The 144,179-nt window shown below is 37.8% G+C and overlaps 3 protein-coding genes and 2 pseudogenes across 3 annotated transcripts; 2 read left to right on the top strand and 3 right to left on the bottom strand.

Moving 5' to 3' along the window:
• Nucleotides 1-15,274: 15,274 nt before the first annotated feature.
• MAPK1IP1L (mitogen-activated protein kinase 1 interacting protein 1 like) lies at nucleotides 15,275-30,136 on the bottom strand. Its single transcript, XM_069487046.1, has 4 exons — nucleotides 29,989-30,136; nucleotides 20,044-20,065; nucleotides 18,621-19,328; nucleotides 15,275-17,667 (listed from the first exon to the last, which is right to left on the bottom strand). Exons 2-4 carry the CDS (start codon nucleotides 20,059-20,061, stop codon nucleotides 17,656-17,658), a joined length of 738 nt encoding a protein of 245 aa, XP_069343147.1. The 5' UTR covers nucleotides 20,062-20,065; nucleotides 29,989-30,136; the 3' UTR covers nucleotides 15,275-17,655.
• A 6,678-nt stretch (nucleotides 30,137-36,814) lies between these two features.
• On the bottom strand, nucleotides 36,815-52,741 carry SOCS4 (suppressor of cytokine signaling 4). The gene is made up of 2 exons (XM_069464964.1): nucleotides 52,525-52,741; nucleotides 36,815-38,335 (listed from the first exon to the last, which is right to left on the bottom strand). The coding sequence occupies exon 2, from the start codon at nucleotides 38,241-38,243 to the stop codon at nucleotides 36,921-36,923; it is 1,323 nt and encodes a 440-aa protein (XP_069321065.1). The 5' UTR covers nucleotides 38,244-38,335; nucleotides 52,525-52,741; the 3' UTR covers nucleotides 36,815-36,920.
• On the bottom strand, nucleotides 44,329-44,525 carry LOC138380959 (small nucleolar RNA U3; annotated as a pseudogene).
• A 197-nt stretch (nucleotides 52,742-52,938) lies between the features above and the next one.
• WDHD1 (WD repeat and HMG-box DNA binding protein 1) lies at nucleotides 52,939-113,450 on the top strand. Its single transcript, XM_069464963.1, has 26 exons — nucleotides 52,939-52,992; nucleotides 53,230-53,316; nucleotides 65,606-65,717; nucleotides 67,524-67,675; nucleotides 68,345-68,456; nucleotides 68,635-68,685; nucleotides 69,626-69,721; nucleotides 72,787-72,879; nucleotides 74,115-74,221; nucleotides 74,441-74,582; nucleotides 78,831-79,041; nucleotides 81,368-81,555; nucleotides 83,245-83,429; nucleotides 85,413-85,654; nucleotides 87,708-87,845; nucleotides 91,771-91,927; nucleotides 100,492-100,606; nucleotides 101,243-101,374; nucleotides 103,851-104,071; nucleotides 104,212-104,330; nucleotides 104,516-104,569; nucleotides 106,998-107,041; nucleotides 107,454-107,624; nucleotides 108,227-108,357; nucleotides 111,422-111,560; nucleotides 113,237-113,450. The coding sequence occupies exons 2-26, from the start codon at nucleotides 53,240-53,242 to the stop codon at nucleotides 113,435-113,437; spliced, it is 3,390 nt and encodes a 1,129-aa protein (XP_069321064.1). The 5' UTR covers nucleotides 52,939-52,992; nucleotides 53,230-53,239; the 3' UTR covers nucleotides 113,438-113,450.
• Nucleotides 113,451-123,181: 9,731 nt separating this feature from the next.
• Nucleotides 123,182-123,947, top strand: LOC138398425 (large ribosomal subunit protein uL30-like; annotated as a pseudogene).
• Nucleotides 123,948-144,179: the final 20,232 nt, after the last annotated feature.

Below are 144,179 nucleotides of genomic sequence, written 5' to 3'. Positions count from 1 at the left end.
ATCAAAGCACGTTCAGGATTCTCACTCTTTTGCCTGTGGGATGGGTTGTGGGACTGAAGAAGCAGAGAATCACTGACAGAAGACACAAGGAGCTCAAGTGGTGGTAGAAACACCCCAAAGCAGCAGAGGGAGCAAGGGAGTGGGTGGGGGGCGGTGTCCTGGACCAAACATCAGCCAACCCCTGATCGAATATGCTGTTGTACTTTTGTCCTGTAAGATTTTCAAGCACCCTGGTGCTGCACAAAGCAGTAAGCGCTAATGAGGAGCAGGTGTACTCTGGGAAACAGGAAATCTGGCTCTATTTATGACTTCACCAGGGCCTGCCATGGAATTTTGAGCAACTTCAGTGTGCTGCTCTGTGCCTCATGTCTCTCTTGTCTGGAGGTACCATCTGCACCTCTGGGATGGAGAAGGTGGGTTTCCTTGCTTTCTCTGAAAATAGTGCCATTGGCTGTTAACAGTGGTACAGGCAGGGGAGCTCTGCCGTTTGTGTGAGACGTTTGCTGCAGCTGGTCTATCCTGCTTGGATGTTTCCTTCTTCCTTACTTTCTGGACACACAGAAAGAACATATGTTCGTAGGATTGGAGGCAGGGAAGACCTTCCTGTGTGGCAGCTCTCCTAAAATGCATTCTTGCACTCACAAATGCAAAGGCAGATGTTGACCTGCTCTCCCCACCCTTCAGAAAGTCTTTGGGGCATGGCGATGAGGTCTCTGTCAGAGCAGAACAGCAAACAAGTCTGCTGCTCCTTTAATCAGGGATGAGCTAAGTTTAGGCAGTACTAAAGTTTGTTCATGTAAAAGTAATTTATTTAGACAAATCAGGATTTTAAAAACTTTTCATGGAAGTGTGACATATATACAAAAAAGTACACATGTCGTAAGTGCACAGCTTGGTGAATTTTTACAAAGTGAACCCACTACCTCAATCAAGAAGTACATTAACAGCACCACAGAAAACCTCCTCATCCCCCATCCAGTTTACTAATCCAGTGAGGTGTAACCACTAACCTGACTTCTAACAACTTATATTAATTTTGCTCATTTTTGAGCTATGTTTATATATAATGTATTTGTGAAATGTATTGTGCATAGATCTTGTTGATTCTCATTATTTATGATATTCCATTATATAAGTTTAACACAATTTATCCATTCTATGTTGGCAGAATTTTGAGTTGTTTTCAGTTTTGGCTATTACAAATTATGCTGCCATGAACAATCTTGCACACATCTTTTGTTGCTCGCGTGCATGCATTTCTGTTGGGCATATTCCTAAAAGTAGAATTTCTGGGTTACCGTGTATGCACACATTCAGCTTTGGTGGGCACTGGTAATAGCAGTGTACAAGAGTTAGGATGTATTTTTGATAGAGGGAAGAGTATCTGGCCCCAGGCTTCGGATCTCCTCCCAGGCATGGCTTACAGGGAGCCAAAGCAAACCACTTACCCTCTGTGTTTCCCCAAATGTAAACTGGAAATAATTAGTGCCTCTCTGTTACTTACTGTGGGACAGGAAAGCCCTCTGCAAAGACGCACACTGCACAAAAAAGTAAGCTGTCATTAAAACAGAAGCAGAAGAGGGAGTTTTTAATTATTAATGAGAACTAAAGCATAACTATACTTACGTGAGTTTCCATTTCCAATTAAGAATCCACAGATTAGATTAACTGCTCTGCTAGGCAGCATTGTATTGCCAGAGGGGTCTGCAGTATCATTCCCTCAAACCCAGATGCAATGAGCCACCTCCCAAACCTGTCCTCTTTTTTTTTCTAAAAGATTCCTCAACTGCCTGGAGGTCCAGGGTTGCTCCCAGTTTCTTCTCTCTGTTGCCAAATGCCCCAGCTTTCCTTCCCCCAGCACCAGCCTGGGTTTCCCTGTTCTGTAAACACTGGTTGGGCTCTGCCTGGTTGGATCAGCTATAACACACCAGGGAAGCCAAAGCACAAAATCAGGCCAAGTCTTCTTGCGTTTTTGAACGTGAAGTTTAAGTACTGTCAAGGAAGTGCTTTGTTGCCTTAGTGAAACTGAAAGTTCGCCAGCATTTATGCTACCAAAGGTTGTCCTAAACTCAATCACGGCCTGTAAAAAATAATAATTAGTTGAAAGTAGTGTTACAATCTCTTTCATCCTATTGGTTCCTATGCAGATAGTTACACAAGCAGGAGGCAGCGCCCTCTTCTGGTCAATGCCACATGTGCATGACCGTGGCTAAAAGGACTTGCCAAATCGCAGGAATGGTTTTTCACCTGGGGCAGGCTCACCTTGAGGTTATCATCAGTCCTGAGTAATCACTTTTGGGGAATCCATCCTTCCTTTTCTCTTCAAAAAAGAAAAATCAAACCCGTGATGGTTAATTTTATGTGTCAACATGGTTAGGCTATGGTGCCCAGGCGTTTGGTTCAGTCTAATGTTACTGTGAAGATTTTTTAAAAGATGTGATGAATATTTAAATCAGTAGACTTTGAGTAAAGCAGATCTCCCTTCACAATGTGGGTTGGCCTCATCTAATTGGTTGAAAGCCTTAAGAACAAAGACTCAGATTTCCTGAAAAAGAAGCAATTCTTCCCAAAGACTGCAATATAGAAACCCTACCTGAGTTTCCAGGCTGCAGATTTTGGACTTAAGACGGCAACACTAACTTTTCCCTGACTTTCTAGCATGCTGGCCTGCTCTGCAGATTCCGGACTTACCAGCCCCCACAATTGGGTGGGCCAATCCTTAAAATAAATCTGTGTGTGTGTGTGTGTGTGTGTGTGTCCTATTAATCCTGTTTCTCTGAAGAATCCTGACTAATATAAAACCCAACTCCAAAACCTATTTTATACCAGTGACATCTTATTTATTTTTTGAGACAGAGTATCGCTCTGTTGGCCAGGCTAGAGTGCTGTGGCGTCAGCCTAACTCACAGCAACCTCAAACTCCTGGGCTCAAGTGATCCTCCTGCCTCAGCCTCCCAAGTAGCTGGGACTACAGGTGTGTGCCACCACGGCTGGCTAATTTTTTCTATTTTTAGTAGAGATGGGGTCTCGCTCTTGCTGAGGCTAGTTTCTAACTCTTGACATCTAAGGGCTCCTCCCGCCTTGGCCTCCCAGAATGCTAGTATTACAGACGTGAGCCACCGCGCCCAGCTGTTGACATCTTATTTAAATAAACATTCAGGGACATGAAATATAGCAGTTGACCATCTGAGTTCCAGTTTAAGTCCCAGCCACACCCTGATGACTAGTTTCATGAACTTAATCACACTTAGCCTTGTTGTCTTCATTTGTGTAAAGGAGAAAATAGTATTTACTGATTAGGCTGTTGTGAAGATTAAATAAGAGAAAATACGTGCTTAGAATAGTGTCTGGCTCACAGTAAGTACTCAATAAATGTTAATTGTTATTATAATATTAAAGTTATTGAGGGAAGCTGCCACAGTCGGGTGATTTACAGAGTGAGGAAGGGTAGCTAGTTTAGTTCACTTTCCTCCCCAAACTCTCAAGCACAGCCATGCTCTGTGTCTCACCACAACCTGCTCCTGGGGATATTAGAAAGCCATTTCTCACAAAGCATCCTGTCTCTTCCCATACAAACCAATCAAGAGTAAAAATATGGGTTCCAAATTGAGAACTAAGTTGTAGACAAAACTATTATTATATCGTAAAAGCAAAGTTCAGCAAATCTCGGTAGTCATTTAAAATAGTAAAATTACTTAAGTCTTAATTTGGGACTTCCACACAATTTAATCCTCACTCTACACGACTTTTTATAAGCAATTTAATGAGGAATTTTGTTTGCTTTCTAACAATTTATTCATTGCAGGACTTTTGCAGATGATTTGGTTGGTCAAAACCCACTTTTACATCTAGCCAAATGGTTACCTCTAGTTGGAGCAATTTTGGTTTTTATATTTTCTTTTTTGATATGTTCTCTTCAGCGATCCACCAGAAGGACTCACAAGACTCAGTAGCAAGTTATATACTCACTGCTAAGATTTATTATAGCAAAGTGTACCCAGCAAAAAACCGCAGGAAAAAGATATGCATCAGTTGGGTCTAAAAGGGTTCAACACAGGCTTCCAATATCCTTCCTTGTTTGAGGCCACACAGGTGTACTCTAGCAGTTAACTACAGGGACAGGTGTGGAATGTCTTTGTCCGTGGAAGCCTGTCTGAGTTTCAGAGTCCAAGGTTTTTATGGGGAGCTGGTCACGTAAGTAAATCCTGCTGTGTAACCATCCATGGCAACCAAAACTCAGCACCCTAATAATGAAACCAGGTGCACATCATCAATCTTGATGTTTATGGAAGCAACCTGACAAACCAGTGTGGCGTGGGCCACTGCTCCAGGTGTCTATAACAAAATCATCAATCACTAACATGAAAAAAACACTCTAAGTGCTACATTGCCAGTGTTTGGCCAAGGATTAATTGTGGATCCCCTGGAGACATCAAGGTGTAAGCAACCCGACCTGCTGTGTTAACTCTTTCCTCACAGTCTATATATTTGTTTGTTTGTTTCGTTTTTGAGAGTCTCACTCTCTCACTAGGGCTAGAGTGCAGGGGTGTCATCACAGCTCACTGCAACCTCAAACTCCTGGGCACAAGTGATTCTTCTGCCTCAGCCTCCCAAATAGCTGGGACTACAGGTGCTCGCCACCTCGCCAGGCTAATTTTTGTTTCTATTTTTAGTTGCATGCCTAATTTTTTCTATTTTTAGTAGAGAAAGTGTCTCACTCTTGCTCAGGCTTGTCTTGAACTGCTGACCTCAAGCGATCCTCCCGCCTGGGCCTCCTGGAGAGCTAGGATTACAGATGTGAGCCACCACGTCCGGCCCAAAGTTCACGTTTTTGAACTCCCAGATCTCTATGCAAAGAATCTCCCTCATATGGTTACCCGGAAGGGTCATGGGATTCTAAAGACTTGACACTGAGTTTATCAGAGCCATCTGTACTTGTGGATGGGAGAACATCTAACTTAATCCAGTAGATGGAATATGGGAGCAGAAACAGAGCTAATCATAGTCCTGCTTCAGATTGCAGCTCAGCTGTCGTGTCCTCTGGTGAGCTTTCCTTGACTCCCACACACTAGGTTACACTTTATTCCCCGCCACTTAGCACATGTGTACTTAATGTTATTTATTGATTGTCTCTTCCACCAGCTTGTGAGCTACATGACAGCAGAAACTGTTTAACTAGTTCACTATTGAATTCCCTGCATGTGGCACAGAGTAAGTAGTCAAACAATACCAGTCGAATGATTGAAATCTAGGTGCTGAAATATTTTTGCTCATTTATTTAGGGCTGTTCTGTCTCCCTCTGTCCTAGGTCAAAGTCTTCTCAACTCCCTTGGTCCAAAGCTCAGATCCTCCTATTCTCATTCCAAGAAATGCCTCTCTTATCTGCTCCCTGATCTTGGTAGTACTTGACATCACTGGACACAGGCTAAATCTGGAGCAAATGAGCCTGGGAAAGTAGTGCTCTCCTTTTAAACGTGAGGTGTTCAGAGCTGTTAGTGGGCCTGAGACTCTGTAATGAATAGCCCCTGTGTGCTCCCGAAGCCCAGCGAGAAGGGACAGAGCAGCCGTGGGCAGCGGCGAGGCACGCTGTGTTCCAAGCAGCTGACGTCAGTGGGGGTGATGCGCGGCGAGCTGTCCCGGGGTGGAGCCGTTCTCTGGAAAGCTGGGAACGCGGCTGCTCAGAGGCAGGATTGGGCAGGATTGTTACACTGGATTGGCTTGTTTCCCAGACAGAGCGCGGGCCTGCGCCTCGTCTCCCGCCGAAACTCCCCCACATGCCCAGGTCTGGGGCTTGCTGTTTCCCTAACCCATTTTGGGGGTTAACTGCTTTCAAACCGTATCCATTTTGATTCAGAAAATATGGCCAGGCACAAAGTAGCTTGAGGGAAGGACAGACTTCCTCTGGGACTCTCCTTCTCTGAGACAGGTCTTTTTCTGAAGTGCCTTGCAGTACTAAAGGTGCCCTGCATCATAAAGGGCAAAGGACAGGGCTCTGCATTCCACGGACTTCACCTTTTACCCCTTGCTGATGTTGTGAGGACTCAATGACAATGTGATTAAAGCCCTTGGGTAAGGGACGGGGCTGAGAGGGCATCGCTAAGAACCAGCAGAGACAAAAACATCACTAGCGTCCAACACCTGGTAGCTGTGTGACTGTTAGGTGCTCCTGGGGGATCCTCAGAGTAACCCGTGCCTCCTGCGTCAGTCACATCATGTGAAGTGGAAGAAAATGGCCTGTTCGCTTTCTGTGTCCTCTGCTAGACTGTAACACCCGTGTAGGCCTAAAAACATGCCTTCCGGTCCCATGATGAGCTCATACATGCTGGCAGGCACCAAGTGCTTCACGTGGATTACTTCATTTCATTCTCATAACCTATGCAGTTAGGCAGTATTGTAATCCCCATTTTATAGCTGCGTAACTAAAGACACCACAAGGCTAGGTAACTTATCCATGTGATGTATCTGGTAGGTGGTGAAGCTGGGATTTAAACATGCTGACTAGGTTTCAGGAACTGTGCTCTGCACCTCTGTGCCAAACTGCCTCAACCCTCACTCTAGTTATTAATATCTTTTTCTTATTTTTCTGCACTTACTCTAATATCGCAATGAAAAATACCATCCCTATTCTGTCCTGTGTGGGGGGGATTATATTTATTCTGTGATTCTCTTTGTACCGGACCGACACAATGCCTCACACAATTGAGTGGCTTGCAGCACTCTCCATTTGTCCAGTGCTGGGTTTGGCAAGCTGGGTTTATGACCCAATTACATTCTTTCACAAAAACATCCCTTGGTGCCATTGTCAGACTGGATAGTGGACTAAGTGGACCACTGGGAAGACCCTTTATGCTCTTGTGTTCTTACAACCATCTGTTTACTAAAGCAATTGAGATTTTCAGCTATTAGCATAAAGGGAAACGACGGACTCTAGGCTTGGCCTCATGCTACTGTTGTAATACATGCTCAGGAATCAGTCCCCACTGGGCTTAGGCCTGCCTGCCCTCCTCAAAGAGAGTCTGAGTAAAACTGGGGTTTCCTTTCAATACTAGGTGCTCAGGTCCCATATGCTTTTTTTTTTTTTTTTTGAGACAGAGTCTCACTCTGTTGCCCAGGCTAGAGTGAGTGCCGTGGCTTCAGCTTAGCTCACAGCAACCTCAAACTCCTGAGCTCAAGCGATCCTCCTGTCTCAGCCTCCCGAGTAGCTGGGACTACAGGCATGCGCCACCATGCCCAGCTAATTTTTTCTATATATATTTTTAGCTGTCCATATAATTTCTTTCTATTTTTAGTAGAGGTGGGGTCTCGCTCTTGCTCAGGCTGGTCTCGAACTCCTGAGCTCAAACGATCCTCCCACCTCGGCCTCCCAGAGTGCTAGGATTACAGGCGTGAGCCACCGCGCCCAGCCCCATATGCTTTTAAAAACCATGCAAACTGTACATACAAAAGAATATACATATCTTTGGGGCTGAATAAGTAGAATGAATATTCATGTATAGCTACCACCCCACTTGATAGAATATTACCAGAATCTGTCCCATCCTCCGTATACATTTCCCCAGTGCAGCCCTCTCTCAATCCTCTCCCTGAAAAGCTAATACGCTTTTCATTATATTCATACAGAGTATGAGTTGAGAGTGATAATTTTCTGATGAATATTGTACATCAGATGTAATTCCTAAGTACTTGTTATGAAAGGTGCTGACAGCAAATGGATATTCAAACTTGTATTTTGAGGTTTCACTTTTTATGCAAACTGATGTCAGTGAGCTGCTTTTTTTTTTTGAGACAAGGCCTTGCTGTGTCACCCAGGCTGGAGCACAGTTACCTGATCATAGTGCACTGCAGCCTCCAACTCCTGAGAGCTCAAGTGATCCTCCTGCCTCAGTCTTCTGACTAGCTGGGACTACAAGTGTGCACTGCCATGTCTGGCTACTTTTTTTTTTTTTTGAGACAGAGTCTCACTCTGTTGCCCAGGCTAGAGTGAGTGCCGTGGCGTCAGCCTAGCTCACAGCAACCTCAAACTCCTGGGCTCAAAGGATCCTCCTGTCTCAGCCTCCCGAGTAGCTGGGACTGCAGGCATGTGCCACCATGCCTGGCTAATTTTTTCTATATATATATATTTTTTAGCTGTCCATATAATGTCTTTCTATTTTTAGTAGAGATGGGGTCTCGCTCTTGCTCAGGCTGGTCTCGAACTCCTGAGCTCAAACGATCCGCCCACCTCGGCCTCCCAGAGTGCTAGGATTACAGGCGTGAGCCACCGCGCCCGGCCCATGTCTGGCTACTTTTAAAATTTTTTGTAAAGCCTATTGCCCAGGTTGGTCTTGAACTTGTGGCTTCAAGCGATCCTCCCATCTCGGCCTCCCAAAGTGCCAGGATTATAGGCGTAAGCCACTGGGCCCACCAGTGAGCTGCTTTTGATTCTAGTTTTACAACCACGGTGCTACAGCCTAATAGTGTGCTGAGAACACGTGTCACTAAATTGTGGTCAGTGTGCAAAATTAATTTTTGCCACAAATTGGGGGCACATACTTTTATGGCAATGACTGCCAGAATGGTAAGATGAACAGGTGCTGCAGATGAGGAAGAGCAGATGCAAATGGCAAGAGTGAAGAGGCAACTATACCAGGAAGCCATAACCAAGGACAAATTGTTGCCTGTAACATGCAAGAACTTTGCTGTGCAAATATGTGAGAGAACTTGGATGGCTACTCAAACAGCCTGAGGGATACTAGTGTGATAACCCCTGAGGCATTTAATCCTCACAGGAGAGCCACATGTTCTAGCCTTCAAAAATCTGCCTCAAACACCAAGAAGTTGACAAATACTACTCCAGCCAACACATATTTCTGAAATGGTTTAACAGCTTTTTGTTATTTATTCCCTGCCATTAAAATACCCTATGAAATAATAATTTCATTGCCCCCTGTCCCTCCACCATTATTGTGAATTAGAAACATGTAATATGAGTGTTGGCCCAGGGCTGGAGGAGATGAAGTACAATTCTGCCACAGATTTGGTAATGTTTGTATGCAGTAGCCAATGAGACCCCCCCCCCCTCAAAATTGGATATAGTTTTTGGTGCCACTCGGTTTATGAGGGTATTAAGTTGGGAAAAAACTTGGAGCTTTAAGGGAAATTGCATTCTGACTTGGGGAAAAAAAAGACACAATTGAGGCCATGAGACAGAAATCCTTGGAAAGATGCTCCCAAACACAGGAAAACTTATTCCCATCCCTCCTCCTCTATCCTAAAAGGCATGACTTCCTGTTCCAGGCTGGAATGTGCTCTCTGCTTGCCATTGGGATTTACTGAAGATAATGTGCCTGCAATGGGAAGTGACTTGGATATTTTTCTTCACGTTTATCAGATGCAGTATGAGTAGCACCCAAAATAATATAGGTGTCTCTCCATATCTGCAGGGGATGATTCCAGGGCCCCTGTGGATATCAAAATCCAAGGATGCTCAAGTCCCTGATATAAAAAGTTGTAGTATTTGCATACAACTTATGCAATCCTCCTGTATACTTATCTCTAGATTACTTATAATACCTAATACAATGTCAATGTTATACAAACAGCTGTTACACTCTATTTTCTATTTGTATTATTTTTTTTTTCAGAATTGTTTTCCATCCGGTGTTGGTTGAATCTGCAGATGCAGAACCTGTGGTTATGGAGGGCCGCCAGAATTCGTGAATGAAGAGTTAACATCTATGCTAGAACATGTTTTTTTGGACAAGTTTCTTCTCTCAGGAAATAAACAGAAAACCTTCACTGGCACTCTATTTTATTGAATTTAGGATAACCATATAATTTATCCTTAAAACCAGGACACGTTTGAGAATGCAAAGAGGGTGCTATTAATAATTATGCCTGGAAAATATAAACCAGAATTGTTTCAGACAAACTAGTATGTATGACCACTTACTTATAGTGCAACCTTGGTGCTTGATAAATATTATCACATTGTATAACTCTGAACCCTCCTGATTTTTTTTAAAAAGGAACATTCATATAGACATACTATGTTAGATGTGCATTTTTTCTGTTATAATTTACTACACACATCTCTTTGGCTAGAGGGAAGGAAGAATGTTTTTTCCCTCATGGTACTTTGAGCATTAAGTTTTACAGATGAAGTAAGTGAGGACAAGAAGCTAATTGCCCCAAATCACACTCCAGAGCTGAGCTCAAAGCTCAAAATAAAAACTCTGCCCCAGGAATACCTAAAGCTGTGCTGCTCACTGAACCACGAAGGGCTGCCTTCTAGAATTTGATCAGATTTCTACTATGGATCCACCAGAGGTAGAGACTTGTTACCACCTTTTAGACAAGAAATATTGCAAAGTTTATAAAACAACTTTTCCTAGTTCACATTAATCCTCTTCATCACACTTCTATAAAAAGCCTGAGTGAGAGTCCTAATCATTAGTCTTTTTGTACAGATTTCTTTGAGCATTCAAGAACGGATCCAGGTATTCATTAAGCGTAGTACTTGGGATTTTTGTGTGTTGCGGTAACTAAGCAACAGTTAAGATGTTTTAACTTAGCATGTCCTGCATTGGCACATTTAAAAAAAGAACTGTCTTGCCATACTTGGCAGAACCTCCCTCTGACTTTCCCACCCTCTGTCCAGTTCCTGTACATCCTGGCTCCCCAGCCACGGCTAACAGAGGCCTCTCCTGTCCCAGCTGCTCTGACAGCCGTGGCCTAGCCCTCACCATTGCAGGGCAGCTGGATGCCCATTGTGTCTCCAATTGGTAACTGCACAAAGGCTGGACCTGAAACTGGTGGTTTGATTATCCACTACTTTTTTCTTTTTGAGACAGTGGCTAGCTCTGTCACCTGGGCTAGAGTGTAGTGGCATCATCAGAGCTCACTGCAGCCTCAAACTCCTGGGCTCCAGTGATCCTCTTGCCTACAGGATTACAGGAGCACACCACCACACCAGGCTAATTTTTCTAGTTTTTGTAGCGATGGGGTCTTGCTCTTACTCAGGCTGGTCTTGAACTCCTGGCCTCAAGCGATCCTCCTGCCTTGGCCTCCCAAAGTTCTAGGATTAAAGTCATGAGCCATGCACCTGGCCCATGCAGTACTTTTTATAACAATTCTCACATCAATATCTTAAATGTATCATAACTGGTAGACCTTTGAACATTGTTTGCCTTTGTTTATGAAACACAACTCTTAAGTGACTTTCTAGGTGTAGTTTTGGAAGCAGAACTGCAGCACTCAGGCAACCATGATAGGAACACATAATACAGAGAACTTGTTCTTAGGAAAACATTTGTTAGGGCAAAAACTTTGATATAAGCCACACCCAGGATTCTAATCCCAGTTTCACTATGTACGAACTATGTGATTTCTATAACCTCTTTGTCTTAGTTCCATCATTTATAAAATGGGGTTAGAACTGTACTTGTCTTAGAGGTTTGTTGTGAGGTTTAAATGGGATAGTGCAATGTAAATTGTTTAATAGTGTCAGTCAACAAGACAAATTATTTGGACAACTAAAGATATAGAAAAAATTAGCTGGGCATGGTGGCGCATGCCTGTAGTCCCAGCTACTCGGGAGGCTGAGGCAGTAGGATCGCTTGAGCCCAGGAGCTTGAGGTTGCTGTGAGCTAGGCTGATGCCACGGCATTCTAGCCCGGGCAACAGACACTCTATCTCAAAAAAAAAAAAAAGGAAGTAGGACAATACATGAAACAGCTCAACTTACTTTGGACTTTTCATCTAGAAAGTTAACCAGTTGAGCATTATCTTAAAAAATAGTTCCCCCACAGCTTAGGAATCTACTCAGTCATGTCTTAAAAGGACAAGAACAAGTCAGGGTGTCTTGTGGAAGAGGAAATAAAAAGGAACCACATAAAAGGGCACTGGATGCCTGAGCAAAATATGGTAAGTAACCTGGTGTGTAAAAGACAGAAGAGCTGGTTCCATATGACTTTGGGACTTTACCTAACCTCTTTTAAACTTGGTTTCCTTATCTCTAAAAAGAGGCCTTTTAATCTTTTAAAAATGCCAGTCTAAATGACCACCATTAAATGATATCTGACATACAACATAATCACAGCAAAAACTTAAATGGTCAATTTCTTCTTTTGTTATGTGATGCTAACACCAAGCATGGCTTAGAATCCCAGATGGCCCGCCTGAGAGTTTATTCTACTTGGGAATTTAAGACTATGATCTAAGCAAACCTCAACTAGGAGACGTGGTCATCTACAATAGCAGTTTCAAAACCTAAAAGCAGCAAACCTTCCCCAAACAACTTATCAGTAAGTAAAATACATAATGTGGCAGAGTGGAATTGCTGTAGTGAAGGCAGCAGGGAGAGGGAGACTAAGCTCTACAAGCTCTAACCATTCGATCTTCTCAGCTCGGGAACCTCAGAGCACAACACAGTGCGAAAACACATTACTTAAATGCCACAGGGATAAACACTATGGGATGGCTCAAATCTTCTGGCATTAGAATCCTATTGCATGTCTTGTTTGAAATCAGTAAGCTAACAGGCTTCTCCTTTGCTTTCGAGATGTGTTGCATAAGGATTGGTGCTCAGAGTGTGGATATGGTGGTAAAAAAGGACCTGCGTAGGTCAGGTAACCCAGGATAGCACGTGTTTTTATCAGCACATTCTCACTGCACAAAAGGAAAAAAAGAAACTGGCCCTGCTCCAAAAGGGTCTCATATTTCACTATTTCATAGCTGCATTTTAGGTGGGTGCTTTCAGGGGATATGGAATAAAATATCAAAAATAATTTAAGAATTTACAGTTGCATTTTTTTCAATTATAAAGCAAGAAGAAGAAAGTAAAATGTACTGCAAATTCTTCATTCATTCACAGCCTCACTCACACTGAGGTTCCAAGAAAGGCTAGCAAACCTCCTGGGGAAAGAAAATGGTAAAGTACACCGAGTTTAATAATGTGACCCTCACTAAATGCACAGCAGTTATGGCAAAAGTAGAACTATTTTTTCATAACAGAAAGCGGGGATAGTGGCAGCAAGGCCAGATAGGGAAGGTTCCCTGACTTTGTATATATACACAGATAACCTGGTTACAAAGAGTAGCCCGGCCTTGAAGAAAGAAGAGGAAATCATCACAATGGACGTCACTTTGCTGAAGGAGGGTTTGTGGAGGAAGAGTTGTTTCTAGGCAGCCTATTCAAATTCCTTAGTGAATGCAGGTCATGTGCAAAGAGGTTATCTCAGGCCCTTTTTTTTCTTTCTTTGTAACAACAAAATTGCAATTAATTAGGCTCGGGACTGCTCAGAGAAGCCCAGAACTGGGCCTAAAGAATAAAATACATGAAAAACCTGTGAAACCATGAAAATACATTTTTTAAAAAAAGTTTTCAGGTATAATACACAAAAGCAAACAAGTTTATCTTAAAAAATATCAAGTATCACATCCATAGCCTACTCCTAATTAAAATTACTTCTTAAAGCAACATTTGTCTTTGTTTACAAATACAGCAGCAGGTGATAAAACCGAACATCTCCAACAGATTGCTTACAGTTCATAATACAAATGTATGTGTCCCAAATCACATTTTAGGCAGTTTAACTTAAAATGCATAGACAGTTACATACATTAAATTTGTCATTATTGTCAATGGAAAATCACAATTTCAAGAAAAAAATTACAAAATATCTTTACAGAACACGCATAAGAACTCAAGTTTACTTAATGGCAACAAATCAGTATCTGCTAACCAGTGACAGGCAGTGAAAGTGCCTTTATCCAGGGGTAAAGTGAAGAGGAAAAACATCCCGCTACTTTGTACACTTGAATAGTTGCACTGATCAACACTACAATTTTGGAAAACGTCAATGTCTTAGTTAACAAAAAAGGTAAACCACACTTTGCCCTTTAACATGCCCAAAGGCTGGTTCTACAATTTCTACCAGCAGCAATCCTAACATGTGTAGGTAAACCAGTAATAAACAGGTATACTAATGAATTCTGTCACGTCACCCCTAGACTATAAGCCTCTCAAGGACAGGGACTCTCTGGCATCTGGCAAAGCACCTGATCAGATGTGTCTACTGAATGAATGCTTCAGATGTATTCTCTAGTCAGAAGCTTGCGTGGCATTTGAAAAATACCGATTATTTTATTGGCAAATTTTTGTTTTACTTGGCAGAATTCTGAAAATAAAAAGAATAGTGTCTGTCTTCAATACTAAATATTGCTTTATTAAGATCAGTCTTCCCTGAAAGCCACCCATCACCATCTATGCACAGTACAACAATTCATCAGTGTGATTCATCTGAATTTAGGCTTAGGATTTTCAAAAATGTTAACACTTGAAGGTCTGTGCTTAAGTTTAATTTTCAAGGTTTATAACCCTGGCGTTTGATAAAGTTAGCTCTATATCATTCAGAGCGAGGAAGGGGATACTGGCACTTACTGTTTAGAAGTGTAGGCAACTGACTGATAAACTAGGCAGTCTTTTAATGAAAACTCTGAGTAGAGCAATTTTCATCTACACAGTTTCAAATGCTATACATTTGAGTACAATAGGTGGCACTAATTACTTGTGAGGTAATAGATCATGGGCAGAGACCTCTTTTCTAGAAAATATTCCAATAATACATTGTAGTGGTGTAACTTGACTGAAGCCAAAAATTCACCCCTTTTCTTCTCTGCCCCATTACTACCTCTACTGAAAACAACCAGCAAATGGATGCAGAATAAAGGAAGTTCTTGGGTAATTAAAAATGTATTGTCTATTACTGAATAATCAATATATTACTTTATACAAAATAGGGCTGTGGAGTCAGAGCTGTTCATAGTGTCTTCAACAGCATGAGAACATGAGAAGGTGGCAGTCCAGGACAAACAAGCCACGGTATTTGTAGCACTCCATGTGATTCTTGAGAACTGTGTGGGAATGAGGACCTAAGGTCTAGGCTTTGATTTTTCAATGTCATTTTTGCATTTAACATTTCAAAACCTATGATTCCCACTCCAGAAACACTATTACTGAACACATCTAAACTACATCCATTAAATGGATTTAAAAATTCTTGCTCTGAAGCCCAAATGTCAGCATATTCGTAATGTGTAGTCCCTTAAGACCAAATATACTTGCTACCAAGCAGTCTTTTCCGTAAAATCAATTTCAGCCTAGCATGACTTGTTTTGAAAGCAACATTACTCTCTTGTAAAGAGGAAAAAAATGTTTAGATGCTCCCCGTTCTTCCTCTGAAACCTCTGCCTTTCTTAACTCCATCCAGACTGAACTTAAAAATATTTTTGACTCAGAGTGCTCACAAGAATCAAGACCCACCCCCAACAATTGGAGAAATGGTGCTTTACAAAAATAAGAATATAAAAGCAAATTCTATTATCCCTTTGATTTCCATTCTTACATTAAAAAAAAAAAAAATCCTCCCAAATACCAGTTGTAAAGCCCTTGAAAGCAAAGGGTTAAAATGGCAGTATCATCCAGGGCACATGGGACAGTAAGGGTCAACAGCCATTATACTAACTGGGAGTAGTAACCCCAAATCTTGTTTGGGATTACTTGCTAAGTCCTTTAGCAACAGATTTTCTCCTACAATCGATGGACGCCACAATTACAGATTCCCAAACTTGCTACCTCTTCTTCTTTTAGTCAAACTACATCCTCTCTAGTGTTACATTAAATATTTCATAAGTTGACAACTCAACTTATCCCAATGTAGGACAGCCAAAATAAATCTGAGAGATAACTTTGCTGCCATCTCACTTTTCACATCGTCTTATCCTTCCACAGTTAACTGACAATTTAAGCCATAACACCTAACGGTACCTGCCTTGTGGACTAGAGACCACTTTGACAAAAGATTCCAGGAGTATTGTAGATAGCTATCACCTGTCTTGCAAAGAAGTTAAAGAAGAAAAGACTACTTTTGCCACTATGTAAGTGCTAACAACATTCTCCAGTCTGAAAATATCTAAACAAGTTATTAGATTCCACTTTTGTTAATTCTTACAGTTTGAATCTATCACCTATTTAACATAAGGGAGACACTGAATGTTTCTCTCAAAGATGACCATCTGGCTTTCTTAAAAGGAGGTAGCTATCAAACCATTAAATTGGCAGCATTTGGCATTCTTGACATTTTAATTATAGCAGAAATAAACCATTAAGTATTTTATTACTAAGCAGAAACAGAGCTCCAGCATAAATCTCTCCTATACTGGTCTGAGAAATTCACAATACATTTTAGAAACTCAAGGAATACATTCAAAACCTCAAAATCTCAAATCTAAAAATCTGATTTAAAGATAAGGTGCCAAAAAGCTATTAGGGCTGTTTTGGTGGTTATAAACAATAACTTAATATTTAAGCAACACAGTCACACTGCTTTAAACTCAGTTGCAGAGATCTATAATTTATTATTATTTTCAGTGTGAGAGCTAGAGGGTAATTTTTTTCAAAGATGGCACTCAATGCCACGTATTTACCTGCTAACAAATACAGAATTGAACTGTTAGCCATAAGCACTTTACAAATAGGTCCAGGAAACTATGCAGGAGACAATGACATAGCTTAAGCAGACTCTGAAAGACAGATAATATATTTTGATTCACACTTGTACAAAGAGAACAGTATGACTGTTCTGTATATTCTGTATGACTTAAGGTTCTCTAAACATAACTGCTGTATCTTTTTGACAGACCCACAGAGTGTGCCAGTTTTCCGTATCAGGGAGGAATCAAGGGATATGTTCCTTCTAAAGAACTGGGAGGGGGGGATGGGTGGCTACAGGGAATGGTCTGGGCAGAAGAGCTGCCTCACGTTTTGTGGGAAAGCAATTCCCAGGGTTTATCTAGTTTGAGATTCAGAACAAAGGAGAGAATTATTTTCTTCCTTGAGCTCTTTCCAAAGCAGTAAGCACATCTTATAATCCATTCTAAAGCAATACAATGAAATCACCAATTCTCTAAGAATATAATTTTACATGCATGTTGGCCTGGATTAAAAAGAAAAAAGTTAGCTTCCATAAATGGCAGATTTTAGTGCTGTATGACCCACATGGCTAAAAATAAAACCAGCAAGTTTTTACCAAAAGCTCAAGGATATAAATGAACACTGGCTGCCTGCTGAACTCAATATCTGACAATTACTGACAGTTTTAAAACTTATATCCAAAATAAAAGCTCAAGGGAACCAAGTTTATTTATCCTATAGATAGAGCAGCTCAAAGTGTTGAGGCGTCATTTGTTTAGATTATAATGTGATTATTTTCAAAGTTTATCTGGGGGGGAAGTGACTACAGAAAAATACTTGAAATAATTTGCCAATGAAGTTGCAGATCCTAACATATAATCTTAGACTTTTAAGTGTAATTTCATAACTTAAACAAATTGTTAATCAAACAAAGAGCTATTCAGTATACTTAATCACTTTTTCCATGAAAACCAAATAAAAATCACATCTGAATGATTTACTTCTGTTTTCATCTGATTGTATCCATCTGATGTACTACACATCCAAGTACAAGAGGCAGTTATCTTCTCTGAGAGGTGCAAGAGTTGTTCTTTCATGAATGCCCTCTAAGAATAGTGAAACCAGCAATTTTTATATATGCATTCATGTGCATATATATGTACTTCAAAAAGCAAAGCGTCATCTCTTCGTCCATTATTAACTTAATGGTAAGACTGCAACAGAAGAAAGAAAAAGTCAACCTCTAGATTTTGTAAGTGGAGTTTATTAACTTCTTGCTGTGGCTTAAAATAAATTTATTGCTTAATAAATCCAAACAGCAAGTCATCTCATTTAGTCACTTTGGCATATACTTTAAAAAATATATATATTTAGAGAATATATATAGCAAGAAGTTACACTAATGCAAGGAGGAAGTTCAGGGGGTACTTTTATAGCTGAGGTGCATGTTCAATCAATCTAATCAGAGATCTGATTAGTTATTTTGTGTGTTACGAGTTAATAGATTTTTCTTTCCTAAGGAAAATCTTGACTCTGCATTTGGATGCTCACTTGGCTTACCTTATGGGAGAAGCGGAGTACTTTTCTATTCAGTCATATGACCAAGATCTCAACTAAGATGTTAATCCTACTCCAGCTTGGCTGACAGCAACGCATAAAGCATTATATGTAACTGACACTAAAGAGCAGTGGCATAATCTTGAGCTCAAGAATTGCCTGAAAGATGAACGTTATATACTCATTGTCTTGGATTCTCTAAAAATCTATCTGTGTATCAGGCCCAACAGGCAGAGATCCTTTTTATTGAATTGTGCTTGGTGTGATTATAAGACAATATTGAGAAATAGTAAAAAACCAAGCTGAATCCAATGCATCTCAGTGTTTACCCTCCAGGATGCTGCTGAGGACACTGTTTACTACATTACAAAATCTTTGGTGTTCTTTGGGAAATTTTTCTTTTTGTTTCTAGTACAAGGAATACTTGTGCTTTCCTTCATCCTTTTAAACCTGAAGTTTTGAAATTGACTCATTTTATGTATTATACATGCATTCTCTTTAAAAAGGCTTTAAAAGCTTTCTAATCTTTCATCCGAAACTAGGGAGAAATAATCCTTCAGTTTGCTTATGTGATTATCAGTGCATGTTAAATAACAAATTGAACACTCACATGGGGGCCACCAGGCATCGGTGGAGCACCAGAAGGTCCTGAAGGCACTTGAAAAGGATTACTGGGAGTAGGATAGAGTCCTGGTGTGGGATATGATCCCGCAGGGGCAGGATATGGTGCTGGTGGTCCCCAGGCTCCCGGTGGAACAGTGCCCCACGGAACAGGTGGTGCTGCCCCTGGTGCTTGGGGAGGAGGAGGAGCGGGATATGGCCCTGGAGATGGATATGGCATATTAGGGGTAGGATACTGCCCTCCCATTCCTGGTGCCCAAGGTCCAGAAGACATGGATCCCCATGGACCTAAAGGACCAGCTGCAGCTGGATCTGTGGGTGCACCATATGGTCTAGGTAGCTCTGGAAAGGGCATATTTGGTGTAGGATATGGCCCTGTGGGGCCAGGACCTGGCACAGTTGGGGCTGGATAAGGACCACCAGGTGGGGGGCATGATGGTCCAGAAGGAGGAAAGGGTGCTGGGGGTCCTGGAGGTGGTCCGGTGGGAGGCACAGAGGGATACATTCCTGTTGGTGCTGGTCCAAAAGGCACAGTGGAGGCTGTTGCACTTGGTGGGAGTCCAGATGGCACAGAAGGTGGAGCACTTGGGCTATTCCAAGGGTTGGAACCTGGCCAGCCTTGAGGAGCTTGGCCAGATTTTGTATTGCTCACAGCAGAAGTTTTGGCAGGGGAGTGTTCAGGTAGCGCATCTGCCAACTGGAATACAAAACAGACATGTCTTATATAGGGACAAGTCCTACCAAACACTATTATAAACCCACAGAGAATAGTTAGCTATAGGGTCAGGGATTATAAACCTCAACAATATCTTCAAAAGCTAAGCTATACATTTAATATAAAACTTGAACATCAACTTTATGGTACAAATTTTTCAGAGCAGCTCAGTTTTTCTAAATACAATTAATCATACTGTGCTTCATTTCTGTGCTGTATTAATATAACTGAAGACAGTAATTAAAAGGATAGAATTGAGTCAGGATCTGGATCTGAATCCCAGCTTTACCTCAAACAAGTTATATACTCTCACTCAGCTTCAGTTTCCTCATTTTCAAAAACAGTTTGAGGGTTAACTTGAGGCTTAAATGACATAGTTTATGCAGTGCACTTCAGAGTGCCTGGTATATAATAATTTTCAATAAATACTGGCTGTTATTAATACTATCAGGATAAAAGAACAATAGAAATAACACCTTAAATTTTTTCATTTAAGGATTCACAAATACATACTACAGGAAACATTTTCAAACATGTTATTATCTAAGTAAACTAAGGCAAATCACCTATCGAAATTACATGCCAAAACTCTCCCTCAAGAATCACAAAAAGCATCCCTTTTAAGTTAAATGACATCAAGACCATGTTGTTTTTCTTAAAAGCCAAAAACTTATCAAGGAGAAACTCATCCACTTACCGAAAATTCATCAGACATTTTCCTAAAAAAAGAAAGAAAGAAAAGAAAAAAAAAGTTCAAAATCAATGTTCATTATTTCTTATATGGTCTTTTAGGAACTTTCTATGCATAGATTATTTCTACTTACATGGAATCTTAATCAATTATGGAATGTGGTATTTTTTTTTTTTTTTTACACAGGAACATTTCTAAATTTACCTTTGTTCATGTGTGAGAGTCTATCACTAGGAAAAATCACCAGGAGTGGAATTTACAGAGTCAACAAGTAAGTTTATCTAAAAATCCATCTGAAAAGTCCATGTCAATTTGCATTGTTACCCTTTTTGCTAACTTCTCTTTTACTACTGGATAGTGTTAAATTTAAAATTGTTTTTCATTACAATAGATTAAAAACCGGCATCTTGTTTAATTTATTTTTATTTTTTTAAACAAAGGCTAGTCAAGTGAAGCAGTGGGAGAGGAGAAGGAACACAGGGGGCCGGGCGCGGTGGCTCACGCCTGTAATCCTAGCACTCTGGGAGGGTGGATCGCTCGAGGTCAGGAGTTTGAGACCAGCCTGAGCAAGAGCGAGACCCCGTCTCTACTAAAAATAGAAAGAAATTATCTGGCCAACTAAAAATATCTATAGAAAAAATTAGCCAGGCATGGTGGCGCATGCCTGTAGTCCCAGCTACTTGGGAGGCTGAGGCAGTGGGATCGCTTAAGCCCAGGAGTTTGAGTTTGCTGTGAGCTAGGATGACGCCATGGCACTCACTCTAGCCTGGGCAACAGAGTGAGACTCTGTCTCAAAAAAAAAAAAAAAAAAAAAAAAGAAGGAACACAGGAATCTGTAACTGGTTGTGATCAACTAGTTGTAAACACCACTGCACTCAGACCAACTTAACATCTTGTTTTAACAGTGGAAGGTAGAATATCTTTTTAATACTCCATTTATACTTTGTTTTTGTGAATTCACTGATGTCCTTGGACCATTTTTACCAGATTTTTAATTGAAGTATAATTAATACTCAATAAAATGCACAGATCTTAAATGTTCAAGTTAACAAATTCTGACAACTGTATATGCTCAAGTAACCACCCCCAACAAGATATAGAAAGAACATTTCCATCACTCTTGAAAGTTAACTCATGCTCCTTTCCAATCAGCTGCTACAACTCCAGGTAATCACTTTTGAAATTTTGTTTGTTCTTTACCTGAGTTTCCTTTATCTGTAGATTTCTTTTTTTTGAGACAGTCTCACTCTGTTGCATGGGCTAGAATGCCGTGGCGTCAGCCTAGCTCACAGCAACCTCAAACTCCTGGGCTCAAGCAATCCCTCTGCCTCAGCCTTCCAAGTAGCTGGAACTATAGGCATGCACCACAATGCCCAGTTAATTTTTCTGTATATTTTCAGTTTTCCAGCTAATTTTTTTCTCTTTTTCTTTTAGTAAAGACACGGTCTTGCTCTTGCTCAGGCTGGTCTCGAACTCCTGAGCTCAAACAATCCTCCCACCTCGGCCTCCCAGAGTGCTAGGATTACAGGCATGAGCCACGCCTGGCCTATCTGTAGATTTGTTAAATAATATTTTATGGTACTATAAAGGTTTTAAATTTCATGTAGTCAAACTCATCAATCTTTCCCTCCATGTGGCTTCTGGATTTTGTGACATGTTTACAAAGGCCTTCTCTACTCCGAGATTAAAGAAAATTTTGCCTTACTTTCTTATTGTATTTTCATGGATTAATTTCTTGTTTAAAATCTTTCAATTACTCCAAACAATAATTACCAAATAATCTATCTTTTCTCAACTAATTGGACAAGCTACCTTTAACACATTCTACTGCTGCTATGGACAACTAGCATTTATTGAATGTTTACCATGGAATAGACACTATGGCCTATCTCATTTAGTAGCTCCAGAGCTCTCTGATGCAAATTCTATTTTCACTGTGAGCTTACAGCTGGAGAAAAGGAAGCTTACTTAGCAAGTTAACTTGTTTAAGCCCCAGAGCTAGTGACAAGTAGAAAAGGGGCTCAGGCTCAGTACAGTCTGACTCCAGAGCTTAGGCTCTTAGCAAGCAGGCTGTAGAGCCTCCACCATTTCCCATGGATATTGTGGACTGTTCTTTTTTACTGATTTGCACTGTACCATTCCATTTTAACTACAGTACCTTTATATTTTAAACAGATTTTAATATCAGTCACCCTGCTATTACTGTAGTTTTCTTCATATTCTCTAAATATTCTCATTTTGATTTTTTCCAGATCATTTTGTAGAAAAAAAGAAAAAATCTGTTGGTTCTCTGGTTGGAAATGCATTTAATTTACAGATGAATCTAGGGGACATGTCATGTATTTAAAATGTCAAATCTTCTCATTCAAGAACAAAGTACAGGCCGGGCACTGTGGCTCACGCCTGTAATCCTAGCACTCTGGGAGGCCGCCGAGGCAGGCAGATCGCTCGAGGTCGGAAGTTCAAGACCAGCCTGAGCAAGAGCCAGACCCCGTCTCTACTAAAAAAAAAAAAAAATAGAAAGAAATTATCTGGACAACTAAAAATATATAGAAAAAATTAGCTGGGCATGGTGGCGCATGCCTGTAGTCCCAGCTATTCAGGAGGCTGAAGCAGGAGGATCGCTTAAGCCCAGGAGTTTGAGGTTGCTGTGAGCTAGGCTGACGCTGAGGCACTCTAGCCAGGGCAAAAGAGTGAGACTCTATCTAAAAAAAAAAAAAAAAAAAAGGAACAAAGTACAGCTGTCTTTGATATCCTAGGGAAATTCCGTCCAGGATCCTCGATAATACCAAAATCTGAGGATGCTCAAGTCCCTGATATAAAATGGCACAGTACTTGATATAACCTCTGTGCATCCTCCTGTATATTTTAAATCATCTCTAGATTACTTATAATACCTAATACAATGTAAGTGCTATGTAAAGGTTTTACTGTATTATTATTTATATTTTTATTTATTGAACAATACACAAATATTCAATATTTGAATATTTGTTCAAGCATTTTCCGTCTGTAGATTTAATGGGCTTTCTAGTTCCCATACTCGTCATTCAGTTTTCTTGATCAGGTCTCCTACACATTTCTTACAAGAGAGATTTCTATTAAAACTTTTTCTTGTAAATAAACTCTTTTCTTCCATTTTCTTCCTCTTGTATTTTCTTTTTTTCTTTTCTCTTTTTTTTTTTTGAGACAGAGTCTCACTCTGTTGCCCAGGCTAGAGTGAGTGCCGTGGCATCAGTCTAGCTCACAGCAACCTCAAATTCCTGAGCTCAAGGGATCCTCCTGTCTCAGCCTCCCCAGTAGCTGGGACTACAGGCATGTGCCACCATGCCCGGCTAGTTTTTTCTATATATATTTTTAGCTGTCTATATAATTTCTTTCTATTTTTAGTAGAGATGGGGTCTCGCTCTTGCTCAGGCTGGTCTCGAACCCCTGAGCTCAAACGATCCGCCCACCTCGGCCTCCCAGAGTGCTAGGATTACAGGCGTGAGCCACCGCGCCCGGTCGTATTTTCTAACTAGTAGCTCATATATGGAACAGGGTTTTAAATTTTAACCTATTACAGGTCCTCAAATAACATTTCATTGGACATTATTTTGTTTTAACAATGGCGAGGAAAAAAATCAAGTCCTAGCCTGGCCACCATCTGTGAGGAGTGGGCACATTCTCATCTGCATGGGTATTCTCCAATTTCCTGCCATCTCCCAAAGCTGTGTGTGTGAGGTTCACTGGCATGTCTACACGGTCCTACTCTGAGTGAATGTGGGTGTGAGTGTGACCTGAAATGGGACGGTGTTCTGGCCAGGGCTGTGACCTGCTTGCAACCCACAGCTGCCAGGAGAGGCTCTGGCTACCTGAGATTTTGAACTTGAATAAATGGGTAAATAATTATCTTACTTGTTTTATTAACCTTTTATTTATTCATTTTTTTGAAACAGGGTCTTGCTCTGTTGCCCTAGGCTGGAGCACAGTGGCGCAATCATTGCTTTCTACAGCCTGGAACTTCTGGGCTCAAATGATCCTCCTGCCTCAGCCTCCCGAGTAGCTGTACTACAGGTACTCACTACCACACTTGGCTAATTTTAAAATTTATTTTGTTAAGATGGGGTCTTACTATGTTGCCCAGGCCAGTCTTAAACTCCTGGCCTCAAGCGATCCTCCCTGCTTGGCCTCCCAAAGTGCTGGGATTACAGGTGTGAGCCACTGCTTTCGGCTATTAGTCTTTCTTAAATGTATGTATAGCTCACATTTTATTTTTTTTAAATAGGTCATTTAAAAGACTGTATCACATTTATCTTAATGTATAAAACTGAAAGTGTTTGGGGTCTTTATTTAGAAGTTTGGTGATGTTTCTGTGATGGGAAATATGCTGTAGAAACTTAACTGTTATTTATATCAAGTAGCCTGTGGTAAATTTGGTTTCGCTTAAAGTCACAGTTTTCAAGAACCTATGGACTATGTTAAGTGAACACTTACTGCATTACTTTTGTAAGCAGCAACATTACTGAATAATTATTATTATTAGTTTTTTGGAGACGAGGTCTCACTCTGTTGCCAGGGCTAGAGCGCAGTGGCATCATTATAGCTCACTGCAACCTCAAACTCCCGGCTCAAGCGATCCTCCAGCATCAGCCACTGGAGTAGCTGGGACTATAGATGTGTGCCACCACGCCCAGTTATTTTTTCATTTTTTTGTTTTTTGTAGAGATGGGGGTCTCACTATGTTGCTCAGGCTAGTCTTGAACTCTTGGCCTCAAGAGATCTTCGCCTCGGCCTCCCAAAGTGCTAGAATTACAGGTGTGAGCTACTGCACCCAGTCTGAATTAAATTATGCCATTTGTAAAAAATAATTTTACCTTTTCTAATATTTATGCCTCTTTTTCTTTTGTAATGAAATGTTAGTGATCATGGGTATGGTGATCTTGTTTCCAACTCTCCTGGGAATGCTTCTAATGTTTAAGTATGATTTTCATTTTCTAGTTTGAGATTTTTACAAATTACATTAAGTACATTTTTATTTATACCTGTTACTAGATTTATTTATTTCTATTTTGCTAATTAAAAAATATTAGAGAAGACACTGAATTTCTTCAGATCTTTCAGTGTCTAATGAGTTGATCTGTTTTTCTCCCTTGATCTAACAACAGTTAATTAAGATAGGCTAATTAATATAAAACCATCCTTGCATTCTTAGTTTTATTTTTAATTATGACTTGGTTATCATAAGGAATGATAAAGGAAGAGAACATGAAGCCTATTAAGTCCAAACTGCTACATCCTTTTTATTCAGAGTATCAAAAAACATACCTTGACTGTACAGTAAACACAATCCATTCACTCTCATGTTAAGGTTTAACACTAAAACATCACATCACCCAATAGTATTCTTAGGAGTAATACTAGAAGAAAACTTATTAATGAATGGTCAGTTAAAAGTCTACAGAAGTAAGACTGACATGCTTTTCAAACAGGGTGAGCCTTTCTGAAACAGAAAACGGCTCTGTATCAAAGTTCATGTTAATTCTAGAGCAGTCAATCTAATGAATTTCATATGGTCTTGCTGTTTAGGTTTTCAGAATTACGCTCTTCCTCTTAGTTTTTGAAAAACATATACACACAGTATATACTTAACTAGTCACAGAATTACATAAAATATAAATTATCCCACAAGTTAGTAATATTAAACTGATTCACAACTCTGGCTTTAAAATTTTTTAGTTCAAAAATCAAAGTTTGGAAGATAGAGGAGGTGCTAGAATCTTATGATTAAATAACAAAGCCCTTACCAAAGGAATCAGAAACAGAGGCTGGGCATGGTAGCTCACACCTGTAACCCTAGCACTTTGGGAGGCTGAAGCAGGAGGCTCATTTGCAGTCAAGGAATTTGAGACCAACCTGAGCAACACAGCAAGACCCCGTGTATACAAAAAAATGGAAAAATTAGCCAGGCATGGCACGTACCTATAGTCCCAACACTCTACGTGGGAGGCTGAGGCAGGAGCAAGACCTATGGCACTACCTTAGTAAATTGACCTGTTCTCACTGCCTAGAATAAACAGTGTTCATGTTACAATAGCCCCCCTTATAGTCAATTTCAGTTACCTGTGGTCCAAAAATATTAAATGGAAAATTCCAGTAGAAACAATTGATGGCAGGGCACGGTGGCTCATGCTGGTAATCCTAGCATTCTGGGAGGCCAAGGTGGGTAGATTGTTTGAGCTCAGGAGTCCAATACCAGCATGAGCAAGAAAGACCTGTCTCTACTAAAAATAGAAAAATTAGCTGGGCCTCATGTCATGTGCCTGTGGTCCCAGCTACGTGGGAGGCTGAGGCAGGAGGATCGCTTGAGCCCAGGAGTTAGAGGCTGTGGTGAGCTATGATGATGCCACTGTACTCTACCCAGGCGAAAGAACAAGACTCTGTCTCAAAAAAAAAAAAAAAAAAAAAAAACCAAACCAAAAAACCCCCCAAAAAACCTCCAAAAACTAAACCCCCAAAAAACCAATCGATAAGTTTCAAATGGTGTGAGCACCATTTTGAGTGGCATAATGAAATCTTGTGCCAACATGAACCAGCCCTTTGTCCAGGGCACCCACGCTGTATACACTATCTGCCTGTTAGGTACTTAGCAGGCATCTTGGTTATCAGATGGAAAAAATGTAGTATATATGTAAGGTTCAGTACTAGCCTCAGTTTCAAGCATCCATTAGGGGTCTTGTAATATATCCCCCCTAGAATATGGGGGGACTACTGTAATTGGACACATTTCATTTGGTTTCTGGGGGATAATTTCATTGGAAAAAGGTAAAAAAAATAAAGTTGGACATCAGTGTTTCAATATGAGAAGAGTTGTAGAAAGTAAAAAAAAATCTAGATTTTTCCAAAAAGCTATTCCAAAACATCAGAATTATTGCTAATTATTAAGATGAGGCCAGTGTAACCTTGAACTGGTCAAAAGAGTTTATAATCAAGAAAGGTTTTCTTTTTTTCCCCTTTCTTTGTGGAATAATGTAAAGCTATTACTTCCAAAACTTTCCATTACTATTTTGTGGCATGATCTACCAAGCACTTGAAAAATAATTAGTTATTTTCTGAGCAAAAAGAGTAGTAATTTCAAAACAGTAAAAGATTTCTTTTGATATATACTACAGAAGTAAAACATTTTGGTAATTCCTATGGCCTTTAGAGTAAATCCTCCCAATCATTGTGAGGTTTAAGAAAGTTGAACTCCTTAAATTACTAGTGTCTACTGACAAGGACTATTTCAGAGGGTCATCAAATTGTGAAGTGATAAATATGGTACTACACAGTTATGAAAGCTAGACATCAATCCTTTTGACCGAGTCTTTTGACAAAGGCAAGCTTCTTAACAAGAGATCATTTTCCCATCTGTAAAACAGCTATCATTCCTGGCTGCTTCATAGATAATTAAAAGTAACACACTTAATAATCTATAAGGTGCTATGCAGATGTAAGATATTTATTAAGAAAAACTAAGGGAAATCAGGATTTTGCATTTAGTAAGGTGGGGAGGATGATGGTATGTATTGCATTGAAAATATAAATTCTGTATTAGAATACATGCTCATTTTTAGTATTTGGCTCATTCATCTAATTAAGTTCCATTTTTTATATTTGGGTAACTCAAAAATTGAGATTTTGAACGTTTTTGAACACTTAAAATTTCCAGTACAGGTTGAGCATCCCAATCTGAAAACCCAAAATGCTCCAAAATCTGAAATTTTTTGAGCTTTTTTCCTTTGATATGATGCCTAAAGGATATGCTCATTGGAGCATTTAGGATCCTGGATGCTCAAATGGTATAATGCAAATATTCCAAAATAAAAAAAAAAATCCAAAATTGAAAACACTTCTGCTCCTAACCATTTCAGATAAGGGATACTCAACCTGTAAAATTTTTTTACATTTATTCACATACTTGTTGGAACATATGTGCCAGGCACTGTGTTGGGCTTTGGGGAAATTAGGAGAATTACATGGAAATTCCTGAGAAGTGGTGTCTCTGCAGTCTAGAAGAACAATAAAGAAAAAGGTGGTAGGATGGGCCCTAAGGAAACTAACGAAAAGAGAGCAGTTAGGGTAAAAGCTCGGAGAATCCGTGGGGAAGTATAAGGAGTTAAGATTGGATGGTATTATAGCAAGAAAGGGAAGCGGTACGGAAGTCTTCGTAGAGAGACCTGAGACTAGGATTTGAATCATTTAGTAGTCAGCTTACCTGAATGAACCTCAATTTCTTCACCTATAAAGAATGGGCCAGTAATGTTGGCAGGGACTAAATGGAACTCTGTCCAATCAAGTGCCTAAAACAGTGTGGGAGTGGGAAACATTCCAAGTTTAGTCTTCCTTGGTACATAAGCATATAGCATATGGTTAAAACAGTAAATGTTCTGCAGCTCTTCACTGGCTGGTTCAACTCTGGACAAGTCTAACTCTCCAAACTTCAGAGGTAAAGGGAGATGGGAATAGTATCTACTTCACAGATCTGCTGTGAGACTTACATAATAAATAAACAAATCTCATTGTCACTGCCTGGCATATAGCAAAAACTCAACAAACGTTAGCTTCCATAATCGCTATTAAAGGTCCATAAACCTTTATCTGCCATTCTCATTCTAGAAACCTATGAAAATGAAAGAAGCTTTTCCAAGTTTGGCACAAAACTTAGTGGCAAAACCTGACCTGAAGCTATTTATAATTTCTATTAATCCCCACTTAGAATGAATATTCACACCTATTGCTGTACAAATATTAATGTTGATTTACTGGGTGCCTTGACTCTGCTGGGGGGTGTTATCTCCCATCTATATAATATATTGCTTTTCTAAAATATAAAGATAAAATCCAAATATGTATGAATTCCAGGACACATTTGCCACAGGGTTTCTGTTAAGAGACTGGGGACGAGTATTACCCAATCCTCCTGGAGAGAGGAAAAGAACATTCCAATATATGCAACTTAACTCCAAAGTTTCTCAAACAAACTAGCTTTGCATTAGTGGTCTCTGAGACGCTAGCAGCAAAAAAATTTCTATTCTTGCCCAAAGAACACCACTGAACAAAGAACTTCTGAAATATTTCTGAAGGCTGCCTTTGCCTGTAATAAGGGTTCTTTTTCAAAACAAGCCTTTACAACCACCGCTAAAATAATTTTTAGCAGTAATAGAGTCTGGTTTGATGCTTAAATATTAGAATCTTTATTAAAGCAGTAATCTTGGTTTTCAAGGTAAAGAGGAAAACGGTTCAGCTATTTATAAGCTATCGTGCATGTGCTCCTAAATCCTAAAATAATAGACTATTACAGAACTGAGCACTTCTCATAGTTTGCCCTGCGTATTCGCCTAATGTATTTGTGAGCAATTCCTCTACTAAATAACAACCAGAACGTACGTCACACTGCGCATTACTTTAAACAAGCGTCAGAGATTCCCGTAAGAATCTATTCGGGCCTTTCTTGTTTCATTAGAAATTAATGAATGGGTGTAATCGGGGGATCAGGGTCTAGGGGCTCGAGGGCGACACCCCCCATATAAGCAAACGAACAAAGGGAGTCCGGGATCAACCGGAGCGAACCGGCCTCAAGGCCGGTCGCTCCCGCCCGGGAAGGGGTGGGGGAGGGGCCGGCCCGTTCCCGCCCCGCCCCCCAGCCAGGCCTGACGTCAAGCGCAGAGAAACCCGTCGGGCGCGACGTCAGCGGCCTCCGACGCCTTCTCCCTGGGGGGCGATGGGGAGGCGCCCGGCAGAGCCGAGGAAGATGACCAAGAGAACCGCTCAGCCTCAGCCCCCCAAGGGAGACGACCACGGCCCAAGCAGTGAGGTGACTCCAGACACCTCTGTTACCGCGCCCGCTTCCCGCTTGGCCGCGCCCGCCAGCCCCGCAACCCCAGCTCCCTGTGCCGCTCCACGACTTCCACTGGCACCGAGGCAGCTCACCCAGTAAGATCCAAGCCCGCAGCAGGGTCTAGAAGCGGCGATCGGTCCCAGGGACTAGGCGCCGAAGAATCGGGCACAGGCTGACTGACGGCAGCGGCGGCGGCAGCAGCAGCACCAGCACCAGCAGCGCGCGGCTCCTACTGGCGCCGGAACAGGAAGCGCCGAGCGCACCGCCTCCGCCCGCGCTCCCCTCCCCTTGGCGCGGGCCGCGCGCGCCCCCAGCAGGCCCCCGGCGGTTCTGTCCCCGCCGGCCCCGGCTGTTTTCTCTCGGTGGGCGGGCGGAAGGATTCCGAGAAAACTCCGGTGGCCTGGAATGTTCAGGGCAGCCGGGGTAAAATGGCTAACTTGTTGCCTTGAACGGTTTAAGGGCAGATTGTGGATTCCCATGCTCAGCGGTTTTTACATCCAAGCCTCGAGGCAGGCTGGGTTGGGTGCTGATTTCGGCCGGTCCCAGGAACCAGACCCCTGGGCCAAAAGTGGGGAGAGGTAAAGATCAATGCAGGAAAGGGAGGACTTTTGCAAATGGCTTGACAAATTTGTATTTGCTAAAGGAAATTGATATTTGCTGTATGTGCAGATATTTCCTGATGGAGATCTCTTTTCCCCACGCTTTGTTTTTTTTGAGAAGCTGGCCCTGACCTTTTGCGTTCAGGCTATCCTCCGGCCTCAGCCTCCAGAGTAGCTAGGACTCAAGGCCGGCTGCTGTGCCTGGCTGTCTAACTTCGTTTTTGAATAAGTATCAAGTACCTCCTGTGTCAGGCCCAGATGATTGACACATGGCCCCAGCCATCAATGAACGGAACTTTCACTATAATGACAATGTCTTGATTAATTATATGGTGTACAAAATATATACATGATTTCTATATATAAAAATATCTTCAAAGTATATAGTTAAATTTTGCTTCTTTGTGTAAGCCATTAGTGGGTCAGTGGGTGGACATTCAATTATGAACTTCTTAAAGACATCCCTGGATATGCTCCACAGCACACATAATTCTCATACTGAAAAAGGTGCAATAGAGGAACTTCAAATACCTAAACTAGGTATATGAAGGACGTATTTTTGGATAAAGGTACAAGTCTACGGAAAATTACACTACTACTGCCTTGCCCTCATTGGAGACAATGAATTATCAGTGTCTTGTGCAGCCATATTGAAGCCTGAGGCAACAGGAAGTTAGGTCTTGATTTACAATTTTTTTTTTGAGACAGAGTCTCACTCTGTTGCCCAGGCTAGAGTGCCGTGGCATCAGCCTAGCTCACAGCAACCTCAAACTCCTGGGTTCAATTGATCCTTCTGCCTCAGCCTCCCGAGTAGCTGGGACTACAGGCATGTGCCACCATGCCCGGCTAATTTTTTTCTATATGTATTTTTAGTTGTCCATATAATTTCTTCCTATTTTTAGTAGAGATGGAGGTCTCGCTCTTGCTCAGGCTGGTCTCGAACTTCTGACCTTGAGTGATCCTCCCGCCTCGGCCACCCAGAGTGCTAGGATTATAGGCGTGAGCCACCGCGCCCAGCCTTGATTTACAATTTTGATATCTTGTTCATCATAGTTTTTTGCATCAACTTTGATTTTAGAATATTGCACCAAAAACATTATCTTCCTTAATGAGTCTTTCAATAAAATTTTTTTCCCCCAGGTGGAGTGCCTTGCTCACTTTACCGAAGTCCTGGCCTTGTGTACCAGTAATGGATAGCCTCCAGTTTTTCCCTGTCTGCAACCAGCCAATAACTGAGCATGGTAGGGTTCTAGATCCAGGCCATTCCTAAACCATGTGGACTTGCCTACAGACAACCTTTGCTTGGGAACTAACTGCTCATCTAGACCTTTCCCAGAACTGCACTGCAGTCTGAAGCCGGCTCTACTCAATCCAGCCTTTCACAGGGGTCAGATTTGCAATGTGGTATGAGGACTTCCCCACCTTCTCCTGCTCTCCTCCCTGATATCCTTCATAGGTGTTTCACCCCAAATTTCTTGTACATCTAATCACACCTTGGCATTTGCTTCTGGAAGACCTAAACTGATTAACACTGAAAAGGAATGTATCATAAATTAGAACATGTGAAGGAATATAGATTTTTCAACTCCTCTTTTCAGATTCTAAGTTCAATGTGTGAGGTAAGGACATATGTTTCTAAAACAAAACACAACACCTTTGGATTTTATATATGAAGTTTTAATTAAGAACAAATGAAAACTTATTTAGATCAATTTACTTGAACTCACATCCAAGAAGAAACATTCAACTTCAGGATTAGAAATAAAAGTGGAAATAATCTACTTCTTTTGGGGTAAGGGGTAGATCACACAAGCCTGAATAAGAGTAACTTTGTGAAGTTACTAAACTCTGTATATTCAAGTATGTATCAGCTTTCTACTTGGCTTGTACAGAATTTATCCAATTCTAGCAAAGTCAGCATAATTTGAGTAAACTTCCTTGAGTTTTACACCATGGCTCTCAAGTCTGAAAACTTAGATTTGATTATAACCATGGCAAACGTGATTATCTATATTTCCTGCAAATGTAATCAACTTTAAAAATAAGTTAGGCAAACATCAATTTTACATAGATCATGATATGAAGGGTAGGAGGAAATTGCAATTGTTCATCCAATTGCAGAATCTAAACCATAAATTCAAATTGTACTGTTATTTCTACTGTTAAATCAAGCCAAGAAAGTCTATTACAGACTCAAGGAAGTGAATGTGATTCTTCAGGGTCCACGGAGGAGACATTCTGAAAACCTATTATCACATTAATACTTAACGGCTATACAGTAATTATTTTCAAGTATGCTCTAAGGGTCATCTCTTATGGAAGAATTAACAGTCAGGTGACAAATATTAACACCTACATTTTATAGGAGATGAAGGCAAAGGACGATTTAGAAAGTAAATTAAAAACAGACTTTGGCTTTATTTGAAATAGGATTCATGTGCCCTAAATCCTTTTCTATTGGGTTATATCATTAATCTACATTTCTACTTACGAGCCAATCGATATTAAAAAGTTACCTTCACTTTGTGTCCAATATCTTAATGCATTAGAATAGTATCAGTGGATTCTTGTAGCACTGCTCATTTCTGATTGTTAAAACAAAAATTGTAAAGATTTTTTCCCCAAAGTAGAAACAATAATTTGCTTGATTTAAAATCTTCTATTCATTTGGGCATTAAGTTACCTAACATTACACAGGCTATTTTACCTCTAAACATTGTTTTCCTTGTGTTATCTCCAGAAATGTCTTATAATTATGTAAGTCTACTTTCCTGTGAAATTTACTCTACCAAAATCAATATTAAGCTATTTATTGGATTCTGGTTATAGCTAAAATGATAAGAAATATTTTTAATGAAAAGTAAGGGTATATTTATAAAGAGTTGGATCTCAAGGTTTTTGTTTCATAGGAAGGAAGCTCTCTATTACATGGATCTATAAAATGATCCAAACTTCAGAGACAGGAAGCTGATAACTTGATCTATCTTCTTAATGGTTTTGACTCATGAATAAATGATAAGGGTTTATGTGTTTTTCTTATAAAAAGAAATAGAATTTGTATAATGAGTCCTATTTGCCACATTTGTTCTACTTTTTAAAGGATTTCTAATTATGACGTTCTTTATATTATTTATAATAAATAAGACAAAATTTTAACTGAAAGCCATTCTTTGACCACAGTTGGCTATTAGCTGAAATTCAGGAAAGAACACAGGTTTGATCACCAAATCAATAAATCTAGCCACAGGCTGACTAAAAGCTTCCTTTAATCTTCTTCCTATTAGGTCTTCCTAAATTAAACCATTCCCTCTATCAATTATTTAAGTGAATGGCATGGTTATATAGAAAGATCACATATGACTCTTCATACAAAAATGCTCAAGGAACCTAAAAAAAAAATTAATTCAGCATATCTCAGAAATTATAGTGTGAATCAAGATGCTGCAGGTTTAAAAAAAATGAGGAGTGGGTATGTCCTGAAAAGCTTCAAAGAAAAATAGAAAAGTCAAGTTTATTTCCTGATTAGTGCAGGCTGATTCCCAAAGCGCAGTTAAGTGTCTGGTCCAGACTAGCTATTAGCGATTAAGTAGTTCCCTTTCATTGTCAAGGCTTTTCCCTGTGGTAATGCCTAAATTCTTAATTTTAATATTTTATCTTGTTTCTTTTAGCTCCATCCTCTCTCAACAATCTCTACACATTTCCACCATGCTGAATGCTTTCTCAACTCTGGAATTTGGACTTTTCAAATGTTCCCAATGTCTAACTTAGAGTTACAAAACTCAAACAGCATTTAGATATATTTATATCTCCCACATTGTCCCCTCAAAACTTACTCTTTTAAATTATAGTCCAATAAATACATTTTTTACATTTTTATGAGTTAATTTCTGAATACTGGCTGTTCTTCCAAATATGTACTCACAAAAACAGAGAAAAGGATAACCTTTCTAAATTCCAGTCCCTTAACGTTTAAAAAAATTAATCATTACTCTTTTCTTTTCCCTTCATGGTCAACAATTCCCTCCTCAAGTCTTTAAATTTCTACTTTCCAAATTTCTTTTCATTGTAACAAATACCAAAGGAAAAATACAAATCATTTCATAGTAAATGAGTCTCTTTCCTGCTCTCATTTATTAGATTATCTACTTCAAGGCTACATAAATGGCAGTATTTTGAAAGTGTTAACAGCTGTTAAAACCTTGAAGTTGAAAAAATAAAAAAGCCAGAGAAAATATATCACAAGCAATTAGTCTGAATTATATGAAAAGCTACTTAGATCTTGACTTTCATATAAATGCTAATTTTTACGACTATAAAAGGCAACATAATTATATTTCCTTTTTGTTTATAAAACTATACTTTAACAGAATATTCATAAGCTAGTCATCTTTAGGTTTTTCTGTACTGATAAAAAGTTGCTTTTAAAAGAAAAATATTTAAAATAATTGTTTCACAGAAACAGAAAGTCTTATCAAATTCTGATAAAAAAACTATAATCATGGGTAGACTCTTACCACACTATTAATTTTCTTTCATCAAAGATGGATATTTAGGAAATGGTATATTGGTTAATAAGCTTCTCAGTGATCTACAAAAGTGCCACAATAAAGATGAGGTAGTATGAGACACTTCTACCTTTGTAAAACGTAAATATCATCTTTAGAAGAGACATTTATCCTGACATTGGTGTTGTGATATCCTGAGCCTCATCATTGTTAAGAGAGGTGCCATTTTCGTAGCTACCCCTCATTGAGACCAAGACAATCTTGAGATCACTGAGAAAAAAATTACTAGAAGATAATGGTAACAGGGATTTTCCTGATTTAATTTTGTGATAACTGCTAAAAATTTATTTTAAAGCTATTATTGAAAAATACCATCTTTGAGTTAACAGCAGAACTGTAAGATAGGGAAATGCTACTTCACATAAAAGCAATAATTAAGAAATATTTATTCTAACTTGGAAATTTATGAGTCAAATTTCTTTCAATCCAAGTAGAAGCAGTTTCCTAATACAGCTAAACTAGCATCAAGAAATCAATTACTATATTAAAAATGCTAATTTGTACAAAGGGGTAGATAGCTCATCAGAAGAAAAATTGAGCGATCTGTCTAGATTTACTATTATTCATTGACTCTTTTAAAAAAGAAGTTAGATAGGATATCACTCCATTTATCTTTACTAGTTACATTGGACTAATGTTTCTAAAAATGCTGCCCTGTTCTTGGGATAGTAAATTTAAAACATTACCCATTTTGTCCAGTACTATTCTGTATGGCATAAGCCATGTAGCTGTAAAAAGGCTTTCTCTTTTTGAAGCCACTTCTGATGATAGGAATAATTATTTAAAACTTGTAGATCAAAAAGGATATTAAGCTTCGTGAACACTGAATTCCATGTTTATTTATTCAATCTTTATTCAAGTTCAACTTAAAATAATGAAAAAAGACTTAGGTACTCTTTGGTTACCAGTGGAAATTTGTGGCTGCTTATAAATTGTGGAATTTCCCCAAAGTAGCAGCTCTGAGTTTCTATAAAAGGGCTAAATAGAAGCAATAGTTTGTAAGTTAATACAGAAAAAAACCTACAGTTGCTTTAATACTTTAGTAACTATTAGCTACTAATGGTATTATCATTATTTTTAACACTTCCAATGAGAATGGAACAAAATTTATGTTTTGAAGATGGTTTAACTCTTCCAGGTTGAGAAACAAAGACCTATTCAAGAATAACAAATAACGGCTACATTATAGAAGAATAAATGCACCACCAGAATGTTATGTTTTCTTTTGATTCTCATTGACCAGATTAATCAAATTTAGTAATCCTGCTTTATAGTTATATTTCAAATGAAAACATATCAAGTTTTGACTTTAAACCATTTTGTTACATTTAGCATCCCTATTAGTAAGTTAACAGAAGTCAATTACATTAGTATGGATAGTGAATTACAACACTCAGCTTTACTGAAGAATTTTAAAACTCAATGAAAAAGGGGATGCGGAAACTATATTTTATGTGTAGGAATACTGATGGCATATATTAACAAAATATTTTACATGTAGGAAAGGACATAAGATTATTTTTTAAAGCATGAAATACAGAATATTCAAATGTGTTGGCAATGTCTACCAAATTTCAAATATGCCAAGAGTATATATAAATTAAGGAAATGAAAAAATGTAAGTATACACTCTACATGGTAAAAACAAAAACCAAAGACCTGGTTAAAAATATCTATTAACCTCTAGTGTATAACCTTAAACAATTAGTGTATCATAAAAGAAAAACTGATCTTGAAGTAAAATTTAGGGCAGGTTTATTTTAGACTCCACTGCCTTTGTAGAAAAATTTAAAGTGGCATAATAAGAAAAATATTAAATGGAAATATGGATACAATCATTCCCACGTTCCTACTCTTATCCTAGCATTGTTGTTCTGGTGCATCAATCCTGAGTACTCTAACTTTTGATTTATAATGATATTCCTTCAGATATAATTTCATAGAAGAAGGAATTGGAAGGGCATCAATGCCATCGTAAGTTGTACAGTTACAAATAACTGTTCTGCATATATGCTGCAGGGAAAAGGGGAAAGTCCGAATTAAAGGAGTGGATAGAAGTGGTTCAAAGAACATACAGGCGCTCGGGTCCTTATAATGTTCTAGGAGCCCAGTAATATCAGGAGAATGGAAGACACAAGGATCATGTGCATCAAAGCTAAAGTTGTGATTCCACTGTTCAATTCTAGCATGAAGAGAACGACTGTAGCGTCTAAAACTAACAGAGAATAAATAGTCTTCCTGTGCTGAGTCTCGAAGTAAAAAAGTACCCTCTGGTTTTCCTTCTAGTAGAGCTTCAGCTGCATATTTATCCATAACTCCCCAGTAACATGGATTGTTATTGATCTGAAGGAGGTCTGGTACAAGACAGTGGACATAATCAATCTGCGTGTGGTACTTAGGAGGTGTTTCCAACTGCAGGATTTCATCATCTAATTCCCATTTGGGTTTGTTTCTTTTTCTGGAACTTGTGCAAAGTGTTATAATTTCATCATCTGAATCCATATCACTATCTTCTATACTGTTATTTGAAACTAGGTTCATCACAGAGCCAGGCATAGGACCTCTACAAGAAGCATGGTTGGTGGTTATGACACAGGGCTGAACATTGGTATGTGAGAAACAGTTTACATCTTCTTCCATGTTTCTTCTTTGTTTTAGCTGACCATCTCTCAATTCACTCTGAGACAAGTCTGTGCTTACCCATTCATCTGATTTGGGATTTATAGGAGCAGTGTGTCGTTTAATAAAATGCCACCTAAAGGCTAAATCTGATCGAGGTGGAAAAGGACACTTATCTAACATGAGTTCACTGATATGAATTTTTCTTTTAGATGGAAGCCCTGAAGAGTGCCGACTACTACAATTCTTTATGGGAAAACACTGCCCCACAGCATCTTGCAGCTTCTGTTTAAGAGATCGACCTAAAAATCTATGCCCACAGGAATGATCTAAGTCCAACTCGATAGATGAACAGCTGTGCTTCCTTTCTTGGCTCCTTAAAGAACCTTCAGTTTTCTCTACTGTATTTAATGTTTCAGCATCTGAACAGCTCTCACTCTTTTTTGACCAAGATAACTTCTTTCCACTCCACACATAACCGTCCCTTCTGTCAGCACTTCTACTCCGACTAGTTTTGGGCCTTACATCTACATTTTTACTATTATTTTCATTATTTTCTGCCATTTTAACAAATTATCCACAAATTCCAATGTTATAAATACTTCTTTTTCAGTTTTTCCGGCAGGAAGTTTCTTCTGGGCACTTTCTGGAGGTATCTAAGGGGGAAAAAAAAGTCATTAACCATTTGTCATCCACCTTGTATAGTTATTTTTTATATATATATATTAAGCCCCAATTAGATACAAGATGAAAAAGCATAATTAGTACATGAAAAAAATAAGAGTTTGTTAGATATGTTGGAAGGCAGTCCCAAGATATTTTGTTCCCACTTAAACTGTTTTACCATATACTAATAGTTTCATAGTGTCATAAAGAGTCTGAGTTCCTTTCCCATAACTAATTTTCAGTGTGGATCAGAAAAAGACAAGCCTCTTCTATCAACCATAATATATGCTCAACTGTGAATAATTTCTAATCTTGAAGTATATGTTATGCCCATTTCTCCTCACCACATTTTTCTTATTTCATAGCAGACCAGTGAATTCTTTGTAGGAGACAGTCACAAATCTGTGAGCTGGTGTCTGTGAACTATTACCCTATGGTTTCTTCACCTCTCTCTCCTTATTTCCTTTCCTATTGATTACAATATGAACCATTTTAAGTTGTAAAGCTGTAAGAATTTATTAAGTAAACAATCACCACCAAATAGTAGAAATGCCAACCAAGTATTCTTAATACAGTGTTGTCAATTCATTTCAATAACTGGTCCACTTCACTATCAGTTTAGGCAGTAGGCAGTTTTTAGAAAATACAAAATTGGATAAAAATTTGGCATTTTATGCACACACTCCCTTGTATTCTTTTTAATGGAGAAAAGACATATGAATTTAGTAATGTACACATGGGGAGAACCACAAACTGATTACCCCAACTCCTAATGGGGTTCAAAAATTTATATACCATCTTGAGGTTACAAAAAAAAATGAGCACTCAGAACATGGCCAAAACCAGGTTATGGTGGTAAATCAGGTTACAGTGTTAAGATGGGTTTCGGGAGAGAGAGAAGAAAGGCTTGGCTAGCAAAGTTGTTCTTGTTATGTAGATGAAACCTCTCACAGAGAATAGATGGTGAATGTTTCCTTCAGAACTTTAAAGGTGTCAGACTCTAAGTTAATTTGTCCTAGATCTGGACAAGGGAAAGCCTCAGAGGAAACCTTGTTCAACCAGTGCAGATTTTCTCTACAAATGTAAATCTCTCCCACAAGAGACTGATTTCAGGGTTACTTCTGTTTGCTGGCTTTCTCAGCAGTCATCTCAAAATATGTCAAAGAAATATCTGTTGGAGAAAAATATTTTGATTTCCTTCAGTCCCCACTTTGAAACTTTAAAAAATTTCACATATTAAAAGCCAAGTTGATAGCTTTGGAGAGATCTCTCCCTTATATTCTTGATCATTTGAAAACAAGCAGATACATTTCTATAGGACAAAGCTTTTCTACCAGTCTAAGCAGTTTTTAGAAAATATGAAATTGGATAAAAATTTGGCATTTAATACACATACTCCCTTGTATTCTTCTTTTTAATGGAAATATGGAATATATGAAGTTGGCAAGATATACTAGAATTCACAATGTAAAATACTGAGTTTCACAGAGACTAATGGTAACAATAATTGATCACAGATGGAATTTACTTAAGTATTCTTATGTGTAATAAAATTTAAGCCAGGAATTGGGGGGAGGAGGCTTATAATCACAAATGAAAGCTGAATTTTATGACTGAAAAAAAATCAGTCATACTGAACATTCTGATTAAGTTTCTGATTATGTTGGAGGAACATTAAAAATCTCAACAGTCAAGTAATGTCTACAGACACCTGAATCCATTTTCAAAGTAGTAAGATTTGAAACAAGCATCTACATTAGCAAATATGATTGGCAAGTGCTTAAAACTGTGAACTAATGGGCCAGGTACAGTGGCTTATATCTGTAATCCTAGCACTCTGGAAGGCCAAGGCGGGAGGATAACTTGAATGCAAGAGTTTAAGACTAGCCTGAGAGTGAGACCCCTGTCTCTACGAAAAATAGAAAAAATAGCTGGGTATCATGGAGTGCACCTGTAGTCCAAGCTACTCCAGAGGATGAGGCAGGAAGTTTGAGGTTGCAGTGAGCTATGATGATGCCACTGCACTCTACCCAGGGTGTCAGAGTGAGACTCAGTCTCAAAAAAATAAATAAATAAAAGGAAAACAGATATTATAAAAAAAAAAATTATGACATAATGATAAAGAGTCACCATATATAGTACTCCATTTCTAAATACTGAATAGCAGCTGGTGATTGTTCTTATTACAATTGGCCCTCCGTATCTGTGGGTTACCCATCGTGGATTGAACCAACCTCAGATAGAAAATAAACCCCACAACAATAAAAAAAAAAAAAAAACCAAATAAAATCCAATATAGTATAACAACTATTTACATAGCATTTACATTGTATTAGGTATTGTAAGTAATCTAGAAATGATTTTTTTTTTTTTTGAGACAGAGTCTTGCTATGTTGCCCAGGCTGGTCTTGAACTCCTCGGCCTAAGCAATCCTCCTGCCTCAGCCTCCCAAGTAGCTGGGATTATAGGTGCATGCCACCACGCCTGGCTTGTAGAGATGATTTAAAGTACACGGGAGGACATGCGTAGGTTATGTGCAAATATTACTCCATTTTTATATAAGGGACTTGAGCACCTGTGGATTTTGGTATCTATGGAGGTCCTGGAACCAATCACCTGAAGATATCAAGGGACAACTATATTTTGATTTATTGAGCTCACTGGTATATAATCCTTTAAAATCCTTAGGGAAAAATTATTATCTAATTTTAAAAGAAACATTATATTCAACAGTATGCTTTGGCTGTTCATAGACTAAATTCCACTGAACAAAAATAAGTAGAAGCAACAAGGTAGGCTTAAGAATATAAAGAGTCATTGATTAAGGTTTAAAATGCCTGGTGCTTTTATTTACTAAATAAATATCAAAGTAGCAGTTTATTAGATGTATGAACAATTTTACTCCACCGAGTATGAGCTCCCTAATCTTGCCTCCTTGCTACCTCTAAATTGTGGTGTTTCTTCCCTCACTTCCATATCAGAGCTAAGCTCTCTACCTCTGTTCTTGACATTTTCACCTTTGCTAGGGTCCGGCTTCAATCTCTCTCAAACTTCTTGTTACCTAAAAAAATAACTAAGTCTCCTTATAAAATCTTTCAGTGATTCTAATGCTTCCTTAGTCGTAACTGTTTCTTTCTAATTCCTAAATTTCTTAATGAGCAGTGTAACTTAATTTCCCCCCAAAATGAGAACAGCTTTTTTAGTTTATTTAATTATAAAAGAAATAATTACTTAGAAATTGTAGTTGGAAAATGGCTGGATGAAAATCTTTTTGCCCCATCCTTCTCTCAGAAGTCAGCCCAAAACAACAAGGAAAAATGAAATACCACAGACCTCATCTGCAATGAAACTAGCAGATATCTACAACCTGAGTCACAAAATAGGACAGAAGATGAATGGAGGAGGAATAACTGACTCTGCAGTGGAGAGGCAGGTGACACCAGGACCCACAGGCACTAGATGCTACAGAAAGTGTGGGTGGAGAACAAGATAGAAAATGGAGAGGTTGGCTGAAATTCTAGCTAAGAGCAGCTGGACTTTGGACACCAGACACAGCAGAGGATAGACGGGAGGCCAGGGACTAAGAACAGAATGACTAAATAAAAAGTTCCTTGCTCCTTTCTTCCATCCAGCTCTTAGAACTCCAGCAGCCATACTTTTACCTCCCTAATAGGAAAGTGAAAGATACTTTCCTGGAGAAACAGAATGGCCAAAGAGAAAAGAACCACTGATGCTGACAGCTGGGAATCCTCCAATAAAAAGCTGGACGGCCACCCAAGCACACAGTGAAGCTCACATGTCCAAAAGCCTTGCCTGCTCACTCACAAACAGCTTTCCAGGCAGTACAGTGTGCACTCTGGAATATGAATAATACTCACAGGTCATCGGACTTTTGAGGAAAGTTTCTAACATAAACGAAAGACCAAAATAGAAATTGGAGGAAATAGTAACCACAGATGGAATACAAAATAAAAATGGATTTCTTTCAGGGTAAGAGACAATATTACAACTACGAATGAGTAAGATGCTACAAAAAAGGAGGTGGAGGACAACAAGAGAATAAGAAAGTTTTACTCTTCCGTATTCAGGCATTTAAAAAAATAAGAAAGTTTAAAAAATATGATTGCTGAAATAAAATATTCAACAGAAAAGTTGGAGGGTAAGTTGAAGGAGTAATATAGCAAATAGGAAAAAAGGGTTAACTAGACAGAAAAAAATTAGAGGGTCAATACAAGCATTTTGTAGAAAACAAGAAAATGAAGGGGAGATATTATCAAAGAAACTATGTGAGAAAATTTCCCAGAACTAAAGGACATGAGCCTCCATATCAAAAGAGTCTACTGAACACTAAAGTATATCATTCTAAAATTTTGGAAGCCTAGAGATAAAGAGGAAGTACTAAGTCTTCCTGAAAGGAGAAAAAAGTTATAATTAAAGGATTGCAAATTGGCGGGGCTCACACCTAAAATCCCAGCACTTTGGGAAGCCAAGCGGGAAGATCGCTCAAGCCCAGCACTTCAAGACCAGCCTAATCAAGAGTGAGATCCCATCTCTACAAAAAGTAGAAAATTTAGTTGGGCATAGTGGCATGCGCCTGTACTCCCAGCTACTCGGGAGGCTAAAGCAGGAGGATCGCTTGAATCCAGGAGTTTGAGGTTGCAGTGAGCTGTATGACAACACTGTACTCCAGCCCAGGCGACAGAGTGAAACACTGTCTCAAAAAAAAAAAGACTGCAAATAGAATGGCATCTTGTTTCTCAGCAACAATAGAACCTAGAGGTTAGTTTCCTTCCTATCTTAAAGAAATAACTCCAAACTATCAATCAAATATAAGGATAAACTAAAGAAACTTTCAGATGTGCAAAGTATTGACAATTTTACTTCATACTTAATGATGTGCTCTTCTAAAATTAGGATGTAAGCTCCCAAACAAAGACATGTAACACAGAAAACAAGACATTCAATACAGGAGAGAAATGAAATGTGAATTCTGGGGAGGATGAAGAAAGGAAGTCAGATGAAGAAAGGAAGTCGAGGAGGTGGTGTATCTGGAGCTGCTGGAGAGCAGCCCATACAGCCAAGGATATAAGGCTCCAAGGTAGAAGATCTTGAGGGAAAAAAATGGAATTGATTTTTAGAAAATTCAACTGAAAGGACAAGATTACAAATGGGAAAAAAATTATGTAATAATTCAATACAGAAAAATTCAAAAATTACACAAGAAAGAAAACAAAATTGTAAAACTACCTGCTCAGCAGTGAATATTTACATGTTCATCAAAATTGTGCTATAATTGTACTAAGAAGATGGAGAGAGGAAGGAGGATAGAAGTAAATTCTTATAAATCATAAGAGGAACTCAACAGATGTCTAAAAATTGATGAATCAAGAAAGAGAAGTATGAGCATATTATTTAGAAATATGAAAGTAAATATCAGAAAAACAGAAGATTTGAAAACAGATGCCTTTGGGATGGGGTAGGAGGGGACTGCGGCATTTCTTAGCTTATCTAAGCTTTTCAGCTCAATTTAATTTTTTACCCACATGTGTGTTTATGTTTATCATTTTGATAAACATAAAAATAAGTAAAAACTATCCATAATCCCATCACACCACAATAACCATTTTAATATTCTCAATATCTCTACACACATATATGGCAAGGATGCAGTTCCACAGTGGAGTGATGTCAGGTATTAGAAACATGATTTGAGTCCAGTTTCTGATTCATACCAGCCATATGACCTTGAAACCTCTGTTCATTTACCTGTAAAATGGAGGTATTGATGCTATCTATTTCATTGGGCTGTTGGGGATTAAATGAAATAACGCATATAAAGTAGTCTGCTCAGATCCTAAGTATATTAAGTACTCGATAAATGTTAACATATACCCTCATTTAAAAAATAAACAAAAATTAGGTAATATTGTTTTGTTCAAGCACCTAACCCAGTTTTTTTTTGGTGGGGGGTGAGGGGAGGGAAACCAGTAAGACTGCACCCTCTCTCCCTTTAACTTTCCCAAAGGAAGAGAAGCTGATCAATGCCAAACAGCAGTTGCAGAGAACACCAAGAGCTGGCTTCACACTCAGGAGAGAACTCATGGTTTCTGGTGCTCTACACGTTTAGGGAAACATCTGTCGTAAGGAACTATAGAAATGATCCCTGAAAAGTCTTTACTAAGCCAGTTTTACAGAAATAGTACATATTGAAGAAATCACACAATACCTTTGTCTCTAGCCCAGTGCTAACTAAAAAGAAACAGATTTTTATGAGCAAATATAATTTTCAGGAGGAAAACTAATGTTTCAAAGTGAAAAAAGATCAGTATGCCAAATACAGCTGAAACTCAACAGACCATGAAGCTACAGAACAATCTCCCAGAGAACTTATTTCCAGCCTTCTTCCACACAAGTTTACATTCTAACAAAACAGGTTTACTTTGGCAAGGCTTACCAACTTGTATGTAATAGGTACCAATAAAGTGTCTTTGGATTTTAAGTAAATTGTTTTTATATATGCCAATAATCCTGCAGGTGTCCATAAAATAAAGTGAAAAATATTACTGCCCAAGTTGAGTTTTCCACACATTTACCTGTACTTAAAGAGTTAATACAATGAAAATCTTCTGGTTGGTCACTGTTTTATATCTATCTCAGAATTATAGCTTTACATAAAGTTCACATAGCTATTCTTTTGCTAGAGGACCGAGTTCATGCCCAAGAAGTCCCACTTTTATAAAATGTTATGTTCTGCCACATCAATATATGGTCCAGAATGTCATCTAATGTTGTAGTCTTCAAGGTAGAAAGAAAATTTAACTTCTATTTATATTTGTCTAGAAATTATAAAACATTAAAATTATTAATATTGACTATATGGTTGATAATGTTATCCTCACTCACTGTCAGATGGTCACTTGCTAATGGTGTGCTTGTTCCTGAGGGCAGAGTGGGAGTTCCAAAAAGCTGAAGAGATATGGCAGTCCTCTCTATTTCTTTATAGACTTTCAGTATACTGAAATTGTTTGCACATTACTGGAATGGGTTTGTGGATTGTATTATTTTAAACAAGAGAATAATTACAACATTTTTTTCTATTTTATTTTTATTTTTTTGAGACAGAGTCTCACTCTGTTGCCCAGGCTAGAGTGCCGTGGCATCAGCCTAGCTCACAGTAAGCTCAGACTCCTGGGCTCAAGCAATCCTCCTGCCTCAGCGTCCCGAGTAGCTGGGACTACAGGCATGCACCACCATGCCCGGTTAACTATATTTTTAGTTGTCCATATAATTTTTCTATTTTTATTAGAGATGGGGGTCTCAATCATGCTCAGGCTGGTCTTGAACTCCTGAGCTCAAAGGATCCACCTGCCTCGGCCTCCCAGAGTGCTAGGATTATAGGCGCGAGCCACTGCATCTGGCCTATTACAATATTTTGTAATGAGATATGACCATGGAAATTTTGTAACTAGCAAACACAGGTTTGCTAGTTATCTCAAGACGAAGTAGTTAGATAACAAATGGCTCTCAGAAGCTACTTAGCAAGTAGATATATTTTTAAAAAACACATGCATTTAATCCGTCACTTCATGGCATAGGTAACAGCTTAACAATTATTGAGAAAGTAACTGCTTCAAAAAACCTTATGCTATGGAGAGGTCTTATTAGAAAAAAGATATTCAGAATTTCCTTCACCATTATTTGATTTTTCTACAAAAAAGTAATAAAAAGGAACCATGTATATAAACGCTCACATCTTTACACTTAAACACATGGAAACAGAATCTTCTAATCTCTTCCAGAAGATTAGAATGAAGATTAAACCAAATGGGAACTTGCCTTCTTTTTTTTTTTTTGAGATAGAGTCTCGCTCTGTTGCCCAGGCTAGAGTGCCGTGGCATCAGCCTAGCTCACAGCAACCTCAAACTCCTGGGCTCAAGCAATCCTACTGCCTCAGCCTCTCGAGTAGCTGGGACTACAGGCATGTGCCACCATGCCCGGCTAATTTATATATATATATATATATATTTTTTTTTAGTTGTCCAGCTAATTTCTTTCTATTTTTTTAGTAGAGACGGGGTCTCGCTCTTGCTCAGGCTGGGCTCAAACGATCCTCCCACCTCAGCCTCCCAGAGTGCTAGGATTACAGGCATGAGCCACCACGCCCAGCCGGAACTTGCCTTCTTGAAAACACTTTTATTTTTAAGAAAATAAAAAATTTAAAGCATATTGCTCAATAAAAAGAACTATTAATTTTTAGTGAAAACAAAATTATTTGTATTATTACAAGACTACAGATGAATTTTTTAAAAAGGTGCTTTGGTGTCCTGACTATACATGAAAAATCTAAATGTAAAAAAAAAGTGTAGCGTTCTGAATCTGCATGAGTTGTTCCAGATAGCCTATCATTAATTCTTGGAATTTTATGCAAACTTTGTATAAATGAAGTAGAAGAGGAGATACAAAATGATAAGGTGGATTTATCACCAATATATGTGATACAGAAACCAAAGATGATAGTCTGAAAGACACTGACAAATCAAAGATCTTTGATGGGAGCTGAAGAGAAGCTTTTTCTTTCTTTCTTTTTTTTTTTTTTAAGAAAGTGAAAGAATCATTTGGGAGAAGGCTGCTGTGGCTCTTGATTCAATAATTAATTTTTTATGAAGGCAGCTATGTTACACTGCCCTGGGGAGTACACAGTGACATCTTTTTTTTAAAAATCATTATTTCTTAATGAGCAAAAGGCAAATGTCTAAAAAGCAAGTTTACATAAAAGTCTTTTCAAGAAGGCAAGTTCCCAGATTCTGTTACTATTTGCTCCCAGATTCTACCATCAATGCAATGATAGCAATAACACAATGAATGCGCATTGTGTTGATTTTCACTAGCAAAAAATTTAAATAATATTTAGCTATATTAAATAAGGCAGGGAAGGTGACTTTAATCCAAGATTTCTAAAGAAAATAATTAAAACCTAAGAATTAAAGGATTAAAAGCTTCATTTATCTAGAAAACTCATTAGTATTCTCTATGATGTTGGGTAACAGAGCATTATTGTATTAATTAATTATTCATTGAAGTACTTATGTCTACAATGCTGATGTATATCTAAGACCACAATTAATGTAACTACTACATTGAAATAAATTTGATCCTTTAAAGAATAATTCAATATACTACACAAAGAATTCACAAATAAATTATTATTCTGGTAGTAATTCAGCCCTGGGACTTTCCCTACTAAAGCCATGATTTCAAAGTTTACCTGTCATCATGTGCCCAAAAACTCCTTGAAAGTATTTTGGTCATAGTCTGTGATATTTGAGTTGGAGTCTGTAGAAACATTTAGACTACACAAATGGAATTTACTGGATAGCAGACAACATATGAACTCCTTGGAATGTTAAGGAAAAAAATGTGAAAACCAGTTTGTTCATATGGACAACCTCTGGGGAAAAAAAAAGTTTTTCTCATTACAAAAGTAATACAGGTTCACTTTCCAATAAATATTTTAAAGTATCTCCTTTTTTCATGCCACTGAGACAGGGCTCATGGAACTTAATGGTAATTAAAAAAAAAAAAAAAGGAATCATTGATTTTAGTACCACTACACCCTCCTTTCTCCTCACTTTTCTACCTTCCTAATGATAGTTTGCTTATGCCAGCATTCCCAAATCTGTACTCTTGTGGACATTAGTTATAAAAGACATTAATATATATTCTGAAGAAAAAGGGGCTCTCTTGTCAAGTAAGTTTCAAAACACTTCTCCTCTGGATGAATATGAAGCACACTTGGCAAAAGGTTCCAGGAGGTCCTTCAGTAAAGAAATTCACTTAAGCCACAGCTCCCCATATTTATTATAACTCACCACAAATCATTTTTGTGGAAGAAATTTTGGAGAAACATTAATGGACTAATATTAAAATGAGTGTGTATTCTCTGAGCTTATTAGCTAAAGAAAAGGAGAAATGTCTAGGAATCTATCATTGAAGAAGGCTAATTTAGAGCGAAGAATCAGCAGGAAACTAAGAGCTGGCAGTACATGCACTTCTAAAAGTAGCAGGAAGATTAACAGAATTTAAGAAACCAGAATATTTAAGATACACTTCTGAAACACTTTGTGGAATAAATCAGATTGAACAGATTTATTTTTTTCCTTCCAATTTGTAATTTTTTAATTATAAAAACAATATATGCTCATTAAATTGATATATGGATCATTTAGATTCTTTTAAAAAGGATCATTCCTCCTTTTAAAAAGGAGGAAAAAACTGTAATTTCATTGCTTAGAGGCAAGCAATTTTGACACTTTGGTCTATTTCCTTGAAGTCATTTTTCCTATAATGACCAATGTAGCCTAAAAAGAAAATTTTAAAGATTTAACGATCCATAAAAAATTAACAACCTACACTGTTTTCCATTATATCATATTTAAAAATAAGTATGGTGCAGATGAAATAGCATGACCTGCTAAACTGTCAAACGTGGGCTAAAATTCAGAGTTTGCCACTCATTAGGTATGTTACCTGCTTTTTAAAATCTCATTTGGCTTCAGTTTTCCCCCTGTAAAATCTGGATAATGCCAGCTACCTCGTGGCTTTACTACCGGATTAAAATGTATGACAACAACATATATTGAGTTTAATGAAAATAAGTATTAGCTGTTTCCTAGTATTACCCAGAACTTTTCGTGAAGAAGCTGATTTCTAAAAATGAGAGGTGGGAAAGTGGCACAATTAAGAAAAAAGAGAAGATACAAAGGCTTCATATAAGACTAGAAAATCTGTGCAAAAACATACGTTGAAAATCTGAGGTCAAGGAGGCTCCAGCATTTCTGAAATATCATAAAGTATATTATTCCTGATATTAAATGTTATTTAAAAAAGTTTTAAAGTTTTAAATTCTTTACAAAAATATTATGGGTATAAGTAACCAAAAATTTTTTTTTTTTTTTTTTTTGAGACAGAGTCTCACTCTGTTGCCCAGGCTAGAGTGAGTGCCATGGCGTCAGCCTAGCTCACAGCAACCTCAAACTCCTGGGCTCAAGCGATCCTCCTGTCTCAGCCTCCCGAGTAGCTGGGACTACAGGCATACACCACCATGCCCGGCTAATTTTTTCTATATATATATATTTTTTTACCTGTCCATATAATTTCTTTCTATTTTTAGTAGAGACGGGGTCTTGCTCTTGCTCAGGCTGGTCTCGAACTCCTGACCTTGAGCGATCCACCTGCCTTGGCCTCCCAGAGTGCTAGGATTACAGGCGTGAGCCACCGCGCCCGGCCAGTAACCAAAATTTTAATGACAAAATATTTGTAGTTTCTTGCAAGCCAACTTATAATGTGCAAGGTTTTAAAAAAACAAAACAAAACAACTAATTATAGATTATTCTTTTCACTGCTTTGTAACAATTACATAAGGTTGTGTAACAAGTTTCACCTACAGACCAGTAAAAGGTGACTCTAGACTTAAATAAAATTGCTTTTATGCTGTGATGAGTTTTACTAAATTCTAAGTTTTGTGGCAACAGCTATGATTCAGAGAGGCAGTGTGGTAGACTACGCTGGATTAGGCACAAGACCTGGCTTCCATTCCTAGCTCTGACATTTATTGCTAGGTGTGTCTTTAGATAAATCACAATCTTCCTGAGTCTTAGTTTTTTCCATCTATAAAACATTGATTATCTCTGTCTTGCTGTGGTAAGGATCCAGTGTCACTGTAACACAAAAATCAAATACTGGCTCTTTAGCCCAGGGGAACTGGGTGGCAGGCAGTCTAGGTAGGAGAGGGACTTTTACTGTTCCTTTTATGCCATATGAAGTTTATACACAGGAAAGTATTATTTAACCCTGAAAATAAACAGGCTAGTAAGTTTCAGGACACAGGTAAGAGATATAAAAATCTTCAGATTTCTAAGCCTGCCTTCAATGTTATTTTTTCAATACTTTTTTCTCAGCCACACTCTCTTCTAACCTTACCTTTCACAGGATTAATGATTTTTATACCAAGTGTATATTTTACTGAAAAATCATTTTTTAAACTGCTTCCATAAGTCAATACTGGTACAGCCTCTTGGCTAAACTCTGTAAGATTATATTATATTATATAGATAGACAATAACCACCATTGGTAGAATGGTAATTTATTCATGTTTTCTCACCCAATTGCCCTTGAGACCAACACTATTTATGAGACTATGAGTGGTTTCAACAGAGCAAAGCTAACCAACTTTCACTGCAATTGAATCTGCGACCTTGGCGTCATTTTCAGTCAGTTCATTCAGCTACCCATACCTATGAGACATGCACTGTTAATGATGAATAAATCCATTTGGAAATTACTGACGCTCATATAAGTGACAGCTACATTGATTTCTTTTTAAAAAGCTACGTTATCTTTACTAAAACCAGACAATTTTGCTAATATTTAAGTTATACATGTTTCATTACTACATTATCATTTTGTACTTATTGTTTAAATGTCTATTTCCCTCAAGAAGACCATGAACTTACTGAAGACATTACAATTTGTAAGCATTCAAATGAAACAAATGAAATTGTGAAAACATATCATACTAGCAAAGGCAAGAATACATCTTTTAATATTTGAAAATTTTTGATGGATAATTAAACAAACTCCACTTTAAAGGAAACCACTAAATATCCACCCAAAGTACTCCATTAACATGAGACATTAATAACAGTTTTACACATCCATGAGTATCTCCTATGTACTCTAAAAATTTGAGAGAAGTAAACATCACCTCCATTTTAGATGAAGAATCCAGCTTTCAGGAAAGTAAAAAAACATACTCAAGGTCACACAATGTGTCAGGGTCAAAATGAAAACCTAGGGCTGTTGAACTTTAAGGCCCAAGCTCTTTCCATACATGTAAAATTTGCAAAGGAAATTTTTCTTTAACCTATGAATCAAACGGCTTGACTGGTAAGGGGAAAAAGCCAGACACAAAGGACAGATGCATGGACACCATTCATAGTTTTAAAGTCCCATGATTTTAATATTATAGATGTTATAGCTAAGGCATTTTATACGTATAATCTAATGCTGAGATTCTTCTTATGCTGGGCTCTGAACAGTACTACACTAAAATCTCATCATGATTTATTTAATACAGAGACGAATATTATCAGAGTTCATCTTGAACCCCATACTCTACTCCTCCAATGATATTCAAGTTACTTGGATAAAAAAATTATAAATCAGTCTATTAAAAAAACCATTGATCTCCAAATAAAATTAGGTCACTCAGAAAGCATCATTTCAGGGTAACTTTGCTCTTGTGGGAAATCAATAGTAGGTTTTATTTCCAAAAATCCCAAGTTCTTTTTGAACCAATCACTCTCCCTCTTCATTCATATACAAATCTCAGTGTCTAGCAAGCCTATCTGGAGCTCTGGTACTAAAAACAATGCCACCACGGTAAGAACAAGACGGTTTGTCCGTGTGCTTGCAACTTTTCACAATGAACTAGACTGACAGACAATAGGGAAATCTCCACAACGGATGAGTCTCGCTTAGGTCATAAAATAAGTCTGATTGAGGCTGAAAGGTGAGTGTCACAAAACCCCAGAAAAATTCTCAAAGATAAGTACTAACGAAAGAGTATCATTGTGAAGGTTTTCATCAGAGAATGGTCTACCAATATGGAGAACATGAAGACACAGAGAAGCATAAACTTAATGGCCAACACCTTAGCAGAGACTCTAAGGATCAAATGGAAGTATTCAACAACAGAGTTTAGTTCTAACTCTTCTTTTGGATCTAAATATGCACTTGAGTAAACTTTAGGTGGCATCTGAATAGCGAAACACAAGTTACTTTTTTCTTAAATGACATCTTGATAGAGTCGAAAACAATAAACATTAACGTACAGCCATACCTCCAGGGGCCGACAGTAATCAACTGGAACTGAAATTAAGCCTTTCCTCCTTTACCTCTACAGATATGACAAGGTGAGGGCACAAAGGATGTGAAGATTAGAGGCTCGAAAAGATCTCACTTTTTTCTTCTCCAGAGAAGATGCCCAAAGATCTGTCTCTAACCGAGCCCCAAAGATGGGCTGGATCCGTTCAGAGACACAGATACCGTTGCCTGGGAGGAGATCCTGGAAGACCCCGGCCTGCGAGGCCAGGCAGCGGCCACCCTTCCCCCACTCACCTCCCAGGACGCAGCTTAACTGGGGCTGGCCGAGTAACCGCCGCCATCACCATCGCCAACACTCTCGGTGCTCGCTGAAGTGGAGAAGGGAGGCCCAGCCATTCCTGCACCTCGTGTGGGTCCTACAAGGCGGATGCTTTTCTGCAACTCCCACCCTCCCCTCGGCGCTCCGTCCTCATCCCAGTCGTCGCGGTCATAGCCTCCGCCTGCTTCCCAGGCGCCACCACCACTTCCGTGTTCAGCTCCCTCCCTTCCTCCCTCCCTCCCTCGCTCCCTCAGCGGCCGGCTCTTCTCCACGCGGAGGGCGCGCAGCTGACGCCACCGCCCCGCGACCTCGGTCGGGACCCGCGCTGGGTGTGGGCGGGGCGGCGCAGGCGCAATGTGGGGAGCGCGGCCGAGCGCGGGAAGCAGCTCTACGCGGATGCTCGCGGCTCTCGTTCCCTCGGTCGCGGAGGCCCGATCACCCGGGTGAGTCCTCACTCTCGCTTCCAGCGCCCACCAAGGAGAAGCGTGTTCTCTTCCCGGCTTATCGTCTGACAGACCCTCTGCTATATCCTGCCGTTGCCACCCTGGTGGGGGACACGGGCCTGCGGAACAGGGGGCTGCGGAGGGCATGCCCGGGAGGAGACTAAGCTCTTCCCCTTAAGCCTCCTGGCTTTTCTCTCATTTAAAATAATAAGACTAGCTTTTATAAAACATTTCCAGGTAGGAAAAGATGCCGGCTACACAGAAGCCAATGAGATACGGACATACAGAAGGGCACACGGATGTCTGTTTTGATGATTCTGGGAGGTAAGGTTCTTTGAGAAACAAAAAGAATGTTTCAGGTGTATATTTTAGAACATTTATTCTCGTACATCATATGTGCAGTCAGCCAAAAGTGACTCATGCAGATAGAGAAGTATAATGTTAAAATCTAAAATGGCACAGATAATTCCTTAGATTTATTGTTTGATTCGGACCGTCATGGTAGTTTCAGTATGTCAGAAAAGTTAGTCTTCGAGAGGAGTTAGGTGCGAGCTTCTCCTCCCATATTTTCCCTTTCTCTGCGTCTCACATTATTGATTTTGTCAGATCACTAGATACTGCTTACTTGTCAAATTCAGTGGCTTGTATTTGGTACGGTATCTTCCCTGAGCTTTATTGATGCCGTTTCCTTTTTTGCTGCTTTTTTTTTTTTTAAACTTTCTGACATTTTTTTTTAAAACTTATTTCCCTCTGCTTGATTCCTAAACAGTGATATTTTCCTAGGGTTTTTCTAGTCTCTCTTACCTTTCTAAACCCATTACTATGCAGTACGGTCCAATTGTGTGGCTTCCACTTTCACTCCTATGTTGATTGATTCATTGAAAAAATATTTGTGTGTCTACTTTGCTGGGGTCTAGAGATAGGATAGAGCAAAGAAGGCACAATCTTTTCCTTCATTGAGCTTAAGGTCTTTTTGGATTGACAGACATTGAGCACCATTAATCACAAAAATAAATATATTTAGAAATACACTTAGAAATACAAAGCAGTATGTGCAATGATAAGCATATATGAGGAGAAGCTGATCTAGTTCGAGGAGGCAGGGAAGGCTTCTCTGAGGAAGTGTTTCTTGAGATCTAAAGATTGAGTAGGCATTAAGTATAAAGATGAATGGTGGTGGCAGTGGCGTAGTGCTGTATTTCAAGCAGAGGGGACACTGTGTAAAGGCCTAGTGGGGGCAAAGGACCATGGTATGCTCAAAGAACTGAAAGAAAGCTAGCGATGCTAAAGTGTAGAGAGTGATACAGAGATTGATAAGAGATGAATCTGTGAAGGTAGGCAGTGGGTGTCCTATCCAAGGCCTTCTGGGCTTTAGTAAGAATTCTTGGTTTTAATCCTAAAAGCAGTGGGAAGGTATTAAAGGTTTGAAGCAGAGGGGAGATGTGAGCAGACTCTTTTGAGAAGATGGATGGAGGATGAATTGGAAAAAGAGCAATAGCAGGTACAGAATGACTATTGGGAGGTTTCTGTATTTGGTTAAGTGTGATGAAAGCTTGGATTAGAGTAGACATGGGTGTGGAGAAAAGAGGATACATTCAGAAAATATTTAAGAGGTAAAGTCAATAGTATGGGTCAAACATTAAGGTAGAAAGAGAGGATAACAGGGATAACATCCGCATTTCTGGATGTTACAGTTGAGGAAATGCTACTGCCATTTACAGATAATGGAAACACTTGAAGAGGAGCATATTTCAGAGATGGAGCAGGAGGTGAAGATTATGAGTTTGCATTTGGACATGATTAGTATGGGATTTCTTTGAGATACTATACTAGAGAGGTAAAGACAGATAAATGGGTCTCAAGCTCAGGGAAAAGTGTGAGCTAGAGATAGAAATATACAGTTGACCCTTGAACAACAAGGGTTTGAACTTCGAGGGTCCACTTAATATGTGGATTTTTTTCAATAAATATATTAGAAAGTTTTTTACAGATTTGTGACAATTTAAAGAAATTCATGTTGCCTAGAAATATTGGAAAAAATAAGAAAAAGCGTGTCACAAATGCATAAAATATGTGTAGATGTAGTCTATTTTGTCATTTGCTACTGTACAATATACGCAAATCTATTATGAAAAGTTAAAATTTATCAAAACTTATACACACAAACACATCATACATGGCACCCTTTGCACTCTAGAGAAATGTAAACAAGTGTAAAGATGCAATATTAAATCATAACTGCATAAAATTAACAGCAGTACATACTGTACTGTAATAATTTCATAGCCACCTCCTGTTGCTATTTCAGTGAGCTCAGGTTTTGCAAGTATCTGAATATACCCTTGAGATGTGTGACACTAATCATTTCCATGTGAGCAGTTTGTCTTTCCAGTAAATTGTATATCCCAATAAAAGGTGATCCCTCACAGTTCTTGTGTATTTTTCATTGTGTTTAGTGCAATACTATAAACCTTCAATAATACTGTGGGACCCATATGAAATACCACTAGTGATGCTGAAAGTGTTCCCAAGAAGCAGGGTAGAGTTATGCCATGAGAAAGAGTTGAATTGCTTGATGTACTGTAGATTGAGGTCTGCAGCTGCAATTACCTGCCATTTCAAGATAAGCAAATCCAGCATAAGTAGTATTATGCTGGATTAAAAAAAAAAAAGGAAATTTGTGAAGCCATGCCATAGCTATTGCTGCAGCTATGCCAGCAAGTGTGAAAACCTTGTGCTTTTTGTGAAATGGCTTTGTATCTTATGTTCAAAATGCAGCTTTTATTTGGATGCAGGAATGCTATAAGAAAGAAATACCTGTAGGGTGGGCCGGTTGCTCATGCCTATAATCCCAGCACTTTGGGAGGCTGAGGCAGGAGGATCAGGGGTTATAGATAAGCCTGGACAATATAGTGAGACCCTATCTGTACAAGAAATTAAAAAATTAGCTGGGCATGGTAGTCCCCGCTGCTCAGGAGTTGAGGCAAGAATCACTTGAACCCAGGAATTCATGGTTATAGTGAGTTATGATTGCACCACTACAACTCCAGCCTGGACAACAGAGTGAGACTCTTTCTCAAAAAAAAAAAAAAAAAAAAAAAAGTGGGGTGGGGGGCGGAAAGAAAGGCATACCTATAGACTCTAATAAGATTTGAGAAAAAGTGAAGTCATTATATACCAACTTAAAGCAAATAGAAGGTAAAGAATCTAAAGCTGGTGAATTTAATGCCGGCAAAGGATGGTTTGACAATTTGGAAAGAGACTTGGCTTAAAAAGTGTCAAGATAATAGGAGAAACAGCTTCTGATGACCAAGAGGCAGCAGGTCAGTTCCCAGACACCACAGAGAAAATCACTGAGGAGAAAGAATATTTGTTTGAATGTGTTTTTAATGCAGATGAAAGGACCCTATTCTTGGGGGGAAAAGCCATGAAAGGACATTTATTAGGAAGGAAGAGAAGCAAGCTGAAGGGATAGGCGAACTGTTGTGCAAATGCAGTCAGGTTTATGATCAGGACTGCCCTTATCTATAAAGTTGCTAATCCCTAAGCCTTGAAGGGAAAAAATAAATACCAGTTGACAGTCTTTTAACAGGAAGGCCTGAGCAATGAAAACCTTTTTTCTGGTTGTTTTCTTTTTTTGAGACAGTCTCACTCCATTGCCCTGAATAAAGTGCTGTGGCATTAGCCTAGTTCACAGCAACCTCAAACTCCTGGGCTCAAGTGATCCTCCTGCCTCAGCCTCCCGAATAGCTGGGACTATTAGGCACATACCATAACGCCCAGCTAATTTTTCTATTTTTAGTAGAGATGGGATCTTGCTCTTGCTCAGGCTGATCTTGAACTCCTGAGTTCAAGTGATTCTCCTGCCTCGGCCTCCCAGAGTTCTAGGATTACAGGTGTGAGTTCTAGGGTTACAGGCGTGAGTCACCGCGCCCGGCCAAAAAAGCTTTTTCTGGATTGGATCCATTAATGCTTTGTCAGGAAGTACCTTGCCAGTTAAAGACTGCCTTTAAAGTTCTTTTGATACTCGATAGTGCTCCTGGCCACCCAGAATTCCGTGAGTTTGACGCCTTTGAAGTGGTCTACTGGCCCCCAAACCCAATGTCAGCCTGTAAATCAGGAGGTCATACAGACTTTTAAGGCTCATTACACATACTACTCTACGGAAAGGACTGTCGATGCTACAGAAGAGAACTCCAACAGAGAGAAAGTCTAGAAGGATTACACCATTGAAGATGTCATCGTTTTTACAACAGAAGCCATGATTCTCAACATGGACAAATTAGAGCAAAAAGGAAAAAGAAAAATCCGTCAATCCCAAAACAATAAATTCTTGCTGGAGAAAACTGTCCAGATGTTATGTATGACTTCATGTGATTTATGACAGGGCCAGTGAAAGAAATCGTGAAAGAGATTTGGATATGGCAAAAAAGGTGGAGGGTGAAGGGTTTTAAGATATGGATCTCGGAGAAATTCAGGAGCTAATAGACACCACATCAGAGGAATTAACAGAAGATAACTTGGTGGAAATGAGTGCTTCTGAACTAGTGCCGGATGATAAGGAAGAAGCAGTGCTGGGAAACAAATTGACATTAGACAGTTTGTCAGAAGAGCTCCAGTTATTCAAGGCTGCTTTTGACTTCATTTACAACATGGACCCTTCTGTGATACGGGCACTGAAACTAAAGCAATGGTGGAAGAAGGATTGGTATAAAAACATTTTTAGAGAAATGAAAATGCAAAAAAGACAGAAATTATGATATATTTCCATAGAGTTGCACTGAGTGTGCCTGCCTCACCTGCATCCCCTTACATTTCCACCTCTGCCACCCCTGAGACAGCAAGACAAGCCTCTCTTTCTGCTCCTCAGCCTATTCAATGTAAAGATGACAAGAATGAAGACTTTTTTTTTTTTTTTTTTTTTTTTTTTTTTTTTGAGACAGAGTCTCACTTTGTTGCCCGGGGTAGAGTGAGTGCCATGGCGTCAGCCTAGCTCACAGCAACCTCAAACTCCTGGGCTCAAGCGATCCTACTGCCTCAGCCTCCCGAGTAGCTGGGACTACAGGCATGCACCACCATGCCCGGTTCATTTTTTTTCTATATATATTTTAGTTGTCCATATAATTTCTTTCTATTTTTAGTAGAGACGGGGTCTCGCTCTTGCTCAGGCCGGTCTCGAACTCCTGACCTTGAGCGATCCTCCCGCCTCGGCCTCCCAGAGTGCTAGGATTACAGGCGTGAGCCACCGCGCCCGGCCAGGAATGAAGACCTTTATGATGACCCACTTGTAGTTAATGAACGGTAAGTATATTTTCTCTTCCTTAGGATTTTTTTAAAAATTTTTTTATTTCAGCATATTACAGGGGTACAAATATTTAGGTTACATGTATTGCCCTTGCCCCACCCGAGTCAGAGCTTCAAATGTGTCCATCCCCCAGACCGTGCACACCGCACCCATTAGGTGTGTATATACCCATTCCCTCCTCCCCGCTCCCATCTGCCCGAAGGATTTTCTTAATAACATTTTCTTTTTTCTAGTTTACTTTATTCTAAGACTACAGTATGTAATACACTTAACATACAAAATGTGTTAATTGACTGTTTATGTTATTGGTAGGGTTTCTGATCAACAGTGGGCCATTAGTTAAATTTTGGGGAGTCAAAAGTTATATGTGGATTTTTGGTGCCCCTAAACCTCATGTTGTTCAAGGATCAACTATACATGTTTAGCTGATGCCTCTCAGAGTTTAGGATTAAGATCCTGGCCGGGTATCTAAATGTGGGAATTATCAGTATATAGATGGTATTTAATTCTGTGAACTTGGATAAAATCACCTAGGGAGGGAATGAATTTAGAAAAGAAACGAGGTTCAAGGGCAGGCACTTCAAAAGAGAGATGAAGTTAGGGAAGGAATATCCAGCTAAGGAGACTATGAAGCGGTGGCTAGACAAGTAGAGAACCAAGATTCAAGAAGGATGTTTAGAAGCAAAATAAGTATTTTAACAAAGAGGAAATAATATGCCAAATGCTCCTTTTGGATGGAGTTGAAGACTGGGAATTCACCATTAGATTTAGCAATGTGGAAGCCATTGATAATCTTGAGCAGTTTTATAGAGTGGTAAGAACAAAAGTCTTGTTGGAGTAGATTCAAGGAATGGAAGGGGAGGAATTGGAGTTAGTGAGGATGACACTCTCACAGAATGAGGGTAGTTGGCTGAGCATGTGGGGTTGGGAAAGGTTATTTTGTTTTTGTTTTAAGGTGAGAGAGGTGACAGCGTGTGTGTGTGTGTGTGTGTGTGTGTGTGTATGAGTAAAGATGATCCAATAGTGAGGGATAAATTGATATTATAGTAAAAAGAGAAGGAATTGCTGGAGTGATGTATTTGAGTAGGTGAGAAGAGCTAGGATCACAAGGGGGAGAGATTGGCCACAGATGGGAACATGTCAAATTTATACATGGAAGGAAGGTGCACCTAGGAGGAATGGAGAGAACATGTGGACAATTTCTGTAGATCACTTCTGTTTTCTGAGTGAAATTGGAAGCAAAATCATTAGTTGAGAGTGAGGTAGGAGGTAGAAGTTTGAAGAAAGAAGAGTAGGTGTGAGATAGAAGAGAGAAAATTGAACGGTCTGGGAAAATACAGTTGGATTGCAGGGTAGCATCAAAGGCCTACTTCAGGTGGTAATGAATTTCAGGTAAGGCTAACTAACCTGGTTGATGTTTTCCTCCAACCACATGTAGTTCTGCTAGTGAAAACTTGGTAATAGGCAGAGAGTTGGATTTAACCAAGGTTAGTGTGACAGAATGATAGAGGGCTAGGGGTTGATGTAAAGGATGGATGTTAATTACAGACTAGAATCTAAGGCAGATTAGGAGGGATGTAGGTTTTCAAGGGAGTGAGAGACTGTGATAAGTAGTTTCCATGAATTGTGGATCCTAACAGAATGTTTAAAATTATTAGAATTAAGACGCTAGGGTTATAAGGTAAAAGAGAAGTGATTAGGATGGTTGAAGTTGAGATTAAGAAACAGATGTGGTACTGGTAAAGACAAGGTCTAGGCTGTGACCGTAGGAGTCTAAGATCATTAGAGAAAAGGCAAGAATATCAGGTGGTTTCATCTACAAGGATGTTGAAAATACCAAGAAGTATGATAAGAATTGTGCTGTTGGAGAGAGTAATGATGAGCCAAGTGCTAAAATCCTTAGGAAATGGGGATTTCTCTGTAGGAATCTATAAATGGCAGTTTCAGGCTTGCTTTTTTTTAGAGAGAGAGAGTAGGGTATGGCAATAGAATGGAAGTAGTAAATGAAGTGCAATAAGTGTTCAGGGTGGCGGTGGGGGGTAGAAAAGAAATCAGTCACCCCTTAAGAGGGCTGAGCAGTGACCTCAGAGGACAGATCAGAAAAAAAGCTGAGGATATAGGGATTTTGTTGGTGCCTGACCATGAATCTCATGAGACTCACTTGTTAGGGAGGTGGTCAGATTGAGGAAGGAACATTGCTCTATGAGGATGGAGAGTTCAGGTGGTAAGAAATGCCTTGGTAATCACTGACTTCTTGGAGTTAACTCATAAAGAGGATGAAGACGTAATAGAATTAGTCCTTCTGCTCAGAAACTTTCATTGGTCTTGTTATCATCTAAACTAGGACAACTTTGAGAGTGAGGAAAATGGGCCGGGCACAGTGGCTCACACCTGTAATCCTAGCGCTCTGGGAGGCCGAGGCAGGAGGATGGCTTGAGCTCAGGTGTTGGAGGCAAGCCTGAGTAAGAGTGAGACCCCGCCTCTACTAAAAATATAAAAATTAGCTGAGCATGGTGGTGTTGGCCTGTAATCCCAGCTACTCGGGAGGCTGAGGCAGGAGGATTGCTTGAGCCCAGGAGTTTGAGGCTGCTGTGAGCTAGGCTGATGCCACAGCACTCTAGTCCAGGTGACAGAGCAAGACTCTGTCTCAAAAAAAAAAAAAAAAAAGAAAGAAAAAAGAATGAGGAAGATTTAAAAAGAATTAAAGTTATAATTTTTTGAAATATTTATTGACTGACAAATTATTTTGTTCTCTAAAATATTTCTATTAAAAATTATTTCAAAACATTTTTTTCTAAAAAACATGTTTGTGACATTAACAAAAATTTTTTCCTTATTCTTTTATTTATTTTTCTTTAGTTTTTATTGTGGGAATTTCCACATGTGGATAAGAGAGAATGGTGTAATGAACCCTATTTACTCTCCTTTAATAATTACCATACTGTGGTCAAGCTTTTTTCTATGTATACTCCCAGTCACTCTTTTACTTCTTACTTTATTATTTTAAAGCAAGTCCCATATATATGATAACTAAAGTCTGGTTTTTTTGGAGTGGAAACTAGTAGTACAAAGATTTAGCAAGACTCAATGAACTAAAAAAGGAAGGCACAAGTAAAGCAATATTAGGGATAAAAAAAGGTACAGTGGAGGCTTCAAAATATCATGTGACTACAGTAACACCCTTATGCCAATTATTTTGGAAATTTGAAACAAAGGTATAAATATATAAATTAGAAATATATCAATTGGCAAAATTTACCCAAGAAAAAATAAAAACATTTCTTTATGTTGATTATCTAAACATTAACATATAATCTAAACATTAATATAAGTAGAATAATCATTCTTAGTACATATTCATGTACTTTAGTAAGTTTTTTAGCCTATCTCATAGTATTGCTATTTTTCTGAAAAATGTGTGGTGGTTTTTTTTTTTTTTTTTTTTTTGAGACAGAGTCTCACTTTGTTGCCTGGGCTAGAGTGAGTGCCGTGGCATCAGCCTAGCTCACAGCAACCTCCAACTCCTGGGCTCAAGCAATCCTACTGCCTCAGCCTCCCAAGTAGCTGGGTCTACAGGCATGCGCCACCATGCCCGGCTAATTTTTTTCTATATATATATTTTTGGTTGGCCAGATAATTTCTTTCTATTTTTAGTAGAGATGGGGGTCTCACTCTTGCTCAAGCTGGTCTCGAACTCCTGACCTCGAGCGATCCACCTGTCTCGGCCTCCCAGAGTACTAGGATTACAGGCGTGAGCCACTGCGCCCGGCCTGAAAAATGTGTTTTTTAAATACAATGTTATTTTTATTTTTCTCATAAAATTAATGGCAGTCTTCTTCAGAGTTGCATCTTATGTGGAATAAATTTGAAATGAGATTTTCAGTTTTTTGCTTTAGACCATAACATTTTTCACTGAGAAAATACTCTTATTAGGCATTCTAAGGTACTTGGAAGGCTCAGAGCAAATTCTACTAACTGGAAGAATCACAGTATTTAAGAATTTGTTTTAATTGAAAGGGTAAATATTTTAGCCTCAGTATTTTTATAGTATCTGTATTTTTATTTCCATTCAGAGTACCCTTTTTCAATGATAGAGTCTTCAATATTTTTAAAGACAAAATTCATCAAGTTGTCTATGATTCTTTTGAATGTTTCACAGATTTTAAGCCTACTCTATTTCATTTCATTCTGGCACAGAACATAAATTTATACAATTAAAAATAGGACTTCCATCAAAAGATTCTTTTCACAAGTCAAAGTGCAATTATAGAATTTCAAAATTAAATCATTCACCATTTCAGCTTTTCATGTATAATTTGTTCAATTCTTATTTGCTTTTGTAGGGATAAATTTCAGTGTCTTCCTGTGCATAAGGTTTGTTTTCCTTAATTGCATTTCCCTAAAAGCTTCAAAGGCTTAAGTTGAATGGTTTGATTGAAGATTTCTTACTGTTTTGAACTAAATGCAACTAAGATTTAGAGGACTTGTTTCTAATAATACTATAATAATACCATTACTATAGGACACTTGGTTTGTTTCATAAAGTCACTCTTCAAAAGCTCAAAGATTTTAAAAATCCAACTGATGATGGCCAGCAGAGGGAGAAAGCACATCCTACAATGCCAGTATTTCTGTGTATTTAACATCAGTTTGTTACAAAAATTTTGTTGTTCAATTATTCTGGATATGAAACAACTATCTGAAAATTTGACAAGTATGGCTTCTTTTTTATTTGGCACATCATGTCACAGCTCATTTGGGCACAATCATGAATTATGATTCTAATTCCAAGTACTTTTTTGTTTCGTAGATTTCTTAATATAGTTAAGGACATTGTTTTTTCTACAGTACTGTGCACTACCAAAATTTGTATTACTGTTAAAAATTAAGAATTTTATGTTTAGTATTAAACTTTTCAATGAATTTAGATAGAAATCTCAATAATGTCAGATGTTTCACTTTCCACAGAATGAACTTCCAGAAGCTTTACTTTCTTTCCATGAACTGAAGGGAAAATTAAACTGTTACTGGAATTAATCTGACTAATTTTCTCTTTTTTTTTTTATAAATTTCATTTCTTTTTTTATCCATTATTTTTCTCATAAGAATCAGAGGCACTGATTTTCTATTTAAAATGCCTGATGACATGGATATAATGTCAGTATCGTTTAACTACTTGAAAAGTTCTTTTGCTAATGGATACAACATGTTAAGTCACTTTTTATGTTTGTAGTAGAAAACTTGGGATGAAAAATGAGCAAAATTAGTTTAGAACAACTGATACTTCTTTTAGTCCTGCACTGTGTAATACAGTAGCTACTAGCCACATGTAGCTATTTAGATTTAAATTAATTAAAATTAACTTAATGAAAAATTCAGTTCCTCAGTTACATTAGCCACATTTTAATTGCTCTGTACTAGATTTAGACCATTTCTGTCATCTCAGAAAGTTCTGTTGGACAACACTAAGAGTTACGGTTGACAAAATGTAAACTCACTTTCTGCAGCTATAGAAGTGCAGTTTTTAGGCAGTCTTCTCAAGATAATGACTAACTTTTAAAGTAGATACTTCTTTGGGAGTTTTTCATCTTCTGATTTTCCTGTGGATGGTGTTATCACTAAAGCCCCATGGTAAATGTCAACTAACATTTTGTTCAAGTTATACTTATCAACTTTCCTGAGAAGCAGAAATTTAATATTTAATTTTTTATTAATCATGTACTTGATGTATTTTTTTAGCTTATTGCTACTGAAAGAGTTGTGTTGTTTTTTTCCCCCAAATTTGAAAAGCATAGCCAAACAATAAAATTTATATATTGTTATTTGATACAGTAAATGACAAAACCACTTAGGAAGAATGTTCAGACTACTTTAGAAGCTCTTCAGAGAACTGCTTAACTCTATTTCCTGCCTACATTTCTCATTAATTTCACTATAATTTCCCACAGGCCCCACCAACTGGCTCCTGCAACTTTGTACATCCCCTCCCGTGCACCTGCTGATGCATTAAGTAGTCCATAGGAACAGCAACATGAAATACTTCTCCATCACCACTGTAGACTGAAAGAAGGAGCTATCTCTAGGGTCTTATGTTTGAATTCAGTTTGTTTTTCATCAGTGAATGCCTCACATGTTGTCCTTGAAAGGATTTGTTAATTATATTGCATCAAGAAAGGGTTAGAAAAGGGGAAATGAGTTATCACTGGTCATTTTTCAGATTTAACCATGTGTTAAAGTGAGACACATTTCATGTGTGTTACACTACTGAACAAGACCATGGCAGAAGCTGGTAATGCAAAGGAGAGGTCTGCCAAATTGACCCCAGCCAATTTTGATGCAACTGATACTAAAATATTTTAAAGTGAAAAATCCAGGACAAATGCCAGACCAACTGGATGCATAAACTAGGAGTATCCTGGACGAACTGTGACCTATGGTCCTCCTGTCTACTTCCTATAGAAGGGAGAATGAATCTGCCTTTAAGATTATCCTAAACAGGATAACCTCAGTCTTCATTTTCCTTACCATTTTCTGGATTGTCTGCTCCATGTAAACACCCCCATGCTTTACTGACTTCATATTTTGGTTGATTTCCTATTTGGAACTGCCCTCATCACCACTCTCAACATATTCAGTCCTACTTGTCCTCTGACTTTCCAGTGTAAATACCACCTTTCTTATGAATAGGTGGGAATTAATCTTTTTCTATTGAACATCCATAGTTCTTTATATGGCTCCTTTTTTGCCACTTACCATATATTATTTTTGTATTTTATTACATATGTTATATTTTGTATTTTTATTTGCTTTTTTGTATGTGTCTGGTTAGGACACAAAATGAATAAAAGCACTCGGAAGATGAGAGGTTTAAAACAAGTTATGACAGATAGAGACATCCATTTGAGTAGTCACCTTTGGATAATTGAGCTCATCCATCCATTTATTTATTCAACAAACATTTATTAAGGTTTCTGTGTCAGAGATTGTTTGGTGCTAGGGATACAGTGGTGAGCAAGGTGGACATGGTCCTTGCTGTTTCAGAGATTACACACTTATCTTTCTTACATTATTATAAATAAATAATTTTGTGCCAAGAATGAACTGTAGAGAGCATTAAACTCACCTTTTATTTTACAGAACGGGAAATTAGTACTCTTTGTTATTGAGGTTTATGTGTATAAAATGAGGAAAAAATATTGGCTAGTACTTTGATTTTATTAAAAAATGATAAATGTAAAGGTAGCATTCTAAAAAAGTTAATATGCCTGAAATTGGATGACTTTTTTAATGTATATGTTTCCTTCACAGTTGTATTGTGACTTGTGGAAGTGATGGTGATGTGAGGATTTGGGAAGACTTAGATGATGATGATCCTAAGTCCATTACTGTTGGAGAAAAAGCATATTCATGTGCTTTGAAGGTAGTAAAAACAGTTATATCAATTGATACGAAATGATCCTGGCATGTGATTTTTATGCTTAGGTGAAAAATGCTTTTATAGAAGTTTTGAATATAGATGTATTATTTTTGTTTCTCTTATGAAATAATATTTTAAAATGTATAATGATGCCATAACTTGCCCACAATTTTCAAAGGTAAACTCTGAATGGTTTGTTAAAAGTGATTGATGGCTATTAATAGTAAACCAATTAAAATATATGTAAGAAAATTATACTTTTCTTTTGAGAAAGGTTTAAATGCTCCCTTTTTTCGTTCGAGGGAAATCTCAGTGGTGTTTTTAGCTCACTGCTATGGTTTGAATGTGTTCCCCCAAAAGCATGTGTTGGAAACTTAATCCCCAATGCAACAATATTGGGAGGTGAGGCCTAGTGAGAGATGATTAGGCCATGAGGGCTCTCGCCCCATGAATGGATTAATGCCATTATCTCAGGAGTAGGTTCATTGTAAAAGGGAGAGTCTGGTCTTCTTGCGCTCTCTCTTGTCCTTTCTTTGCCCTTCTGCCATGGGATGACACAGCAACAAGGCCCTCTCCATATACTGGCTTCTGGATCTCGAAATTTCCAGCCTCCAAAATCATGAGCCTGTAAATTTCTGTTCATTATAAATTACTCAATCTGTGTTGTTTTGTTACAGCAGCACAAAACAGACTAAGATATTCACTAATTAAAATACTGAAGGAATTGTTCTAGAAAAAAGGAATGTTTCATTAACTTTTCCAATATATATTCATATTCCCATTTTTCTGATGTTTCATGTGAGGGAAACACGGGAATGAGATGTAGGTTACTTTGAGAATGAAGACATGTTCAGAAGGACTTTGGAAATTAAGTATCTACAAACCCCTAAGGTTTTTATTGTGATGACTTCTAACTTGAGTATATTGTATTTGGGTACAAAAATCTTTCCATCGGATTAATATTTTTTCTAAACCAGGCTCATTTAAGGTAGATGAGATGCTATTTAGATAATTTAGATAATCTTTTTTAAAATGATCATATATAATGGAAGATACATTCCCAGAAAAAAAAGTATAAATGACCAGCATACATTAAATATAAGCTAAATCTCACTAATAAGCAATGAAGTCCAAATTCAACAATGGGTATTTTTTTTTTTCCGATCAGATTGGCAAAGATGATAAATATTGCTAATCCCAGTATTAGAGCTTAATTTACAATAAGTGAATTCTAGGTGTCAGCAAGGGTGACTCTTCCTGGGGCTCTGAGGGAGACTCTGTTCCATTCCTGTCTTCTAGGTTCTGGTGGTTGTGACAATCCTTAGCATTCCTTGCCTTGTAGACACATCACTCCAGTCTCTGCCATGGATTCTGCATTCAGACTTTACCCTACAAAAAGACATATAGTGATTTTATTGTGGAAACATAGGACAACACTATAGTAGCCGTTATGGCCATGCCTTCTGATGCCCTGTTTCCTCAAAACTAGCTATATTTTCTCTGAAAACCTCTCTAGTCTCCTTGGGATCCATAAAAATAGTATTTAAATATTTTTCTTGCCAAAAGTAAAAGAAAAATCAGAGGCGAAAAGATTGGCTAGTGAAGGTAAAATTAAGTTTTCTAAAGCTAGCAAATTTTTCTTGCTAATGTACATTTCAGGAAAAGTTGTACAGTGAGTGATAGTTCTTCCTTTGATATGAACTACATTTTTAAGTTTTTGTGTTTTTTTACTGGGTTTTTAACTATGGAGAGACTCCCAATTGATTTGGATTTGTTTTTGCCAGTTGCTTACCTTTGTTTTTCTTGTAGAATGGAAAATTGGTCACTGCAGTTTCTAATAATACTATTCAAGTGCACACATTTCCTGAAGGAGTTCCAGATGGTATATTGACTCGCTTCACTACAAATGCAAACCATGTGGTCTTTAATGGGGATGGTACTAAAATTGCTGCTGGATCTAGGTAAGGCTCTTTGACGTCAGAAAAGGAAATAATGTTAGAAAAAAAAGGCCTCCTTCATTTGTTTCACGGTAATATTTTCAGGACTCTGACACTTCATTTTTTTGTTGTTGTTACTTCATTTTTATATTCAAGTCTTTAGTAAAGGTTTTTGAAGACAAACGTGCTTTTTTGTGAATTGAAATATATTGCTTTACAGATGGCCTATTCAATAAATACTGAAAAGATAGCTTGATACAATATTTTAAAAAATTATTTTAGTTAGCATTTGGACTGTACAACCAGAATTTTTACAGTTTCCCTTGATGCTTTTCATAGGAAAAAAATATAATTGGTTGAATTGCTGACGTGAAATGAAAGGCATAGTACTTTTTTAAATGGTGCGGCTGTTACTAGATTAGCAAATAATAGAAGCTTACAATGTAACTAAAGAAGCCATTTAGGAAGTATTTGTATTTTAACATAATGGGAAATCTTGACTTGGGTTTTCAACGTCTTTAATGGAGCAAAACTAAAAGATAAGTCATTAAATTTGGGTGCCAAATTTTATAAGTTGCTATAAAGAAATTATAGCATTTACTCTTGTGATTTTGAAATATTTGGTTCATAGCTTTTAGGAGAGGCATTTAGTATTGGCATTTATTCACATGCATTACTCCTTATTGTTCATAGTGATTTCCTAGTTAAAATTGTGGATGTGTTGGACAGCAGCCAACAGAAAACATTTCGAGGACATGATGCTCCTGTTTTAAGTCTTTCCTTTGATCCTAAGGACATCTTTCTGGTAATTATTTTTTCCCTCTCTTTTTGTGTTTTTCCTGCATGTGTTTAAAAAATTTGTAAGAGAATTAGCAGAAAATTTCACCCAGCAGATAAAAGGCTGATTGATTTAATCTACCAAACCAGTTTCCATGTAGTATTTTCGTATAGTATTATTAAAAATCTATTGTTTGTTCCTGCAGGCATCATCTAGTTGTGATGGATCTGTCAGAGTGTGGCAAATTTCAGATCAGGTAAAATCATCAATTTAAATTTAAAACTTTTTGTTCATTTCTATCATATGTTGGGTTTTACATATTGTATTATTGGGCCAAATTAATAATTGTTTTTCTTTAGCGTTCTTTGAGTAGCATTAATGTTGTTTTTGTGATCAAATTCCATAGTAACCTAATGCAAAAGAAAATACATTGAAGACTAATAGCTTTTGTGCCAAATCACAAGGAGAATGACAGATTAATATTTTATTTTTAAGCTTTGTAAATCAAGGCAGTAAATTTAATTATATATTTACAAGATAACTATCATGTGTTGGGCCTTGTGTTAGATGTTGGGAATACAAAAATAAGACATTGGCCACACTTAATTTGGAAAGTCTAATATGTAACTTAGTCTGGTAAAGATTTTAAAGGAGGTATGAAAGAAAGTGCTCTCTTATTGGCAGAGGGAACAATTAAGTTTTCCCGAGGCAATCAGAGACACTGTGGCATTTCTAGAGATAATGTGACTGACAAGAAAAATATCCCCCGCAGATATGCCTTAGTAGCCACGGTTCCTTCCCCTTATTCTTGAGCTATTTAGAAAGACTGACTTTGACACCTTAATGTCTTATAGTAGACCTTTAAATTTTTTTAAATTTTTATAGACACTTTAAGATTTTAATGTATTGGGGTTTTCTGTATGTATGTTTATTCACTGAGTATGTTTGCTTATTCTGCACAGGAAGTACTCTTACCTAATTTAATTATTTAAGGTTTGTGCTCTTTATACCTCTGAAGGGCTTTAAGCAATTAGGTAAATCAGGTATTATTATAATTAAATTAAAGTGCATAAAGTTGCTTTTTTCTGAAATATATATCAATTTGAAGAAAGCACCTATTAAATGTATTTAGTTCTGCATATATTTTGGGAGGAATTTTCATAAAGGAAAATAAATTTTCTTTTTTAAAAAATCAGACATGTGCTATTAGTTGGCCACTGCTACAAAAATGCAATGATGTGATAAATGCAAAATCAATCTGCAGACTTGCTTGGCAGCCAAAAAATGGAAAAGTAAGTGACTCTTATTTTTCAACCTTTGTTTTAAGTATTTATTCCAATCTATGTCAACTTTGAATGTTAAGAATAGTTTTTTAATTGTAACTTTTTGTTTCATTTGGTTTATAAATTTTAGAGCCTCAAGCCAAATAATTAATATTGAAATGATTTAAGAAATATTTCAACTTTTTAAAGATTTCCTTTAAAGTATATATTTTATGTAAATTAATTAATTTTATATTTTTCTTTACATTCATGCTTAATGGAATAACTGAAATAATCTTGTTATGTCCACTCTCACCATTAGTATTTAACATTTTAGAGGTACTAAGCCATACAGTTAGACAACAGAAAGATATGTGGAGTTTGAAAGGAAGAAGGAGAATGTCCATTATTTGCAAATGAAATGCTTGTATACAAGGAAATCTCAAGAAAATCAAATGGGGGAGAAAACTATTACTATTAATAAGAAAATTCAGAAAGGTAGCTGGAAGCAAAATTAATGTACAAAACCAATAACATTCTGTATATAAACAGTAGCCATTTAGAAAATATAATAGAATAAAATAATGCATTTACTTTTAATTGTGAAAGATAGGCCGGGTCAGACATGGTGGCTCAGGCCTGTAATCCCAGCAATTTGGAAGGCCTAAGCAGGAGGATTGCTTTAGGCCAGGAGTTTGAGACCAGCCTGAGCAACAGAGTGCTACCCGATCTTTACCAAAAAATTTTTAAAAACTTAGCTGGGCATGGTGATGCATGCTTGTAGTCCTAGCTACTTGGGAGGCTGAGTTGGGAGGATCATTTGAGCCCAGGAGTTCAAGGTTGCAGTGAGCTGTGATCGTATCACTGCACTTCAGCTTGGGTGACAGGGCGAGCAAGACCCTGTCTCTAAAAAAAAGAAAAGAGAAAGAAAGAAAGAAAAAGGTAAAATAACCAGGGTTAAATGTACCAAGAAATGTGAAAGATCTATCTAAAGAAAACTTTGCCATGCTACTAAGAGGAGTTAAAGAAGACTTGGATAAATAGAAACATATATCACATTCTTAGAAAGGAATTTTTGATATAAATAAAGATGTCAGTTCTTCCCTAAATTAATCTATAGTTTTGACAGCATTGACAGCATTCAAATACAAAATATGAATAAGATGTTTGAGAGGACCAAATTGACTGATTCTAGGTCCATGTGGAAACTGAAGATTTAGACAAAGGAAAGTGATGAAAAGTCCAGTCCAATCAGATATTAAAACATAAAGGTATAGAAATTAAAAATTTGCTACTGACTCATGAATAGACATGTGTCTATTAGAGAAATAGACCCAAAGGTATATGGGAATTTAGTGTATATAAAGGTAGAGAAAAGGAGATTTAGTAAATTGTATTAGCACAAGAGCATGGATACCAGGAGATGAAAAATCATTGAGGACCATCTTGGAGTCTCCCTCCCATGTGATAAATCTCTTTATAGGTATTTGCTATGTTATTCTTTCAGCTTTATGTGTGAAATTTTTCAGAAAGAAAGATTAACAACCTTAATCCTATAAAAGAATTTTGCATGATAAAAATATTGCGGAGTCTCAGGGGAAATGACAAACTAGGGGCGAAAGTTTGAAACAATATAACAAAGAGCTGATTTCCTTAATATACAAAGTGTTCTTACAAATCAATAAAAACCCAGTAGAAAGACAGACAAAGACATGAGTAGTGTACAGAAAAAAATATATAATTGGCTTTTAAACATGAACATATATATGCAATCTTTCATACTAAAAGAAATACAAATTGAAACTATAGTGGTACCCTATTTTCATTTATCAGAGATAGTCAAAGATCAAGTTTGATTATATACTGTGTGGAAGAGGGTTTGGCAGTTTTTATCAGAATAAATGACTAATAGTACTACTTCTAGGCATATATCCTATAAGCATATTCATACATGCGTACTACAGAGTATGTATAATGAAAATGTTGCACCACTGTTTATGACAGTAAAGACTGGAAGCATAAATATGTATAGAAAGCTGGTTAAATAAATTGTGGTATTTCTGTATATAGATAGATACAGTATTTCTCTGAACCTTTAGGGTGAGGTATATCTGTATATCTTTATATGAAATAATCTTCAAGATATATTGTTAAGCAAAAAACATCAAGCTGTAGAACTGTAGGTATAAATAGGATGCTACTGTTTATTAATTTTAAAAATTACAGGTCTGTGTGTGTATATATATACTTATATATGTACATGTGCATTCTTGTGTAGTCTATACTTATATTTGGCATTGGGCAATAGAAACAGGATTTAGAGATGGGAATGAGACTTTCAGTATATACTCTTTTGTGTCATATAAACTTTCAAAAGTATACATTTTATAATAAAGTGATAGTTGAACTCAAGGTAATCTAGTATATGTTTTTCTTTGCTTACAAAACATCAATTAATTACTTTAAAAATTAAAATTAATATAGCTTTACTGTTTGTTAATAATTTTTTTGGATAAACATGGGAAGAATACACAGTTTTAGTTTTTCTACTAATCTGTTTCTTTGGAAGAATGTGTAAGATGATAAATTTCTTTTTTTTCTTTTTCTAAGATATTCAAAGGGTTCTGGCTCTACTTCCTTCCAATAAATGAGATGAATTTTTAGGTCCAAAGGACCTAGATTCTTTAAGAAATAATTAAAAATACTAGTAACTACAAATTCTTTGTTTTTTGGTACAAGCAATGGAGTGATCATCACCTAGTTTTTGCTTATCAAAATTTTAAGTAATTTTCTGAGTTTTGTCAGTTGCCAATTAAAATACAAATTTGTTGGGGGGGAGAAAAAAATAGATAAATTTGTACCAGGCATGGTGTGCGCCTGGAGTCCCAGCTACTCTGGAGGCTGAAGTGGGAGGATTGCTTGAGGCTAAGAGTTCAAGGCCAGCCTGGGCAATATAGCCAGAACCCATATCTAAAAAAACACACACACACAACAAATTTGGTTTTATGTCTGTAAATTTATCTGGATATATTTTCTGCCCTTTTTCCCCTTCAAATTCAATTTAATGTAAACTTTTATTAAATCTTTTCTGATAGTTACTGGCAATTCCTGTCGAAAAATCTGTTAAGCTATATAGAAGAGAAACTTGGAGTCATCAATTTGATCTTTCAGATAATTTCATCTCTCAGGTAGGTTTTATAAGTGACACTTTCAGTAGGCTATAGGAAATATTTAATACATACTTTGCCTAAATATAGTTGTAGTTAAATATTATTGGAAGTTGAGAACACCTTCAGACTGTCGTGCATGTCTCATCCTTTCTTTATTTGATCGATAACTGGACACTAGATAGGTCTTTGCTAAGTCCTAGCTGATCTTTCTCCTTTGTGAGATTTAATAAGAAGATCTTTTTAACTCCTAAGAAGTCAAATTTAACCCTAGCATAGTATTAGAACGAGTTATTCTTTTTTTTTTAAGACTAGTCAAGTGCAGTAGTGAGAAGGAGGGAAAGTAGTAGAACAAGGAATTCAATCTGTAACTGACTGTGAACAATCAAGTGAGATAACTCACTACCTTTGGACCAGCCTAGAACAAGTTATTCTAGAATTATCAGTAATTAGCCTTTATTGTTAAGTGAGTTTCACTAAGACCTATGATCATAGACTCTGGAATTAGAACAAGAAAGGTTTTTTGTCTCTCTCTCTCTCTCTCTCTCTCTCTCTCTCTAGCACACACATACACACATTTTAAAATTAAGGAAATATAAGCCCGATAGGTCAGCAGTGGCTTACTAAGTTTCACTTCACTTACTGATTCTCTTTATTTTAATGGTGATTGCTAAGAGGAAACCTTGTCTTGGCTCTCTTTCTAGGATGATAATGTTTTTTGGATTTTGCTTTTAAAATTGTGCCAGGGCCAGGCACAGTGGCTCATGCCTATAATCCTAGCACTTTGGGAGGCCGAGGCAGGAGGATCACTTGAGCCTAGGAGTTCGAGACCAGCCTGAGTAATATAGCAAGGTGCCATCTCCACAAAAAATGTAAAAATTATCCGGGCCTAGTGATGCATGCCTGTAGTCCCAGCTACTTGGGAGGCTGAGGCAGGAGGATCAGTTGAGCCTAAGCCCAGGAGTTGAATGTTGCAGGGAGCTATGATTATGCCACTGCACTCTAGCCCAGGCAACAGAGCAAGACCCTGTCACCAAAAAAAAAAAAAAAAATTGGGCCAATATTATTTTCTCATGGTAAAGAAAGTAATAGGTGCTAGTGATAGTTAAATATTATTAAAAAAGAAAGCTAAAAAATAAGCTTTATCTTATCATTTGTGTATGGTAGAAATAATATAAAATAGGGATATAAAATTTGAATTGAATTTAATTTCAAGTTATGCCAAATTATTATTTATTAACTATTTTTCTTTATAGACCCTCAATATAGTAACCTGGTCTCCATGTGGGCAATATTTAGCTGCAGGTAGTGTTAATGGCTTAATTATAGTATGGAATGTGGAAACCAAAGACTGCATGGAAAGGTATGATTTAGCATATCTTTTGTCTCTTCTTTGCTCATTTCTCTTAGTTTTTTTCTGTTTTATTATGAAACATTTTAAATTTGCAGTTATTAGCTTGTCAGAATGAAAATACACAGCTATTAGATTGTCAGAATTCATTTTAACTAAAATTTACCTGAAGAAATGTACAGTTTATATTTTTCTTGACAGTATTTTAAAAACCAACTTTTTAATTTTTAGGGTGAAAAATGAGAAAGGTTATGCAATTTGTGGTCTGGCGTGGCATCCTACTTGTGGTCAAATATCTTATACTGATGCACAAGGAAATCTAGGGCTCCTGGAGAATGTCTGTAACCTTACCGGAAAGACATCAAGCAGTAAGGTAATAAGTAACATGGTAGAACAGTTTCTTCAAAGTGTTTCTGTGGTCGTATGGATTTGAAAGACACCAGAAATTACCTTTCTTGTAAAATGACAGTTTATGTTACTATATTAAATGCTCAGTAATAATTTATAGGAAAGAAATATGTTTTAACTTGTTTAACCTAATGTTTCCCAAATATATTTTACTAAGAAACTTTTCCCCCCCTCTATATAATGCCTTTCCAAGGAATACTCTTCATGAAATACTATTTTTGTATCATGTGTTCTTGGGATTGTTAGGTAAATGTTTTATAGTTAAAGCTTAGAGTTAGTAACTATATCAAGTTTCAATTTGGCCTATAAATTTTTTCTGCTCTGAATTAGCCTTAACTCTTAGAGCTACTCATATACCACTTCTGCTTAGTTATACGGCTTTATTGAATTACTTTAAACAGGCCACCTTGTTTTTATGCCTTGCTTTTGTTCGTTATTCACCCTGCCTGGCAAATGTACCTATTCATATTTCAAATCTTAGTTTAGACTTCCACTTAAAGATTGCAGACCTTAATACATGCTTTTATCTTTCCTCCTCCTAAAACCCCCACTAAAACCACACTAAAGAAATTTTTTAAATGCATTATCCCATAAGGTAAAAAAAGACAGTTTAAGTGTTGATAATAAAATTTTGGAGGCTAGAAAATAAAAGGATGGTTGGAAACTAACTTTGGCTTCTCAAAAGTTGAATTCTAAACCTGCAGCCGGGGGAGAACTGTGAGGTGCTGCTCAGTTTGCCTGACTAAATCTTCAAAGATTGGGAATTTAGCCGCACTAGGTACTTCTAAAAGAGGGGCTGAAAACAGAAGGGTTTATTTAATGAGCAAGAGATCCCTCCAGTCTCAATGTCAGAGTGCACAACTGGGTAACAGCCTTCCCTCTCCCCACATACGTCTGGCAGAATGTTAGAGATTTGTTTTCTAGAACAGGTAAAATGAAGACGGTCTTTGGCCTAGGGACACTGGGTACAGTCAAGTGAAGTTGGAGTTGGGTGAGGGGAGAATACTGTATTGAAAACAGAGGATTAAATGACAGTGTCCATACCTGAATGTTAAAATTCCCAGCTTACTTCTACTTGGCTCCCAGAATATTGTTAGCCAGTCTTTGTTAGCCAGTCTTATACTTTTCATTCAGGAGACTGGAAGAATCATCTTTGGGGAATCTGTCCAAAAGAAAAGATCTAAAGAGAGAGATTCTTAACTCCAGGGAAAACAAAAAGTTGTAAAAGAGAAGAAAAATGATCATAATGTACTACATCTGTAAAGTGAAGATGGGAATAGGGCTAACACCTTAGGGTTATTGTGAGTGTTAAATCAATTATGTGTATTTAAAACAGTGGTTAGCACAACACTTTGTAAGTATTGCCTATAATTTTTATTCAGCCATGAATAGCATTTGCATGATCATAATAACCTAAGTACTGTATATTGATTGAACCAAAGTGAGAATCTCTATTGGGAGGACTGGCGGAGAAGAATAGTTTGCATACATGGCGGGTAGGGGTGGTTGTGAAAGGATACCAATTCCTCATTTTCCATAGACAGAAATTAACAGGATCTATTAAACTGATAAAGATTAAAACTGAAAAATAAAAAAGAAATAGTGCTAGAATATTACCTCCAGGTATGAAAGAAAGTATCAAAGAAACAAAAGAGCTGGAAAGATTTACTCTGTGGAGAAGTAAGTTAGGAGCTGTGTTCAAAGGTCGGCACCTCTTAAGAAATCTTTAACCCTTCTGTCCAGAATGGACCACTCTCTCCTTTTTCCTTTCATTCTTCATAGTACATTTTCACACCTGTTAACATTTTATGGGCCTCACCATAAATACATGGCAAAACTCCGATTTTCCTATAAGAAAATCGAAGAAAAGGTTTTGGCCAACTTGAGTACATAAATTTTTAGGACTACAGATGGAATGGTTAAATATCTTCTTATAGCATTTTGTTATTAATTTAATTATGCATATCAAATGATGTTTAAATATATGAATTTAGAAGTACTTTTTAAATTTTCTCTCATTTTATTAAACATTAGTTTTTCTGAACAAACTTATCTTTTCTTCCATTTAAAAAGTTTGTGGCCAGGTGCAGTGGCTCACACCTATAATCCTAGCACTTTGGGAGGCTAAGTCGGGAGGATTACCTGAGACCAGGAGTTCCAGGCCAGCCTGGGCAACATAGGGAAAGTAGCTCCCTACCAAAAATGTTTAAATGCTGTAACTAAAAAAATAAATAATAAATAAATAAAAGGTTGGTGATATAGTCCTTTTTAATCCATTAATGGTATTCTCGTTAGAATGTTATACCAAACTATAAGTTTCCATTGGCTTAACATTTGTTCAGTTTTCATTCATCCTATAGGAGTAACTTGTGTACTCAGCAAAGTATCTGCTTGCCATTTCACTTTTTATTTTATTTATTTATTTATTTTTAGAGATAGGGTCTCATTTTGTCACTGAGGCTGGAGTACCATGGCACAATCATAGCTCAGTATAACCTCTAACTCCTGGGCTCAAGCAATCCTCCCAGCTCAGCCTCCTGAGTAGCTAGGACTATAGGCACGTGCCACCACATCCACCTAATTTTTTAATTTTTGTTAGAGAGGGGCTCTCCCTGTGTTGCCCAGGTTAATGTCGAACTCCTGGTGTCAAGTTATCCTCCTGCCTTGCCCTTCTGAAGTGCTGGGATAACAGGCATGAGCCACCGTGCCCAGCCCTTTTTCACTTTTTAAAGTGATCTAAAAATTTGTTCACAGTGACACCCAGCTCCTGCTATGGTATGTTCATTTTCCTAGGAAATAATGATTAAATCCATGTTGAATTTCTTTGCCTCCGTTGTTTTTTTGTTCTATCACTATCTCCATAAGCATCAAAAAAACTGAGATGATTTAAAAGAAATGTATAGTATCTTATTCAAAATAAAAGTAAATGAGTAAATAAAAGTAAATACATGTCTTATAATATGAGAGACTTTGTAAAAGGATGTGAAATTCATAAGTGAGTGGAGAAAGATTTCTCACACAGAGTTTAGGATTACAGAAGTAAACGTTTATTTTTTTGAGAAGGAAAGAAAGAGAGAGAGAGCACGAAAGAGAGTGAGTGAGTGAGTGAGTGGCCATGGCACACAAATGAAGGAGTAGAAATTCGGGGCCCCTGAGGGAAAGTCACTTGGAGTTTTAAAGGGTAAAAATGGCTTTTTTTCCTCTGCTTTAGTAGACTGATAACAGAAGCTGCAGCAAAGCTGTTGTAGGTGTTCCTTGTTTTCTCACTTTTCTCTGTGAGGCCGGCTTATCTGAGTCCTTGGAATCTGGTTTTTGGCAGGAACTGAGACAGAGTTGGAGCAGGGAGCTCATACCCCTACTGTCTGCTTAGGGAACTTCAAGGCTGAGAAACAACTCTTAGAGATAATGAGTTAGGCCACAGTTGTTTAATTAAACAAAACAAAGGGCAGTTGTACTGTGAGTTTATTTCTCTTTCTATTTGATAGTTTATTTTCCTCTGTTGATTAATTAGTAAGGGCACCTTTCACTTTGGACCTGGGCATATTAATGTGACTTCTGGGAAATAACTTTTGAGGAATAAAATCTTGCCTTATATTTTGGCATATGCAGTATTTGTTTGGATATCTGTCATTACACTCAGGCCCCATCCCCAGACTATAAGGCATTTAAAATAAAGACTGAGGCCCAGAGTGGTGGCTCACGCCTGTAATCTTAGCACTCTGGGAGGCTGAGGCAGGAGGATTGCTTGAGGTCAGGAGTTGGAGACCAGCCTGAGCAAGAGTGAGACTCCATCTCTACCAAAAATAGAAAAAATAGCCGGGGATGGTGGTGAGCACCTGTAGTCCCAGCTACTTGGGAGGCTGAGGCAAGAGGATCGCTTGAGCCCAGGAGTTTGAGGTTGCTGTGAGCTAGGCTGACACCACAGCACTCTAGCTCCGGCAACAGAGCCAGACTCTGTCTCAAAAATAAATAAATACATACATAGATACATACATACATACTGAGTCTTATTACATAAATATAAATACAATATTCATAAACATACTAATTGTTATCACTCAGAACATAGCTTATTTGGTTGAGTTTATAGATATATATGAAAAGATTGCCTTTTCAGTAATTGAGTTTTTCCAAATAGTTCACTGATACTATTAACTTTCATAAATAGTTCACTAATAATATTAACTTTCTTATTTGTATTAATCCATTCAAGGTATCGAGCAGAGTGGAAAAGAATTATGATGATCTTTTTGATGGAGATGATGCAAGTAATGCTGGTGATTTTCTAAATGACAATGCGGTTGAGATCCCCTCTTTTTCAAAAGGGATTATAAATGATGAGGATGATGATGATGACCTCATGATGGCTTCAGGTCGTCCTAGACAGCGAAGTCACATCCTAGAAGATGATGAAAACTCAGTTGGTATGAATTTGACTTTATGCATGTGATAATCCACCCTGTTGATTAATGTTTTTGACTGTTTAATTAAAGCTATTATTTAAAGTCATTATTGGATTTGTAGAATGTAGCTAACTAAAGTAGTGCCTGGAGGGAATTTTATAGCATTAAATGCTTATGTTAAAAAAGGTTTTGAATCTATGACCTAAGCTTCTGCTATAGCAAACTAGAAAAAGAAGAAATTAAACCCCAAGCAAGCAGAAGGAAAGAAATGATAAAGAGCAAAATTCAATCAAATTGACAACAGAAAAAACTATAAAGTCAATGAAACCAAAAGCTGGTTCTTTGAAAAGACCAATAAAATCGATAAGTCTCTATCCTGACTGATCTAGAAAAAGGCAGAAATTACTAATATAAGGAATGAAAGAGGAGTCATCATTATAGATCCTGTAGACTTATGCTAGCCAGTGTGGTAGCCACTGTAGACACAGGTGACTAGTCCTGAAACATGGCTAGTCCTGACTGAGATGTGTTGTAACTCTAAAATGCAACCAGATTTTGAAGACAGTAAGAAAAAAACGAATGTAAAATATCTAGTAAATTTTTTATTTTGAGTACATGTTGAAATGATATGTATTTTAAAGGTAGTATATTATTAAAATTAATTACATGTTTCTGTTTAGTTTTTAAATATAGCTATTAGAAAATTTTAAATTACATCTGTAACTCACATATTTTTGTATGCCAGCACTGCTATTGATAACAAAAGGATAACAAGAGAATATTATAACTTTGTGCTCATAAATTTACGATGAAATGGGCAAATTCTTTGAAAGATACAAACTACCAAGCTAACTCAAGAAGAAATAGACAACCTGAATAGTATTACATCTATTAAAAAATTGAGATTATAATTTAAAACCTTCAAATAAAGTGCCTGTCACAACAACTTACATGCTAAAATAACACATTTGAGCATTATTAAGTAAAATGCCAATATACGGTGGTAAGTTGTGCTGCATTTAAATCACAGGGTTTATAGAACAGCAGTCCTCATTGTTTTGGTCTCAGTAGTCCTTTACACTCAAAAAAATTTTGAGGACCCCCAAAGAACATTTATTTATGGAGTTATAGCTATTATTTATCAGAAATGTGTAAGTATTTATTCACTTAAAATAACAGTAATAATCTCATGTAAACATGAATAACATTTTTTTATGAAAAACAAGAAAATTTGGTAAGAAGAGTAGCATTTCAGTCTTTGCCATGTCTGGCATAGAGAACAGCTGGATTCTCTCATTTGCTTTTGGATCAAGTCTATTGCTATATATTGTTTTTCTTGAAGTATATGAAGAAAATTTGATCTGACACAAATACGTAATGTGGAAAAGGAGACATATTTTAATAGCCTGGTCAGATAATTGTGGATACTCTTTGATACTGCACCAAAACTTAGCAGATGGTAGTTTCTTAAAGATTACTTGCAAAGTGGAATCTGAAAACTTCAATGAACTTTTTCAACTATTTTACATTAAAATCCATTGGTCTCACTTGTACTTTTAATAGACTTTTTAACCACGTTTGATTTTGCAGCATATGCATTGGTTTTGTCAAAAATTGGCTCACTGAGGTTTGCAGACCTTCCTAATATTGACATCTCATCCAATATAAAATATATTTGTTAGTATCATCACCAATCTTATCAGAAGTTTTTAAATATTAGAAAGTTATCAAGCTCATAGTGGCAAATAGAAGTTTTCCAATATTCTAATTTTTGCTTGAAAGCTGAAATTTTATCATTGGTAACAAATGCTATCAGTTTTTCTTAAATGACAGGTTCCCTTCATTCATTTCCAAGAAAATGTTTGCCAGATACCCAAGTCTGCATAAGCATAGTTTATCTGGCATTTTTTTCTTTTTTTTTTTAAAGTAAAGTGGTGTTCTGTGAAAAATCACTTAGTTCAGCTTGCAACTCAAACAATGGCACAAGTGCTTTTTTTCAAGACACCAATCATAGTATTTTATGCATACTTCCCATTTTAGCACACAGAACTTTTTTTTTAAATCTGTATAAGGATCAGTATTTAATCACATTAATATTTTTACTGCAAGTGAGTGGTGGTTCACAATAGAATGAGTGTTAATATAGTTTCATGCCACTGCCTTGATTCATGCTAAGACACCAGGAGTTTTGCGCCATCACTGCATCTCTTTAACACAGTGAAAGAGGCAAATACCATGTTGATGTCATCAAATATGAATGGAAAAGTTATTAGATTCCATAATGCTTTTTCTTTTTCCTGGTCATTGGTATTTATGATTCTCTTAAATGTAATCCATTGTATTGTAGATGTTACAATGCTAAAAGCTGCTTCTAGTCTTCTCAAAGAAGAGGAGGAAGATGATCAGGAAGGCAGCATTCACAGTCTACCACCTGTAACATCCCACAGGCCACTTTATGAAGGACCCATGCCAACTCCCCGGCAAAAGCCATTCCAGTCAGGTTCTACACCCTTGCATCTCACCCACAGGTTCATGGTAAGCCTTAGTTATACACTCAACCTCTAAATAGCTTTTCAGCATTTTATTGTCACTATAGTTGATTTTGTTAGATAAAACATATTTTTAAAAACCTTAATTAAATGGCCTGGAGCTCTTTGGTTGATTTATATTTTGTGGTTGATTTATTTTATGGTTAACTCAGTTTTAATCTTTTCAACCCTATGATTGAAATCGTGTTAAAAAAAAATTCTCCTTTGTAAAATGATATATAATGAACATAAGTAAATATTACTGTAGGTCTTATAATACCTCTTGGCTATACTTCTAAACCTTATTCTCATATTTGTTGTTACATAGAAGATTATACAGATTCCAAAACACTAGTTAGAAGGTGTTTTTTAAGAAGGCAACTACTAGTTTAATATATTCTTAATAGAAGGTGATAAGTACTAAAGGGGAAAAAACCCTATTTGTCCCTTTCCTCACCACCCTCGCCCCCCCCCCCAACTAGAATGTAAGCTCTACAATGAGAGGGATTTTTCTATTTTGCTTATTGGTATGTTCTTAGCATTTAGAACAAAGTATTGTAAAGTAGACATTAAATATATATTTCTTGAATAAATGAATGAATATATTTGCTTTTTGCCTTAAGTTTGAGCTCTTAAACAGTTTAGTATTTCTATTTGTTGGCTATTTGAGGTTTTCCACTCTGAGCATTTTGCCTGTTGTGTATGCCTAGCATAAATTTTTCTGTAAACATTAAGGGTAATATTTAATATTAATAAAACTTATTGCCATCAGTAATCATCAAGTAATAGGTCTTAGTTTTTAGTATCAATGTTTTATTTATAGTTTTATTTATAACTAATTTTAATAGAAACACTGGGGCCTACAATGTATATCAGTGGAAGACAAGTTTTCCAAATGATACCAAACAATGTCAATTTCCATTGCCTTAAAATGTGTATGTGTATCCTATGACATTTAGTTAGTTGGAACAGAAAAAAAAATCTATTGTTGTTTGCATCCATATTTGTAAGTAAAGTTTTAAAATGTTTCTTTTGGCCCGAGAGGTGGCTCATGCCTGTAATCCTAGCACTCTGAGAGGCCGAGGAGGGAGGATTGTTTGAGCTCAGGAGTTCAAGACCAGCCTGAACAAGAGCAAGACCCCATCTCTACTAAAAATAGAAAGAAATTAGCTGGACAACTAAAAATATATAGAAAAAATTAGCCGGGCATAGTGGTGCATGCCTGTAGTCCCAGCTACTCGGGAGGCTGAGGCAGGAGGATCACTGGAGCTCAGGAGTTTGAGGTTGCTGTGAGGTAGGCTGACACCACAGCACTCTAGCCCAGGCAACAGACTGAGACTCTGTCTCAAAAAAAAAAAAAAAAAGTTTCTTCTGAGAAATTTAATGGTTGGGTTGTTCAAAGGCCAATTGTCAAGTACTTTTTAAATAACAGTCATATAATCTATTTTTAAATATTAAATACTCCACTTGTTAATAAATAAAACTAAATGTACTTTATTCTTATCAAGAGAAGAATAATTAGTAATTGTAGCTCAGGTATTCCTACTGCTGTCTGAAACTATTTAGAGTTAGGTAAGATGTGGTAGTTCCCATAAATTAAATCTTGATACTAACTGAATTATAAGATTTGTTAATTTGTACCTACTTACTCTAGGAGCTTCACTTTTTCTTAAACTTATATTTAACCTGTTTGTAGGTGTGGAACTCTGCTGGAATTATTCGCTGCTATAATGATGAGCAAGACAATGCCATAGATGTGGAGTTCCATGATACTTCCATACACCATGCAACACACTTATCAAACACTTTGAATTATACAATAGCAGATCTTTCCCATGAAGCTATTTTGTTGGCATGTGAAAGCACTGATGACCTAGCAAGGTAAATTCAAAATTCCTAGGAAGAGCCTGGCACTGTTGAACTATTAGATACGATTGTTGAAATCAGAGACAAAGTTAATAAAACAAAATCATACCTTTTGTAGTGTGAAATTTCAGAAAGAAGAGTTTGGTACAAATACCAGTACAACCACAGTACCTCAGAAAATGTCTGGTTTTGCCCTAATTTTTCCATTATTGCATTCTCTAACTACATATCAAAATGATATGACATGATTTGTGATGCAAGGGAAATGGAATTTTTTTTATATTGTTAGTGTTTTTATTAGTATTATAAGAGTAATGTATGTTCATTGTGTTTATAAAAAAGCAGTACAAAAGTTTTAGAAAATGAAAGTTCCCCCCAGAATTCTACTCTACTACTGTTAACAATTTGATATGTATCCTTCTAGATTTCTTTATGAACTGCCCTTGTTTTAATTTGCTTTATTGAGGTATAATTCATATATAATAAAATGCACACAGTCTAGGTATATAGTTTGATGAGCTGACAAACATGTATACTCAGGTAACCACTACCATAATAAAAAATATAGACTACTTCTTTATCACCCAAAAATTTATCTTCATATCCTTTTGCAGTTAATTTAGTCCTAGCCTTGGCCAACTATTGATCTGGTTTTTTTGTCACTATAGATTAGATTTGAAACTTCTCTTTGAAAAAGAACAAAAAGGAAAACAAACCTAAAAATGTACCATTCATCAATTTGCTTTTTTTGTTTAATGTATTCTGGACTTCTTTACATATTTGACAGGTAAGTAGGTATTAATAGATAGATGCAGAGAAAAAAATATGATGGAAAAGCAATGGATGCAGAATGCATTTTTTTAAGACAAAATATTTTTCTCAGTTTTTTGTTTTTAAAGCTGATTGCCCTCTCTTAATCTGTTTCCTTCAGCTGATAATAGTACTGATACACTTTATGGATTTTACTATCTCCCAGGTGATTTGAAATCAAAATCTTTCTGATTGGATGTATGTGTTTACCAACTAGGGGCACGGGTCACCTGGGAAGTTGCTGGAAGTGCAGAATCTCAGACCCCACCCCAGACCTCTGAATCAGAATCTTCAATTTTAACAAAATCCTCATGTGATTGAGTACATATTAAAGTCTGAGAAACATTATATTAGGTCATTTTAACTTTTTAATTGGTCTCCTAATTTACACATTATAAAATTAACTCAATATTTCATTCATTATTGAATTAAATCAGTTTAGTAAAATAAATCGTTGACTCAGTGTCTCTAATTCAGAATTTCATCTATGAGAATATTTCTATGTGCAATTTTGATTCTAGATAATCCTTTGTTTTCCTTGAATATATTATTTCACAGGTGTATACAATGTTATCTTTTCATTTTAAAATTGAATATTAAAATTACTGTTCAGAAAGTCATTACTTCCTCTGATTCCAAATACTTACAGTATCTACATTCTGAAGCTTAAAGAATTTGTGTTTAAAAATAACTTACATGTGTATATACATGTACAAGGATAAAAGACTGAAAACATATATCAACTTTTTAGCAGTGATAATAATCTCACTTGTGATGTTGTGTTTTTTTCTTTTTTTATTCTTCCATATTAACTTTTTTTTTGCAGTGAGAGAACTGTTGCTTAACATTTTGATGCTTTCTTCCCTTTTTAAAACTGGGTTGTGATTTTGTGTACGTTTACAATATAAAATCACACTTGACAGTTTTTATCGTGCCTTTTTTCATTTAACATTATGTTGTGAGCATTTTCCTGTATTTTTAAATATTCTTCAAAAATATGACTTTTAATAGTTTTTATATAGTTTAAGGATATTTCATAGTTACTTTCTTAAGGCAATTTCTTGTACTAGTAATGTATAATAGAAAAATAACTATTTGGTTTTGTTATTGGGTATCATGATTGGTTATATATGTAAATATTACATATGAAAGTTTGATTGATTGTTTCTCTCTTGTTTAAATTTTTAGCAAGCTTCACTGCCTGCACTTTAGTTCTTGGGATTCAAGCAAAGAGTGGATAATAGACATGCCTCAGAAGGAGGATATTGAAGCCATATGCCTGGGTCAGGGATGGGCTGCTGCTGCCACTAGTGCCTTGCTCCTTCGATTATTTACTATTGGAGGTGTTCAGAAAGAGGTCTTCAGCCTTCCTGGGCCTGTGGTGTCAATGGCAGGACATGGAGAACAGCTTTTTGTTGTTTATCACAGAGGTAGATTTTTTTTATAGTCTTTTGTAATTTTACCATGAAGTAAAATGGAAATTACTTGAGCTTTTTTGTTGTAGTTACTGTTTTTGTTTTGGATTATATACCTCGTTTTACATTTATATAATATTTGCATTAGTAAAATCTTTGAATGTAGAGAATTTTGTTTTATTCACTAGTAGCAATGAAAATGAAAACTATTTATAGAAGAACTGTATTATAGAGAGAATTCCAAGATAGAGTTTCCCATTCCTCACCTCAAGTCTTTCTTCAGTCTCTAAGACTGGTCTTATCAAGGTTACTGATGATCTCTTTATGCTTTATATATATATATATATATATATATATATAAAATTCAATAGGAAATGCTTTCTTTTCTTGGCTTGACATCATTCTCCCAATATTTTTTCTCAGTGGCTACTCCTTTTTCACCTCTTTTGTTGACTTCTCCTTCTTAGCTGACTTTTTAGCTAGACTGTAGCCCCTTCTCCTCTAATACTCTGTCTAGGTCAGGGACTTTCAGTCTTTTGACTGCTTAGCCACAGTACAAAATAGATTCTGCATTGCTGTTCTGCACATATCTGCAGATATCACTGAAATAAAAGTCTCATGGACCACCTTTACTCTTTGATGTCATTTTTTTTTTTTAATGCTGGTTGCAACTCTAAATTGATTTTATGACTTATAGGTCAAAAAATGCAGTTTGAGAAACTACCCTGGGGAATTTTATCAAGACCCATGGCTTTAAATACACTTCTGTATCTGTGACTTCTAAATTAGTATCACTAGCCCTACCCTGTCCTGTGTCTCCAGACTTACATATCCAATTGCCCACTTAAAAATCTCTATTTAGAGTTTTGACAGGCATCTTAAACTTAACTTGCTCACAAAAAAAACCTTTTTTTTTCCTTCCAAACTTGTTTTTTATATAGTTTCCCCATCTCAGTAAATGGCATACTAACAATCCAGTTTCTCAAACCAAAAGTCTAGAAGTTATCCTTATTTCTTCTCTTTCTCTCACCCTCTACATCAACTCCAACAGCAAAATGTCCCTTCTATGGAATAGCATTCTAAATCTGTCTCTTTTCATTTCCTCCACTAACACCCCAGTACATCCCAGATGTTGTCTCACGGACTGTCACAGTAGCCTCCTAACTAGTCTTTCAGCTTCACTTCTTGCCTTCCACAGTCCATTCTCCATATTCTATGTGGTGCACCCTAGGTGATCTTTTAAAAACATAAATCAGATCACATCCCTCTTCTGCTCAAATCTCTGACTTTCCTTCACTTTTAGAATCAAAATCCAACTTCTTATCATAGCTGGCAGGGTGATACTGATCCTGCATGATCTGACCTTTGCCTGCCTCTTCAAGCTCATCTCTCACCACTTTTTCTGTTATCACCATGTTCTGGTTATACTGGCCTTTTTGTGTTCTTGGAACTCTCCAAGCTTGTTCTTCCTACTTTGGGACTTTTCATTAGCTGTTCGCTCCACCTGCCGTCATGTTCCTTCCCCTGATGTTTGCATGGCGGGCTCCAACTTGCAATTCATATCTCAGCTTAAGTTTTACTTTCTCAGAGAGGCCAACTCTGACTATAGTAGAGTTTCACTTTGTCAGAGAAACTAACTCTGACTAAAGTAGCCACTTAGTCTCACACTCTGTATCACATTATTATAATAATTCTTTGTATCATTTTTGTTTTTCTTGTGTTTTTTAATTTGTCTGTCTTCTACTTGAATTTGAATTTCATGAGAACAGTGACTTTGTTTATGGTAGCCCCAGTGCCTAAGCTAGTGCCTGGCACGTAGTAAGCTCTCTGTAAATATTTCTTGAATGAATGAATGAATGGCCACTTACAATGAGTTTATGTAAATAGTCCATGTAATGTATTATTCTGTTTCTAATACCTGAATAGTGCCTCAGTTAGGTGGATTATCCATATATAGTAGTTCTAGTTAGTCTAAGAATTTACCACAAAGTGAATTCACAGAAAATTTAGACTGCATTATAGCTGAATAACCTTTGATGCTTGATTTGTATTTATATTTTCTCAATAGGTACAGGATTTGATGGGGATCAGTGCCTTGGAGTTCAACTGCTAGAGCTGGGGAAAAAGAAAAAACAAATTTTGCATGGTGACCCTCTTCCTCTTACAAGGAAATCCTATGTTGCATGGATTGGGTTTTCAGCTGAAGGCAAGATAAATTTGTTTCTTTATATTAAAGATAGATGAAAAATTTTTTATTCCTAATTAATTTCTTTAAAGATAAATTGTCTATATTTTGTGTTTTAAATCTTTGTTTTAATACGTTAACAGAATTGGAAGCTGCAGTTGTTAGGCAAGGTAGCCATTGTCTTCTGTACAAGATCTCTTTTCATGAGAATTCTGATTAGAAAACTTACAAAGAGGGAAATATATTTTTCTTTTTTCTTTTTTAAATGTTTAAAAAGTTTTTCCTACAATTTTGGGGAGTAACCAAGAAATATATTTTTCTGGAAGTTTATTAGATAGCAAGAAGGAGATACAAATCGATGGTAAAGTTGTATCTTTTCCAGCAGATTGTACACAAAAATTAGGAATTTTCTAGAACTTCACTATAAATTACCATAGCTACTAGCCATGTGTGGCTACTGAGCACTTGAAATATGGCTCATATTAATTGAGATGTTCTTTAAGTAAAAAATATTGTCTGATTTTTGAAGACTTAGTATGTAAAAAAATATAAAAATCTCAATAATTCTTTTATATTGATTACATGTTAAATAGTAATATTTTTGATATATTAAATAAAATACATTATTAAAATTAACTTCACCCTTTTTTTTAAATGTGGCTCTAGGAAATTAAAAGTTTACATTTGTGGCTAACATGATATTTCTATTCTATGGTACTATTGTAGACTCAGTTATAGTGGCTTATGACAGATGATTTGAAGGACACTGAAGAGTACCTTATTTTAAATCACCTGTTAAACCTGTCTCAAAGAGGGCTTAAATATTTCCCTTATTAGAGATTCATGTTCTTCATTTACATTACTGGAAATTCCACTTTGTCTTTAAAACATCAATCATTTCTGGATGTGTTTTCTATTGGAATATTATCATTCATGCTTTAATAATATGACAGTTAATAACTAACATTTGTATAGTTTTTTTTCCCCAAGTACCAATCAGATCCAGACTCTGAGGAAACTGATGTTTGTAGAGCAGGTGGGGGATATGAAGCCACAGATAATGAAAGGGATAGTTAGATAATTGGCCATTCACTTCCTCAGTTGGAAGCAGAGTGAGTGGGAAACAGGAATGCTTACCTGTTTTCCTAGGTAAGAATTGCTTGCCTAGGAGTTGGGGACAGAACTGTGACAATGCCAACAAAGAGAAGAGAGAGGAAGAAGAGTACCAAAGATAAATTTCTTTACATCATCACCTTGTATCAGATTTTGGTCATTTTTCCAAGTCTCTTTAAACTAGGAGCCTTTAGATTCATGTGTTTTTGTTTTTGTTTTTGTTTTTAACTAAAATGGGCTTAACATTTGACAAAATTCAACACCCTTTTATGATAAGAACGCTTAACAAAATAGGCATAGACAGGGCCTACCTAAAAATGATACAAGCTGTATATGACAAACCCACAGCCAGCATCATACTGAATGGGGAAAAATTGAAAGCATTCCCACTTAGAACTGGAACCAGACAAGGTTGCCCACTGTCCCCACTGCTATTCAACATAGTGCTGGAGGTCCTTGCGAGAGCAATCAGGCAAGAGAGCAGAATCAAGGGTGTCCAAATGGGGACAGAAGAGATCAAACTCTCACTCTTTGCTGATGATATTATATCTAGAAAACCTTAAGGATTCAACCAAGAGACTCCTGGAATTGATAAATGAATTCAGTAAAGTCTCAGGATACAAAATCAATACACCCAAATCAGGGGCATTCATATATGCCAATAACAGTCAAACTGAGAACCAAATCAAAGACTCAATACCCTTCACAATAGCAACAAAGAAAATAAAGTACCTAGGAATATATTTAAGGAGGTAAAAGACCTCTACAGGGAGAACTATGAAATACGGAGGAGAGAAATAGCGGAGCACGTAAACAGGTGGAAAACCATACCATGCTCGTGGATCAGAAGAATCAACATTGTTAAAATGTCTATACTATCCGAAGTGATCTACAGATTCAATGCAATCTCTATTAAATTACCCACATCATTTTTCACAGATACAGAAAAAATAATTTTACGCTTTGTATGGAACCAGAGAAGACTCTGTTTAGCAAAAGCAATTTTAGGCAATAAGAACAAAATGGGAAGTATTAATTTACCAGACTTCAAACTACACTACAAGGCTGTGGTTATTAAATCAGCACAAGATCAGGTTATTAAATCTGGCACAAGAACAGAGACACAGACCAGTGGAACAGAACTGAGAATCCAGATATAAAACCATCCTCATATAGCCATCTAATCTTTGACAAAGCAGACAAAAACATACACTGGGGAAAAGATTCGTTATTCAATAAATGGTGCTGGGAAAACTGGATGGCCACATGTAGAAGACTGAAACAAGACCCATACCTTTCATCTCTCACAAAAATCAAATTACGGTGGATAACAGACTTAACCCTAAGATGTGAAACTATTAGAATTCTAGAAGAAAATGTGGGAAAAACTCTTATAGACACAGGCCTAGGCAAAGAATTTATTTTATGAAGAAGACCCCAAAGGCAATCACAGCAGCAACAAAAATAAATAAATGGGACCTGATTAAATTAAAAAGCTTCTGCACAGCAAAAGAAACTGCCATGAGAGCAAACAGACAACCTACAGAATGGGAAAAAATTTTCACATACTACACATCCGATAAAGGGCTGATAACTAGAATCTATTTAGAACTCAGGAAAATCAGCAAGAAAAAATCAAACAACCCTATCAAAAAGTGAGCAAAGGACATGGATAGAAATTTTTCGAAAGAAGATAGAAGTATGGCCAACAAACATGAAAAAATGTTCAACATCTCTAACCATCAGGGAAATGCAAATCAAAACCACAATGAGATATCACTCATCTCCGGTGAGAGTGGCTTTTATCAAAAAGTCCCCAAACCATAAATGCTGGCGTGGATGAGGAGAGATAGGAACACTCATAGACTGCTGGTGGAACTGCAAACTAGTGCAGCCTCTGTGGAAAGCAATATGGAGATACCTTAAACAGATACAAGTAGACCTGTCATTTTTCCAGCAATCCCATTACTGGGCATCTACCCAAAAGAACAAAAGATATTCTATAAAAAAGACATCTGCAGTCAAATGTTTATAGCAGCACAATTCACACTTGCAAAGATGTGGAAACAACCCAAGTGCCCATCAATACATGAGTGGATTAATAAAATGTGGTATATGTATACCATGGAGTACTACTCAGCTATAAGAAACAGTGGTGATATAGCACCTCTTGTATTTTCTTGGAGCTGGAACCCATTCTGCTAAGTGAAGTATCCCAAGAATGGAAAAATAAGCACCACATGTACTCACCATCAAATTGGTTTCACTGATCATCACCTAAGAGCACATTCAGGAATAACATTAATCGGGTGTCTGGCAGATGGGGGGGGAATGGGTGTATACATACGTAATGAGTGTGATGCACACCATCTAGGGAATGGACATGTTTGAAGCTCTGATTGGGGAGGGGGCAAGGGCAATATATGTAACCTAAACTTTTGTACCCCCATAATATGCTGAAATAAAAAAAAGAAAAGGAAAGTAAAATAAAAACACTTTTTTAGAAAATAAAATGGGCTTAAAAATTATTATTGTTATATTCCAGCAGGTGGCATAGTTTTCACTGAAACTATCAGTTTTTTCTCTTTATTTGGGTAAATTTTAGTCATATCACATGATTTTTTTTTTTTTTTCTTTTTTCAGTTAGGTCTTACTCTATATGGTTAATGAAAGTTTATGGGAAATAATTTTAGATTATTTGCCTTTTGTTTTGTTTTTTGCTTTTTGCTTTTAAAATGGAAGTTGAATCCTTAGTATGTATTTTTGAAATAGGATTTATTTAACAAATATGTAGCTATGTCTCCAAGTGATTCCTTTTTCTGTTGTTTTATAGGTACCCCCTGTTATGTGGATTCGGAAGGCCTTGTTCGAATGCTTAACAGAGGGCTTGGTGATACATGGACTCCCATATGTAACACGAGAGAACACTGCAAAGGAAAATCTGATCACTACTGGGTGGTTGGTATCCATGAAAATCCCCAGCAACTAAGGTGGGCTATGACAAAATGTGTGAAGTTGACTCTAAAAAGTAACTTTGAAATTCTTTGTGTGAGTGTATTTGTTTGTCCTTCATCTTAGTCTATTTACTTGCTTTCCATAGTCACTATTAGGAATTTGTTTATATTCACGTTGATGCTTTCAACCAATTGCTTTATTTGAAACTTGTTGAACAGAATAGAAATTAAGTTTGTTAGTGTGACTGTAGCATCATTTCAGCCAGACAGGGAGGGGAGTTCTGGTTAAACATGGCATTTTACCTTTTATTATAGTCTTTTTTTTTTTTTTAACTGTGATTTAGAATTAAATATATATAATTTAGCTGCTTTTTGAGATTTTTTTTCTTAATTATTATAATTCGGGAAGGGGCTAATAGCATTTTAATAGTTGACTGCAAGTATAGAATTCTTAGTTCAGAGAGTATCAACTTAGTACTGTGCTGAAGATTTTCCTCTTTTGATTCCTGGTATCTTCTTGGTCTAAAAGATTGTCAGTGAGGTGGGCCACAGTGGGGCATGCATGTGATCCCAGCTACTCAGGAGGCTAAGGTGGAACGATCACTTGAGCCCAGGAATTTGTGACCAGCCTGGGCAACATAGTGAAACTCTGTCTCTAGATAAATAGAGCATTTCCATCATCTACCAAAAGAGATGTATTAAAAGCAAAAAAAGATTGTCAGTGACATTGTATAGGTATTTGGTGAACAAAGAGGCCTCTGCTTTCATGGAGTTTATAGTCTGATTGGAGAGACACATAACACAAGTGAAATACTAATTACTACTTGAGATAAATTCAGCTAATTAATCTGACCAGACTCATGATGGAAAAAACAGAAGAGCAAGTTCTGGGTGGGATGATCATAGAAGACTCTTAACAGAGGTAGCATTTAAAGTGGAGCGTTGCCTAAGTGCAGTGTGGCTCACACCTGTAATGTCAGCACTTTGGGAGGCCGAGGCAGGAGGATCACTTGAGGCCAGGAGTTCAAGACCAGCATGGGCCACATAGTGAGACCTTGTCTTTACAAAAACTTTTACAAATTAGCAGGACATGGGGCCATGCACCTGTAGTCCTAGCTACTGGGGAGGCTGAGGTCAGAGAAAGGATCACTTGATCCCAGGAGTTGGAGGCTGCAGTGAGCTATGATTATGCAACTGTACTCTAGCCTGGGTGACAGAATGAGAACTCTGTCTCTAAAAAATAAAATTAAATAAATAATTTTAAAAAGGTAAACTAATCATATGTGTGATAAGGGACTTGTGTAGAGTACCTAAAGATTTTTTTTCTTTTTTCTTTTTTCTTTTTTAATGGCCTGGACTTTAGTTCAAAAAGAATTCTTACAACTGAAACAAGACAACCCAATTTAAGATTGAGCAGAGGATTCAATAGACATTTCTCCAAAGAAGATATTCACTGGCCATTAAGCACTTGTAAAGATGTTCATTAGGGAAATGCAAATCAAAATCACAAAGAGATACTACTTCACAACCACTAGGATGGTTATAATTAGAAAGATGAACAGTAAAGATATGGAAAAATTGGTACCCACCAACATTGCTGGTGGGGATGCAAAATGGTACACTTTGGCAGTTCCTCAAAAGGTTAAACATAGAGTTACCATATGACTCAGCTGTTCTACTCCGAGGTACATAACCAAGAGAAAAGAAAACATTCATAAAAAAATTGCACTTGAATGTTCATAGTAGATTTATTCATAATATCTAAAAAGTAGAAACAATGTAAATATCTGTCGACTGACAAATGTATAAGTAAAATGTGGTATATCCATATAATGGAATATTATTGGGCTATAAAAAGGAATGAGATGCTGATACATGCTACAACATGGATAAACTTTGAAAACATTATGCTAAGTGAAAGGAGACAGATGCAAAAGGCCTCATATTTTATGATTTCATTTATTTAAAATGTCCAGAATAGGCTATCTATAGAGACAAAAAGTAGATCAGTGGTTGTCAAGGGTAGGTAGGAGTGAGAGTGGAACCGAGAATAGGGAGTGGGAATACTAATAGAATACTAATAGGCATGGAATTTCTTTGTGGGGTGATGAAAATGTTCTGGAATTAGTGATGATAGATAACACAGCTCTGAATATACTAAAAACTACTGAACTGTATACTCTATGATACAAATGGTGCATTCTATATGAACTCTTGGTAAGTGAGTTATACAATGTCTCAATAAAACTGTTATTAAAAAGGATGAGGGCATTATCTAATGATGTGCAAGATGTGTTAAGTGAAATAAATACCATTTGTGTAAAAGGAGGAGAGCATAAAAATACGTCATTATATTTGCTTACATATGCAGAAGAAATCCTAGAAGAGTAAAAGGGAAACTGACTACAATAGTAGTTACCTTGTAGGCTGAGTGCAGTGGCTCACACCTGTAATCCTGGCACTTTGGGAGGCCAAAGTGGGAGGATTGTTTGAGGTCAGGAGTCTGAGACCAGCCTGGGCAACATCGAAAGACCCCTGTCTACAAAAAAAAAAAGAAAAAGAAAAATTAGCCAAGCATGTAGCCCCATCTACTGGGGATGCTGAGGCAGGAGGATCACTTGAGCCCAGGAGTTCAAGTCTGCAGTGACCTATGATCACACCACTGCACTCCAGCCTGGGTGACGGAACAAGACCCCATCCCTTGTAGAGAGAAACTCAGTGGACAGTATAGGAGACTTTTCTCTGTATTTCTTTTTGTACTTTTTGAACATGTAAATGTATTACTTGTTCAAAAATAAAATAAATTGAATTTTTAAAAAATGAAAGTGACAATTCTATAAATCAGATAAGGTTAGATGTCAAGTTCAAGAAGACTTCTTAATTTGGCTATGTGGAGATTATTGGTGATTCACAAGGGTGGTTTTTGTGGCATGATAAAATGTTAAATTCCAGATTGGGATGGGAATGGGAGGCAAAGTGAAAGTAGAATATGTGGACAACTCTTTTCAAGAAGTTTGGCTATAAAGAGGAGCAGAGATTTGGGGTAGTACCTAAAAGAGGATGAGAACTCAAGGAAGGGATTATTTAACTTGGGTGATTCTACAGCATTTTTCTAATATTTTGGCAATGGAATTTAGTAAAGAGGGTGAGATTGACAATGTAGAAAAAGGAGACAACCAAATGACTGATAGCCTAAAAAAAAAAAATGATGACAGATTTTAGACCATTTGTCTAAAATAGGAAGACTGACATTTTATCAGTTGTGTGAGAGGGAAGAAAACAGGCACAAATGCAGATAGATCTGGTAGTTGAAAGGTGACAGGAATTCCTATCTTCTGTTTCTGGCTTCTGTTTTTTGGCAGATTATGAAGCAATTCGGGGTATTTTTGGAGGCAGTGGTTGGCATCGTATGATGTTTGAGAAGAGAAGACATAGTCTTAGAGAATTAAAAATTGAACTTAGTGAAGAACCATAAGGGAATTACTGGCTAATTCTGTATGTCTTATCTTTACAATTATAATCTCCAGATATTCCATTATTGACATATTTAGTATCAGAAGAAATATATTAGTTAACTATTTTTTTTTTTTTTTTTTTTTGAGACAGAGTCTCACTCTGTTGCCCAGGCTAGAGTGAGTGCCGTGGCGTCAGCCTAGCTCACAGCAACCTCAAACTCCTGGACTCAAGCAATCCTACTGCCTCAGCCTCCCGAGTAGCTGGGACTACAGGCATGCACCACCATGCCCGGCTAATTTTTTCTATATATATTTTTAGCTGTCCATATAATTTCTTTCTATTTTTAGTAGAGATGGGGTCTCGCTCTTGCTCAGGCTGGTCTCGAACTCCTGAGCTCAAACGATCCGCCCACCTCGGCCTCCCAGGGTGCTAGGATTACAGGCGTGAGCCACCGCGCCCGGCCTAGTTAACTATTTTTAATAGTTCTTTTGGTATAGGTTGTTCTCAGGACTGTCTTGCATGTCCATTTCCAGGAATCAAATATTTAGTAATTTGAACTAAAAAATTCATAGTCTATCTTCACAGGAGGTTACGGTTTAAACCTATAAGGATTTTTACTATGCTGCCTATCATTTATTCAAGATGGTTCATTTTTTTAGTGAATGTCATTATCGTAGGGGAGGTGTGTGGAATTAGTCATTTGTGATGAATAATTTTGTTTTTCATTTAATTTAATATTATCTCGCTATGTTGCCCAGGGTGGACTCAAAAAGAGCCCTTTTTAAATGTTGAACATTTCATGACCTCCAAATGATAATAGCTCTACATTTAGTCTCAGCTGACAGAGAAAATTCGTAATAACATAAGCTTCTATAGACCTAAAAATTACATTTTAATATAAATTTATATTTATACATTACATTATCTGCATACATGTGAAAATTCTAGTACATTAAGTGGAAACTTTTTTTATTTGGTCTACAGATAATTCACGGTGCTTCTGTGAATTCATAGACCCTTTACAATAGTTTAGCATCCCTACAAGGATAAAAGAATGGAAACTACTGAGTTCTTTTGGTCTAGTTCCTGTGTTCCCAGCCCTTCTCCCCGGTTTTTACATATGAGAAAATTAAGGTCCAAAAATGACTAAATAATTTGTTTGAGATCACTAGTCTAGTTAGTGGCAAAAAAAAACTTACTATTTTTTCTGTTTTAAAAATGTAAAAGAATAAACACTTCTCCCTTAAGGACTAGCTTATTATAGAAGAAGAATTACTGAGGGGATTCTTATGCAGTAGGCATTTGAAACAGTAAGAAGATATGCTAAAAAGTCTGTTCATAAAAATATACTTATTTGTATATACTGTGATAAATTGATTGTGGGATAGTTTTAGTAATATATTTTCCTGGCTTTATTCTAGAATAATAAACTTGAATAAGAATATTTTTCAGCCGGGCGCAGTGGTACACACCTGTAATCCTAGCACTCTGGGAGGCCAAGGCGGGAGGATCACTTGAGTTCAGGAATTTGAGACCAGCCTGAGCAAGAGTGAGACCCTGCCTCTACTAAAAATAGAAAACATTAGCCATGTGTGGTGATGCACAGCTGTAGTCCCAGCTACTTGGGAAGCTGAGGCATGAGGATCAGTTGAGCCCCGGAGTTTGAGGTTGCTGTGGGGTATGATGATGCCACTGCTCTCTAGCCTGGGCGGCAGAGTGAGATTCTGTCTCAAAAAAATAAATTAATAAGGCCGGGCGCGGTGGCTCACGCCTGTAATCCTAGCACTCTGGGAGGCCGAGGTGGGCGGATCGTTTGAGCTCAGGAGTTCGAGACCAGCCTGAGCAAGAGCGAGACCCCATCTCTACTAAAAATAGAAAGAAATTATATGGACAGCTAAAAATATATATAGAAAAAAAAATTAGCCGGGCATGGTGGCGCATGCGTGTAGTCCCAGCTACTCGGGAGGCTGAGACAGGAGGATCGCTTGAGCTCAGGAGTTTGAGGTTGCTGTGAGCTAGGCTGACGCCACGGCACTCACTCTAGCCTGGGCAACAGAGTGAGACTCTGTCTCAAAAAAAAAAATAAATTAATTAATTAATAAAAAGTATTTGTTGTAATACTGACTACATGTGCTGTACTACACAAAGGTAAATGAGGCTTGGGGCCTGAAAGAGATAGGCTTGTAAAATCATTATACTACTCCTGAGTAAGTGCTTTAAAAGAGATATGAACAAAGTCCCCTTCAATGCAGAAGAGAGTCCTGTGCAACACAGAAGAGAAAGCAAAACTTGCTGACTGGGGCAAGATTAGTCTGGACATTGGCCCCAGTTGTCTCCAATTTGGTATTTTTGAGTTCTTTCTTTAATATCACAAGAGATTAGATTTTGTGATCAATTTGAAAAGGAATTGAAGTAATTTTGTTTTCTTGGTAAGCTGGTTTATTTTTCACATTTCCTCCTCTAAATGGCTTAGCACAGTTTCCAGGAAATTCATTCATAGCAGGCAAAACCCACCAAATTTGTAGGTAAAATGTGCTTGTTTTTACCTCTAGTTCCTCCATGAAAGGGATATTTAACAGAGAAAAAGACTTTATAAAAAGTTCAAGTCTTTAAAGCTAAGAAAAGTATAAAATATTTACTATATGCATTGGTGTTCTGTTTTGACGTAAATGTGGCTTACAAAGTATTAGTAAAATTATAATCAATATTTCCTTTTTCTTTGTAATACTTGTTTATTCTGTCTAAATAAAGTATTTGAGCTGTAAAATGTTTTTAAACAAGAGTGTAAATCACATTAGAGAAAAAAGTATGTACGGGCAATTAATGTTGCTCCCGATTTTCCTTCTAATTTTGTTAGTGTACTTAAATATATGTACTTGAACTTATCCTTTGTGATTGCACGTGTTCTATCTTTTTCATTTTGTATGACTGGTAAACCAGTGGTTTTTGTGAAGATAGGTTCATGACAGAATTGCCACAAGAATTTTTCCAAACTCAAGGTTTTCACACTGCTACCTCATTCTGTGACATAGTAGTGAAAACCACTAATTTCTATAAAATCGTAAAAGGGGAGGAAGAAGAAAGAAAATGCGATAGTGTGTTCAAAAATATTGGAACTCCAAAACCATTTTTGTGTTTTTATTGTATAGTCACAAAAACAAGGAAAGGTATTTGAATCTCACAAGGAAGGGGCCTATGTAGTTTGAAAAAGATTACTGAGGTTTTTGTTGTTGCTGTTGTTGACAGAGAGTCTTGCTCTGTTGCGGGGGTAGAGTGCCATGGTGTCAGCCTAGCTCACAGCAACCTCACGCTCCTGGCCTCAAGCCATCTTCCTGCCTCAGCCTCCCAGACTGTTAGGATTATAGGCCTGAGCCACCGTGCCCGTCCTGCCACTTATTTTTAATTACTCTAGTGGCCATTTGATAATACTAGAAGATATTTATGAAAAAAAATTTAAACCCAAGGGACTAACTTCTATTTAGTATTTTCCTTCAAGAATGTCCTGACTTAAAGCCCTAACTAAAAATCTATACTATAAATTAAATGGGTGACAGTAAGCATTGAACAAGATGCTGTTGTTTTTTTGTTTTTTGTTTTTTTTTTTTGGAGACAGAGTCTTGCTCTTTTGTCCTGGCTAGAGTGCTGTGGCATCAGCCTAGCTCACAGCAACCTCAAACTCCTGGGCTTAAGCAATCCTCCTGCCTCAGCCTCCCGAGTAGCTGGGACTACAGGCATGTGCCACCATACCTGGCTAATTTTTTTTCTATGTATATTTTTAGCTGTCCAGATAATTTCTTTCTATTTTAGTAGAGACGGGGTCTTGCTCTTGCTCAGGCTGGTCTCCAACTCCTGACCTCAAGCTATCCTCCCGCCTCAGCCTCCCAGAGTGCTAGGATTACAGGCGTGAGCTACCGCGCCCGGCCAAGATACTGTTTTTAAAAATGGCTTTATGAAAATAGAAAATGTGCCCATGGTACTTACAGTGTGTAGTCATGATTTTCCAGTGGTTTTCTAATTAATAATTTGGAGCAGATAAGTTGAAAGAATGCTCTGTGCATATAAATCATTCTGTGATTAATGAATGCTTTTGAATTAATAAATAGCATGAGTACTTTTTGTGATGGGCATCTTTGAACACCTTACACGTCCTGGTCAGAAAAGGTTTAGACTAAGTCCCTGTTCACTGAGCTATTACCATATAAAACAACCTTTGATTTAGTAGAGCAGGTATAGATTATAACCTTTTTAATGCTATTGGATTTTTCTGCTCCACTGTGACAAATATCTAATAATCACTTACTTGTATTGGACGTTTCACTGTCTTTTTCTCTCTTTTGACACTTCCTACCAGGAGCACGAAGAATTCCCAAACTGGTGAATGAAAATGAATATACTTCATCAGCATTTTATCTTAGAGTGGGGTACTATGGATCCCGTGATAAGTTTTATAACATGGATCCCATAACAAGTGTTTATAGCACAATTTCTGTATTTTAAAAGCAGGCAGTTTGCTAAGGAAAATATGAAGAGAGCTGATTTCACTCTTAGTGATTTTTATTTAATAAAGCTGATGTGAGAGGGGATTTTTGAAATTCTTTTTTTTTTTTTTTTTTTTTTGAGACAGAGTCTCACTCCGTTGCCCAGGCCAGAGCGAGCGCCGTGGCGTCAGCCCAGCTCACAGCAACCTCAAACTCCTGAGCTCAAGCGATCCTCCCGTCTCAGCCTCCCGAGCAGCTGGGACCACAGGCACGTGCCACCATGCCCGGCTAATTTTTTCTATATATATTTTTAGCTGTCCATATAATTTCTTTCTATTTTTAGTAGAGATGGGGTCTCGCTCTTGCTCAGGCTGGTCTCGAACTCCTGAGCTCAAACGATCCGCCCACCTCGGCCTCCCAGAGTGCTAGGATTACAGGCGTGAGCCACCACGCCCGGCCTGAAATTCTTAAAATGCATGGAGGGGTAGTCTTCGTATCTAATTAGGCCTAAAACACTTTTAAAAAGAAGAATTTATTATATATAATTAAGTCAGCTATTGGGATAATATTACTATTCCAGGTTACTAACTTTTGCAAAATTTTTATTTTAGCAATTTTTCTGACATTTTAGCAAGTTTTATGGTGGAACTTTTTCTTTACTGACAGGTGCATTCCTTGTAAAGGTTCTCGATTTCCTCCCACCCTTCCACGCCCTGCTGTCGCCATATTGTCCTTTAAGCTTCCTTACTGTCAGACTGCAACAGAGAAAGGACAAATGGAGGTAGGTGGAAGTCTTACCTTGACTCTCTGAATTTGATAATATACCACCTATGATACAGACATTGTTTTAAATAAAATTATGATAACCAGTGTTGAGCTTAAATGGTGTTAGCAGGGAGGGAGAAGGACTGCTTGTGATCACCAGGCCACCTGGTTGCCACCACTGCTTCCAGGGTCTTTGTCTACAAGGTAAATGGGTTTACTGGTCCGGGCCTCACTAAGGCAAGACACTCCCTCTTAGGGTCCTGCAAGTCCCGAGAAGGAGTGCCTCCATACATTTCGTGTCATGGGCACCTGGCTTGCTTTGTCCTAGCCCTAGTCCAGTGTCAGGAAAAGTCATTTGAAATTGTGCAAGTCATTATTCTAAATAAGAAGCAAATCAGCTTTTAGAAACTAATTTGCCAAATTCTCTGACCTTTAACTATGATAGCTGGGCAACTGTTTTAATGTTATATTCCTAACCCCTCTTTTTTTAAGGATAGAAGATAAAGTTAAGCTGTTCATGTTGGAATTTGAATTGTAAAATAAACTTATAAAAAGAAGGATTTCAGAAACTGGTATTTTAAGATAAATATTTAACGCTTGCCTTATATTAAGGTGATAGTTGTCAATTAAGCAATTTTGTCCACTTTTGTAGGAACAGTTTTGGCGTTCAGTTATGTTTCACAACCACCTTGATTATTTAGCTAAAAATGGTTATGAATACGACGAGAACACTAAAAATCAAGCAATAAAAGAGCAACAGGAACTTTTAATAAAAATGCTTGCGGTAAGTAAAATAAGTATACTGAAAAAACTGAAGTTAGATGCTTTTCTAGAGGTTGAATGTCTTAAAAGTATGTGAATTAGGACCAAGTCCCACAACCTAGAATTCTTAAGTTTTATCTGGTGGTGTTTTTCCTCTCTTAAAAGTTCTGTTCCTCAGGGACAGTGTCAAAGAGAAAAATAAAATTAAAAAAAAAAAAGTTCTGTTTTCTGGTTGATGTTGCAGTTAAAATATTTAAGACATTACCTCGTAGCTAAAAGCATATACAGAAATAGACATCTGTGGTGCTATTTCTCTTTTGCTTTTGCCCACTAATCTGTGTTTTAACAGCCTTTCCAGGTGACTCTAATGCTTAAAAAAGTTTGAGAACCACTGCTATAGCTCCTGTTTTTACCATATAAAATTTGAATGTGGGCTATTTTTAGATCTCCAGGGCTGGGCAGTCTTAAGAACTTTGATCAGGGCCGGGCGCGGTGGCTCACGCCTGTAATCCTAGCACTCTGGGAGGCCGAGGTGGGCGGATCGTTTGAGCTCAGGAGTTCGAGACCAGCCTGAGCAAGAGCGAGACCCCATCTCTACCAAAAATGGAAAGAAATTATATGGACAGCTAAAAATATATATAGAAAAAATTAGCCGGGCATGGTGGTGCATGCCTGTAGTCCCAGCTACTCGGGAGGCTGAGACAGGAGGATCGCTCGAGCTCAGGAGTTTGAGGTTGCTGTGAGCTAGGCTGATGCCACGGCACTCACTCTAGCCTGGGCAACAGAGTGAGACTCTGTCTCAAAAAAAAAAAAAAAAGAACTTTGATCAGGCTTTTAGATAAGCCTGCTTTTTAACATCTTTAAGTTAGGCAGCTATGTGTGGTGGAAGTTTGTCTGTAGCTACTGGCCATGTTGGTTTCAGTGCCTTGGCTAATTAAGTACATTTATCTTTAGAGCAGGGTATCTTAAAATTCCTGGGTTTGTATCTCCACTCAAGGTTGGTTTATAGAAAGGAGTAGAGAATTTCTTCCCCACGTTAGTCTCACACTAAACTGTAAGCCTTTGAAGGCAGAGACATGGTGGCTAATACACAGTAGACCTCGATATTTTGACAGAGTGAATGGTTTAGACTTTTCACTTTAAATTGAGGAAAAAAGGTTCTGAGGAAAAAGTGATATCCAAGATCACAAAGCAAATTGTAACCACAGTCTCCAAAAGGTGGTGCTCACTGCTGTCATCTGTATACAACACTGCCTTAAGTTTGGTATTAAGGAAACTCAGTTTACTATAGAGTAAGTTTTGTTTCTTTTATAAAGTGTTGTTTGTGGTCTAGACACTAGCAACCTTTTTATTTTGTGCAACACATGTAAGGAATGTGTCTGATTTATTTACTATTTAGCCTGAGAGGAGCTTTTCCTTTGTGGCAGTGCTTCTCAGTAGGTTACTAGCACCTGGTCTGTTCTTCAGCATTCCTGGCCCCTTGGCAAATGTCCTTAGTCCAACACAGTCATTATGAGATCCAAACTTATCCTTTGCATTTCTAAATGCCCCCTGAGGCAGAGTACCACCTTGCTTAAAAAGTACGGCTCACGAACACATGATATCAGAAATCTTGACAAGGACATCCCAGGTGAATATCTATAGCTTCTGTGTTGGTGGATCAGATGTGGAAAGCCTAAGTAACAAAATAATCCTGATACCCTGTGAATCATGAGACCCTTAGTAGTCTTCACAGTATCAGTTTTCCTCACTTTGAACTTGAGTTGCCTCACTTTGAGTTGCCAAAATTCATAGCAATCAGAACATAGTGTTTTCTAAGAGATGTTAAAGGAATGCCCTTTGTTTTATATTGTAAGTATAAAAAATAGAGCATAAAAAAGAGGATTGTTAATTTGGAAGTCGTGTAACTAACTATTCCTGGTAGCTAAAGATCATAGACAATCATGCGTAAAAAGTAAGGGATAAATCTACTTGCCCCTACCCAAATTCCCTTAGTAGCATTTGTGTCCCAATTCTGAGCAAAGTAATAACTGATTTGCTTGCAATTTATTTTTCTTTGAATTTTCTGCCCTATTGGGTAAGGGACAGCTGAAAAACAAATTTAGAAGAACCACATTTGAATTTTAAATGAATTTCTTGCTTTTCTTACAATTAATAGCTTGAAATGATATATTTCATTGAATCTACTACTACTAATTGTAAAATGTGCCATTATTTTATTCACTGAAGCCACAGAGACAAAAACAATGCTGCCAAACTGACCTCCCAATAATTGTAAGGTGCTTTCCAATTTCAGACATTTTAAAATGTATAGAAATGTGCATCTCAGCATCAGTGAGATATAGTATCTAGAAAATTTTTTTCTCAGTTTTATTAGTATCAATGTTTCTAAAAAGTTTTACTTATTCTATCTTTAAGGAGCTCAGTAAAAAACCAAAAAATTTTTCAAAGTTTACTTAGTGTAATTTAATTTTCTTTTTCCCCCCTTTTTGGGTTAGCTTTCTTGTAAACTGGAACGAGAATTTCGTTGTGTGGAACTTGCTGATCTAATGACTCAAAATGCTTTGAGTTTAGCCATTAAATATGCTTCTCGCTCTCGGAAATTAATACTGGCCCAAAGACTTAGTGAACTGGCTGTGGAGAAGGCAGCTGAATTGATGGCAACCCATGTGGAATCAGAGGAAGAAGAAGAAGATTTCAGAGAAAAGCTGAATGCTGGGTAACAAATGTTCAGTTGATTGACTTTTCCTTCACCATCCTGAATATTAAGTTGGTCTTTGCATAGCTTTTTTTTTTTTTAACCAGGAGTTTATCCTGTTAGAGCATAGCTCTTTATAGAATAATATTATTGTCTTTTAGTTACAGTAATACTTCCACAGAGTGGAGCCAGCCAAGGCTCAGAAATCAAGTTGAAGAAGATGCCGAGGACAGTGAAGAAGCTGATGATGGAGAAGAAAAACCAGAAATACATAAGCCTGGTGAGATATGTTTTCAAGGCAATAAATGCTGAGAAATTTCATGGATGTGGCTTTTCCCATTTTACTTGGCTGAGGGAAATCGAATACTCATACTTTCTCAAGGCAACTTTGCTATCTGATTGTTGAATATCAAGGATGACTTTATTTTCCCCATTTACATGATACCGTTTTATCTTAATCTATAGGACAGAACTCATTTTCCAAAAGCACAGATTCCTCTGATGTTCCAGCTAAATCAGGTGAGATATTTATAAATTTGTAATATCAAGGAAATTTTACAAGTAGTCTGTAAATGATACATCTACTGAAATACACCTTACCCCTTAGGGCCTATTATTTATTTATTTATTCTTTTTGTTATCAAAGATGTTTGTGAAACTGTGGTCATTTAACAAATGGCTAATAAATGCCTATTGTGTGTCAGGCATTTTACTAGATACAGAAGTTAAGCAGATGTGCATGGTTGATCCCTGCCTTAGTGCCCTTCAGCCCTGCTAGGAAGACAGATCTTGGTGTCACTAAGGAAACATGCAGAATGCTGGAGAAACAGTTAAAAGGAGTGGAAAATAGTTGCCTTTGGGGAGTGGGATTGGGAGATAGAAAAGATTGGAGTAGAGGACTGCTGATTTTTTAACATAAATCTTACAGTACCATTTGGCTTTTTAAACTGTGTGTATATGTTGCTTTGATTTTTAAAAATTAACTTTAAAAAACGTGTAGAGTATCAAAAGAGCATATAACAGGTGGCTATAATTTACTCAGGGGTGGAGGATGGGTAGGGACCCCAAGAAGGCCTCACAAGTGTTTAAAGCAAAAACCTAAAGGATGAGTAAGAGTCAGCTAGGCAAAGGCAGGTGGGAGCAGGAGCAGAGGAAAAGCATTTGGACTTAAGGAGCAGCATGTTTGAAGACTGTAAAAGGGTGGTAATAAGAGCACAGAGAGCAGAGAGAAGTGGTGCTGAAGGGTCTAAGCAGTGGCAGGAGCTAAGTCATCCAGATTTGTGTAGGCCTATTAAGGATTTTTATCTTTATTCTAAGGTCCTTAGAAGCTTTATAGGTTTTAAGCAAAGGCATAGCATGGGATACTGTGTGGAGGAGAAACAGATACAAGGAGTACTTGAAGCAGTCCTTGAGCTAGGGTGGTGATGGTGGTGGTGGAAAGAATGGTAGAATTGAAGAGGTGTTTCTAAAGATGATGTCAAGAGTCTAGGAGTTCAGGGTATGAAGAATGACATAGTTTCTGGTGATAAAAGAAAAACTTTAAATTTTAAGGAGTTTATTTGAGCATGTAGTGATTCATGAATCAGGACAGCATCAGACCACAAGGGGCACTCTTCTGGGAGGGTCGGGAGCGGAAACATTTTAAAGCATTTTCAGAAGGAAGACAATGAATACTTTTAATTAGTTAGAGTAGAAAGTTACTAAAGGTTAGTTGATGGTTTCTGATTGGTACAGTTTCTAGTTTCAGTTTACGATTTACATTGGGCTTTGGTTTGTCCATGTGGGAATTTAAAGTGCCAGGGCCACCCAGTCTAATGGCCTCCCAAGTAGAATTTTTTTTAATGCTGGCTTGAGTATTTGAGTGAATGATGTTGCCATTTATTTACTGAGTTAGGAAACACTAGAGAAAAGCAGATTTATATAGGAAGATGAATTACCATGAGGTAAGTAAAATGTCACGTCAACAGTTTAATATTTGGATCAGGAGTTCAGGAAAGTACTCTGACCTGGAGATATAAAACAAAAGCCATTTAGTATAAGTGTAGCAGTTTAAACCATGGCCGTGGGTGAGCAGGCACTGGGAGAATATGGGAAGCAAGAAGAAAAATGAGCGTAGGCCTAGGGAATCTCCAGCATTTAAGCATCAGGTAGAAGAGGAGGAGCTAACCACTGAAAGAGAATGTGACCTCAGGTCCAGAGAGGAAGGAGGTAAGTCAGAGAGTGCTGTATTTCAGAAGTCATGGGAGGAGAAAGTAGTATCAAGAAAGAAACAGTCAGCTATGTGGGATGCTGTTGAGAGGTCAAATAAGATGACTAAAAGGTATCCACCAAATTTAACCATATAGAGATTATTGAGAACCATAGCAAGAGGAGATTCTATAGGGGAGTAGGGCTGAAAGCATTATATTGTATGGAGGAATGTATGGGCAGTGAGGTAATAGTGTCAACAGCTGTTGAAAATTTTGACTGAATGCGGGGAGGTGAGAGAAAATGGTGGCTGGAAGGAATGTGGGGTAGAGAGGGTTTTGGTTTGTTTTTTTTAAGTTGGGAGACTTGAGGCAATAAATAGGGAAAAGTCAGAGATGTGAGGAGGGCATTGACAGCTCAGATTTCTTGACAAAGCAGGACAGGGTGGGATCTAGAGCACAAGTAAAGGGATTATTGACCTTACTAAAATGAGGCACCATTCTTTCATGGTAAGAGGAGGAAAAGATAGATCTATACATATTGATATGGTTCATAGTTGTAAGTTGGATAATTCCCATTTAATAACTTTATTTTGTCTTGGAAGCAGGAAAGAGGTCATCTATAGTTGTTAATAGTTTTACAGTTGCAGTGTACATTTGTTTTCAGATAACATAGATTAAAATATTCTGCCTAATATTAGAGAAGTCAGAAGTCATCTATTTTTTTGCCACTATTAACCAAGGTTTCTTTCTTGTAAAAGGTGCAATTACCTCTAGCAGCCAAGGACGAGCAAACCCATTTAAGGTAAACTCTTTCCAGTGATATTTTTTATTTAAATATATTTCCGTACGAAGAAATATTTTCACGTGACTAGATGACCCTCCCCAGACTTGGAGGCATTAAAGACTTGAAGGTGTGAGAGACTGATCCCTGTGAAAACAGAGAAGAAAGCAGGACGGATTCACACTTGGGCTAAGGGTTATATTTTCTACTTTTCTTCTAAGTGCCTATGAGTTTGAAAGATACTCCATGTCTTTCTTGGAGATGTGATATTTGGGAATATTTGCATTGATCTTAATTTGGATTGTACCAAATGTATTCAGTTCTAAAGATGAGACTGTAGTATGCACTTAACAGAAATTTAAAGGAAAAATAAATCTCTTGGGTTTTTTTCTCTTCTTTAAATATAAAATGTTAACACTAGTTTGCTCTTTAGGTATCAGCCAATTCCAAAGAGCCAGCCTTGTTAGTGAATTCAGCACGTTCAAGTAATATTTTAGATAATATGACCAAATCATCCAAGAAGTCCACTGTACTTAATCGAGCTACAAATAATGAAAAGTCTCCAGTTATAAAGCCTCTGATTCCAAAGCCAAAGTCTAAACAGGTACTATTCAACTACCTACATCTGCTACAAACAGCATATGATCTGTTTTTCTTCACTTTTATTCACTGTTCTGTTATAAGGAATTTCTAGTTGTTTATAATTGATCGTCTAGCTAGGGAAGTGGGTTCTATTCTGTTTTTGCTTCGGAATCACTTTCTTTTTTTTTTTTAAATATGTGTACCCATTCTCCAGGGACTCAGGCATCTATCTGTATTTTTATTAAAATCCCCTAGATGATTCTGATGAATATTCTTGTTTAATAATGGCTGGTATAGTACATGGCCCTAATCCTTGTTCTGTATTCTGATTTTGTCCACACTCATTTCATCCTAGATTTGTCATCAGTAAAATAGACCTATTGTTTATCTTTTCCATTTCCTTTAATTATGTTCATTTAGAAAACATGTAATTTGAAGTATAGGTTTTTTTGGTTTTGTTTGTATGTGCATGTTTATTTTCAGCTGAGAACTCAAGACTTCATATGTTGGCATGAGAGTTCTAAGTAATTATAAATGTTTCTTCACATTTTTTCAGAATTTGCTTGTAATGCATGAAAATCGTACTAGATTTTGTTGCAGTGTTCGTAACGTTTGTCTTTACAGGTATCTGCAGCATCCTATTTCCAGAAGAGAAATTCTGAAACCAGTAAGACTGAGGAACTAAAAGAAGAAAATCCTAAAAATATATCATCTGAAACCCCAGCTATGAGTCCTGAAAACATTGAACATCAAAGGTTAGTACATAGAGAAACTTAGTATGCAGTGTCCCAATAAAAAGCATACAGTAGCAGTGATACAAAATCATGCAACTCTGATATTCCTTATTATAAATAATACATTGGTATTGGTAGTGGGCATTCTGAACACTTGTGACTTTAAGGAACCCACAAATATTGATTAATGTCTATTTAAATTACTTATTAAAATAAAGAGTATCTATTATATATGTTTTAAATTGTAGATATATTTTATTGGGACACTATATTTTATTTTATAATTCATTTTTTATTTGTTTTTAAATAATATAGTTACATGGGGAAAAACAGCAAAAGATCTAAAAAACTGTATGATGAAAAGTAAAGCTTTCCTGTCCAACCAGTTTCCCTCTCCAAAAATAATCACTGCAACAAATTCTTGTGTAGCTTTCTAAAATTATTCTATGCACGTACAAACATATACATATATTTGTTTTAACACAAAGTTGTACACATTATTCTGTACCTTGCTTTTTTCATTTAACAATAGCTTTTGCAGACCATTTTATATTACTACATAAAGAGCTTTAATTTTTTTTATATCCTTTGAATTTTTTTTTAAAGCACTACAAGTCAGAGAATATATCCTTTGAATAGATATGTCCCAATTCATTTAGTTTTCTACTTGTGGACAAAAGCGGTTGCTGGTCTTTCACTAGTACTGCAGTGAATAATTTTATGTGAATATCATTTCTCACAGATGCAAATATAGGTAGAAGATGGATTCCTGTATGGTACAAGTTAATGTGCACATGAAATTCCAAGATATAGTGCCAAATTGTTCTGTGTTGATGTTGTATCATTTTATACACCCCCAGCAATATGAGAATTCCTATTTGTTCATATCCTATTTGTCCACCAATGTAATGTGTTACCAAATACCTTGATCTTTGCTATGTTAGATTTATTTTAAATATATCAGTTATTTCATTTTTGGCATTGAATATCTCATTTTTCTAATAATTTTATGTTGGCCAGTTTAATTTGAGGGAGTAGCTGTGGTTTTTATATTTCCTATTTTGTTCTGAATTCTATTACCATCTCTGTGTGTGTGTGTGTGTGTGTGTGTTTTTGATAGGGTCTCACTCTGTCACCTGGTCTAGAGTGCAGTGGCATCATCATACCTCACTACAACCTCAAACACCTGGGCTTAAGCCATCCTCCTGCTTCACCCTTTCTGAGTAGCTAGGACTACAGGCGTGAGCCACCATGCCTGGCTAATTTTTCTGCTTTTTGCAGAAACGGAATCTCCCTCTTGCTCAGGCTGGTCTCTAACTCCTGACCTCAAGCGATGCTCACGCCTCAGCAGCCCAAAGTGCTAGGATTGTAGGCATGAGCCACTGTGCTTAGCCTCAACTTTTTACACTGTCAACTGGCTTTTTGAAATATTGTTAAGGAATTACCATATTTAATGAAATATTTTGTCACAGATGTTGATATATGAAATCAGGAAAGAAATGTTCAAGTTTGTTTTTCTTTTTAAAGACAGCTGTTTACAGGCTGAACAAGCAAGATCCCATCTCTACAAAAAAAAAAAAAAATAGAAAAATTAGCTGGGCGTGGTAGCATGCACCTCTAGTACAAGCTACTTGGGATGCTGAGGCAGGAAGATTGCTCGAGCCCAGGAGTTTAAGATTACAGTAAGGTATGATGATGCCACTACACTCTAGACCAGGTGACAGAGCAAAACCGTGTCTCAAATTAAAATAAAATAATAAATAATAAAATTTGCTATTTAGAGAAAGAGTATTACACGCTATTAGCTAGACTTATGACATTGCCGCAAGTTTAATTAAAATGAGTCTTTATTAAGTTTGAAAATTCAAGAACCTTTGTTTATCCTTGGTTTTTGTTTGGTTCTTTTTTTTTTCCTGGAAGTAGGATCACATGAAGAAGATTACTTGAAATTTGTGTATTTTCAGAAATTGGACAAGTGGTTATAGTCATACTATTAATAATTTTTTAATAACTTGTTTTTTGTAAATATTAAAAAGTTTTGACAAACAAAAATCACTCAATTACTCCTTTATAGAGATACTTCTTTTCTTCTAATCCTTTTTAGTGAATTTAAGCTTTTATACTTAATGGGGTTTATGTTGGAGATGTAATTTTATATTCTATGTTTTTATCTCTGTTGAAAATTTTATCATAAACATTTTTCCCTGGAATTTTCATAGTGTATTTAAACTTGTTATTTAGGATCCATTCAGCCTCGGTGTAGTGAGAGGCAGTATAACTGTTGGGTTAAATGTGGGGATTCTGGAGTCAAACCACCTGGCTGTTGAATCCCAGGTCTGACTCTTACTCTCTGTGTAACCTAGGCTAAGTTATTTCACCTCTGTGAGCCTCAGTTTCCTCATCTATGGAACGGAGATACTAACTGTACCTACCTCATGAAGTTATTGCCATTTTAGATGAGGTAATACACAAAAGCATTTAGAACAGTGCCTGGCAGATAATAAGTGCTCAGTAAATATTAAATATTTGCATTAAACCTTCACTTATAACCTAAAGACATTTATGTCATGAGTGGAATGGAATAAAATTTGCAAGCGTGCAGTATCCATGTTTTACATAATGATAATATGTCAAGGACCCAGGTCATCTGTGAGAGCGAGGGTGAAGTGAGGGAAAGGGGCTTGAGAGAATTAAAAAAGATTTCAAATAGCTGGTTTGGAAAAAAGAGAAAGAGCCTACCAAGGCCACATGGAAGAATTTTACTAGGCCAGGCAGCTAAGTGAAATTGGAGACCTTGAGCCTGTCAACATTCGTAACAGTTGAAAGTGCAGAGTTCACGGTTGCTGCACTTGGAAAATACAAATATGAGGAATCCTTTTAAATTGACCTTAAAAGGATTTTCTGGTTGATTAATCCTACAGTCTCCAGGCAGTTTAGGGTAATATGAATTTAACAAGTATAATCGTGACTTCCGTACTTGATATAGGTATGCCAAGACTAATGTGTAATTACTAACTTGAAAAATCATAAAGTACTTTAAACTGCATCTTAAGTATAAAGTTTTTTCACATAATTGCTATTTCAGGCCGAAGACTGGATTTCAGATGTGGCTAGAAGAAAATAGAAGTAATATTTTGTCTGACAATCCTGACTTTTCAGATGAAGCAGACATAATAAAAGAAGGAATGATTCGATTTAGAGTATTGTCAACTGAAGAAAGGAAGGTAAGGATAATTGTGCTGAGATTGAAATCTTAGTGAATTCCAGATCTTAAAAATTTTTATAAATATGCTTTTTTCTGTTTTGGAAATTGAATACATTCCCTAAACTCTTATGTGGAGAGGAAGTTAAATAAATGTGATATGTCAGCTTTGAGCATATGGATATGTAGTAATTATTATTTAATGTTGATGGTTAAGTTTTTGGCAGTTTTCTATTTAGATTTGTATAAGTTTCTGTATGTCTTAAGTTAGGCGAATACCCCAAGAAAAGATGCATTAGTTAAAAATCAAAAGCAAAAAAGATTAATAAGTGAAAATGAAGTTAATTCATATTTTTTGGACTACTACTTTAGGTTTCTTGCAAGTAGAATTTTTAAAAATGCTATCCACTTACACATTGAAAACTAAATGAGAATACCCCTTTTGGGGGAAAAAAGGCTGATGTTCTTTCACATGGAAATTAGGACAGGTGGCTTGCTCCCTGTGAGTTTCTGACACATGAAGGAAGGAAGGAGCAACCTTTGTGTTACAAGCAGAAGGAATGTGTGTGGTGGACCAATTAAATCCTCAAACTTCACTTCCCCAGGGATGGCAGTGTATAGAACAGGCACCTAGTAACATAGATACTTGCTTTGATAAATTGGGCCTTATGGATAAATGAGGAAGCTAGAAATTGATCTGACCACTTCTAGCCTTATTTAGAACCTCATTAGCAATTTTGTATTTCTCATTTCTTTGTAAGTATTTATAAAAGGATAAAAATTATAAAGAATTAGATAAAATGTCATCTGAATGAATAAGACCTTACACTGCAAAAGAGGAAGAGACTTGGCAAAAGTTGTGATTATGTTTTCGAATGATTAAAAACGGAATCAATATTTTTAAGGAAAACCCTGAACATTTACTTAAATCCAGTCTGTTAATGTGGGAAATTCTACAGCTTGAAGGGCCCCTTTTCTTTAATAAATAAATGGCCAAGGAAATAAAGTAGGAGGAGAGGAACTATTACAGATTAAAAGAGTTTTAACAACCTGGGCAATAGCAAGACCCTGCCTCTACCAAAAAAAAAAAAAAATTATTTATTTATTTTTTTGAGACAGAGTCTTACTCTGTTGCCTGGGCTAGAGTGCTCTGGCATCAACCTAGCAACCTCAAACTCCAGGGCTCAAGCAATCCTCTTGCCTCACCCTCCTGAGTAGCTGGGACTATAGGCGTTCACCACTGCACCCGGCTAATTTTTTCTGTTTTTTGTAGAGATGGGGTCTCACCCTTGCTCAGGCTGGTCTTGAACCCCTGACCTCAAGCCATCCTCACACCTCAGCCTCCCAGAGTGCTAGGATTACAGGCATGAGCTACTGTTCCTGGCCAAAAAAAAAATTTTTTTTTAAATTAACCTGGCATGGTAGCATAGGCTTGTAGTCCCAATTACTCAGGAGGCTGAGACAGGAGGATCTCTTGAGCCCAGGAGTTGGAGGACTGCAGTGAGCCATGACAATGCCATTGTACTCTAGCCCAGGCAACAGAGTGAGACTCTGTCTCAAAAAAAAAAAAAAAAGTAATCATTTTCTTTGCTTCTTGATGAAGAGATTAAAATTTTTTAAGAAAAATTAAAAAGAAATCATTTTCCTGTTTGTTACTGCATAAAAATCTTTTCTCTTCACCCCCAATATTTTACAAAGGCATGGACTAACAAGGCCAAAGGAGCAGCTGCAGGTGATGGAGCTGAAGCAAAGAAGCGAAAACGTGTGGTTGATGAAAGTGATGAAACAAAAAACCAAAAAGAAAAAGCAAAGGAGAATCTGAATTTGCCTAAAAAGCAAAAACCTTTAGATCTTTCTACAAATCAGAAACTATCAGCTTTTGCATTTAAGCAAGAGTAAAGGAAGAAAGTGACCCTAGGAAAGTAATGGATTTTTTACTCATCTTTGATGAATCTGGACTTTTTTAATCTTTAGGAAACTCAATATATATTTTTAAAGAGTTTAGTGACAGCTGTTTGTTTTTATAAGATAATGTAGTAATTATATTGGTGTAGGTAACAGAGCATGTGTAAAAACTATCATCTTTGCAGATTACTCTGCCCCCAAATGGAGGGGCATTCAGAAGCATTGTGGTTGTGATTATTGCCTTGAGGCCACCACCATTTCCAGTGGAAGCCATTTGGATTTTCTTTCTAACCTTCAAAAATCACCAAAGCCAAGGTCTTAAAACATCTGCATATTGCTACCTTCTTGGGGGTTCCTCATTTGGTTTTTGTCATGTGCTAGAAAGTACAACAGTCCTCTTCCCAAGTGTGTTCCGTGGACTGCTTTCTATGTGTATACTAAACCTAGGGGGCCATGTTTTTTAATATATGCCCTAAACATGTAAATAATCTTGTAGATGAGACGTTTTCTTTTGTGTGTTTTGGGAATTTCTTCCTAGGTGGCTTTCAATTATCTGTTTATGTAACCTTAATGGTTTTAGATAAATAAAACTTTCTCCTTTCTGTATTTGGTTTGATATCATCTTAACCTTTTATATTTCCATGAAATGAAATGTTTTCAGAAAATATATTTTATATTTACTACCATAATTTCTAACACCACACCCGTCTTGCTCCGCATTATACACACAATAGAGAAAAACTGAAGACACTGCTTTGCTGGTATTGCAGCCCAGGGCTTCATGTGCTCCTCGTAGGACACTGGTTATCAGCATCAACAGTACTTTTCTGAACAAGTCTTTGAAGGCTTGATAAGAGAGTAGTTAGAATTAGGGAAAGAGTTAAACTCCTCTTTATTTTGAACAAATAAGGTTTAATTATTTCACACATTTATGGTTATTCTAAACAGACACAAATGCAGTCACATAAGGACAAAAGGGGGGGAGGAAAGAAATAGTAAAATAAAATCAGGTGGCTCAAAATTGAGGCTAGCTGATAGATTGAAAGAAACAAAATATGTTGAAAATTTAGATGTAAAGAGCCAAAGGATATTCTTTATCCCATACTGATGAAGGTTAGTAAGGAAGATATTTCTGATTTTTTTAATTAGTAGCTGGTATTGAGAGACATTATAGCACAGTGTTTGGGAGCACGATTCCAAAGCCAGACTGCCTGGGTCTAAAGACCCACTTTATCTACCAGCTGGGTCACCTTGAGCAAATTCTAGCTTTCACCTACTCATTTGTAAAATGGATATAATAATAGTACCTACTTCATAGGGTTCTGAGAATTTTTTTTTTTTTTTTTTTTGAGACGGAATCTTGCTCTGTCACCTGGGCTAGAGTGCTGTGGTGTCAGCCTAGCTCACAGCAGCCTCAAACTCCTGGGTTCAAACAATTCTCCTGCCTCAGCCTCCCAAGAAGCTGGGATTACAGGTACATGCCACAACACCCCGCTAATTTTTCTATTTTCAGTAGAGACGGGGTCTTGCTCTTGCTCAGGCTGGTCTCAAACTCCTGAACTCAAGCGATCCTCCTGCCTTGGCCTCCCAGAGTGCTAGGTGTTGTGAGAATTAAATGAGGTAAAAGCACTTGGTTCCTGATACATAGTAGTTTGTATAAATGTTAGCTATTATTATTATGCTGTTGGTTATTTTATCTTACTTTGTAAGGTTTGGTTCTGCATACTGTACAAACTAATTTTAATTTCAAGATCCTGAAGGAAAGACTTATTTATAATACTTTGGAAAACATGTTTGTAGGCATGTATTTTGTTTTTAGTTCCTTGGCTTCCTTATTATACATAGTGTATATAATCCTTGAGTATTGTATTTCAGATTCATAAGAACCTGATAATATCAAGGACTTTCAAGGCCACCGTGCCTGGCCTTGAAACTAAGAAATATTATCCTCATTTATTTGCTATGTAAGAGTAAACCTCTTTTGTTTTCAGTGTTTTTTTCCCCCAGAGAATTGAGACTTAATAGTAGGAAAATGGAAATGGAAATAATATATTAATCACCATCGTTTCAATAATATGGCCTATTTGAGTTTATCGTATGCTGTAGAAAGTTGACATGTACTTAATTTTATTCTCCAAAAGTAAAAACTTCTCAAAAGAGGTTATTTTTGCAGCTTGTTACACTCATTAGAAAGGGATCATCTAATTATTGCAGAGAGCAAGTGAATGAGTGCTGGGATTATGCCCAGCAACTCTGGGGACTCTGGTGATCTGTAGCCTCTCATACCTGTGCAGCAGCCTGTGGTGAGTCACTGTCACTAACGTGTAACAGATGTCAAGTCTTCCCTTTGGACAGAAGGATGAGACCCATCCATGTAAAAAGCATCTTAATCTGTGACTATCTTAAGAGATGCCTTTTTTTGTTTCCCAACTGTTTTATTATAGGAGTATATAATTTTCCCCCAGGTTTTTATTTTTTAATTTTTCAAACCTATAGAAAATTTGAAATTGTACTGTAAATACCCATATACCCTCAATCTAGGTTAATTTATTGTTGATGTTTACCATATATGCTTTGTAGACAGGGTTTTTCCTAAACCATTTAAAATACGCATCAACACTTCATCCCTCAATACCTCAGCCATGTACCCCTGAGAACAAAGACATTCTTCTACATAATCACAATTCCATAATTAAACCAAAGAAATTAAATGGATACAATATTATTACCTAACCTGTGTTTTATAAAATTTACCTCAAAGTACCCTTTAGCCATCTCTCCCAACCCCCGATCTAGTACCAGTGAGGATAGTGATACAGATGAATGGAATAGAATTGAGAGTTCAGAAATAAACCCTCACATTTACAGTCAATTGACTTTTGAGAAGTTTGCCAGAATAATTTAATGGAGAAAAGATAGTCTTGTCCACAAATGGTGCTGGGACAACTAGGTACATTCAAAAGAATGAAGTTGCACCCTTATCTCACACTGCATAAAAAATAAATCCCAAATGGATCAAGACTTAAATGTAAGAGCTAAAACTGTAAGAGTCTTAGAAGAAAACACAGGTGTAAATCTTTGATGTTAGATTAAGCAATAGTTTCTTATGACGCCAATAGTACAAAAGAAAAAAATAGATGAAGTAGACATCACCATAATTAGAAACTTTTGTGCTCCAAAGAACACCATTAAGAAAGTGGGGGCGGGGGAGGAACCCACAGAATGGGAAAAAAAATTTTGCAAATCATGTATCTGATAAGGGACTTGTATCTAGAATATATAAAGAACAAATAAGCCAATTTTAAAATGGGCAATTTTAAATAACCCAATTTAAAAAGGAGACTTGAATAGATATTTTTCCAAGAAGGGTATACAAGTGGCCAATAAGCACATGAAAAGATATGTTTAGTTATCAGGAAAATGCAAGTTAAAGCCACAGGCCCAGGCCTGTAGTCTCAGCTACTCAGGAGGCTGAGGCAGGAGGAGCACGTGAGGCCAGGAATTTGAGGCCACAGTGCACTATAATTGCACCTATGAATAGCCACTGCACTCTACCTGGGTAACAGCAAGATTCTGTCTCTGAAAAAAACAAAACAAAAACACAGAGAGATAACACTTCACACCCACTAGGATGGCTATAATCAAAAAGATGGACAATAACAAGTGTCAATGAGGATGTGGAGAAGTAGGAACCCTCATATATTGCTGGTAGGAATGTAAAGTGGTGCCATTTGCCAGTTCCTTAAAGGTTAAACAGTTAACCAGCAATCCCATAGCTAGGTATAAACCCAGGATCAATGAAAACATGTCCACACAAAAAATTGTACATGAATATTCATAACACTATTTTTCTTAATAGCCAAAAAGTAGAAATAACCCAATGTCCATCAACTGATGAATGCATAAATAAAAGGTGATATATCCATACAGTGGAATGCTATTTGACAATAAAAAGAAAGAAAATACTAATACATGCTACAACATGGAAGAACCATGAAAACATTTCGTAAGTAAAAGAAGCCAGTCACAAAGGACTACATATATTATGATTTCACTATATGAAATGTCCAGAATAGGCAAATCTATAGAGACAGAGGTAGATTGGTGGTTGGTTGCCTAGGGCTGCGGTTAAAGGGAAAGAGGGAGTGATAGATAGATACTGGCTACAGGGTTTCTTGTGGAGTGATGAAAATTTTCTGGAATCTGTTTTTAGATAGTGGTGGTGGTTGCACAATTCTGTGAACTAACTAAAAATGAATTGTACGCTTTAATGGGTGAAGGGCAGGTGAATTATGTCTCAATAAAGTTCAAAAAAACTGACTCAAGAAGAAATAGAAAATCTGAATAGTCTATAACCAATTTTAAAAATTAGTCTATATTTAGAATCCTCAAAAAGAAAACACCAGGCTAGATTAATTTAGGGTCAAGTTCTATCAAGCAGTCAAGTAAAAATAACAGTCTAATGTAAGTATTGAGTATGGTGGCTGTCATAATCTTGATATCAAAACCTGACAGGGGGCCAGGTGCGGTGGCTCATACCTGTAATCCTAGTACTTTGGGAGGCCGAGGTGGGAGGATTGCTTGAGGCCAGGAGTTTGAGACCAGCCTGAGCAAGAGCGAGACGCTGTCTCTACAAAAAAAACAGAAAAATTGGCTGGGTGTGGTGGCTCACGCCTGTAGTCTCAGCTACCCAGGAGGCTGAGGTAGGAGGATCACTTGAGCCCAAGTGTTCAAGGTTACAGTGAGCTATGATGAGGCCACTGCACCCCAGCCTGGACACAGAGTGAGACCCTGTCTCAAAAAAAAAAAAAAAAAAAAAAAAAAGTTCAAGAAAGGAAAATTATAAACCAATCCCATTCATGAACATAGATGAAAAATCTTAAGTAAAAATTCAGTAGGCTAGATCCAACAATACAATTTAGCTACCCCATTGGCTTAATCCTAAGAACACAGGTTGGTTTAACATTAGAAAGTCAGTTAATGCTGATTAAAGCACAACATTAAAGTGTTCTTGTGTAGAAGCATGTATCTTGTTCAGAGGGATTTGTGCCACCCTGCGTTTTTTTCTATCACTTTGTGGAATTAACTTTGTATGTCACTGGACCATGTCACCCAAAGACTCATAATCACACTAAAGTAGTTCTGTGAGGAGGATAATAATATAAGCATAAATTTAAACTTCTGCAAAACTTGTTACAAAGGGAATAATGCTATTGTTCCTTTACTTGTAAATTGTATTTCATTTAATAGCTCTCTATCTTCTCTTTTCTCCTTGCATATTTCTGTCAGAATTTATGGGTCTCTTTTCCAATTGTGGATCCTTGTTTATCTCGCCAGAAGACCCAGGTTTTTGAGGGCAGGAACCATGCTGGTGGGGTGATTGGCATAGTCGATACAGTAAAAACCCTGGAGCTTGACAGGCTCAGGTTTATAGTCAAGTCTACCGCTGAGGCTGTGTGACTCTGCTGGACTGCTTAACCTCTCTGACTTTCCATTCCTTCTGATCCTTGTAATAAAGATGACAGTGATTTCCTGCTCAGACAACCTGCATAGTCCACAACCCCAGAAGGATAGCCCACGGCTATCCTTGCCCTGGCCACGGCTCTGCTAGAAGTGTACGGTTAACCCCTGTATTGGGGGAGGTCCAATATGTCTTCCAGAGATTTGGAATTTGGACACAGGAGCCAAATCAGTTAATCTGAAGAACTAAAGGGCACGGTCATGTAGAGGCGATGCCACCACCACAGCGGGGGAAAGCTAAAGTGGGGAAGCAGAGAAAATCAATCTAGTGAAAGTGGGAAAGTAGGAAAAAAAACAAACAGAAAAACTGTCACATCAGTATGATCACAGCTGCTTTTGTGACTCTGATAACAAAAAACCTAGAGAAAGAAGGATGGAGAGCTGGCATTCTAATTCTCGAAGAATAATGTGGAGGAGATAATGGTGAATTAAATGTTTTGCCCAAGATTGCAACTGGCCCCCTATAAAGTGTGTTCCTCTCTGAGGACAGCTGGATTGGAGTTGATATTGATGGTAATGCTCCTCCCAAGGAGGGAGGAGTATTAATGTGGTTCAGCGAGATAGAAACTCTTCATGACATCATTTCCCCTTTGAATTAAATGTTATAGCAGCTGATTAAACATAGTAGCTGGGTATATCTAGAATATATAAGGAACTCTCAAAGCCAACATAAAAAAAGCAAAAACATAATCCAATTAGAAAATGATAAAGACACAGACATTCAGTAAGAGGATATACACATGGCAAATAAACACATGAAAAGATGTTCGATATCATTAGCCATTACGGAGATGCAAATTAAAACCCCAATGAGATATGACTACATGCCTAGCAGAATAGCCAAAATGAAAAATAGTGATAGCACCAAATGCACAGAAACTATAATCACATATATTGCTGGTAGGAATGTAAAATTGTACAGCCACTCTAGGAAATAGTTTGGCAGTTTCTTTCAAAACTAGAATGAACTTACCATATGACCCAGCAGTTGTCCTCTTAGGCATTTATCCCAAAGGAAGGAAAACTTGTTTTTCACACAGGAACATGTACATGACTGTTCCTAGCAGCTTTATTCACAATAATCCAAAACTGGAAACTACCCAAATGTCCCTCAAGGGGTTAATGGTTAAACCATGGTACATCCATCCCGCGGTACACTACTGAGCAACAAAAAGGAATAAACTTCTGATACACTCAACACATTGGACTGACCTCAAGGAAATTATGCTGAGTGAAAAAAGCCAGTCTCAAAAGGATATAAACTATACCATTCCATTCATATAACATTCATCAAGTAACATAATTATAGAGATGGGGAACAGATTAGTGGTTACCAAAGTTAAAGGTGAAGGGAGGAGGGATGTGGCGATAAAGGGTGGCAAGAGGCAGTCTTGTGACGATGGTGCAGTTGAGTGTCTTGGTTGTGGTGATGGTTTCACAAGGCTATACATGTGATAAAATTGCCTTAGAACTACAGACACACACACACACACACATGAATGGGTCTGTACTGGTAAAATGGGATTAAGTTCTATGGATTGTACCAATGTAAAATTCTTTGTTTTGATATTGTACTATAGTTGTAGAAGACAGTAACATTGCAACAGGCTGGGGGCGGGGGCAATAGTTACTGGGGATATCCTACAACTGGCAATGAAAAACCCTAATGTGGCATTCATAGCTAATGGGAGAGAATTTAGGTTCCTGACTCCCTTAACATGGTTATAAGCTCTTCAGGAACAAATGTGGTTTTTTGTATCTTCAGAGCCTGGCACAGTGCCTATCCTAAACAAGATAATGTATTTCTCTTATTGACACTGATGGAAGATTCTGAGTTCACAACTGGGTAATCTGAGTGATCTTTGTCAGTATACCGAGAAAAATAGTCATCACCATTTTACAGTCCTTTTAATTTTAATTTTCAGAAGAATAAAGGGATAGTAAGAAAAGAACTATTAGAAATGTTGGCCGGGCGTGGTGGCTCACGCCTGTAATCCTAGCACTCTGGGAGGCCGAGGCGGGTGGATCGCTCAAGGTCAGGAGTTCGAGACCAGCCTGAGCGAGAGCGAGACCCTGTCTCTACTAAAAATAGAAAGAAATTATATGGACAACTAAAAATATATATAGAAAAATTAGCCGGGCATAGTGGCGCATGCCTGTAGTCCCAGCTACTCGGGAGGCTGAGGCAGGAGGATTGCTTGAGCCCAGGAGTTTGAGGTTGCTGTGAGCTAGGCTGACGCCACGGCACTCACTCTAGCCTGGGCAACAGAGTGAGACTCTGTCTCAAAAAAAAAAAAAAAAAAAGAAATGTTAGCAAGAATTTAAATGTAGTACACCTCTTTTTGGTTTCTTTTCCTTCTTTTCACAGGTGTTGGAGCACACCTCTGTTTCAAGTAAATATTGGTGCACAAACATTAAAAAAAAGATTACAGGATGCTATGATATATTCTTTTAGAAAAACAAAATGATTCAGGATTTTGTCTCAAAATATTGTATGATAGAGTCTTTTCCATTAAATGACTAACTGGGTGAAAATACTACATTTCCTTTTGTCCTTAGAAATACAGAGGTCTCTTATTTATTCTTGAGTTTGAGAAAATTCATCTAGGATATCATCATCTGAAAATTTATAATCTAAGACTTCACTTATATGATCAATTCTACCATCATCATTGATTCAGGAGTGCTGTTATCTCTTTACAAATAAAGACTCATCTTCTGATTCATCTAATAATTTTGAGTCATCTAATAATTTTGAAATGTCTACCTCTGTCAATTCTCTTCTCCTTGCCACCATGGATAGAAAATGAAAAATTCTGAATTCTCAACTTGTTCCATGAAATCTTAAAGCAAAATATAAAGGTGGTTTCTCCAGTCGTCTTTTATACTTTCCTGAAAAATGATGTACTACTTTGGGCAATGCAACAAGAAAACCAAATTTTCTTATAATTCAATCATGTTAAAAATATAGCTGGGAAAAATTGAAGAATATGATAAAAGAATTACTTAAATCATGAAATAGCAAAATGTGAGCTAGAAAAATAAGATCAGTAAGATCTCATATTGTATGTTAGATTTATAAAAGCATCAATGGACCCATAAGGTAATTGCAAAATAGAATGAATTTTGTTCTATTTTTTGAAGTAAATTTTTCTTTGTTCTTTGAAAAACTCTAAGAATGAATTAAACTCATAAGTTGCTACTCTTTACAAATAGAAATGTTCCAAAAAGAAAATAAAAAACTAAAATCAGCCAGGCATGGTGGCTCACACCTGTAATCCCAGGCCAAAGTGGGAGTATGGCTTGAGGTCAGGAGTTTGATACCAGCCTGGGCAACATATTGAGACCCTGTCTCTACAAAAAGTAAAAAAATTAGCCAGGAGTGGTGGCATGCACCTGTAGTCAGCTACTTAGGAGGCCAAGGCAGGAGGATCTCTTGAGCTCAGGTATTAAAGTTTATAGTGAGCTATGATGGGGCCACTACACTCCAGCCTGGGTGACCCTATCTCAAAAATACACCCCCAAAAACCTAAAATCTGTTTCAATGGAGCCTGATGGTTAATAATGAGTTTTTGCTCATTTTCTTTTTTGGATAACAAAGTTACAGAGACAGACACTGTTGGTTGCCATTCCCCTCTTCTTACTTAGTTTAATAGAACCCTCATTTTGTTTTGTAAGGCAACAAGGTAGTTGACATGAGTCAATTGTGGCAATCCCATTGTCTTTTCCGGCAGTGGATCTATGGGTGGCCACATTCTAGACAATGAGATAAAAAGAAACCTCCTGGGGGCTTCCTTGCTGACCTAGAAAGACACTACTAGGAGGAAGTGCTCCCTTTCCCTGCTGTATTTGAACCCTTTATGCTCAGAGCTATAGCAGTCATCTGTGTCAATGTGGAAACATTGACAACAGGCTAAGAATAGCTAAGGAGAAAGTTGTTAAGAACTTAAGTCCTTGATGACTTTACTGAGTCCCCAAGGCATGCCTGCAACTCCACCTCCAGACTTGTGGTGCAGTGAAACAGTAAGTGTCTGCATTGTTGAAGCCAGTGTTCCTCAGCCTTGCCCATGAGAACCACTCTAATGCCCAGGCCACACCCCAAACCAGTGAAATCAGATCTCGCCACCTGGGAGCCAGGCGGGAGCCAGGCTTCCTGAGTGATTCCAACGTGCAGCCAATTTTAAGAACTACAGGCTTTCCTCTTTTCTGGCTGGAACCATGAAGGGTATGGAAGAGAAGAAAAAGGTTCCTGCTGTGCCAAGAAAAAGTGAAGGAATTTCTCAGAGCTGACGATAGAACGCCTGAGAAAAGTTTTACCCAAAAGATGCTTCGAAAGGCAAGAAGGAAGCTTATTGATGAAAAAGCTAAGCATTATCACAAGGAATATAGGCAGACGTACAGAACTGAGGTTCGAACAGCCAGGATGGCAAGGAAAGCTGGAAGCTTCTATGGACCTGCAGAACCCAAATTGGCATTTGTCGTCAGGATCAGAGGTATCAGTGGTGTGAGCCCAAAGGTCCAAAAGGTGTTATGACTTCTTCGCTTTCCCCAGATCTTCAATTAGAACCTTTGTTAAGCCCAACAAGGCTTCAATTAACATGCTGAGGACTGTGGAACCATATAGAGCATGGGGGTACCCAAACCTGAAGTCAGTAAATGAACTAATCTACAAGCGTGGTTATGGCAAAATCAATAAGTGAATTGCGTTGACAGATAACACTTTGATTGCTGGATCTCTTGGTAAATATGGCATCATCTGCATGGAGGATCTGATTCATGAGATCTATACTGTTGGAAAACGCTTCAAAGAAGCAAATAACCTCCTGTGGGCCTTCAGGTTATCATCTCCATGGGGTGGAATGAAGAAAAAGACAACCCATTTTGTAGAAGGTGAGATGCTGGCAACAGGGAAGACCAGATCAATAGACTTATTAGAATAATAATAATAAGCCCATTCTTAGATACCTTAGTTCATCTAAGGTAGCTACCATGATTATTTTTGCAATCTGGTCAGTTAACAAACAGTGACTGCTTTCAAATCGGGAAAAAAAAAAAAAAAAAGGACTGCAGGTTTAAGCCACATTTAGATGGGTATTACATTTCTAGTGGGGAAAAAAATTCCACATGCTACAGTTACTGATTGAAAACATATTTAATTTCAGCTAGATAAAACTCAGAGCCCCCAAATGGTGAAAAGATCAGAACCAGTTTGTTTTCTCATCAGCTTTGGTTCATCCATCTGTGAAACATTCATAACATTGCAGTTAATTTCCACAAATACTTGGATGACAGGCTGGGACAAATGTACAGTAGCAGTTGTGATGCTAAAAATAAAAATATAGCCAGAACAACAAAGAAACATGGTTTTGCATCTCTCTGCTGAGCTGTTCCATTCTCTTTGTCTCTATCGTTATTTTCAATTTGCTTTTTTAATGCTGGTATTTATGGCAAAATGGTGGCCTCCGGTCTGGCCTTAACAGGCAGCACGTTTCTGAGTTTTTCAGGTGTAAATTAACCAACCAAATGGCATCAGGAGACTTCCGCATGAGGGATTGTTCCCTTAAGATTGTAAGTGTCTGCCATCCCCTCTCACATCCGTGCTTTTATTAGGAGGAGAGCAGCAAAATACAAACAAGCACGCCAACAAAACAAAACAAGAACAGGGCATGGTAAAAATTTCTATTACTCTAGAGTTTTAAGCCTGACTCTGAAAACTGGCAAATCACTTGCTGAATTACTGACCACACAAAATGTTTTCCTTTGGGGCTCTAGAGAGCCCATTAAATAACGGAAACAAAATGAAAATAAAAAGGAAATAAATCCACAAAATCAATGATGAAGTGAAGCGGGTGGGGGACATCCATGCGTGAGAGAATTCCGATAAATTTAGGAAGATGGAAAGAAGTATGCTCAATGAAGCGAGGCAGGAAAGCTACAGCCTAGACCAGCCTCAAACGTTCACAGGCACAGGAGTCCCCTGGGGATCTTGTTAAAATGCGGATTACTAGGTCTAGAGTGGGCCGGGAAATTCTGCATTTCTAACAAGCTCCCAGGGGATGCCACCTAGGCTGTCCTGGTCCAAGGACCACAAACTGAGTAAGCTGCAGGGGCGAATAAATAAGGCGTGGCCCCGGCAGGGGAATAGCACCGTGTGTAGGAGGGGCTATGGACTGGGTCAGGAGTGAGAACTGGGGGTAGAGCCACGGAGATTAATTTCAGGGGTGGAAGACCCATTAGCCACAGCGTCCAGAGAGCCAGTACTATTGCACCCTCAGCCTAGAGTCCAGAGTTACTCCACCTTAAAATTTTTAAAAAGACAGAAATCTAGAATTTGCGTGACATATCCCGATTTTGTTTCACTCTTGGCAGCTAATTAAAATGAAAGGCTTCTGAGCTAAAGAGAATGAGCAAGTTTTCCAGGGAGAACAAGGGCAGCATATTCTGGCATTTCTGGGTCCTGCATACCAACAAAGTCTGACAAGGAGGTGAACACGGATGCCAGGACAATGACCAGGCAGCACTGGGAACCTGGAATCGCATGAAGGTTTGGCCAAGGAGGGTGCAGGTAAAGCAGAACCCCCCTTTCAATTTCACACAGGTGGTCACGATCCTGCCCTCTGGAGAAGGAATCCTCCCATGCTGCTTGCTCTGCAGGGACCCACGAGTCCCAGAGTCCCAGAAAGGAAAATTCTTCCCATTGGGCTTTCATGCCTTAAGAGGACCAGATCAGGGACATTTCAATGGTGGTTATAGAGGAGAATGAAGATGTTTTAATGAGTTATGTGAGAGTAAAGGGGCAGCCTTTAGAAGAGGGGAGGAGGGTAAGGAATTAGTGTGCTGATGTCCTCTGCTCATAAAGTAGAAGGTCCCTTCACTTTCTAGAGTGGCCAGAACAAAAGTCCAGACTTCAGTATGCTGATTGAAGATACAGAGGTGACCAGTAGAAGAACTAAGAATAGTGATGTCTCTGTGGGGGGAGGGGTAAATGGGCTAACGTCTTGTCTTGCAGAGCAGTAAGTTAAAAGTAAACGTACAAAGTTGATGAGTAAGAAATAGCAGTTGGAACATATTATGTAGAGATGTGCTCCCTACTGGAAGAATCCAAAGCAGAAAGGGTTGGTCAAAAGATACTGCCTCGGTCTGGGTGCAGTTGCTCACATCCATAATCCCAGCACTTTGAGGACAAGGTGGGAGGATCACTTGAGGTTGGGAGTTCAAGACTAGCCTGGGCAACAAGCAAGACCCCATCTCTATAGAAAAATTAGCCAGGCATACGTAGTGGCATGCACCTGTAGTCCCAGCTACCTGAGGAGGCAGAGGCAGGAGAATCACTTTAGCCCAGGAGTTGGGGGCTGCAGTGAGCTATGATGAAGCCACTGCACTCTAGTCTAAGCAACAGAGCAAGACTCTGTCTCAAAAAAAAAAAAAAAAAAAAAAGTAAGTACCTCAGAAGAGCAGAGCCAAAGGTGGAACTGTGGCTTTCCATTATAAGCTCAATTTTTCTATTTGATTTTTTTCTGACCGTATGTGTGTATCACTTTCATTAATTATGAATGTGCGGATATACGTATATATCTTAAAGCTTAGCTTGCAAATTACAGGAAATAAGTACAGTCGAGAGCACCCCGGTTCACATGAAGAAGAGGTTGTAAAGAAACATGTTGAACCCACACACAGTACTGATTGACTTAAGGCAGTGAGAGTGTGAATGATGAAGCAAACATTAATGTTTAGGGGATCTGGTTAAAGGGTGTATGGGAATTCTTTGACTATTTTTGCAAATTTTCTTTAAATCTGAAATTATAAAATATATATTTTTTTAAACCCTGGAAAATCTAGAGTCTCAGATTTTTTTTCCCCCTTCTGTACTAGACATTTCGGCATCTTTGAAAAATAGCTTACTGTAAATTAGAAATGTGAGATTCATTACAAAACTTTGGAATAACATTTAGACATTTGAGGGCTAAAGAAAACTGAAATGTCCTGCTCTTTGTAGGAAACCATCTGTGTGTTGTCTGATGGAGCTTGGAGATTTGCTTGACAACTGCGAGGTGCAGGCAAGATGCTTGCCTGGAGGCGGTGCAGACCGAGGCGGGCGCAGAGAGTCGCTGTGTTGTCTGTCTGGGGCTCTACTAGAGAGAGAGGCTGGCAGTTCCTGACAAAGGCCAGCTGGGCACTGCTGAATCAGGAGACATTTTGCATGGATCGTACATGACTTATATTTCTTTAGGCTGCCCCCTATACATTGCCAAGAGTATAATTTAATTTGATAGCCCTGATAAACGTTCAGCACTTTCTTTTTCATTTGTTTTCATTGAAAATGAATGTTATTTAAAACATGTACTTCAATTATCAATAGCATTTACTGATTGCTTAGCATGTAACAGGCCATGATCTCAGATCTGTTTGAACTGGGTTCTATTATCCCCATTTTACAGATAAGGAGGCTGAGTTTAGAGAGGCTGAATAACTTACCTAAGGTCACATGCTTGTGATACCCCTGTGCTTTAGATTTTTATCTAAGTATAGAATAAGGAAAAGTCTCTTAAAAATGAGCAATTTGCTTATCTATAGATTCTGAAAAAGATTATCTTAGTGACACTGTCCTTAAAGTGATAGTCAAAGATGAAGGAGGACTCTCTTTTGTTTTTTTTTTTTCAAGTTTTGTTAAAATGTTAATGCCTGTGGTTTTCTTATATTACTTTGTTTTATTTTTTAATTTAAAAATATTAGGGGGTACAAATGTTTTTGTTACATGGATACTTTTATAATGCTTAAGTCAGGGCTTTTAGTGTGCCCATCACCTGAATAGTGTTTTGTACTTGATGGGTAGGTTTTTAATCCTCTTCTCCTCCCCCATCCCCCTTCTTGATTTCCAATTCCTTACATCTCTTTGTGCCTGTGTGTGCCCATCCATTAGCTCCAAATTATTAGGGAATACATGTGGCGTTTGTTTTTCCATTCCTGAGATACTTCATTTAGGATGATGGTCTCCAGTTCTATCCAGTTTCCTTTTTATTACTGAGTGGTACCCCATGGTGTATATATACCACATTCTCTTAATCCACTCATGAATCGATGGGCACTTAGGATTCTATTGTTAATAAGAGATTTTATCAAATTAACTGGATAATAAGAAATTTATCAAAATTAAAAAGTATGGAAATTTTGTTGTAACATGGAAAAACTCATAAAATAGAGTGATAATATAGTGGTAAAAGAAAAAAGCAGGTTACCAATGGAATGTAACAATGTAAAATAAAACATAACTGCACATAGGAAAACTCATTAAAAAGAAATACAGCAAATGATTCTAACATTGTAGTTAGATTATGGGAGATATTTTAATCCTATTGAAAATAATTGTCACTATTTTTCAAATTAAAAACTGTATATCATTATTAAAAATATTAAAAGCTTGCTTAACAATCACAAAAAACCACTTAATATATAGCAAAGTAGATGTCCTGCCTGAAGGAATTCTAACAATGTAAATTTTTTTGTAAAAAAAAAAATCAGACTTGAAAGGATAAAGGGAATTTAAAATGAGAAATATTTATGCTTAAAACATGGAAAATTCAGACACTATTTGCTAAATGGTTCGGCAATAACTTGACTGTCGTTTTGCCTTACAGGTGCTTGCCAGGCTGCTCTCGGTGGGAAGAAAGAAAATGTCAGGGTAGACCCCTGTGCAGGAAAATCAGATTATTTCCTGGGTCTCTCTCCTGATCACTAACAATGATTGTTATTTATGGAGGGACTACTCCTTTTCCTGAGGATTAGAAAACCTGCAGATAAATCTGTTCTGCTCTGTTTGCATGGCACAAAAATACCCACCCAACAGCCTTCAAGGAAACTGTGGCATCAGCAGCTGATGGTTATTTGCTCAGTATTATTAAATCCCAAAAGAACAGTGTATAAGCATAATATTTGCTCATTTCCCTTTAGCAGGCATAATAGTAATATTTATGGAAGCTTGCAAAGAGCCACTTGATGCAAGAGCCAGGTGACCATAAATGACAGAGGAAATTCACCTGAATTGGTTCAAGATGTGTGTTGCTGGGAAACTATGTCCAGGGGCGAATAAGCATATTGATTCTTGGGAAATGGTGACACTAAGGAAATGAATAGACAGGTGCAGCCACACAAACACCATTTTAGCCTCTTCCCGCCCACCCCCCTTAGATGATAGGCTTGCTCTTGTTCTGTGTTAAAGCTGATGGAAGATTTTGAGGAAAGAGAAGAATGAAGGGATGATCATTTGCTATATTCATCATAATTATTACTTAGGTACTTTTACCATGACCTTTAGCATACATTACTTCTGATTTTCAAAACAACTTTTCCCTTTTTGCAAGTGAGGAAATTGCAGCCCAGAGAGGTTATTTCCCCAGGATCACACAGTAAAAGGCGGAGCTAGGATTTGGAAGTTGGGTCTGTCAGACTTCAACCTGGGCTCTTTTCACCACAGCTGCCAAATGATCATTTCCTTGTGATCAGGAAAATATTAAAATAACAAGAAATTTCTTAGTGGAGACAAAAGGGTGCTGAACATGGCTTTAGATTCTGTTTGTGGGAATTGGATGTATGTTTGCCAGTAGAAACTTTTTCTGGTGTTTTCCTAATATTTAATAGAGGAACATATTTTGGGTCCCGGTTAGATTTCCAGAGAATAGAGGGCAGGGACATATCTCCATTGTGTTCATGATGCCTATTGCAAAACAGGAGCGAACGGGAATAACAATGCTTCCAGGTTTGGAGCCAGTGAGATGTCCCTTGTCTGTATGGCCTTGGGGGGAGTCAGGCCATCTGAGCTTCTTCTATATACATGGGGATTATAGCACCCACGTTGCAGGGGTGTTAAAGGGGTCTGGGTTTTATTCCACAATCCTGGGAGTAAGAATCACGTTATTTTTCTTTTTTTTTTTTTTTTGAAACAGAGTCTCGCTCTGTTGCCCGGGCTAGAGTGAGTGCCGTGGCGTCAGCCTAGCTCACAGCAACCTCAGACTCCTGGGCTTAAGCGATCCTACTGCCTCAGCCTCCCGAGTAGCTGGGACTACAGGCATGCGCCACCATGCCCGGCTAATTTTTTCTATATATTTTTAGTTGTCCATATACTTTCTTTCTATTTTTTAGTAGAGACGGGGTCTCGCTCTCGCTCAGGCTGGTCTCGAACTCCTGAGCTCAAAGGATCCGCCCGCCTCGGCCTCCCAAGTGCTAGGATTACAGGCGTGAGCCACCGCGCCCGGCCACACGTTATTTTTCTAAATCAAATTTAACCTGACTTCAACCTCTATTTGAAGCTCAGATCCTACTCTGCCTCACAGCTGCTCCTAAGGCATGGCTTTTGGGGTCAGGAATAGCATTGCTCAGGAGAGGGCCAAGAGCTTCTACCACCCAAGGAAATTCCCCCCAAATCCCTCTTCTTCAGTCCCAATGCATGGTGGGACTGTCACTACTGTAACACGACGTGGTTCCATAGGTACACTGAGAGACAGATTTTTTTTTATTTCAAGAGTTATATAGTTAATATTTATTAATACTTCGAGCTAATATATTAAGTCCATGATCTATAGCTTGCTTTTAAAATAACTTTAAGTTAAAATATGAGTCAATATTAAGTGAATAATAATAGTTTCATAATAGTGCCATCAGTAATATTGCAAAAACCTTGAAGGACTGCAGTGATTTCTCATGTCTGGGAGACATTTGTCTAGGCACAGTGCTGTCCAATAGAAATATTAATATCCTGTGAGTCACAAATGCAAACCACCTATGGGTATGTAATTTTAAATTTTCTAGTAGCCACAGTGAAAAAGAAATAGGCGGCTTTAGTTTTTACTAATTTATTTAACCCAATATATCTAAACTATTATTCAATATGCAATCAATATAAAAATTATTTAAGATATTTTACAATCTTTTTTCTTTAATACTAAGTCTTTGAAACATGTATTTTAACATGTATGTATTTTAAACTTACTGCACATCTTATTCAGACTGTGTTTCAGGTGCTCATTATCCACATGTGGTTGCTGTACTGCAGGCGGCAGGTCTAGGAGAGGTGAGGAGGGATTCTGCCACCTGGGCCTCAATATCCCACAGTGGCTCTCACCAAACATTTTTTTGCTCAAGTAACTCCAAAAGATTTTTAGAAACCTATGTGTGCCCCCACGCTCCTCTGCCTCACACACAGGTTCATAGATTGATTGCTATAGTTGTACAAGATTAAATATTTTAAAGGATATAATTTGCAGTGTCTTTTAAACATTGGCTTTAAAGAAAAACTATAACAGCATTTTCAGAATAGTCAATGGAATGTAAATACTATAGCACTTTGTTCCCTACCGTCATCCAGTTGTACAAGTCATTGAATAAGCTCTTCCTTTTCTTTATTTTTCTTCTTAAACTTGCATTTCTATTTCTCCTTTTTCTACATAACTTTATCCAAAGTTCTCTTATTCATTGTCACAGATGAGCCTCTCTTCAAAAAGAATTTGTGTATTAAATTGAAGAAATATTTTCTGTGACCATAAGGCTTTAAATGTTATTAAGTTATTCTGGATTGAGTTATCTTTCCATTATTAGTAGTTTATATTGTATCACAGCAAAATAAATATGTCAAAAAATTTGATAATTATTAAACAGTATAATTTTATTGGAAATACATTTTTTTTTTTTTTTTTTTTTTTTGAGACACGAGTCTTGCTCTGTTGCCCAGGCTACAGTGCCCTGGTGTCAGCCTAGCTCACAGCAACCTCAAACTCCTGGGCTCAAGTGATCCTCCTGCCTCAGCCTCTTGAGTAGCTGGGACTATAGATGTGCACCACCACACTGGGCTAATTTTTTCTATTTTTAGTTGCCCAGCTAATTTTTCTGTTTTTAGTAGAGATGGGGTCTCACTCTTGCTTAGGCTGGTCTCGAAATCCTGAGCTCAAGCAATCCTCCTGCCTTGGCCTCCCAGAGTGCTAGGATTACAGGCGTGAGCCACTGCACCCAGCTGGAAATCCATTTCTTAAAAACAGAACTGTTTCTGCCTCCCCACTGGGTCATGTAGCCATGGATGACTATTATTTATTGCTAGAACGAGACAAGATTCGGAATCAATTCTATTCTAATTTTTTTTTAATAGATGTAAGCACTGAATAGATGGGAATAGCAGGAGTTTTGTTTTTAACAACTCTCTTATTTACCTGGCTTCCAAGTTATATGTGTAAAATTACATCATACATAATATATGATATATAATAGCATATAAAATAATACAAAAATTATTTTAAATGATGTATAACTGACAACATGATTAGGTACTCCTTCAATTTTTTGATGAAAGCAAATAATTGAGAGCCACTTGGCTTGCAAAAAGATACATTATCCAGTCACTATTGTCACTCTACACAGATGCCAACATTCTGAACTGTCCCTTTGCAGGGTGCCTGGGGCAATATATCATAGGAAGATACTGGATGCCTGAGGCGGATGACTTTATTTTGGTAAAGTCAGAGCAGAGTAGGGCAATCATCAAAGGGGAGAAGGGAGAGGAGATCTGCCTCAAGCAGATCCCTCTGGACAAAGTGCAGGTGGACCCTGATGACATGGAAATTGGCCAGCACCCCCTGGAATTAGGCTTGATACTGAAGTCTCGGGACAAGGCAACACGGGACAAGGACCTGCCTCAGGAGAACAAGCATGAAGAAAATGATCATTGCTGACCATCTGACCATTCTTTTTTTCCCCCTGGGGGTTAGAATGATGGGTTGGTCCAGTTATGGCTCTGGAATTCAAGCTACTCACTAGCTGAACAAATTACTGATATTCTACAAGTAAAACCAGTTTCTTCCTCTACAAAATGGGAATAATAGTACTTACCTCCCAATGGTTTTAAAAAGCTTCCCTGACACCATGACTACAAAGTAGTATTTCCCACTAGTTTCCTGCTAAATTTCTCTTGTCTGTTTCCCCAATAATCATCCCTGTTTATTTACATTTGACAGCTTGTGTTGCTCTGTGCATTTCAGCTGATAACAGAGATCAGATCCCACTTTTTCCCTGGGATGTAAGCTAAGTCTAACGAAGCTAATCTTCGGATCCATTTTGTTTCTCTATAACTGTCTTTTTTTATTTTCAATAGGTGAGGTTTTGGTTTAATCTTGACACATTAGGAGGAATCAATCTGAGAAAATGGACGGGTGGAGGTAAGGGCAGTTAAGAGTGGAGAGTAAGAATATTTCTGGATATTCCTTACCCAATTTTATAGACTTCTCCAGCTACTGACATCCAAATAAATGCAGACTTGAATCACTGAAATACTAAACTAATTGGAAAGCCAGGACAGGGAAGAAAATATATTAAAACAAGGATTTCATTTTAAATGCCTTCTTCCATGGGTTGCAAGCAACAGGGCCACTAATGAGGGTTTGACAAATTCAACAGGGTTTTGCTTGTCCCAGCTTTTCAATGGGAAAATTTGTTTTTTAATTAGTGGAAACTCAATTTTAATTTAAAATGGACACATGCAGACCTAAACGGTGGGTGGGTCACAGACTAGACAGAAAGATTTCAGGACATCTCCAATAGGTCACAGGAACAAGGAGGATGGCCACGTAATGGCAAAATCAATCCTCTTCTCTGCACCCTCGGATGTGGGTTTTCACACGTTCCAGCCATGTCCTTCTCTGATGCTGACAACAGTATTTCTCAAACTCCCCCGTGGGCCGTAATGACGTGTTATAGAAGCACAAACTACTAGAAGTTTTAAAATTGGATTTCATTTTTATTGATTTATCAATTACATATCTTTCAACAGGCTTTGGCATCTAGAATGGATGACACATAACGACTGTCATTCACTGAGCACCAAGAATCTGTTGGGCACCAGTGATGGGCCCGTATGTGAGTTATTTCTTTCAACTTTAACAAAATTCATGTATACTTACATACAGAAAAGTGCCTACAACATAAATGTTAAGCTCAGTGAATTATCGCAAAGCGAACACCTGTATGTCTACTTCCTGCGGCCCTGCCCACATCACAGAAGTTCACACTGTGCCTGTCCCCAGCAACACCATCCCCTCCCCTCAAAGATAGCCACTATCCTAACTTGTAACATCTCAGACTAGTTTTCCCTGTTTGTGGAACTTATATCAATGGAATCCTCTCATACATGTTATATTTTTATCAATCATTTCAGAAACTTTGCAAAGAGAGTTTTATCGATCTCATTTTCTAGAAGACAAAAATGAAGTGCAGAGTGGTTAAGGGACCTGTCCAAGGTCACACAGCTTCTAATAAGTGATTCTAAATGGGATTCCACCTAGGCCTGTCTAAAGGCCAAATTGTGTTCTTTCTCTGCAGCATTGCCAAAATCAGAACCAATGAGTTTCAAAATTGCTTTCCTTTTAATCTCTGCCACTGCTCCAATTTCCATGGAAAGACAGGATTAGCCCGGCACTTAGCTGTGGCTTTCTCACTTGGCTTGAGGGAGTGTAGAGAAGGGATACAGGGTGTGGGTTGAGTTTCTTTGCCATCTGATCACTTCCTAATTTCAGTCTGATCTATGTTCAATTGGCTACCACTCCCCAGCCTAGCCCCCAAAGGGCCTGTTCTCTTTATAGTTTGAATTTATTTAAGGTTAGTGATTATAACATACATACAAGGCTGGGAACATTTTTGTAATTCCCTCCAAGGTTTTGGCTGGATGGGGTAGATCCTGGAGCCTTTATAATATTCTCAGAAACAGGGACAGTCCTGGGAGCCAGATGGTCCTTGAATGATAGAAGCTTGGAATATACTGTTTAAACACATGTTCTTATTGTGTTAGAATTCTAGAAGGTCTCATTGATCTTTCAATTAAACCCTATCTCCAAACCCACTTACAAAACTTACAACTGCCTACTCCTGTATAATTCTGTGTAGATTTCAATAAGAACATTTTTCCATATATGCATATATAGAAAAGCTCACCAGTTTGGAAGCATGTTTTATTATTATTATTATATATATAATTAATATGTATATATTAATAATTAAAGTACAAAGAGCAGATTTTGGCAGGTGTGGAAGAAGCCAAAAGAAGAGGAAAGAAATAGGTCAAGTAAAACCAGGAAGTTAAGAGAAAGAAAATGAAGCAGTCTTGGAAAAGAAAGTTTACAGAATTTTCCTTTTAGATTCTCCTCAACTTTGCAAATATATAGACCCACGGGATGCTGTTTCCCGAGAGCTAGCACCTACTCACTGATCTTGCTGGGATATACCTATTTCTCTAATGCCATCAAATCTTTCTCATTTTCCCCATACCACATTGTACATGGAAGCCAAAGCCAGCTCCGTTCAGAGGCTAAACGGGGGACTATTTTTTTAAATTTTTTATTTTACTACTTGCAAACTGGGCAGCTCCTGAACCAGAATAGGTTCAGAGAGACTCCCACAGGGAACTTCTTATATGTTGGAAATTGAGTCTCACTGAGCCTTTCTTGCTCAAAAATACCTCCCTATCAGCCTAAAATTCAAACATTTTTATCTCTAGTGTTCCTCATGTAAATGTGAATCTGATACCTGAGTAGGACTGTACATTAACTCAGAATTTTTTCCTGGAACAAAATGGGTATAAACAAATAGATATAACATAGGTATTAATTATCATAGTCCTTAGACTTAGAAAAGCAATTTGTACTATGCAGATGGAGTATGGAGCAATTGTTAGGCCTTTGGATAAACGCAGCACATACATTTTTGGTCAGGAGTTTCCTGTGTGGACTAAGCTTTTCCACAAATATTAAGTGATATTGAACTTCAACAAATAGCTAAAAGTTGGTTGAGGAGGCTTCAAGATTTCTGAGATAACATAAATAGTAGAGGGAAAAATGTTAGTTTGAATTAATACAGAATTCTGTCGGGGGACACAGGGGAGAGAACTGTCTTTGATAAGCAAAAAATCTTTTGGGGATAGAAAGTACAGGAGCATCAGGGCTGAGCTAGGCGGGGACCATAGAGATAGACAAGCTAATTTACATAGTAAATGGACAGAAACGTGGACAGGTGGTTGAGGTGGCAGGAAGGGCTAGGCAAATAGTGCCAACCTTGAGAAGAGGGACTTGGTCCAAGAGGGACCCAGCAGCTGGTGGGAGTCGGGAGCCCAGTAGGGTTGAAGTGGAGTATGGCCAAAGATTGTCTGGTATTTAATTTTCAATTATCTACAATGACATCAGTATATTTTATATGATGTCAGGGAATTCTTACTCAAACTGTCATAGTAGTTGTGGATATATGACTGTTAATGCAATAGCTTTATCATTAAAAATTTGACTTGATAATTATATTCATTGTGATGTGGTTTAACTTCATTTTGTATCAGTTAGTGATTATGTTTGGCTGGGGATGATAGGGATTCAGACACGAGTGGCTCAGTATCTTGTTTTGTTTTTCTCAAGTAACGGGAAGTCTGGAGGGCAGTGACCCAGACTAGAATGGAGGCTTGGCCGTGTCAGCGGGGACTCAGGATTTTTCCATCTTTCTGCTCAGCCATCCCGAGCATGATCTAGTGGCCTCTGGGGTCAAGATGGCTAATCCACTTCTAGCATGGCCTCTGCACTCCTGGCAAGAACGTAATGGGCATAAGGAGACCTATTAGCTGAGCCCTATCTGCCCCCTTTTAAAGGCCTTTCCCAGAAGTGCCATCCAGCAACTACTGATAACTCACTGGACAGAACTACGACATGTGCCATTGGAGCTGCAGGGAACTTGGAAAATGTCCAGGCCTCTCTGAACTAAGTTGGAAATATTTTAGTCAAAGGAGAAAGGGAGAAAGGCTACTCGGGTAGGCATCTAGCAGTGACTTCCAGAAACCAATGGTCCATCCAGTACGGCCTTCATCTTGCTATATGGCATCCCCCAGGTGACTTCAGGGCTGGGCTCTCAGATGCCATCCTGCAAAGGACCAATCACAGTCTTGAAAACATCAGATTGTTACAGATTGATATGTGTCTCCCTAGACACTTCTTCTGGTAATAAAGATATTTTCAATTTATATAGGATTCTTTCTCTGGTTATTTAATAAGTTAGTGGGATTTTAAAATGTTATTAATATTGCTTCAGATCCATCACTGTCATGAATGATGTTAGGAAATATTTGCCAGAAGCCAAACATTTGAACAGCTTTAACCATGGCATCAGAAAAACTACAATTACATTCAGGAAAGAACTGCTTGATGTGTGACATTAAAATGCAGTTCCCCAGGCAACTGAGAGGCAGATACATTCAATAAAAACAGAGCTTCCATGAATTGCTAAGATCTTACACAATTTGCAACACCTTTTATTTATTTTTCATTGACAGTTAAATTGCTGCTTGAAAGCATCTGTTGACCAGAAAATAAATCTTCCACTCTGGATAAACTAGCCATCCTCCCCAAATAACTACCACCTAATTGCTAGAGGAGATGGGGAGAGGGGGGAGCAGTGGAATCCTACAGATGGATGTGTGGCTTTGCCAGCAGGCCCTGGTGTGTTGGAGGCAACGCTCTGCAGGTACCTGTCCCCGATGATAGAGCCCTGCTCCCGTGTTCCCATCATGCGTATGTCTGACAAATTTTCTTGTTGGATTGTGCCACTTCACAATGCCTAATTGGGAACCCAGCATATGGGCATTTAAGAGTAAATTTCATACAGTAAAATGCATCTTCTGAGATATAATTCAGCACTTCCACAATCAGGTGTTGCACCAAGTACATTTAAAAAAAATACCAAACTTGGCCGGGCGCGGTGGCTCACGCCTGTAATCCCAGCACTCTGGGAGGCCGAGGTGGGCGGATCGTTTGAGCTCAGGAGTTCGAGACCAGCCTGAGCAAGAGCGAGACCCCATCTCTACTAAAAATAGAAAGAAATTATATGGACAGCTAAAAATATATATATAGAAAAAATTAGCCGGGCATGGTGGTGCATGCCTGTAGTCCCAACTACTCGGGAGGCTGAGACAGGAGGATCCCCTGAGCTCAGGAGTTTGAGGTTGCTGTGAGCTAGGCTGACGCCACGGCACTCACTCTAGCCTGGGCAACAAAGTGAGACTCTGTCTCAAAAAAAAAAAAAAAAAAACAAAAACACCAAACTTGTATTTACAATACAATTTTACCTCACTTAATATAATCTATTGCTGAAAATCTCGAAACAAATCATATCCTATTGACTTACATTATAATTTTAGAAATGTTTTAACTTCCAATTGTCAATGATAAGAAATAGCACTTTAAGTTTCTCTGTCTATACTTGGACTCTCTTAAGTAAATCAGCACTTAAATATTTATTTTTCCAAGGGATCTCTCTAGAATTAAAATATTCCAGAAAAAAGGGAAAAAAGTAAATATTCCTTTTGTATTATAAACACTCTTGTTATCAATAATGGGTAACACTTACTGCTCAATTTTTATGTGTCTAATACTGTTGCTGTCTTAAACCCTCACAGCAGGCCCATGACACAGATTCTACTATTATAACACTATAACACTATAACACATGAGGAAATTGAGGCTTAAAGAAGGTAGGAAACTTGCCCGTGCTCAACAAAAATAATTGATGGAGCCAGGCATGAACTAAAACAATGCAACATTGTAATTTGTTTCTTTACCACCAGATGACATGGCTCTTATTTTTTCTAATTTTTTGCTTTTGTTGCTTCTGCTTTTGTTGTCATTTTTAAGAAATTTAATTGCCTAATCCAAGGTCATAAAGACTTATACCTATGTTTTCTTCTAAGAATTTTATAATTTTACCTATTATATGTTGAGTTAATTTTTTTTTTAAGAGACAGGGTCTTGCTATGTTGCCCAGGCTGGCCTTGAGGATCAAGCGATCCTCCCACCTCAGCCTCCCAAGTAGGGGAGATTACAGGTACAAGCCAACACATTGTCAAGTTAATTTTTGTATATGATGTCAGATAGAGGTCCAACGTCTTTCTTTTGTGTATATATTATAGATATCCAGTTGTCCTAGTACCATTTGTTGAAAAGATTCTTCTTTTCCCATTGAATTGTCTTGGCACCCTTGTTGAAGATCAACTGAACATAAATGTATGGATTTCGGGCCGGGCGCGGTGGCTCACGCCTGTAATCCTAGCACTCTGGGAGGCCGAGGTGGGCGGATCGTTTGAGCTCAGGAGTTCGAGACCAGCCTGAGCAAGAGCGAGACCCCATCTCTACTAAAAATAGAAAGAAATTATATAGACAGCTAAAAATATATATAGAAAAAATTAGCCGGGCATGGTGGTGCATGCCTGTAGTCCCAGCTACTCGGGAGGCTGAGACAAGAGGATTGCTTGAGCTCAGGAGTTTGAGGTTGCTGTGAGCTAGGCTGACGCCACAGCACTCACTCTAGCCTGGGCAACAGAGTGAGACTCTGTCTCAAAAAAAAAAAAAAAAAAAAAAAAAAAAAATGTATGGATTTCTTTCTGGTAGAGGAACATGCTCATATCTTTGATTACAGTTCCTTGAATTTATTGAGTTCTCTACCTCAGGAACCTTAATATCCTTACACTGGATCATCTTTGTCTTCTCTAACAGCTTTAATCTTTGTTTTTTATTCTGCATTTATTCTCGTGCCTTTCCTCATGTTAGCAATTATATTTTCAACAGTGTCTATTTTGTATATGGTTCTTTTTAATTAATTCTGTAATAATGATGGCCCTCAATTTATTTCCTTAGATCTGCAGCTCCCTTTTCAATTCTGTTATTTTATTATCTTGACTTTTGTCCTATTGAATTCATTTTTTTCCTTATTATTATTTATTTCATGATAGGATCTTGCTCTGTCACCCAGGCTGGAGTACAGTGGCATCATCATAGCTCACTGTAACTGCAAACTCCTGGGTTCAAGCGATCCTCCTGCCTCAGTCTCCCAAGTAGCTGGGGCTATAGGCACATGTGACTAGGCCTGGATAATTTTTCTATTTTTTTGTAGAGATGGGGTCTCTTGTTCAGGCTAGTCTTGGATTCCTGGCCTCAAGCAATCCTCCCACCTCGGCCTCCCAGAGTGCTAGGATTACATGCATGAGCCACCTCGCCGGGCCCTAAAATTTATTTTTTATTTGTCTATATTCATGGAGTATAAGTGCAGTTTCTTTTTTTTTTTCTTTATTTTCTTTTATTTTTTTTTAAATTTTTTTTAGAGACGGGGGTCTCGCTCTTGCTCAGGCTGGTCTCGAACTCCTGACCTCGAGTGATCCACCCGCCTCGGAAGTGCAGTTTCACTACATTGAAAATTCATGTTTTTATTAAGTTGCCCTGTAGCATAAAACACTTTGTGAGGAATTTTCTTCTACCCCGTGAGCTTTGTTTTCTTCTCAGTTGCATTCTTGGCCTTTACGTCTCCTGCATGCTATATAATTTCCCCCACTGGTTTCATTTTGTTTTGTTTGGCTGTTGTATGTTTGCACAGTTGCCATGTTGTTTCTCTGCCTCCTGCCCATGCTTAGGTGGCCATTTCCAGGCATTCTGTTTCTCCAGTATTGTTGAGGGTGACTTCTTTATGTTTCCTATTATAACGGAAGCCCATTTGTTTTCCTGACTCTGCTATGGTTTGGGGCTTGAGGAGTTTGTGTTACATCCCTTCTTCTGGGAGGGACTGTGAAGGCTGGGACAGAGTTCAGCTGTGGTTGGGTACATTCTCTATTCGCATCCCTCTTTCTTGGCACCTGCTTGTTCTTCTGAGATGTATTAAAGATCCTCTACCAGAGACACACGACTGCTTGGGGTATGTCTACCTTTCCCTCAGGAGGTAGCTTTGAGCTTTGGATAGTTTCCTCAACTCAGTATGGAGCCTTTGGGCCCTCCCTTTCATCTCAGAGTCAGCTTAGTGTTCCTGTGCTTCCATTTTCTCTCCAAAAGTTGTTCCATTCCTCCTTAGACAGAAGAGAGGAAAGGTAAGAGCCCCCATTCAATTTGTTTCTCCCTATATTGGGTTGATTTAGTGAGACATCTCAGAATTCTATGGCCTCCACAGTCCTGTTTATGGGAGACAGGGGTGGGATAAAGATATTTTTCTTTTTTTTTTTTTTGAGACAGAGTCTCACTCTGTTGCCCAGGCTAGAGTGCCTGGCGTCAGCCTAACTCACAGCAACCTCAAACTCCTGGGCTCAAGCAATCCTCCTGCCTCAGCCTCCCAAGTAGCTGGGACTACAGGCATGCGCCACCATGGCCGGCTAATATTTTTTTCTACATATTTTTAGTTGTTTGGCTAATTTCTTTCTATTTTTAGTAGAGATGGGATCTGGCTCTTGCTCAAGCTGGTCTCAAACTCCTGAGCTCAAATGATCCACCTACCTCGGCCTCCCAGAGTGCTAGGATTCCAGGTGTGAGCCACCGCGCCCAACCAAAGATATTTTTCTTATATACCTTGTATCTTAATCCAGAATCTCCTCCAAAGTTTGGATTTCAAATACAGAGCCTCCATCACGTTCATTTAAAGAAATTTACTTTTTTCCAATTACCATTGCCAAATGCCTAATTTTAGTTTATCTGTTACCCTTAGTGTTTGGAAAAATTCAAACCATGTTTTTCCTTTGCTCTCACATTACAACAATGATCAACACAGAAGACTTCTGTGAAAGCAGGGGATGCCCACTGGGCATCCTCTAATTCAATTCGATTCTGACACTGTCTACCTGGAGACAGCCTCAGATTCCAGAGGTTGAGGGCTCAGTCCCCAACACTGCCCACTCCTTCTACCAGTTGCAAGTTGCAAGGCCCACTTCTGGAACTTCTGTCTGACTAGCTTCAAGTTGGGGTTCCCACGACCTCCTCTTTGAGTTTGATTAATTTGCTAGAGCAGCTCACTGTGAGTCAGGGAAACACATTTACTGGTTTATTACAAAGGATATTACAAAGGATGCAGATGAAAAGATGCATAGAGCAAAGCATGGAGGAAGGGGTGCGGAGCTTCCATGTCCTCCCCCAGGTGCCACCCTCCAGGAACCTTCACATGTTCAGCTGTCTGGAAGCTCTCGGAACTCTGTCCTCTTGGGCCTTTTATGGAGACTTCATTGGACAGGCATGACTGAATCAAGGACGACCCTGTGGAATTGTGATTGAGTCTCTCTGTGCGGCATTCCTTCCTCCAAGGCTGTGGGACAGGGACCTCTCTAGAGCAAGGGTCTTACGACTCACAATCAGAAAGGTGGGGTAAGATTAGAATTCTGCCTTGGGCTGGTCAAAGGAGAGGAGGAGAAGGTCAGAGAGAGAGAGAGAGAGAGAGAGAGAGAGAGATTGATTTTGTTTTCTGAGGCCTGCTTCTGAGACCTAAAGCTTTCCAAGTCTTATAACAAAAGAGTTATTGCCAGGCACGGTGGCTCATGCCTATAATCCTAATCCTAGCACTCTGGAAGGATTGCTTGAGCTCAGGAGTTCGAGAGTAGCCTGAGTAAGTGTGAGACCCCCGTCTCTACTAAAAATAGAAAAATTAGGTGGCTGGGCACAGTGGCGGGTGCCTGTAGTCCCAGCTACTGAGGCAGGAGGATCGCTTGAGCCCAGGAGTTGGAGGTTGCACTGAGCTATGATGATGCCACGGCACTCTAGCCTGGGTGACAGAGCAAGACTCTGTCTCAAAAAAAAAAAAAAAAAAAAAAAAATACATGAGTTATGAGCCAGGAACTGTGAACAAAAACCAATATATACATACATCATAATATCACACTTGGCAAGTGACTCTACATTTCTGTACCCCTGTGGTGTTAGGTCTTTGGCATTATATGTCTCTCTTATTTATTATGCTACTACCCTAGAAATGGTAAAATTTTTAGAAATTCCTTGTTTTTTTTGGTAGAAAGAAATTCCTAGACTGGGTCCAAGCTGAAAATGGGTCCCTTACTGGGTTAGAAACATGCATGCTGTAATAATTCTTGGCTGTGAATGCTCATAGTTCTACTGTTGAGCCTTTTGTGCTAATAAATTCTATGGGACATACTTTTCCACTTTTAGTTTATTCCTTTTTTTTTCTCCTGTTGCTACTTATAACCTCCCCTGCTAACTATCTATGTTTTCCCATTAAGCTGTTTATATAATGTTGGCTACTTTAAAGTTTCCTTGTGTTACCTTTGGGCATTTGGCTGAAAGGCATTGCCTGTATTTTACAAGTGAATATATGACAGAATGAATCCAGAGACTGCTGGTAATTGGCAACAAAGGTGCTGCTGCCTCAGCAGCAGTATGCACAAGAAAATGTTAATTTTTAGGGTAAAAATTTCCTTAGCAATTGTCTTTGGGTATGAATATGATATTGGTTAATGTTTATGAATGTTTTTAAAGGAAAGCAAACGATTACCACTAAAAAGAAATTCTTTGGCTGGGCTTGGTGGCTCATGCCTGTAATCCTAGCACTCTGGGAGGCCAAGGCAGGAGGATAGCTTGAGATCAGGAGTTTGAGACCAACCTGAGCAAGAGCAAGACCTTGTCTCTACTAAAAAATAGAAAAAATTAGCTGGGCATGGTGGCAAGCACCTGTAATCCCAGCTATTTGGGAGACTGAGGCAAGAGGATTGCTTGAGCCCAGGAGTTTGAGGTTGCTGTGAGCTAGGCTGACGCCACGGCACTCTAGCCAGGTGACAGAGTGAGACAGGGTCTCTCTGGGGCTACAGTGGGCACAAAAAGGCCCAAGAGGACAGAGTTCTGAGAGCTTCCAGTACCATCATCATAGGTCACTATAACTTCAAACTCCTGGGCTCAAGGCATCTTCCCACCTCAGCCCCCCAAACAGATGGAACTACAGATGTGTACCACCTGCCTATTTTTTTTTTTTAATTTTTTGTAGAGATGAGCATCTCACTTTGTTGCCCACGCTGGTCTCAAACTCCTGGCCTCAAGCGGTCCTCCTGTTTCAGCCTTCCAAAGTGCTGAGATTACCGGCATGAGCCACCTCACCCAACCTAAAATAAAATTCTTACTGAAACCATCTCTATTTAATCCCTCTGTCTTTAAAGTACCTCACTTTGTATCTTTGTTTTCATGAGTTACATGCACGCAAGGCCATCTTTTGAATGTTGTCTTCAACTATGCTTGAATTAGTTTGACACCCAGCAGATAAATCTGACCAGGAAGTATCAGTGGACAGTATGCAGTGCAGATAGAGGAAAAAAACATTGCAGGGCCTTGCTGATAGCAAAAAATTTACAATAAAGAGGAGAATGACAAATAGCCTTTTTCAAGGAATGAAATATGAATTTCTTGATTTACATAAT

Source organism: Eulemur rufifrons, chromosome 2 (genome assembly GCF_041146395.1).
Source record: "Eulemur rufifrons isolate Redbay chromosome 2, OSU_ERuf_1, whole genome shotgun sequence".
Lineage (NCBI taxonomy): Eukaryota > Metazoa > Chordata > Mammalia > Primates > Lemuridae > Eulemur > Eulemur rufifrons.
The sequence above is the reverse complement of the archived record's forward strand: the minus strand, read 5'-3'. Positions and strand labels throughout refer to the sequence as shown.

Bases quoted from the DNA above. Each gene is read 5' to 3' on its own strand.
- SOCS4 (XM_069464964.1), bottom strand. From the start codon at position 38,243: ATGGCAGAAAATAATGAAAATAATAGTAAAAATGTAGATGTAAGGCCC.
- WDHD1 (XM_069464963.1), top strand. From the start codon at position 53,240: ATGCCGGCTACACAGAAGCCAATGAGATACGGACATACAGAAGGGCAC. The intron at 68,457-68,634 runs GTAATTATTTTT...TTGTTCCTGCAG, and splicing joins ATCCTAAGGACATCTTTCTG to GCATCATCTAGTTGTGATGG. The intron at 87,846-91,770 runs GCAAGATAAATT...GTTGTTTTATAG, and splicing joins GATTGGGTTTTCAGCTGAAG to GTACCCCCTGTTATGTGGAT.